The sequence below is a fragment of the Amia ocellicauda genome, chromosome 6 (assembly GCF_036373705.1).
Source record: "Amia ocellicauda isolate fAmiCal2 chromosome 6, fAmiCal2.hap1, whole genome shotgun sequence".
Classification (NCBI taxonomy): Eukaryota; Metazoa; Chordata; class Actinopteri; order Amiiformes; family Amiidae; genus Amia; species Amia ocellicauda.
Window position 1 is genome coordinate 38885324 of NC_089855.1, and position 144179 is coordinate 39029502.

A 144179-nucleotide genomic window follows, 5' to 3' on the forward strand; every position below is an offset into this window, starting at 1 on the left:
GATCTCGACTAACTTTCCTGCTTCTTCTTCTTGACTCTGTTTGCCGGTTCTTGACCCCTGGCCTGTTCCCGACCACGATTCACTCCTCTAGTCCACGGTCAGGTGTTACACATGATCTGACTCGTCTAAAGCCATGTTGACTATCTCCGAGAATATTGTTTTCATTAAGGTGCTCCTCTATTTTGCCAATTTTTTTTCCAACATTTTACAAGTAATGCAGGTGAGAAATATCAAAAGAAACAATGTAATATATTATATTATAAATACATTCTGACTACCTCGATGTGCCTCTTCCAATATAAATCCACCAGATGTTTAGCTAATTTTTGTCTTCAAGTTTCTTTCAATATTTTATCGACTATCGCACCTACACCTAAGTGTGGGGGAGGCCAGAGCAAAGGTGTTGATGGGTTTCCTAACCCTCTATAATAACTGGGGTGGTTTAGTTGGGGGGGTTTAATTTATGGGAGCAAGTAACACCACCACCTGTGACAATAGCAGGGAATCATTAATAATTTCAGTCACTGTCTCCATATTGTGCGATGCATTCAGTTGGTGCAGAATGGATTGCCATGCAAAATGTGGTTTTGAATATACAGCTCTGGAAAAAATTCAGACCACTGCAAAATTATCAGTTTCTCTGGTTTTACTATTTATAGGTATGTGTTTGGATAAAATTAACATTTTTGTTTTATTCTATGAACTGCTGACATTTCTCCCAAATTCCAAATAAAAATATGAATGGAATGGACTGGCTGGCCTACATGTAGAGATGCTGATTTAAGAAACAATTGCAGTGGTCTCAATTTTTTCTAGAGCTGTATAATGCGCATTATGCGTGATAGCCATTTGCGATGTACATACCCCTCTGCACAGTGCAAGACTGGTTGGAATGATGAAATTGGATACTCTACTAAGTTTGAACATAATATGCTGAATATTTTGTCTCTGTGTGTGTGTTCTACTTTAGAACAATTTATTTTTAACTGAAATGCATCACTTTCATCCACAGAGACTGCAAACCACAATCAAGCAAACTAATAGCAATCAACAAACCTGTACATCATAGCAGTTAGTTACATTTATACGTAGAAGAAACTAGCATCTTACAAAAAATTAAGCTGCCACATAGTACATTGTAGATAGCTGTTAGCAAGTGGGTATTTTGTTTTTTATTTAATCCTTAAGTCTCTGTGTATGTGTTAATAAGTGTTTTATAATGAACACATATCACAATTATATTGTTTTCAGGTTCAGAATTTGCTTGTAGTTGACTGATATAGAACAAATAGATGTTGATAAGAAGTGTAATGAGTGATAGTGAGACAATGTAAAGTGTTCACCAAGTGAAACAGTCCAGTCTTCCTCATGTAGTGTTACACACATGAAAGCTGGCACAGACGAATGCATACTAAGAATATGGGCTGAAAAGACTGAAAAGTAGGCTACTGGTTTTATATTTTTGCTGAATTCATATAACTATAAAACATACTATAATATGTAGACCCATGTGTTTCTATGTAGGTTATGCTATTTGACACTTTTCTCATGAACACAGAAACACCTTTTTGAAACAAACCAAAACAAAAGTGCGGTATTTGTTTCTTCTTCCTTCTTTAACCCTACCCTTCCTTCTGATTCTTTGCACACCAATACAATAACAGAAAAAATGAAGCCACCCCGGTTCCTTGTTCTGACGTCAATAGCTGTGCTTGCTTGCCTGACACTCCAGGAAGTATAGTACTTGACAGAAGAGACATATTAAGCGCTTCAAATATATGTATTCCATCAAACAGGTAAGGTCATACCAAATTCTTAATAATTATTCCTGCTGTGTTTAAAAGTACAAATATACACGTTATTTTCATAAATGGAAAGTATTTTAAGTAGACTTTTCAGTGGTAAAAGTAATGCAAATACAAACAAACGTAAATGTTAAAAAGCACCTGCCGAATGACACGGCAATAAAGTGGTGATTAATTGGTATGCTCTGTTAATACAATGCAAAAAGCTTTTGTGAGTTTTCTTTTGTTTCGATTTTCTCATAGAAAATGATACTTTAGGATTGTATAGAACATATAATATATCAATCTAGTTTCCTAAACGTCCTACAAAGCCTAATGAGTTCATAAATAATGAGTTTAAAACAACATGATTAGATTGCAGAATTATTTCGTGAGATCAACATCAAATTAGAGTCGGTAATAAAGTAATGTGCGTATTTAATATATTTTTTAGCTTGTTTGTTGTAGGGTTTCAAAATGGTAACAAATAATTAACTTCGAAGCGCATACGATCCTGGTACCGTTCTATGCCATGGAAAGGAGATAGTAGTCTATGGCAGGTCTATCACATCAACCTAACATAAACTCTCAGGCAATGAGACATCGAACTCCCAGCCCGAAATAGGCGAACTGCTGATTCCTTTCTCATTTTCATTAGCGATGTACTGCTCGGGATTAATTAAGTAATGCAAGGACACACACACACTTGTACAAAAGCACGACATTCCAATAAAACCTCTCTCTCTCTCTCTCTCTCTCTCTCTCTCTCTCTCTCTCTCTCTCTCTCTCTCTCTCTCTCTATATATATATATATATATATATATATATATAGAATCAATAGGCCTATTGTTTCAATTTGAATAAGCTCCAAACTCAATTCTCAGAATGATCAGCAGAGGTTTGGGGGCCAGCTATGGATAAGCTAGATACGATTTAAGACGTAGGCTACATAAAACTTACTGAAATGGATCGGTCCAAATCACTAACTTTATTTTGTAATTGATTATATACAATAATCATGTGCTTGTCATTCTATCTATCGAAACGACTGAAATCCTCATAGGATGTCACCTTGTGATGTGTAGTGGAATGGTTTACATTATGATTATAATGATAAGTATGTATGTATGTATGTATGTGTTTATTTATTTATCAGATGATGCCCTGGGTGATTTACAGTTTACACAAGATACATTTTAAAGTATTACAAAAGTGCAGTTATACAATCGGTAGAAAATTCAATAGACATACATCCTACTACAATATGCTTACAAGTGCAGACATAATACAGTTCTAGATAGTTCTACATTTCTCACACTGTATAAGGGCACCTGTTAAGAAATACATAATAGGTATGTGCTACAGGGAGGGGTAGGCATAGGAGAATCTGAAGTAAAATGATAGAAGTGCGTTTACATAAGCAGGAGCATAAGGAAGCGTAGTTTGCATAGTGAATAATACCAAGAATGCTGAGCAGGCCAGGACATTGGGCTACAGTATTACAGGTACAGTCTGAACAGATGTGTCTTGTGTAATTTCCAGCAGGTGTTCAGGTCCTGACATTGGTGGGAAGGTCAGTGCACCACTTAGGAGCGAGGCGGGCTCTAGAGGAAGGGGAGTGGTGGGGGGGGGTACAGTGAGTTCTCCGGTTGCAGGAGAGATGAGAGTCGGTAGGTACCTATGTCCAGTCTGGTTGAGACAAAGGAGCATATGCATGCAAGTGCCTGTCAGAGCGAAGAGTGCTGGGAGTGGGACAGAGAGGGTGACTCCAAGATTCTTAGCAAACGAGGCAGAGAGTGTGGTAGATTCCAGTGGAATGGATTAATCAGTAGAAGGTGAGGAGGAAGAGGGAAAGAAGAGTATAATATCCTTGTTTTTTCCTCCCCAACAACAACAACAATAATAATAATAGAAAACATATCCCATATGGAACAAACTTTTATTTGTAATATGTAGTACGTAATGTATGATCCTTTCAATAAAGAATTGCAGGTTTATTTTTGTGAAGCTACAATTTTAAGCCTTAAAGTATTCTCTATGGATTACACTGTAAGTACCGTTCTTAGAAAATATTAACATGCAGTATCAGATACCTTCAGTTTCAACACTGTAATCAACATAGTTTAACTACAGGCAATATAATGTAAAAAGTGTTTACAGTAGTGCTTACTACTGTTTTTACTGTAGTCTTTAATGAATTATAAGTGAAAATACACCTATTTCATCTTTAGCTGGAGTGAATACTTTAGTTCTTTAGTTGAATTACTGAGTCTTCCTGGAAAACAATTAAAATATTGTAATGTGTCAGGATAGTACACTTTCTGTCTGGTGCTTTTGTACAGTGTTTTAGGACAACACGTGCATGGTTAGTATTTTTGGGGCCAAATTCCCTTTGCATATAGCAGTGTTTTTCCAATCTTTTCCCACCGTCACACCCCTGGGACAATGAGGTAAGTTCTTCACATCCCCAACATGTAGCTGAAACAATAATCGCATCCATGAACATTCACAACTGATATTATTCCCATTTGTAACAATGACACTTTTTTTTTCCACATAATGACATAAGTCTTGACATAAGACATGAGGTAAATATTCCTCCCATGTGTTAAGTGAGATGGCTGCTGTTAGTTTCCTTTGATCAGCTATTCAAATCTAGGCTCAGTTTTTAACAATGCAATCTGCCCCATCAAGTCTATTACATGCTTTAGTTTTGATGATGCTCCCCTGCCACACCCAGACCCCTTCCCCACACCCCATGGGAGTGCGTACACCCCAGATTGGGATCCAGGGGGATATAGGAATACTGTGTATGCAACGGGAGCATTAGATAGAACATAGAAACATAAGAAAGTTTACAAATGAGAGGAGGCCACTCGACTGGCTGGTGCTGGTGTCCATTAGTAACTAAGTGATCCAAGGATCCTATTTAGTCTATTTTTAAATGTTCCCAAATTTTCAGCTTCATCCACAATTGTACAGGCAGCACTGTGGAGTAATCATTAGGGCTCTGATCTTCTTAACTGGAAGGTTGTGGGTTCAAATCCCAGGTGGGGCAGTGTACCCTTGAGCAAGGTATTTCACTGTGTAAATGGGTACAAATGTAGGTTGCCCTGGATAAGAGTGTCTGCAAAATGACAAATAATGTAATGTATAGCACTACAGTAAAACATTATATGAAGGTTTGGGATTGATTTGCTGATGCACACAATAATTAAAGAAAAGCTATTTTAATAGGAACAATACTATTCCATTTATTTTATATTTGTATTACCAATATTAGGGACGGTGCAGCGTAAGGTACACTTATACATTTCAATTAAAGAAGTGAATTTATAGTATCACCTTATCACGAAACCTGGAATCTTGTAGCACTCAATTTCTGTAATAATTGGACGCAGACACCAATTCCAAAGATATAAATTGTCAAATTTATTCAAAAACAAAGACTAAATGTAGCACTACACTAATTATACAAAAGGGAAAAACTAATAAAAATTCAACTCTAGATCAACAAATCAAAGACAAATCACTTCCGTGACCAAATCAAAGACCATGGCCACCTACAATCTGGTGTCTATTAACTTGTGTCAATTTCAGACTAAACAGTTAAACAGGAATGAGAAGATATTTCTCGGCGTTGACGTTGGCGTTTTATTTCTAAAATTATCAACAAAACAGTTTAATGCAACACACATTTATATTTAAGAAAACTAAATGATATTACACATTCTAGAGTTATGAATCACAGATTAATATTTATAATTGATTTCTCAAATGTCATGAGTCACAAACTCCAAACTGTTAAACTTATCTGAACTTCGTCGCAGAGAGGCCTCTCTGGCTTCGGGCTCAGATAACAGCACACGGCACGAGGTCCATGTGGTTTGGAACAAAGGCAGTCCAGTTCGGCTTTGTCCAAAATCTTCCACTCAGTCGATGCACCTGGAAGTTGGGGTTTCGCGAATGTAGTCTTTTCCAAACAGATTTTCCACTGGTTTGAAGGCTCCAAGGTTGTGCACAAAATCTTCTTTGTAAGCAGGGTTCCACCGTAGTTACTTGAAGACAAAGTCTTTGAGGAAAGCAGGGCCCTGTTCGTTCCAAGGGTCAAGTTTCTTAAGACTCAAATAGCTATTTAAATGACTGAACACTTTTGTATACAGTCGACTTAGTCAATTGTCCAGCTGTAAAACTCCACTGATCAGGTGGGCACAGGCGGGCATGCGCAGTCTGTAAAGTTCTTTATTTAATAAAGTCCTTTAAAAGAATTCTTCGTACGGCTCAATCTCCTTCTCCCAGTTTAACTCTTCTGTTGCCGGCAAAGACTTGGTTGGTTTCTGGTTCCGGTTCGGGCAACAGAGCTACAGGTTGAGCTGTGGCAGCGAGTTTCTGGTTCAGGTGAGAGAGAGAGAAAAAGAGGTTGTGCGCTGTTCTTTATACGTCTGTCAGATCAATAGGTGATTGGTTCTTGAGTTTTTGAGATTGGATTTCAGTTTCAGCCCCCAGTGTCCTATTGGAGGGGGGCTTGATTTATGATTGATGTCAATCCATGCCATCTTTTGGAAATGCTGGTTGGCCCGGGTTCGTAGCTCTATGTCGGGATTTCGGCTCTCGTCCACTTCAAAGAGTTGTTTATTACCTACAGGCCCCTTTCTCCAGACTTCTCATAGCAGGATTCCAAACTAATTGGCCTATTCTCGGTGCCATCCTCCCCAAAACTGTCACTTTGATGTAAACCAGTTCCAAGCTGATGAGTTAAGGAAATCTGATAACTTTGGGGGGGAGAGGTCTTCTTTAGATCAGTGCTTCAGCTCAGAGCTAAAATGCTCTTATCAAAATACACCCAACATAACGCTACAACGGCGTTGACAGAAATCCACATCCTTCGAATGCAGGTTTTAAAGCATTAAATCTGTGCAGATGCAGATGTTGATGTAGTTTATGTAGTTGTAGGTTAAGAGGCATTTTTTGTATTTGCCAGTATTAATGTAGAATCATTTTGTTAGTTTATATTACAAACATTAACTATTAATCTTTTTTTTTTATTTAAATGACAGGCTGTAAATGTGTTAGAGCTGAAATCTGCTCATGGTCCTAAAATTGCATGTAATGGAGTACTTTTAAAACTAACAATTGTGTGAGTCATCAGACAGTCTAAATTAACTGTTCAGAAATGCAAAAGTTGCTATTGAACATGACTTCTTAAGTTCTTAACACATAGCCTATCTAATACTACTACTAATCACTTTATTATTTAGTACTTCTTTAGTAATGGTAAAAAACACAAGTCGCTCAGCATTTTAATGCAGTAACCTGCTGTTATGATCATCATAGATGCCACCAGCAACATGAATTCACTTTGTACACTACTGGTTGGTGCTTCTGTAAACAATTGGGTATTAAAACATGAAGTAACAACAACTTTTTATGTAAATTCTTAAACCCACACTACTACAATGTTTTACAATTTCGAAAATATGCAGATAATAAAATCTTCACAAACATGTACTAATGCATACTAACTTTGTTATCTGGCATCATCTGCATTGTTTATCATGTTGGAAATCAGAATAGGTGGCAAGTCTGTACAGTACTAGCAAATACATTTTCGTATATTTTAATGATATATTTTTAAAGTTGTAATTAGTACTAATTATGCCAGGATACCGATGATAACATGACATAAAATAATCAAATTTGTATGCACCTATAGGCTGTATGGCTGTGTGGACATTTTGTTATTTCATCTCAAATTAAAAAGAAACTAATGATACAAATCCTACCACTAAACACAACATATACAAATAGATTTTTGGCAAATCAACCTTAGCTGAAATGACTTTGGACCGAACTGACATGTTGCCAAGTTAACAAACATGGTGCATGTGCTTAGAATAAAATTTGGAGCACATTGACTGAACATGTGGACTGGCTTCACGCATGTGCATGTTGTAATGGGTAGAAAAAAATATTTAGCTACAAATTCAAATTCGTCAAATTTAGAAATTAGAAATTTGTCACAACCCTAACCAATATATATATATATATATATATATATATATATATATATATATATATATAAAACTCACAATTTAAATGGTTAATTAACTTGTCTCACTTGTTCAACTCCTTTTTAACACAGCAATGATTTAGGCAGTAGTTATGCATCCCCTGAATTATGTGCTGCCTATACAACTAGTAGTACATTGGTAACAAAGTTCAGTGTTGTCCCAGAATGTCAGGAATGTAACAACAAAAGTCTTTCCTTTTTTTGGTTACAGAGAAAGGTACCAATATCGCAACAGCACAAAGTTGCTAGTACACTAGTAATGAAACCATATCTGATTACAAAAGTAAGTTACAAATTATTAATTGTTTCAAAGGCTTGGTTAAAATTCCAGTAGGTGAACAAGTAACTTGTTACGGATAGTTTAGTAGTCCAACTGTAATAGTCCACACAAAAAAAAATACACAATTAAAGGAGACTTAGGCACTTCTAAAGCATTTTTAAGTCTAGAATTAAACATTGATAATAATTAATGGAACTTATATCATGCTATTCAATTGCTATTCAATTATCGCTTTACAATTGTTGGACATTAAAACAAAAAAAAGATCAGAAATCAAGACAGATCCACTACAAACTAAACCACTTGAAAGAAGAGAGGGGTGTGAACTGAAAAGCATGTTTAATTATGAGGGGGTTAAGGGAGGGTCTGGTTGAAGAGGTTTTTAGGATGGACTGAAATGATGGTGTTGGACTCAAAGTGACAGATGGCTGGATGGAGGTAGTTCCAGAGCACTGGGGCAACCCTCGAGAAAGCCCTGTCACAGAAGCTCTGGAGCTTGGCCCTAGGGATGACAAGGTGGCCTGCTGTGGTGGAACGGAGTGGACATGTGGGTTTATAGGGGTGTAAAAGGTCTTAGAGTTAAGGGGGGACAAGGGAGGGATTTGTAGGCCAGAAGGAGGATCTTGTACTCAATGCATTTGGAGCCAGGGAGCAAGTGGAGTTCATGGAGGACAAGTAAGAAGTCACTCTGCAGAGGTTTGGACCATTTGGAGATTATGGAAGGAACCTGAGTTGATACCAGAGAAATTAACTGGATGAATGAGGGCTTCAGCTGCAGGGCGGGAGAGGGAGGTCCTGACTTTAGCAATATTGTGGAGCAACGAGGAGGTCAAAGGAGAGGGTGGAGTCCATGATGACACTAACGTTGCGTGTTGGGGTGGGGGGAGAGACAGTGATATCATCAGTAGTGAGAATGAGGTTTCCAGCTTTGGTGAGGATTTTCTGCCTCTGAGGAGGAGTTCTGTTTTATCACTGTTGAGCTTGAGAAAGTTTTGTTGCATCCAGGTTATTACAGAGAGGCAAGATAGAGGTAGAGGTGGAATAAGAAGAGATTTGGTGCTGAGGTAGATTTGAGTGTAATTGGCATATCTGTGGATGTCGAGGTTGAAGTCTTGGAGGATCTGACCGAGGGGGGAAGGATCTAGATAATGAAAAGTAGGGGCCTTAGCACAGAGCCCTGGGGGATACTAGCAGCTGCAGATTACCATGTCTTGAGATGTCTTGAGACATGTCTTAAGATGCTTAAGACGTGTCTCAAGATGTGTCTTAAGTCATCTCTAAGACAGTGTCTTCAGTGCATCTTAAGACTTCCTTTCAACTGTCTTTAAGGTGTCTTGAAGATACAGTGATCATTGTTATCGTGTCTTTTAATATACAGTAATATGTAAGTTGCCCTGGACAAGGACGTCTGCTAATAAATACATAAATACATAAATAATAATAATAATAATAATAATAATAATAATAATAATAATAATAATAATAATGTATATATTCAGAACTTCACTTAAACCTTTAATCATCCTTTACTTCCAGAATAATTACAAATACACTCACCTAAAGGATTATTAGGAACACCATACTAATACTGTGTTTGACCCCCTTTCGCCTTCAGAACTGCCTTAATTCTACGTGGCATTGATTCAACAAGGTGCTGAAAGCATTCTTTAGAAATGTTGGCCCATATTGATAGGATAGCATCTTGCAGTTGATGGAGATTTGTGGGATGCACATCCAGGGCACGAAGCTCCCGTTCCACCACATCCCAAAGATGCTCTATTGGGTTGAGATCTGGTGACTGTGGGGGCCAGCTTAGTACAGTGAACTCATTGTCATGTTCAAGAAACCAATTTGAAATGATTCGACCTTTGTGACATGGTGCATTATCCTGCTGGAAGTAGCCATCAGAGGATGGGTACATGGTGGTCATAAAGGGATGGACATGGTCAGAAACAATGCTCAGGTAGGCCGTGGCATTTAAACGATGCCCAATTGGCACTAAGGGGCCTAAAGTGTGCCAAGAAAACATCCCCCACACCATTACACCACCACCACCAGCCTGCACAGTGGTAACAAGGCATGATGGATCCATGTTCTCATTCTGTTTACGCCAAATTCTGACTCTACCATCTGAATGTCTCAACAGAAATCGAGACTCATCAGACCAGGCAACATTTTTCCAGTCTTCAACTGTCCAATTTTGGTGAGCTTGTGCAAATTGTAGCCTCTTTTTCCTATTTGTAGTGGAGATGAGCGGTACCCGGTGGGGTCTTCTGCTGTTGTAGCCCATCCGCCTCAAGGTTGTACGTGTTGTGGCTTCACAAATGCTTTGCTGCATACCTCGGTTGTAACGAGTGGTTTTTTCAGTCAAAGTTGCTCTTCTATCAGCTTGAATTAGTCGGCCCATTCTCCTCTGACCTCTAGCATCAACAAGGCATTTTCGCCCACAGGACTGCCGCATACTGGATGTTTTTCCCTTTTCACACCATTCTTTGTAAACCCTAGAAATGGTTGTGCGTGAAAATCCCAGTAACTGAGCAGATTGTGAAATACTCAGACCGGCCCGTCTGGCACCAACAACCATGCCACGCTCAAAATTGCTTAAATCACCTTTCTTTCCCATTCAGACATTCAGTTTGGAGTTCAGGAGATTGTCTTGACCAGGACCACACCCCTAAATGCATTGAAGCTACTGCCATGTGATTGGTTGGTTAGATAATTGCATTAATGAGAAAATGAACAGGTGTTCCTAATAATCCTTTAGGTGAGTGTATAATTACATTGTAAAAAAGCCTTTTTCCTAAGAATAAATTAAACATTAGAGTTTGAAGTCCATTTGATAGTTTTTAATAACAATCATTTTGCAAAGCAACAGGATAATCAAATATTACATACAGTTAATGGTAATTATTTTCTACAATTAAAAAAATACTTTATATAGAGGTTTTTCAGTCAGATCAGTTAATGGCATCCCTATAAGCTCTCTTGGCAGCCAGATAACATTTAAGATGAAAAAATGTATGTTGGAAGGTAAAAAGAGAATGTTCTTGTCATGTTGGAATTCTTCACATGGTGATCTGTTTTGTTAAATTGCAGAAGAACAGTTCCTTCAAAGCAAACTTGCTGAACTTCTGTAAATTAAAAATATAATTAAAAAGTAAAATAAATTACTTTAATATAATAAAAATAGTTCAACATAGCAGTTTATGGGCTGCAAATGGACACAGTGTATATACATTTCACCTGTTTAATCCAGCATGGTTTTTCAATTACACAAATGCTGTCCTATAGTATTCTCTGTACAGCTGGTTTTGCATTGCCCCAACTGAACTGGAGCCTTCACACACCAAGTTTATCCAGATGAAAATAGTCTGTTGCCTGCAAAGATGACATCCAGTAATGTATTATGAAGGGGAGTACTGTATGAGTGATTGTACAATATAAACAGACAGAGAGCACGAGAGAGACAGACAAACAGACACAGAGAGAGAGAGAACTTACCTGAATGTCAGGCTCAATTATTACTTTTCCACAGAACAGTAAATTCTGAGGATTGTATAAGATGCCAGTTTCTGTCTCTTTTGCTTTCCTTTCCACAACACCCACTCAGAAGTATTTACAAGTTGCCACAGACAGGAGAGTACAGGTGAGAGGCAGCCATCTTGTTGTTTTCCTAGTTTCAGACCAGTCTTAGCATTCCTCATTTTGTTTTAACTTTGCTTTAATTGAAGTTCATATTGTCTGTAGAAGTCAATTTAGTTCAGCTGCTAAATAGGTTGTAGAAAGGTGATTAAGTCAAGGACTAGCAGGAATTCCAGGTGAAGCCAGGTAGAGTTAGTTAGGTGTGAATTGCAGGCAGGTAGACAAAAGCTACTTAAAGAAGCTGTTGAGAAAGAGATGTGCTGTTAAGTTAAGCAGACTAGGGAACAGGAACCAAGAGAATAAAAAAACTGTAACATTTAGAAGCATGTGGCCACTACAGTGTCAGGTTTGCAGAATGATTGCCTTCCTGGATGAACGCCAGGCCAAGAAGATTTCATTTGTGAATGTTGTTGGCATGTTGAAGCCCTAGGGATCAAGGTGCGTGATCTTGAGGCTTAGCTTGTTGATCTGCATTGTATTAGTGATATAGAGGAATTAGTCAATCAGCCCATGAGAGAGATGGTGTCCACAGCTAAACCTAGGAGAGTAGAGCAGGACAGCGTAGAGAATTGCTGGGTTACAGTAGGTCATAACCACAGAAAAGGGCGCGCACATCCCTTAGAGACATAACAATAGCTAGAAATGCCCAACAGGTTCCAACTGCTGGACAGTGACAGCTCAGAGGGTGATGGGAGGGCAGTTGAGCACCAGAGCACCATGCTGCCCACTCCCCCCAGAAGAGAGAGGTAGTTATTGTAGGAGACTCAATTCTTAGAGGCATAGATCACACAGTTTGTTGTAGCGATAAGGAGACCCGCATGGTATCTTGCCTGCCTAGTGCTCAGGTTGCAGATCTTGCTAAACTAGTAGATGGGCTACTGGCCAAAGCTGGGGGGAATCCACTGGTCATGGTCCACATTGGAACCAATGACGTAGGAAAAGATAGGGCAGAGGTTCTGCAAGACAAATTTAAAGAGTTAGGAAAGAAACTAAAGAGCAGAATCTTCATGGTAGTTTTCTCTGAAATACATCTGGTACCACGTGCATGGCCAGGGAGACAGGCAGAGATTAGAAAGTTCAACACATGGTTGCAATCTTGGTATAAGGAAGAGGGTTTTAGATTTATGGAGCATTGGTCTTTCTTCTGGGATAGATGGGACCTGTACGAACCAGACGGTCTACATCTAAACAGAAGGGGGCTAATGCATTGGGATAGCATATGTGCAGAGTAGGGATGGGGATTGAGACCCGGTTCTAAATTTCTCAAAACCCAAAGATCAATAAGGTCCAAGCTTATCAATACTGCTATCGAGACTAGTGGGTAATATAATGTAACGTTAACTTATGTCTCGAGAGAAAAGAGTCATGTCATTTAAATCAAATCACTGGTGCACAAACATACATCGATTGTCTAATAAAATTAATAAATTCAATTGAATTGCCTGCCAAACGCCTTTAAACTAAACGAAAAAGAATTTAATTGCCTCATGCCCTAATTCGCTTCATTTCTCATTTCGTTGCTTACTAGGATGGCTGAACGTACTAAGCGGTCAAAGGCTTGGCTACATTATAATAAAGCCAAAAAATAGGAGGAAGCGAACTGTAAGTTATGTTCGAAGGTAATTTCTTGCAAGGGGGGAACACTACAGCAATAATTAAGCACCTCAATGTTGTGCATCAGTTAAAGGGAAAATGCAGTACCTGGTGCCTGCCGTTGCAGGACAGTCATCCTCCTCCACCCCAGGTATGCATGGTGAGCGCACCCCAACTTTGTGTCTCCATCGTTAATAATAATAAGCCAATTCAGGGCTCTACAGTGCAACTATTTCACTCACATATGCCCCTAAAATGTGATACGTGCGCGAACCGGAAAAATGATTTACGAACACAGTGTGTGAAGAGCTGTCAAGAAGAGCTGTCGATTCTTTTTTCTTTTTGTTGTGTAAAGCATAATATTTATTGTATTTATGTATATTATTTATTTTCTTTGTTGTTGGAAAAACCGTGTTGGACATTTTGCTGCTGATGTATTATTTTACTGTTCTCATAGTTATACGTTATGTTGAAATCTGAAATTAAAGACTCACAGTTTTTGCTATAATAGGAATAACAGTTCTGTTAAGAACTTACTGTTGTCTCGTCTTTACACCAAATAATAGAAAAGTATCGATAAAGACTCGGATCATTAAGCAATCTCGAAAATGGTATCAATATCAATAAAAATTAACGATCCCCATCCCTAGTGCAGAGTAATTGAGAATCTTTTAAACTAGGGACCAGGGAGTTCTGACAATGCGAGATGTTCCACTAAGGAAAGAAAACCAAGGGAAACTATAAGTAGGAAAGTCCTGAAATGTTTGTAATATATGTTTGTAGTAGATGTTAAACCTAGAAGCCACAGTATGATGTTATAGGAGTGACAGAAACTTGGCTTACAGAAAATGGTGGGGATGAATACAAGTTGTAAGGATACACACAGTTTAGGAGAATCGAAGAGGTGGTGGGGTAGCATTATATGTCAAAACTGGCATTGATGCAGAAGAACTCAAATTAGATCCTAGTAACGAAACAGAATCTTTGTGGGTTAAACTTTTGAACAATAGATCCGGAGGATTAGTGGTAGGAGTGTGTTACAGACCACCCAACTCAGATATTCAACAAGATGTTGCATTGTACAGTGTAATCAGGACTGCATGTAGCAAGGATATGGCTGTTACAATGAGGGATTTCAATTTCCCAAACATAAACTGGGAAAGCCCAGTCGGGACTACAGAAGCAGAAATAGAAATGGTTGAGATGGTAAATGATTGCTTTCTAACTCAATTTGTCAGGGAACCAACCAGGGAGAGCACATGCATTGACTTGATCTTTTCAAATGACCAAGATAGAGTCAGAGGGACACTAATTAGAGAACCAATGGCAAACGGTGACCACAATATGGTTAGCTTTGAGGCATTCTTTCAAAAAACAAGGAGCAAGTCTAAAACAATGGTCTACAATTTTAGAAAAGCAATCCTTGAAGGTATGAGGCGGCACTAAGAAGAGTTAGACTGGAGCACACTGGATACAGATTCAGTTGAAAATGGATGGTTATATATTAAGAATATACTACTTGAGGCTCAGGAGCAATTTGTACCAAAACTTAGCAAATTGAGGACCAACAAACATTGGCCAAAATGGTTTAATAGAAGTATGCAAAATAATATCAAGAGAGAGAAAATGTTGTATAGTGCATACAAAAGGGATAGGGATGAAACAAAATACAAAGAATATGTTGAGCTGCAAAGAGATCTTAAGAAAGGGATCAGGAAAGCAAAGAGGGAAATGGAAAGAAACATAGCTCTTGAATCTAAAACTAATGCAAATAGCTTTTTTCAATACTACAACAGCAAGAGGTCAATAAAGGAGGAAGTGAAACAGATAAAGGGCAAAAATGGAAGTATCTTGGAAAATGAACAAGATGTGGCAAATGTCCTAAATGAGTATTTCACAGAGGTTTTTACAAAATATAAAATTGATAACATGCCACAGGTTAACAATCAGTCCAGTCAAACCCTAAGAGAGATCAGGATAAATGAAGAGGAAGTACTACAGGGACTAGCAGAATTAAAAACAAACAAATCACCTGGGCCAGATGGTATATTTCCAACAGTACTTAAATGAGGGAAATTACGTATAGGCCGCTAACTCAAATATTCCAAATGACACTTAGAACAGGGGATGTGCCAACTGACTGGAAGATTACAAATCTCATAACAATCCACAAAACTGAGCCAGGAAATTACAGACCAATCAGTCTCACCTGCATCACCTGTAAAATGCTGGAAAAAAAGATTAGACAGAAAATAGAGGAGTGTAGAACCCGTCTCGGAAATAACTGGGAAAGTCGTTGAGATAAAGCAAATAGAACTTTAATCAAGCCGGATTGGAAGCACCACATAAGGAAATTCCTTCAGTTCCTACCAAAAAACTAAACAAACAAACAAAAAAAACATTAGATTTAAAATTACATTTTAAACCCCTGTGTATTTTAAATCTCCAATTCAGATTACCATGGTTGAAAAATGGACCACAGAAGAAACATGCAAATGGCTTCAAAATATTGATCTAATAAGAACATAAGAAAAATTACAAATGAGAGGAGGCCATAACTGAGTGATCCAAGCATCCTATCCAGTCTGATTTTAAATGTTCCCAAATGTTCAGCTTCAACCACATCACTGGGGAGTTTCTTCCAGATTGTCACAACTTTATGTGTAAAGAAGTGTCTCCTGTTTTCCGTCTTGAAGCCCAATTTCCATTTGTGTCCCCGGGTGCGTGTGTCCCTGCTGATCTGGAAAAGTTCCTCTGGTTTGATGAGGTCGATGCCTTTCATGATTTTGAAGACTTGAATCAAGTCCCCACGTAGTCTCCTCTGTTCCAGGGTGAAAAGGTTCAGTACCCTCAGTCTCTCCAAGTAGGACATTCCCTTCAGACCTGGAATAAGTCTGGTTATTCGACTGAATTGCCTCTAGAGAAGTGATATCTTTCTTAAAGTGTGGTGCCCAGAACTGTACACAGTATTCCAGATGAAGTCTAACTAGTGCATTATACAGTCTTAACATTACTTCCCTTGTTCTAAATTCTGTTTGCCTTTTTTATTTCTTCCCCACATTTGGATGGAGAAAGTGAGCAGTCCACATAGACTCCTAGGTCTTTCTCATGTGTTACTTTTTTTAGTTCTATTCCTCCCATAGTGTAATTATAGTGGACATTTTTGTTACCTGCATACAATACCTTGCACTTGTCCACATTGAATTTAATCTGCCAAGTCCCTTTGAATATCCTGTGCTGCCTAGATTGTATCTGCTGAGCCACCTATTTTAGTATCATCTGCAAATTTGACAAGTTTGCTAAATATCCCAGAGTCCAGATCATTAATATAGATTAGAAAAATCAAAGGCCCTAGTACTGATCCCTGTGGAAATCCACTAACAACCTCACTCCAGTTAGAAGCAACTCCTCTAATCGACACCGTCTGTTTCCTAAACATCAACCAGTTCATAATCCATCTACTTACATTACCCTGAATGCCTACAGCTTCCAATTTGAGGATCAGTCTTTGGTATGAAACCTTATCAAAATGTTTTTGAAAATAAAGGTGAAGTACACCTTTGAAGTATATCATATCATATGCTTTCACATGGTCTACAGCTGCAGTTGCATGTTCAAAAAATTCTAATAGATTAGTACGACACGATCTGCCTCGTCTAAACCCGTGTTGAATATCTCCAAGAATATGGTTTTCATTAAGATGCTCCTTGAAGACTCTGTATAGGAAAGTTGAAGAAAGTGTTTTGTGAAAATTATATAATGTTTTATATTGATGTTAGCATTAGAAATGGCTTGTATACAGACTGAGCAAATTAACTTTATCTAGCCTAGCAAAACCAACAAAGTGGTTGTTAAAGGTGCATCCTATTGAAGTTATTATCCTTTCCACTTTGACTTCTGTTTTTGTATGATAAGAGAAATGGGTTTGTCCGAATGTATCCACCCATGGGTTTGTCTTTGTGTGGATTTCCTGTTTCTCCTCTCAAAGCTAAAGATGTTACCTCGTTGCTAAGAAAACCACAAGATCATACCATTTGTATGCTGTAACAGGACCAGACATCTGCCTCCATGATGACCTCCTCCCTTGGGAAGGGCAGCCTACAAACTTTCCAGAGCTTGCATCTTCTGAAGCCTTTGATTATATGAAAGGCCACAAGATTCTATGTAATTTTCCTATAAAGCTGCACTCATGTTTGTAAACACTGAAAGGCATCGACCTCATCAAACCAGAGGAACTTTTCCAGATCAGCAGGGACACACGCACCCGGGGACACAAATGGAAATTGGGCTTCAAGACATTCAAGACGGAAAACAGGAGACACTTCTTTACACATGTTCTTATGTTCTTATTAGATCAGTATTTTGAAGCCATTTGCATGTTTCTTCTGTGGTCCATTTTTCAACCATGGTAATCTGAATTGGAGATTTAAAATACACAGGGGTTTAAAATGTAATTTTAAATCTAATGTTTTTTTTGTTTGTTTGTTTAGTTTTTTGATAGGAGTATCTGCTACATTATATGAAACGAATCACAAAATATATTAAAAAGGAAACAAATTTCGAGAGCGAATCAAACTATTTTTAAAAATAGTTGTCACAAAACTGGATAGTGCTGAACCTGGGCAGGTATCGAAAACTATCTAAAAATGGTTAATGATAAGCTGTTTTCCAAGAAGAATCTCATTCTGGAAACATCACTTACTTGTTATATGCTAGGAAATAGATTGTATCCATTTTCTGAATAATGTTGGGTTTACATAATTACACCTGCAAAATAAATCTCGCCAACATTTTGTAACGCTATTCATACTTACCTCAGAACTTAGAAAATCTTCACTCACTGGCAGGCTCGCGCAAATTCCATTGACAGCTCTTGTCCATCCGCAGAGAAATCCATTTGTACCAATGAGAGCAGGGCACGGTGCGGACATTCTACAGACGGGTTCTATATAGCACCTCTCACAGCCAATGGTGCTATATAGAACCCCAAAGAACCATTTTTTCTAAGAGTGTATTGTGTATTTCATAACACAATATTTGTAACAAGTTAAAATACAATAACATCTGTAACACACTATTGTGTAATTGTGGTAAAAATACATGTTATTGTGTTGTGCTTTGGTGAATTTTAAAATAAATTTGTATTGTCCTTGAACAAATACACAATGTGTTAAAGTTAGCACAATCGTGTTAAGAGTGTACATACACTTAAGAAATCTACATTCAATTACAAAAAATCTGGAAGCATTTTGTTATTTCAAAAAAGATATATATAGCCTATACTTAGGGGTTCAACAAAATCTGAATCTTCAAAAAATAATGGATATGGGAGTGTCTTCAAGACATGGTATTTTTTAATGACATCTTAAGACACGTATGTTAAAAATTAAAAAAAAAAAACATTTCAAAAGTGGAAGTGAAAGTGTGCTATTTCAATTAATTATACACTCACCTAAAGGATTATTAGGAACACCTGTTCAATTTCTCATTAATGCAATTTTCTAATCAACCAATCACATGGCAGTTGCTTCAATGCATTTAGGGGTGTGGTCCTGGTCAAGACAATCTCCTGAACTCCAAACTGAATGTCTGAATGGGAAAGAAAGGTGATTTAAGCAATTTTGAGCGTGACATGGTTGTTGGTGCCAGACGGGCCGGTCTGAGTATTACACAAGAAGAGCAACTTTGACTGAAAAAACCACTCGTTATAACCGAGGTATGCAGCAAAGCATTTGTGAAGCCACAACACGTACAACCTTGAGGCGGATGGGCTACAACAGCAGAAGACCCCACTGGGTACCACTCATCTCCACTACAAATAGGAAAAAGAGGCTACAATTTGCACAAGCTCACCAAAATTGGACAGTTGAAGACTGGAAAAATGTTGCCTGGTCTGATGAGTCTCGATTTCTGTTGAGACATTCAGATGGTAGAGTCAGAATTTGGCGTAAACAGAATGAGAACATGGATCCATCATGCCTTGTTACCACTGTGCAGGCTGGTGGTGGTGGTGTAATGGTGTGGGGGATGTTTTCTTGGCACACTTTAGGCCCCTTAGTGCCAACTGGGCATCGTTTAAATGCCACAGGACTGCCACATACTGGATGTTTTTCCCTTTTCACACCATTCTTTGTAAACCCTAGAAATGGTTGTGCGTGACAATCCCAGTAACTGAGCAGATTGTGAAATACTCAGACCGGCCCGTCTGGCACCAACAACCATGCCACGCTCAAAATTGCTTAAATCACCTTTCTTTCCCATTCAGACATTCAGTTTGGAGTTCAGGAGATTGTCTTGACCAGGACCACACCCCTAAATGCATTGAAGCAACTGCCATGTGATTGGTTGGTTAGATAATTGCATTAATGAGAAATTGAACAGGTGTTCCTAATAATCCTTTAGGTGAGTGTATATATATATATTGGATATGGGAGTATCTTCAAGACATCTTTTCTAAAAGTCATGTCTGAAGACACGTAATAAGCTGCCGTGGCATGATGACCTGTGTCTTGAAGACGTGTCTCAAGACATCTTCCAGAGTCTTGGAATGGACATTTTCATTAACACGTCTCAAGACATAGGTGATGTCTAGGTATGTGAGTCTAAGGTGTGGCCATTGAGGGAAATGTACAGCCCTGGCCAAAAATATTGGCACCCTTGTACTTTTTTCAAGTAATTCACAATTTCTTCCAGAAAACTGTTGGAATTCAAAAATCTTTTGGTATCCATACATGTATGTCTTTGGTTTGCAGTTGAACAAAACAAAAACATCTGAATAATTTACTAAATCCTATCTAATTCCACAAAGAAATCAAAAAATGGCCTGGATGATATTATTGGCACCCTCTAGAATTAGTTATATAATTAGTTTTTAAGCAGGTGATTCTCCTTTACTTTGGAATTGAACTCACCTGTGGTGAGATGCAGGTGCTTGCAATATAAAAATCACTCATTCAACCAGTTTTCCTGTTTTGTGTCACTGTGTATCACAATGAGCATGGAGAAAACAAAGAAAAACAATTAATTGTCTGGGGAAATCACACACAAGATTGTAGCCAGCATGGGCAATCTCAAGACTACAAGTGCATCTCCAGAAATGTTGAAGTTCCTGTTTCCACTGTACGTAATGTTATCAAGAAGTTTGAGGCCCATGCCACTGTAGCCAACCTCTCTGGATGTGGCCGCAAGAGAATACTTTATGGACGATTGCAGTGAAGGATTGTTCGAATGGTGAAGAAAGCACTTTGATCAACTGCCACACAGATTCAGACACATTTCAACTCGCACCATCCGTCGCCAACTCAATTAAAGGGGATTATATGGTAGGAGACCCAGGAGGACCCCACTGCTGAGAGAGAGACATAAGAAAGCCTGACTGCAATTTGCCAAAACACACCTGAACATGCCAAAACTTTGGTACAGTCAAACATGTAGGAAATTCAGTGATGTTTTGGGGTTGCTTTGCTGCCTCTAGCACTGGGTACCTTGATTGTGTGCATGGGATCATGAAATCAGGAGAATAACAAGGCATTTTGGAGTTCAGTGTCCCGATGTCAGAAAGCTGGGTCTCTATCAAAGATCATGGGTTCCAGCAGAACAATAACACCAAACACACTTCCAAAAGCACCCAGGAATAGTTCAAGACAAAATGCTGGACTGTTCTGAAGTGGCCAGCAATGAATCCAGATCCAAATCCCATTGAAAACTTGTGGAGAGATCTGAAAACAGCAGTTGGGACAAGGCACCTTTAAAATCTGGAGCAGTTTGCACAAGAAGAGTGCCAGTACAGAGGTGCAGGAAGCTCATCGATGATTATAGGAAGTGCTTGAGTGTATTTGACCAAAGGCTGTGCTACCAAAAAAAAAAGGCAGGAGAGGAAAGATTATAAATGAGATGTTAGCAGGTATTGTGATGGAATTGTGGCAAGATGATGCGTATTAACTCTCATTAATGAGACTGAATAATTTGTGTTTTTAATCACCTGTGTGTATTTCACTAATTAACTAAGTATTTAACTAGATCAGGTGTCGGCAACCCGCGGCTCGCGAGCCGCATGCGGCTCTTTAACCCCTCCTCAGCGGCTCCCCGGGCTTTGACAAAAAAAAAAAAAACGCTGTATGTGTCCTGTATGTTTGATCTGCGGCGAGACAGACCAACTGTCAATCATGCAATGTGCCAAACCCACTTCAGTCTTTCTAGCCAATAGGAGCAGACATGCCTATTCTAACCAATAACACTCCAGGCTCACATTAAACGGCTTCAGCCCATAAGGTTGCAGTTTATTAGAATGGAAATTAAAATTACCATTAACATAGGCTCGTTTATGAGAAGATTAATAGAATAGGCAAGGCTTAACCACAGTTTTGCATAGAGTAAAATAAGTATTTTTAAACACTATATATTGTACATGCAGCGTAACACATTTTTAAAATACTGTCGAAATAAGTGACAAATGTGTTATTTTTCTTATTTTTTTTCCTTTAAAAAAGGCTTTGAAATATTAAAATATAAAAAAGTTTTAAACTGGTGGGTGTTGTTTCTTGTGTCTGTACTAAACACTTACCTAAAGTATTTATTATCGAGTGAATATAATAATTTGACTGGTTACAGCGACACGTGTCTTCTCTGAATACATACATACATACATACATACATACATACATACATACATACAATACTTATTTCACTCATTAACATGCAAATCAATTTTTAACTTTTTTGAAATGCGTTTTTCTGGATTTTGTTGTTGTTATTCTGTCTCTCACTGTTAAAATACACCTACCATTAAAATTATAGACTGATAATTTCTTTGTCAGTGCGTAAACGTACAAAATCAACAGGGGATCAAATACTTTTTTCCCTCACTGTATCTATATATCTCATTGCTGTTCACTGTAGCATTATAGAAATATAGATATTCTGTTGTAAGCCTAACTGCAGTGTTTTCATATGGAAATTATTGTTTTTGTGTTTCTTCCAGAATAAAAATGAAGAAATCCCAAAGGAAAGGCAGTTGTTAGCTGCCATGAAACAGAGCTGTACCTTTTCATGAATCACAAATTACAAGATTTTTTGTCCTAATATTTGATAGCTGATAATATACTGATGGCTTCCATTCCCCCAGGAATCCGAATTCTCTCTTCATTTACCAGAGATCAGTGGTGAGTACAATATCTGTGTCCTCTCTTGTGGTATTTAATAATTCACTCCTGTAAATGGAATTTACTAAATCAGTGTGGGTTTATGACTACTGTTTTGCAAATTTGAGAAATTATGTATGCTCATTCTAAATGAAATAAATCCTAAATTCAGTTAAACATAGGGGGAGCACGTCAATTCGTCCCAGCGACAATTGCTCCCCTCAACAATTTGCCCCTGTAACAATTCGTCCCCGATGACAATTCACCCCTATCTCCACTTGAACATTTGCAACCATGACTGCATTACATTATTGTAGAGTCATGGAACACATATGCATACAGCTCTGGAACAAGAGACCACTGCAAGTTTTTCTTAAATCAGCATCTCTACATGTATGGCAGCCATTCCATTCCATTCATATTTTTATTTGGAATTTGGGAGAAATGTTGTCAGTAGTTTATAGAATAAAACAAAAGTTTGTTTGATATTGTATAATTAAAAAGCATGGAGGGACTGCAATACAACATGCAAAATTTTACAGATTTTACTGACTTACAGTTCATATAAGGAAATCAGTCATTTTAAATAAATTAATTTGGCCCTAATCTAGGGATTTCAAGTCTCAAGTGTCAAATTATCTATAACAACTTTGGAGTGGCTTATGGTAGAGAAATGAACATTTCATTCTCAGGCAACAGCTCTGGTGGACATTCCTGCAGTCAGCCTGCCAATTACACACTCCCTCAAAACATCGGCGAGATTGTACTGCTGTGTTACAAAACTGCTCATTTTACAGTGGCCTTTTATTGTCCCCAGCACAAGGTTAAATCAGCTTCTTGATATGTCACACATGTCTGTATTATCTTGGGAAAGGATACATGCTCACTAACAGGGATGTAAACAAATTTGTACACACAATTTGAGAGAAATACACTATTTGTGCATATTACAAATGTCTGGGATCATTCATATTAGATCATGAAATGTGGGACCTACACTTTACATGTTGTGTTTATGATTTGGTTCAGTTAATCTGTTTTGACATTTGGTGAATGGACATCAGCAAATATTAAATTAAATTATATTGCACATACACTACTGGTCAAAAGTTTTAGAACACCTACATTTTTCCAGTTTTTATTGAAATTTACACAGTTCAACCCTCTTTTGATCACAGGGAAAATTCCACAAATTTCCGTTTGGTGGAAATAATGGAATAGTTCAACAATAAATCATATTTTCCTCTGTTTTGCAAGCCAGAATGGCTAAAACAATCATACCAAGTATTGGAACTTTCAATTTAGGAAGATACCTAGCATATAACTACTTATGTGAGGCCACAAATTATAAAATAATAAAGATGATCAAAAACGCATTTTGTAAAAAAAATCTTTTTTATTTGAAAAAGAAAGTATAAAAATATGTGTGTTTAAGCTTTTTGACAATTTGCACTTGTAGGTAAAGGGGTTTTAAAAATTGGGAAGAAAGTCCTATGTAAATACAACAAAAATTGAAAGAGATATAACAAATTATAACAGAGAGAGTAAAAATCATAAAATATAGCAAAAATAACTCTACAACAACATATAAAAGTATTCAAACATATTTGACACATCTGGCACATTTGACATTAATTGTAATGCTTATTGGGGGTGCCATTTACTAAAACAGTTCCTCTCCAGCACCAGATGGGCACTGCACAGGTCCTGCAAGGTGTTTGGGAATGTTTGCCCTTCTGTTTGGAAAAGGTACTTCCTTCCTTGCGTTGCCTTTTTACTTTCATCAAAATATGACACAGCATCTGGGAAGTGCTGAATCTCGTAACTTCAATTCAGTTATGCTGTCTGTATAGTGAATTGTTCACCTGCCAGTTCATGAACAAGTGTTTTCCTAAAAATACTTTTGGGAATGCCCAAGAAATCTGAATGGCTGTAGTCCTTCATGCATCTCTCTCTAGCTGTGTGCCTGTCCCCCATGCCTATGCAGCCATTGCCCCAGTCACTGCTCAGTGCGCAGGTCACCCTGAGGAACCTGCTGGATCTGGTTTGTGCGCACGGCTCTCTGGCTCTGAGTTCTCCGTCTCTTCACAGAAGCAGCTGCAGTTCCAATTCGTCCCTGCAATAATATATTAAGTTATTTACTCTGTGTCATTATATAACTAAATAAAAATAATATGCCCACAATGTATTTCATCAAGTTGATATGCAAGCTTGGAAATAATAATGGTAATACATGGCACATAACAACAACAACAATAACAATAATACTACTACTACTACTACTACTACTACTAATAAAATAATTTACTTTAGTACATATGCACTAAATAGTAATAGTTATTACACTAATTATAAGAACTTATCATTATTATTACTACTGTGGTTGTTTTTATAGTAAAAAACAGTATAAATGTACTTACCAATCCAGGTACGCATCCATTCCTTCTCCGGTAGCTTGCTCTTCTTCGGAGGAAAGTTTATTCTCTGAATGGTCAAAATCCTCAAATAACACTTGTTCAGAAGTAGAAGATTATGATGTAGTTGCTCCATACTTCTCTTGTGCCTTTTTAGCAGGCATTTAACTTTTTGTAAACAAACTCAAACTTCTCCATTTTGCGTCCGCATCTGTCCAGCTGCTGCTATGCACCTAGACTCAATAAATCGCTCAAACAAGACAAGATCTGTCGATTACTTGGTCTGAGTAGGAATACAAAATCACAGAAAATATTGACATTTATGACAAATTCTGGAACTAATGCATTGGGAGAGCGTATGTGCAGTGAAATTGAGAATCATTTAAACTAGGAACCAGGGGGGCAGGGAGCTCTGACAATGGGAGATGTTCCTCTAAGGAAAGAAAACCAAGGGAAACTGCTAGTAGGAAAGTCCTGAAATGTTTGTACCTCAATGCCAGTGTAACTGTAACAGTGTGTTACAGGCCACCAAACTCAGATATTCAGAAAGATGCTGCATTGTACAGTGTAATCAGGACTGCATGTAGTAAGGATGTAGCTGTTATAATGGGGAATTTCAATTTCCCAAACTTAGACTGGGAAAGCCCAGGTGGGACTAAAGAAGCAGAAATAGAAATGGTTGAGATGGTAAATGACTGCTTTCTAACTCAATTTGTCAGGGAACCAACCAGAGAGAGTGCATGTATTGACTTGATCTTTTCAAATGACCAAGATAGTGTCAGGAGGACAGTAGTTAGAGAACCAATGGCAAATGGTGATCACAATATGGTTAGCTTTGAGGCATTCTTTCAAAAAACAAGGAGCAAGTCTAAAACAATGGTCTACAATTTTAGAAAAGTAAACCTTGAAGGTATGAGGCGGCTCTTAGAAGAGCACATTGGATACAGAGTCAGTTGAAAATGGATGGGTATATTTTAAGAATATACTACTTGAGGCTCAGGAGCAATTTGTACCAAAACTTAGCAAATTGAGGACCAAAAAACACTGGCCAAAATGGTTTAATAGAGGTATGCAAGAAAATATAAAGAGAAAGAAAATGTTGTATAGTGCATACAAAAGGGATGGTGACGAATCAAAATACGTAGAATATGTTGAGCTGCATATTGATCTTAAGAAAGGGATCAGGAAAGCAAAGAGGGAAATTGAAAGAAACATAGCTCTTGGAGCTAAAACCAATGCAAAGAGCTTTTTTCAATATTACAACAGCAAGCGGTCAATAAAGGAGGAAGTGAAACAGATAAAGGGCAATAATGTAGGTATCTTGGAAAACGAACAAGATGTGGTAAATGTTCTAAATGAGTATTTCACAGAGGTTTTTACAGAAGAAAAAACAGATGACATGCCACAGGTTGACAATCAGTCAAGTCAAACCCTAAGAGAGATCAGGATAAATGAGGAAGAGGTACTAAAGGGAATAGCAGAATTAAAAACAAACAAATCACCTGGGCCAGATGGGATATTTCCAACAGTACTTAAAGAAATGAGGGAAATGATTAATAGGCCGCTAACTCAAATATTCCAAATGACACTTAGAACAGGGGATGTGCCAACTGACTGGAAGACAGCAAATGTCATACCAATCCACAAGAAAGGGGACAAAACTGAGCCAGGAAATTACAGACCAATCAGTCTCACCTGCATCACTTGTAAAATGTTGGAAAAAATTATTAGACAGAAAATAGAGAAGCATCTTAATGAAAACCATCATCTGGAATACTGTGTGCAGTTCTGGGCACCACACTTCAAGAAGGATATTGCTGCTCTAGAGGCAGTTCACAGGAGAGCAACCAGACTCATTCCAGGTCTGAAGGGAAAGTCCTACTCGGAGAGACTGAGGGAACTGAACCTATTCACCCTGGAATAGAGGAGACTGCGTGGGGACTTGATCCAAGTCCTCAAAATCATGAAAGGCATCGACCACATCAAACCAGAGGAGCTTTTCCAGATCAGCAGGGACACACGCACAAATGGAAATTGGGATTCAAGGCATTCAAAATGGAAAACAGGAGACACTTCTTTACACAGAGAGTAGTCACAATCTGGAATAAACTACCCAGCGATGTGGTAGAAGCTGAAAGTTTGGGAACTGGATGGACACCAAACGAGCACGATGGGTCGAATGGCCTCCTCTCGTTTGTAAACTTTCTTATGTTCTTATGTTCTTCTTATGTTCTAGACAGTCTACTGATTAAAACAAGACCATCCACTTTTTGGTAGAAGCAACACACACCTGTATAGAACTCAAAATGGCAAGAAAACTGTTCACAAGTGTACTAATACACAACAATTTTACATAACTGGATTTGAACTTCTCTGTGTTTGACAGAACATCATATAGTGGATTAATCGTTAGGTTGTTCTGAACAAAACAAGCCTATTTGCAAAGAAATCCGATCGAAACTGAGTGATCTGTGACCATCTGAATGAAACCCCCCGGAGCAGAATGAGCATTTACCCCACAGGCTCTGAATGATGGCGGGCGACACAGAAATTAATTTGGATGTGTTTGAGAATGAAACGCACTGGTAGCCAAGAGAATAAGCTTTCAAACAATGTGTGCAATGTTGGAATACAGTGTAACTTCTATGCACAGAAGCTGCATGTAACACTGCCAAATAATGCTTAAGAGGGTGTAGTAACAGTATATACAGTTAGCTCCATGAATATTTGGACAGTGACACAATTGCCATCATTTTGGCTATGTACGCCACCACAATGGATTTTAAAGGAAACTAACGAGATGTGCTTTAAGTGTATACTTTTGTCTTTAATTTGAGCGAAGTTACATGAACCAGTGACTCAACTCAGCAACCCAGAATCATGCTATGGTGGCGTATTGCATATGGCAAGCCAAATGATCATTTAGAGATATCTAAATTAGAAGCATTTTGAGATATCTCTAAATATTTTAATGATATCTTTAAATCATTTAGAAATATCTGCAAACCATTTAGATATATCTAAATAAAGTGTTTTTAAAGATATCTCTAAATGATTTGTAGATATCTCTATATTATTTGAAGATACACTGATCAGCCATAACATTATGACCACTGACAGGTGAAGTGAATAACACTGATAATCTCGTTATCATGGTACCTGTCAGTGGGTGGGATATATTAGGCAGCAAGTGAACATTTTGTCCTCAAAATTGATGTGTTAGAAGCAGGAAAAATGGGCAAGCGTAAGGATCTGAGCGACTTTGACAAGGGCCAAATTGTGATGCCTGGACGACTGGGTCAGAGCATCTCCAAAACTGCAGCTCTTGTGGGGTGTTCCCGGTCTGTAGTGGTCCGTACCTATCAGTGAACATTTTGTCAGGGTTCGCAAAAAGTGAGTCAATTCACCTCCATTTGCGATGTATTTTCTTGAATGATTCGCTGATTGTGCGAGGCATTAAATTATGTTTTTTCCAACTCAAAACAAGAATCGAAAGTGCTGAGCTACCTCCCCTTTAAGAAACACATATGTTTTTTTTCTTTGTGATGCCCGAGAGGGGGGCCGCACTCCAGGCCCTGTTACCCAAATCCTGTCTCTCATTGGCCAGCGGATCTGTCACTCTCATACAGGGCAGGGCTGTAGCTTTCCAATGACAGCAAACAACCCATATCTGAGCAGGCTAGGCTGCGCTGAGCTGTGTGTTTGTGTGAGAGCTCACCGACCGCACATGGGGAAGACAGGGCTCACACAGAATAGATGCGATACAGTGTTTCCGAAACAAATAATAGATGTGGAGTCTGTTTACAGCACTATGAAAGCCACTGACTGTGTGTTGTTTGCTAAAATAAAACACCATGGCAGCATGGTGGCTGGGATGAGTCACTGCATCAACACAGACGGGAGCTGTTGTAAATAATAGCCTATGTCTATGTAATGCCTAAAGTGACAATATTCAAAAGCCAGATGTTTGGAATTCTGTTTCCCTGTTTAGTATTCTTCTTTACTTGTATATACAGTGAGGGAAAAAAGTATTTGATCCCCTGCTGATTTTGTAAGTTTGCCCACTGACAAAGAAATGATCAGTCTATAATTTTAATGGTAGGTGTATTTTAACAGTGAGAGACAGAATAAACACAAAAATCCAGAAAAACACTTTTCAAAAAAGTTATAAATTGATTTGCATGTTAATGAGGGAAATAACCTTCGGCTCCCTCAACAGATTTTCTATGGGATTAAGGTCTGGAGACTGGCTAGGCCACTCCAGGACCTTAATGTGCTTCTTCTTGAGCCACTCCTTTGTTGCCTTGGCTGTGTGTTTTGGGTCATTGTCATGCTGGAATACCCATCCACGAACCATTTTCAATGACCTGGCTGAGGGAAGGAGGTTCTCACACAAGATTTGACAGTACATGGCCCCGTCCATTGTCCCTTTGATGTGGTGCAGTTGTCCAGTCCCCTTAGCAGAGAAACACCCCCAAAGCATAATGTTTCCACCTCCATGTTTGACGGTGGGGATGGTGTTCTTGGGGTCATTCCTCCTCCTCAAAACACGGCGAGTTGAGTTGATGCCAAAGAGCTCGATTTTGGTCTCATCTGACCACAACACTTTCACCCAGTTCTCCTCTGAATCATTCAGATGTTCATTGGCAAACTTCAGATGGGCCTGTACATGTGCTTTCTTGAGCAGGGGGACCTTGCGGGTGCTGCAGGATTTCAGTCCTTCACGGCGTAGTGTGTTACCAATTGTTTTCTTGGTGACTATGGTCCCAGCTGCCTTGAGATCATTAACAAGATCCTCCCGTGTAGGTCTGGGCTGATTCCTCACCGTTCTCATGATCATTGAAACTCCACAAGATGAGATCTTGCATGGAGCCCCAGACCGAGGGAGACTGACAGTTATTTTGTGTTTCTTCCATTTGCGAATAATCTCACCAACTGTTGTCACCTTCTTACCGAGCTGCTTGGCGATGGTCTTGTAGCCCATTCCAGCCTTGTGTAGGTCTACAATCTTGTCCCTGACATCCTTGGACAGCTCTTTGGTCTTGGCCATGGTGGAGAGTTTGGAATCTGATTGATTGATTGCTTCTGTGGACAGGTGTCTTTTATACAGGTAACGAGCTGAGATTAGGAGCACTCCCTTTAAGAGAGTGCTCCTAATCTCAGCTTGTTACTTGTATAAAAGACACCTGGGAGCCAAAAATCTTGCTGATTGATAGGGGATCAAATACTTATTTCCCTCATTAACATGCAAATAAATTTATAACTTTTTTGAAATGCATTTTTCTGGATTGTTTTGTTGTTATTCTGTCTCTCACTGTTAAAATACACCTACCATTACAATTATAGACTGATCATTTCTTTGTCAGTGGGCAAATGTACAAAATCAGCAGGGGATCAAATACTTTTTTCCCTCACTGTAGTTATTCCGGCTGGTGGTAGTCTAATATAAATGGCTGTAATTTCTGTTCTGGAGGTCAGATTTCAGTAGTTATTTTTACACAAGTTCATAAGACTTTGATGTTTCACTGTCCAGTGTCAAAAGTCTTTTTTGATTTCTGTATTAACTCTGGTGGGGCAAACACAATTATGTATGTTATTTTCTGAATCTCCAGTTTGTGCTGAGTGTTTCCATATAATATACTTGCCTCTAGCCCTTGTAGTTACAGAGTTATAAGTAAAAATATGACAACAGTAAAATCAGGCGACAATGGGGGTGATCGGTGTGGGAACAGAACAGCTTTCGGCGGGAGTTTTTGAATTGTTACTGCACTCTACACATTTTACACATGATATGTCATATGTACTGTAATTTTTACTGACATTTACTATCAGATTATACTTTTGTATAATCATGCCCCTGAAAGAACACACTGTTAAAGCATGGGGGTTCACATGGATTGACATTTGCACAGATGCAGGTACTGTGACTAAAATCAAATGCAAATATTGTTGTGAGTTTGAGGAAAATCTAAAAGCTCTAAGGAACTATAGCAAAAACTTTATTGATGGGATATATGGATCTTCTCTAAAAAAAGACAATGTGAAAAAACATGGGGACATAAAAAGGCTCTGCAGCTGAAGACTAAACCAAAAACACGGGATGAAATCTTTAAAACTTCACCACTGGATTTGGTGGAGCACAAAGTGCTGAGATGGAGAAGGTGGGGAAATTTATGGACATCTCCTACATACTGGCCAAAGAGGAACTCCCATTCAGGTATCAGTACTGTAACATTATTATAATTTTAAGATAACCATGATGATAATAAAAATAAATAAATACAAATAGCTTTGGATTGGCATCCTCACTCAGGATAGAAATCAGTACACTGGCCCACAATGAGTCATGGTCACTGCATAGTGGGCTAGTTATGAGCCAATAATAGGAACTGCACCATTATTTGGGGGGTAACAATTTGAAATTGTGGGGATAAATGTATAATTACACAATCTTATGTGCTGTATTTTGCTTTGTTTCCAGAACATTTTCATCTTTGGTTGAGCTGGAGGGGCGGCATGGGGTTAAACTTGGTGAGACCTACCATACTGAACTTAAATGTAAGGAATTTACCGAGATCATCGGGAGAGTAATGGAAAGAGAATCGGTCTCCGAGATTCAGAAATCCCCATACTTTTCGTTATTGATTGATGGAGCCACAGACCAGAGTGTTGTGGAAAAAGAAATCATGTATGTACGACTGGTAACTGAGACTGGTGTACCTGTCACTAGATTTCTTAGACTAAAAAATGTGACCCATGCCAATGCTGAAGGATTGAAGGATTATGTAATAGAAGGTTTCTGACAGCTCGAGTTGCATAATATGAATGACAAAATGGTAGGCTTCATGGCTGATGGTGCAAGTGTCAATTTGGGATGGCGCAGTGGCCTCTCACAACGACTCAAGACAGATTCCCCATGGTTGGTAGCGATTCACTGTTTAAACCATCGCCTTGAACTGGCAGTGAAAGATTATTTCAAGGATATACCTGCTTCACTCTATTATCTATACCAAAACAGCCCCAAATGGGTCCGGGAACTGAAAGAGCTGGGTGAGATTATGGAGGAAGTTGTTTCGAAACCATTGAAAGCCAATGGCACTCATTGGGTCCAGCATAAGAGGAATGCATGCAAAGCACTTATAAATGGCTAGGGAGTGATCGTTCCTCACCTGGAAAGCATGGCCACCTCCAGTACAACACCAGGGCAGATCAGGCAAGATTCAAGGGTTATCTCAGAACCCTAAATTCCTATGAGTTTGTTTTGCACCTCCTACTTTTCTCGGTGTGGCTAGTACCTTTATCAAAGATCTCCCTCAATCTCCAGAAAGAGTCTGTTGACTTGCTGCTGGCAAAGGCTATGCTAGAAAACCTGAATAAATCTCTCCAACAAAGGGTGGAAGGTAATCTGATTACAGTCTTTGTGATACAGTACCTGTGGAAGAACCTGAGACCCAATCTGTCGCCCACACCACTGAAAATCACCTCCGGCAGTTAGTCAGGCAATCAGAGTCAAATGTGCACAATGTCAAGCTGACCAACTCAACCCAAGCTGTGCTCGATCATTTCAAGAACAGTGTACCTGCATATGCACAGTCATTGATGAAGTGCATGGGAAATAGATTTACCACACTTGACCAAGAAGGAATTCTTGACTGCCTCTCACTAATTGATGTCAGGATCTGGCCTACAGAAAAAGATGCCCTGGATTCCTTTGGCAAGAAGGAGCTAAATATGTTTGTAAATCATTTCAATGATCTCCTGAAAAAAATGATGTCGAAATTTCCAACCTAGAAGAGGAGTGGGACCAGTTCAAATGCTTTTGGGTCACAAATCTGATTAATCTCAGCCAACAGGAGCTGATGAAGTGTGTCCTGGTGCACTACAAAGTCACTTTCTCTAATGTGTGGCATGTCTTTGCAATATTGCAAACCTTTCCGGTCTCCAATGCCATTTTGGAGCGGGGTTTCTCCACGATGTCCAGGATTCCAATGTTGCACCATACAAACGGGCAGCAACACATAAGCCAGATGTTATGCCCAACAAGAAGGCACAGACAGGTGACTGACTGAAGTTAGTAGTGATGATGATTAATCGTTTTCCTAAACATTTATTCAATTAATTTTGTTGATTCCAGTTTTCTGATTAATGTTAAGTTCACTTGTATCTTGAATATAAGTGACATTAGAAACAGTCAAGTGACAGTGGTGCTTTCCATTTATGGCCAAGTGACATTCATGGTTGTAATGTTTTAACTAAGTCTGGTTAATAATGATACAAACATAATTGTATAGTCAAGTCAGTAGTGCCAAGTTGTTGCAGTTTGAAATTGTAAAAAGTAGTTCTAAATAAACGCTTTATATTGAACTAAAGTATTTTTGTAGACATGTCACTACTAGTTAAGTAACCATTCATCCACTGGTCCAATTAATCTTTCATATGTTGTTCCCATGTTACCTGAACCCTCACTCCCCAGGCCACACTTACTTCATTCCCATGGACTTTGAATATCATCATACATGTTCTGTTCAGGTTACAGTACTAGGAATACATAATTTATCTTGAGATAAATATATAACATACTACAATACACACAATGCATAGAAAAACAAGACAAACAATCATTTTTTGAAAGATGTATACACTTAGTTTATTCAGATTTTGATATCACATAATCCAATGCAGTACTGTATGATCTACAACTCTCTCAACTTACTAGTTTAATTAATAATATTAATACATATTACTAATACATATATACAGCACTCAACATGGTTTACACAGATCAAAGGTTAAACACCAACACCATGGCCACAAACATCATCATGCAAGCTACAGTAACACTACAATCAGCATGACATAAAATTAATTAAGTGGGTCAGCATGTTATTATTTTCAGTGCACACATGACAAGCCTTTGAAGGCTACATAAACTTAAAATAAAGAAGTTGTATTGAAAGTCACTTCAAGTGCATAACTGTATTAGTCAAGACTGATATCATGATCTGCATTGAGTCTGATGCTGAATGTTATGCATCTATATAGTTTAAAACTTGTATTAGCACACCAGTTCCTTTCCTATGCAATGGTGAATGCAAGCATTACTTAATAAATAAAAAATGCAGTCAGGGTCTGTGAGCAAAGATGGATAGTACTGTGCAGGATTCTGGAAATGCTTGAATACACTAGTACTACAGGAGAAGCATGGAAGACTTGGTGGTATAACTTGGGCACAGGGATGAGCTTAGGGTAGGCTACTATCGACACAGTCGCACACCTGCAACATGCAAGCATTAAATAACAATGCAAATATCTGTAAAATACATTTCACAATCTGAAATGCATGCAAAGTAATCTAGATAAGAATGCACATATCATATGTCATGAGAACAAATCATAAAAAAATACCACTTTTCATCATTGGTAGACCAATTTAAATTGCTAATCAAGCAACTCGTGTTGCTAAGCAAAATTATATTTGATTAGCATAACTGCTATGCAAATTTGAGACAACAAAATGTACGCTGCCTATCAAAAGTGGTCCAAGGAAGGAAAAGCGGTGAACCAGTGACAAGGTCATGGGCGGCCAAGGCTCATTGATGCACGTGGGGAGCAAAGGCTGGCCCGTGTGGTCCAATCCAACAGACAAGCTACTGTAGCTCAAATTGCTGACAAACTTAATGCTGGTTCTGATAGAAAGGTGTCAGAACACACAGTGCATCACAGTTTGTTGCGTATGGGGCTGTGTAGCCACAGACCAGTCAGGATGCCCATGCTGACCCCTGTCCACTGCCGAAAGCACCTACAATGGATACGTGAGCATCAAAACTGGACCACGGAGCAATGGAAGGTGGCCTGGTCTGATGAATCACATTTTCTTTTACATCACGTGGATGGCCGGGTGCATGTGCTTGTCGCTTACCTGGAGAACACATGGCACCAGGATGCACTATGGGAAGAAGGCAAGCCGGCGGAGGCAGTGTGATGCTTTGGGCAATGTTCTGCTGGGAAACCTTGGGTCCTACCTAAGCATTGTTGCAGACCATGAACACCCTTTCATGGAAATGGTATTCCCTGATGGCATTGGCCTCTTTCAGCAGGATAATGCGCCCTGCCACAAAGCAAAAAGGTGTTGACTTGGCCTCCTCAATCCAATCGAGCATCTGTGGGATGTGCTGGCCAAACAAGTCCGATCCATGGAGGCCCCACCTCACAACTTACAGGACTTAAAGGATCTGCTGCTAACGTCTTGGTGCCAGATACCACAGCACACCTTCAGAGGCCATGCCTTGACAGGTCAGGGCTGTTTTGGCAGCAAAAGGGGGACCTACACAATATTAGGCAGGTGGTCATAATGTTATGGCTGATCGGTGTATCTCTAAATGTACTTTTAAATGAGATCTCAAATTGATTTGCAGATATCTTTAAATGATTTAGAGATATCTTGAAATATTTGCAGATATCTTGAAATTAATTAAAGATATCTCTAAATGATCATTTGGCTTGCTATATGTTGTGCAGAATCTGCACAGATACTGTAAATGCATTGGTTTAACATTGAATATGTATGTGTGTGTAATGCATCTGCCTAGTCTCTGATTTTTACCATTTGTTTACCCATTTTAATATTCATTCAGAGGCAACAATACAATACCACATTGGTTAATCCTGTGCAGTCAATTATGTGGGAGCTGAACCCGAAATGTCAAAACATTTCTGTTGATGTTAGCTCATTTAATATGTTTGTTTGTTTGATCTGTACTGTATTATTGCACTTTTGTAATACCCCGCTCGAGAACAACGCCCGCCACCCCCCCCACAACCCGTGGATTCGAAAAGCATGCCCCCCCCAATTCTGAAACCAAACCTACGCCCGTGCACACATACTGATACACACACATATTAACAGACACACACACATACTGATACACACACATATTAACACATATTCAACGCATCTTGTCTGTATTTGCTAGATATTAACATTACGATGTAGGACTTGTATTTTATATTAACTGTATATTTACCTGCACTGCTGCAATTTTGAACCTGTAATTGTATTATGTTTAATTTGTAATTAAAAACGTATTGGACGTTTGTATTGCTTGTGTATCCTGTAAGTCGTCCTGGATAAGGTCTGGATCATAATAATACTACAAATAATAATATAATACACACATACTGATACACATGTAAAATAACAGACACACATGCACACACATACTGACAGTCTTGTTGTCACGGCCACAGACCAGCACTAGATGTCACCATCAACCTTCCTTACCAGTCACTTCTCCCAGCTCCCTTCAATCAATCAATCAATCAATCAATCAATCAATCAACATTCCTGAAAAACATGTGCACTTGTTCAATAATCCTCTGCCCCCATTCGCCATGCACCTCCCAAACCTGGTTCCTTGCTTCCCTCTGGTCCCCATATAAACCCCTCACTGTCTGTCACAAGTTGTGAAGTTTTATCAGTGCTAACTACATCTCTGAGCTGTCTCCCCATGCCTTGTTAGGTCTTGAACAGTCGGAACTAATGACTTGGAGTGACTCGTGCCAGACAGTTGACTAGACTCGAATCGACAAATTCAGTAACTAGACTCAACTTGAGCTTGGCATGTCACTGACTCAACTCGATTCCCAGTTTTACTGACTTGGTTACAACTCTGTCTCTGAAATGCATGGCCAGCTCTGGCACTTTTGCCACCCTAGGTGAGATTCCCCCTCAATTTTTTTTTTTTCAATATTACATTAATTTCTTATATTTACAACAATTTACTTTAACCCCATTCACCCTGAAACAATTTCCGGCAATTTGGCGGCATTTTGTTTTGCCTGCAAGGTCTGTGTGAATAGGTTATTGTCGGCAGTTTTCCGGCAATAGGTCTGTGTGAATGGAGCAGGAAAATGATTGCCGCCAAATGACGCGTCAAGTCCTTGCATTGTTAACGCAGTGCGTCAGCTAACTGATGTAACCAATCAGAATAGGGCCGAATTTTTGCAACTGCAACACAACGAGGTTAAGCCACCTTTGAACAAGAACTTGTGACCATAATGAGAAATAGACCAGGTCGTTAGAAATGGCTGGTGGTCTACTACCCCTGGCCCCCTCGGACCCCAGACTCTGTGTCACCCGGTGTTCCCGGAAATCCCGGCACACATGGTGTGGTTAAGCGTACAGGTCTACGCGGCGCTTGTATCCAGCACCTGGTGCTCGGCATACACAGCATTCAGTCCGGGAACAGCAAGGTTGCATTTGGTTGGTGTGTAGTGCCCCTGTGTACATAAATGTTGCCAGGTGGAGATGCACTTACAGTGGCGAGCCCGCTAGGCACTCCACTTGTCCCTGTACACGCACATGTGAGCTTGGCGATGAGCTCCTCTCGCCCCCGCCACTGTGTGGCCCCCCCTTTCCTGCCTGTCGTGCCCGCGGTGCGTGCCACTATGACCCAAGGGCTCCATCCCCATCTTCTGTCAGGCTTCGACGACAGGGAGCGTGATGAGGTCATCCTTGCCTTAAACAACAGGATGGACCAAATCTGCGCTCTCCTGGGCATGCAGGCAGCGCAAGCAGCACAACAGGTACCACCCCCTCCACACCATGACGCTCCACCGCTGACTCACACTGCGCCACTGGAGTCCGAGAGGAGTATATCTGCCCCATCTCAGGATGAGGGCAGTGGACGGGCCACCTGGGAGGAGGACCGCCTGTCTCTGGGTCCACATGCGGACTCAGAGCTTGAGGCGGAGCTCATGGAGGAGGCGCTGGTCTCACCCACCCCTCCTCCTCCGTTGAGCGTGGACACCCCTCCTGCTCCTACGGGACAGGACCTGGGAGTTCTGGGCGGTGATCCAGAGGGCTGTGGAGTCTCTTCAGCTCCCCTGGCCCTCTGATCCTGCCCCACCGCGCTCCATGTTCGAGAGGGGTCAGCGTTTGCAGCGGCCCACATGGGCCCTCTCGCTGCTGCCAGAGCCCTCGCAGCCTAGTCCCGATCCCACCTCCTCCACCACCCGAGCCCCATCCCTTGCAGCCTCTGGCCCACCCTTACACCTCCCAGCAACTCTCAAATTGGCAACTCCGCACCCAAGACTCTTGGGTGCTTGAAATTATATCAGTGGGCTACTCCCTACAATTTCAAACATGTCCACCCCCCCACCAGGGCATGGTGTGGACGCAAGTGAGGGACCTGTTGCAGTGTGCAGTGCTTCGTGTCGAAATCGCCTCCTCTCCTGGAGAAGCAAGCAATCCATGAAGTGCCCCTGCTGGGGCAGCACAAGGGATTCTATTCCCCATACTTCCTTGTGCCCAAGATAGATAGCGGTTTCCACCTCATCTTGGATCTGAGGCACCTGAATAGCCACCTCAAGGTGTTACGCTTTAAGATGCTCAACCTGCACACTATGTCCCAGGCCATCAAGCCCGACAACTGGTTCACCATGGTGGATCTGAAAGATGTGTACTTTCACATCCCCATTGTGCAGGCGCACAGGATGTTTCTCCGCTTCGCCTTCGAGGGCTGAGCGTTCGAGTTTGCTGTTCTCACCTTGGTCTGTCATTAGCCCCACACACTTTATCCGTGTTCTATTATCTAGACGTCTGGCTGGTTTGTTCTCACTCGAGGGAGCAGGTTCAGAACCACACAAACCTGATTTTAGGCCGCCTCTCTGAATTGGGCCTCTGGGTCAATTTAAAATCAGGATAGGATCCTTGGATCACTCACTTATTAATGGACACCAAACGAGCATGATGGGTCGAATGGCCTCCTCTCATTTGTAAACTTTCTGATGTTCTGATGAGAGAAGGGCTGCCAGATGCCAACTCGGCAGGCACAATTCCTTGGACTCGATTCCTTGATTCCATTGCCATGCTTGCGACACTGGCGCCAGAGAGAGTTGCTTCCATACCCACATGTCTCTCCCTCTTCCGGCTGAGAGCTCATGTCAGGGTGTCCCTTTGCCAGAGGCTGCTGGGCCTCCTAGCGGCTGCATCACAGACCCTCCCCTTCGGCCTCCTCCAATTGAGGCCGCTGCAGTGGTGGTTCAGGTCACTCAGGATGCACCCTTGCCACAATTGAGCACACAGTCACAGTCACTTTGGCGTGCAGGAAGGAGCTCCTTTGGTGGCAGAGCCCTCACAATTTGACCCTCAGTGTGCCCCTGGGGCCAGTCTACCACCGAGCAGTCATGATGACAGACGTGGAGTCTGCAGCAGGTTGACGGTGCCCACACAGGCCCTCCATCTCAAAGTCCTGGAGTTACAAGCAGTACTTCTTGGACTGTCTCATTTCCTTCCAGTCCTACGGGACAGACATGTGCTGGTTCGGACAGACAACACAGCAGTGGTTGCCTATATCAACAGGCAAGGAGGTCTCCATCTGCTTCTGTGGGCGCAGCCACGATTCTGCTTCATCAGAGCAGTTCACCTCCCAGGCCTGTCCAAAACAGGCACCTCCACCTGTTTGTGATACAACAACTGTGGAGCCGGTTTGGCAGGGCGGACGTGGATCTCTTTGCCTCGGCAGAGTCCACACACTGCCCACTATAGTTCTCCGTCCAAGACCGCTCAGGAACCCTAGGGATCGACGCACTATCCCACACATGGCTGCGCTGTCTCCTTTACGCGGTAGTAGCCACTATTCAGTCAGCAAGAGCTCCCTCTATGAGGTCGTATTCCTACCGCTGGTGGATGTTTAGCACCTGGTGCCAAGACGGCGGTCAAGACCCAATTCATTGCCCCTTCGGGGTCATATTACAATTTTTACAGGAGCTGTTGGACCGGGGCAAGTCCCCATCTATGCTCAAAGTGTATCTGGCGGCCATCTCCGCATATCATGTTCGGACTGATGGCAAGTCCTCTGGGCCTCATTTCTTGGCTGTGCAGTTTCTAAATGGAGCTCGACAGCTGCGGCCTCCTCGCACCCCTTCATTGCCCCCATGGCGTCTTGATGTAGTGCTGGACGCACTTTCCCAAGCCCCATTTGAGCCACTGAAAAGCCAGCTTTTCATCCTCCTCCCTTTATTATTATTATTATTTTTATTTCTTGGCAGACGCCCTTATCCAGGGCAACTTACAACATAAGTGCACAAATACAGTGAAGTACTTGCTTCAGAGTAAGAGAGTCAGCTTCACCTGCTCTGCTCTGTGCGGGCCCTCAGGTCCTATTTGGAATGCACTAAGGACTTTCGGCAATCAGACAATTTTTTTGTGTCTTATGGATTGTGGACACAGGGCCATGCACTTTCAAAGCTGCACCTCTCGCATTGGATTGTAGACACCATTACCATGGCCTACGAGTCCACCGGGACACCGGTGCCTGAACACCTAGTGGCCCATTCGACTCGAGGTGTTGCCACATCGTGGGCCCTTTTTCAAGGCGCCCCCTTGGCAGACATTTGTGCAGTGGCAGCTTGGGCCTCGCAACTTACATTTGCCCGGTTCTACACATTGGACGTGACAGGACTGGTCCCTTCCATTGGGAACCCGGTGTTGGCTGCAGTCGAGCCCCAGTAGAATATGGGCTCTGACTCCTGCCTTTCCTCTCACAGTCTGCACATCCTGTTGGAGCTATTTGAGCCGTGTTTTCCCTTCCACCGGACAATGCCTTCCAGTCGAGCACCCATGCAAGCTACTCCTGGACTTGCTGACAGTCCTGTCAATGTATTCCCAGGGTCTGTCATGCAGCATCCAGGTACGTTGCCTTTCGAAGCCACCCTGTATATAGTTGGTTCATTATTAGAAGGACTGTGGCTCTGTTCTAGAAAGGATTGAATTGAGCTCACTGCCACTGTTCCCAGCTGTGGGCGCTTGAGTTTTGCTGCCAAGCTGTGTACATAGTTCCTTGGTCAGCAGGTCTGTGGCCCGCTCTGGATGTCTTACACCATGGAGCAGGGGACCACTGCTGTTGTCCTCCAGTGGAGGGCACTTGAGCTTCTCCAGTGCCCTGCTGTTGCCCTGCATTAGCTGTGCTATTTGGCAGGCATCAACTGCTCCTGTGTTCCGTGTGTGGCACATGAGCCGGCTCCTGTGCCCCGTGATGTATATAGTTCATTTGTCACGACACAGTCGAACTGGTGTGGCCTTGCTCCTAGCTATGCTCTTAGGGTTGGCGGCCACCACTTCTGTGGTTGTGCGGAAAGGTTTCCTGCACCCCTCAATGTATATAGTTTCGTTTGTGATGACATTATAGAGCTGGTTCAGCCTCGCTCTTAGCTGTGCTAGTGAAGCTAGTGGCCACTGCTCCGATGTTCCACGTGTGGCACATGAGCTGCTCCTGTGCCCTGTGGTGTATATAGTTTGTTTGTACGAAATCTAATTGTCAGCACAATGGAGCTCTTCCACTCTGTACTATTCAGTTCAGTTGGATGCTCCTGTGCTGCGCACTGACAGCATGAAGGTCTTGCTGTCAAGCGATATGTACATATTGTATATTGTTTTTCAGCTCGTCTACTCTGTTGATTAGCTGGCTATGTATTCTGTTGTTTTTCCCATTCCTATGGGATCAGGAGTCCACTGCCATGATAATGTGCGGAGGCCGCACAAGTTGCTTGATTGCCCGCGCCAGATATTGTGCATGTAGATATGGCCTCGCTCCTAGCTGCACTAGTAAGCGGAGGGCGTAAGAATTAACCTCTGTAGCCCCGCTTTGTATATGCTGATTCTAGACGGTTCCCGGTAAGAGCGTGACTAAGGTCCTCGCTCCTGGGTGGCTCAGGTGCTGCCCTACGGGGCCCCTGAGGTTACTATCTGGATTAGTGTTGCCGAGGCCCCCTAGTGGTGCACCTCGAGGCAAGCTCCCTTATCAGCTTGCTGCCTCCTCCCTTGCAATGGTTTTGTTATACAGTAACCCCTCCCCCTTGGGCAGTGCTTCTGACTTGAAAGATAACGATAGGTTGTGAATGCAACCCCGGTTATCTGAAAAAGGAAGCACTGCCCAAGGTTTGCAAGGTCATTATGACATACCTCTGTTTTGAGTTTTGTTTTCCTCCTCCTTTCTTTTTTTGCCCATGTGCACCTGGCAGTTTTGATAATATTTCCATTGTTTCTCTGTGAATACATGTGTTAACTGTCTTGCATTGCTGGCTGCTCAGTAATCCCACGGTTTACATCATCTTGATTTACGTCATTTCACACTTACATTGTCAATATTGCACTGAGCATGTGCATGGGTGGAACCCCCCGGAGCTTCATTCTACAGTTTGTGCTGTGTTAAGTTCAGTATTTTGAATACTCCTTTTACACAAGTAATTACGATATGTTCTAAGTTCAGTGTACGTGTAATTATGGTATGTTTGGTTTCCTGGGATATACACTTGCGCAGTGTTGCTGTTGTGGTTGATTTGAGGGAGAGACAAAGCGGTTACTGTGTTGAGAGTAATATGTGGAGATAATAAATTGTGTTACATTGCAACTCGAGAGTCACAAGGAAGGGAGGGGGGTGTGCCTGTGGAGCACCGACGTCTTTTTTTTTTCATTTTTGTAACTTCACTAGTCTGCGCCTTTACGACAGATGGTGCCCAAGGCGTTCGCTATATCCACCATTGCAGGAGCCAGCCCTGCTCAAATGCACCAAGTATTCTGCTCAGTAGTAATTAGTGGAGTGTCAGGTGTATCCAGTCTCAATTAATGTACAAAGGGCGAGTTTGTACATTACTGACAGACTGACAGAAATACATCTATCAGTCTTTATGGACTCAAATTTGATTTAATTAGTTTTTGCCACAGATCAACAAAAAAAAAATCTGTAATGTTAAACTGAAACATAAAATATACAAATTGTTGTAAATTGATTAAAAATAATTGATTGTGTAAGTATTCACTCCCTTTGCTATGACACACCTAAATAAGCCCTGTTGCCACTAGAAGTCACAAAATTTGTTGAATGGAGTCTACCTGGGTGCAAGGTTTTTCTCATGAATTTAAATACACTTGAATATAGAGAATATGGTAAAATTGTGAATCTGTCTAGAACAGGCCGTCCTCAAAAACTGAGTATTCGGTGGTGACAAGGGCCCTAGTCAAGGAGGCTAACAAGAGGCCTATGGCAACTCTAAAGCTGAGCTGGGAAACACTATGTTCCAGACATGAACTTATTTAAAATCTCTTATTTCTTTGGAGGATGGTGCCAATTAAGAGCAATTAAAATGCTGAGCTGCACTCACCAGAGCAGATGGACAAACAGCACAGGACACTGTAAATGGACACACAGCAAAGGACACTAAAAGGATGGTCTTGCTCTTTAATTTATATTTTGGCCTCTATAATAGAGTCTCACTAAATTAAATTAACTTATCTCAGTTACTTAATTATATCCACTGACGACCCATGTCAAATGTTAATCAACTTGCCCTTATACTAAGAAAGTAAATATTGTATATTCACACTTATAACTGTGGATCCAGGTGCATTTTGGAGTCCACAACTTAGGAATCTGAATTAGGAAGAAGACAGAAACAAGATTTATTTCAGAAAAGGATAAAGGTATAAAACTTACATAAATAAAGGTTCAGCTTAATTTTGCCTGAGGACAGAATGAAGATCAGAGAGACAGTTGACAACAAATGCCTTACTGTGTTGGACTTGTGTTGTGGTAATGTTTTATGGTTATACAATCTACTGTATATATAAATGTTTTATATACAGATATTTAACCTATTAAAAATAGTATAATGAAAACAAATATGCAATAATTACATTTTGTACACAAACTGTCATACTCTTAAAGCTTCATTTATTATTATTTCATTTTTTAGCAGACACTCTTATCCAGGGTGACTTACAATTGTTATAAGATATCACATTATTTTTTACATTTACCTATTTATACAGCTGGGCATTTACTGGAGTAATTGCGGTAAAGGACCTTGCTCAAGGGTACAACAGCAGTGCCCCCACCTGGGAGTGAGCACACAACCCTATGGTCCAGAGTCCAGAGCCCTAACTACTGCTCCACACAACTCCCCATGCAGTGGTCTACCATGTTGTTCCATCATGGATGCAAATAGTTGTCACATTAAGCCATCACATGGTCCCATTTGTACCATTAGATGCACAATTTTAAAGACGTGTTGTTTTAAGAGACTGAATAACTATATACACCCTATACATCTTGTCCATCGGTTTGAGAAAAGAACAGGCATGGAAAGTATAACTTCATATAGCTGTAACACCATTTATTTGTATGTATTTTTCCTCAATTAAAAAGACCACTCCCTAACCTTAGATAAAATCCCTGTATTTGTGCTCTGACTGTGCAGCTGTGGCTGTGTTTGCTTATTGTGAAAGCTAAATGGGCAGAAGTTAAATTGCCTTTCTCTTTGTTTGCAGGTACAGGGCCTTCACTTTTGTTCTGACTTTCCTGCTCTACACCAGCTACCATCTCTCCAGAAAGCCTATCAGTATTGTCAAGGTATGTGCCAGAACAAACTAATACATTTCAGGTGTATCTGCCCCTCTGCAGGAATTTAGCATCTTAAACCACAATGCACCATCAAAGCTTTGTAAAACGGACAGTGTGATGCCATATGGAGTTGGACACAGCATCAGGGCTCTATAGGTGGGGCCTGTGGAAACACTGACATGCAAGCAGGGGAATGTGGTGAAGGGAGTGCAGGTTTATTAAACAAAGATACATACATAAACTAAAACATAAACTAAAACAAACCATCTAAACTGAATACAGATCCCTCTCTAAACATAGACTATAAAAAAGACAAACACACCTAGCTACCTCTCCACAGTCCACAATCAGGGTCAAGTCCAAAAGCCAAAGTTTGTTAGCAGTTCTTCTCTGTTCTGTTTTCTTTGTTTCTCTTCTCTCCATTCACTCCTAGGCTCTCTTCTTGCTTTACCAACAAACAAAGAGAGCTGGCATATGCAGTTGCTGGCCAATCAGTGGAGTCCTGCACTTCAGGTGCTTCTGCAGAGTGATTCATCCACTAGGCTAGACAAAACCTATTTTTACTGTACTGTAAAGGTTTAGTATACATAAAATATATAACATGTTCTAGAATACTGTTGAATGATGACTCTTTGGTCTGAGTCCCGTTATATCCAAGGAAACCTGGTATACCAGGTAGATTTAAATTATCTCTGGTTCTTTCCAAAAGTAGATTTTTTTTTAATTGGATGTTTTATGGTTGGTTTGGTGTTATTCTGACCTGAGCACCCACCTCATCCACTGAGGCATTAACTAGGTCCACTGTGCTTTTCTGAATAATTAATAAAATAAAACCTAAATCCTCTAGTTTTGGCTAAGGTAACTTTTCTAAATTAAACTGAAACTAACTAAAGATACATATTTGTTAAACATTACAAATTAACTCCTGCAGTTTAGAGTTGTTTCCCTGTCGGTTAGAATATTCACCCAGAATATCTCAAAAGCTCCCACCTGCAACTACATTATTCTGCAACTATATTACATTCCTTGTAAAATCAGTACATTTTCAAATGTTTTACATTTGTTAGACAATAGAACAAGATTGATCATTGTTGTACCATAACCATAATTCAATTGAAAAATAATAATAAAGATCAAGGTCAGCAAAATCCTGCAACTACATCATAAAAGATAAATATTTTTGTGTGAAATGTAAATAAATAAAAAAATATATACAGTGAGGGAAAAAAGTATTTGATCCCCTGCTGATTTTGTACGTTTGCCCACTGACAAAGAAATGATCAATCTATAATTGTAATGGTAGGTGTATTTTAACAGTGAGAGACAGAATAACAACAAAAAAATCCAGAAAAACGCATTTCAAAAACGTAAAAAATTGATTTGCATGTTAATGAGTGAAATAAGTATTTGACCCCTTCGACTTAGTACTTGGTGGCAAAACCCTTGTTGGCAATCACAGAGGTCAGACGTTTCTTGTAGTTGGCTGCCAGGTTTGCACACATCTTAGGAGGGATTTTGTCCCACTCCTCTTTGCAGATCCTCTCCAAGTCATTAAGGTTTCGAGGCTGATGTTTGACAACTTGAACTTTCAGCTCCCTCCACAGATTTTCTATGGGATTAAGAATTGTTTTCTTGGTGACTATGGTCCCAGCTGCCATTAACAAGATACTCCTGTGTAGTTCTGGGTTGATTCCTCACCGTTCTCATGATCATTGAAACTCCACGAGGTGAGATCTTGAATGGAGCCCCAGACCGAGGGAGACTGACAGTTATTTTGTGTTTCTTCCATTTGCGAATAATCGCACCAACTGTTGTCACCTTCTCACCAAGCTGCTTGGCGATGGTCTTGTAGCCCATTTCAGCCTTGTGTAGGTCTACAATCTTGTCCCTGACATCCTTGGACAGCTCTTTGGTCTTGGCCATGGTGGAGAGTTTGGAATCTGATTGATTGATTGCTTCTGTGGACAGGTGTCTTTTATACAGGTAACGAGCTGAGATTAGGAGCACTCCCTTTAAGAGAGTGCTCCTAATCTCAGTTCGTTACCTATATAAAAGACACCTGGGAGCCAGAAATCTTGCTGATTGATAGGGGATCAAATACTTATTTCCCTCATTAACATGCAAATAAATTTATAACTTTTTTGAAATGCGTTTTTCTGAAATTTTTTGTTGTTATTCTGTCTCTCACTGTTAAAATACACCTACCATTGAAATTATAGACTGATCATTTATTTGTCAGTGGGCAAACGTACAAAATCAGCAGGGGATCAAATACTTTTTCCCTCACTGTAGATGGAGAAAGTGAGGAGTCCACATAGACTCCTAGGTCTTTCTCATGCGTTACTTCATCTAGTTTTATTCCTGTAATTATAGTGGACATTTGTGTTACCTGCATATATTACCTTGCACTTGTCCACATTGAATTTCATCTGCCAAGTGTCGGCCCACAACTGAATAATATCTAAGTCCCTTTGGACAACCTGTGCTGCCGAGACTGTATCTGCTGAGCCACCTATTTTAGTATCATCTGCAAATTTGACAAGTTTGCTAACTATCCAGATCATTAACATAGATTAGAAAAAGCAAAGGCCCTAGTACTGATCCCTGTGGAACTCCACTAACAACCTCACTCCAGTTAGAAGCAACTCCTCTAATTGAGACCCTCTGTTTCCTATACATCAACCAGTTCATAATCCATCTACATTACCCTGAATACCTACAGCTTACAATTTGAGGATCAGTCTTTGGTGTGGAACCTTGTCAACAGATTTTTGAAAATCTAAGTATATCATATCATATGCTTTCACATGATCTACAGCTGCAGTTGCATGTTCAAAAAACTCCAATAAATTAGTAAGACATGATCTTACTCATCTAAACCCATGTTGACTATGTCCAAGAACATGGTTTTCATTAAGATGCTTCTCTATTTTGTCTAATCATTTTTTCCACCATTTTACAAGTAATGCAGGTGAGACTGATTGGTCTATAATTTCCTGGCTCAGTTTTGCCCCATTTCTTGTGGATTGGTATGACATTTGTTGTCTTCCAGTCAGTTGGCACATCTCCTGTTCTAAGTCTAAGAATATTTGAGTTAGCAGCCTATAAATAATTTCCCTCATTTATTTAAGTAATGTTACAAATATACCATCTGGCCCAGGTGATTTGTTTGTTTTGTAAAAACCTCTGTGAAATACTGATTTAGAACATTTGTCACATCTTGGTTTTTTTTCCAGGATACTTCAGTTTTTGCCCTTTATCTGTTTCACTTCCTCCTTTTTTGACCTCTTGCTGTTGTAGTATTGAAAAATGCTCCTTGCATTAGTTTTAGCTCCAAGAGCTGTTTCTTTCTATTTCCTGATGCCTTTCTTAAGATCTCAATGCAGCTCAACATATTCTTTATATTTTGTTTTATCTCTATCCTTTTTGTATGTGCTATACAACATTTTCTTTCTCTTGATATTGTTTTGCATACCTCTATTAAACCATTTTGGCCAATGTTTTTGGGTCCTCAAGTTTTGGTACAAATTTCTCCTGAGCCTCAAGTAGTATATTTTTAAAATATAACCATCCATTTTCAACTGAATCTGTATGCAGTTTGCCTTTGGTTCTCTAACTAGTGTCCCTCTGACTATTATGGTCATTTGAAAAGATCAAGCCAATGCATGCACTCTCCCTGGTTGGTTCCCTGACAAATTGAGTTAGAAAGCAGTCATTTACCATCTCAACCATTTCTGTTTCTGCTTCTGTAGTCCCAACTGGGCTTTCCCAGTCTATGTTTGGGAAATTGAAATCCCCCATGATAACAGCCACATCCTTGCTACATGCAGTCCTGATTACGTTGTACAATGCAACATCTTTCTGAATATCTGAGTTGGGTGGTCTGTAACACACTCCTATCACTAATCCTCCAGATCTTTTGTTCAAAAGCTTAACCCACAATGATTGTTTTGTTACTGGGATCTAATTTGAGTTCCTGTGCCTCAATGTAATTTTTGACATATAATGCTTCCCCACCACCTCTTCGATTTTACCTGTCCCTCCTAAACTGTGTGTATCCTTTCAACTTTTATTCATCTTCATCATTTTCTGTAAGCCATGTTTCTGTCACTCCTACAACATCATAGTCACCTGGCAGCTCCCCTTCTGTTTAGATGTAGACCGTCCGGTTTGAACAGGTCCCATCTATCCCAGAAGAAATACCAATACTCCATAAATCTAAAACCCTCTTTCCAACACCAAGATTTCAACCATGTGTTAAACTTTCTAATCTCTGCCTGTCTCGCTGGCCATGCACGTGGTACCGAAAGTATTTCAGAGAGCAGAAACACTTCTTTTGTCTTTTTGTTTCTCTGCAGCTGCTTAAATACCTTTGTGTTCAGCTTCTGGCCACCAGTTGACACCTCACTGTCTCATTGACTCCACCTCCAGATTCCCAAACTTGGTCACCTTTCCTTCAATCTAGTCTAATCACACAACAGCTGGACTGAATTTACTGAAAATAACATTTACTTCAATTAAGGCAAATCTAAATACAAGATTAGGAATGCTAAGACTTTCTGAAAGTAAAACAAAATAGCTCTCTCTCTCTCACCTGTCCTGTATCTGACTTGGGTAACTCCCAAACACTTATTTTTGTGTTGTGTTGCTTTACTGTACATTTTCTAAGATGATAAAAGAGATTAGATTTTTTTAACCTATTTTTTTACTTTGACTTCTCTTTTTTTACTTCTTTAGTGTAAATTACTGTTTAACAAACCCAACATATTAATAACATTAACATCTGTTTAACCATTCAATCATGAAAAAGTAGAATCATACTAATCGTAATAAATCGTACAATGAAGATGTCTGTGGCAATTAGGATTGCCATCCCGCCAGTATTTTACAGGACTGTCCTGTATTTTTACACTACATGGGCAAAATTATATAGACATCCCTTTTAATTTGTGCATTTGGTTATTTCAGCCACACCCATTGCTGACAGGTGTATAAAATCAAGCACACAGCCATGCAATCTCCTTAGACAAACATTGGCAGTAGAATGGGCCTTCAATCAGGTTGGAATGTTCGTTGCAATGCCTCCATGCAGCGTGGAGAACAACAGTGAAACAAGAAGAATCCAAAGTTGCTCTGCCTTCATTTTAACAGTCAGAGCTTTTCATACACACAGAAGACAAAGATCTGGTTATCATTAGAAAGTCATTACTATGTTATCTTAAAGGCTAACTAAGCAGAACATAGAACAGAGTTCATAGGTCAACACATGGTTTTAGGCAACAGGCACTTAAGTCATACCGTTTGACATTGTCTCCAAGGTTGTCATCGTAAATAACAATCAGAAATCAAACTACCTTCTGGCCTGACCTTCTAGCTTGACCTTATCTTTCTTAAGCATATAATGAAGTAAAACAGGTGTGAGATCTAACTTTCCTTCCACAGGCCGTTCTGAATAGCTCAATGACTTTCAACATGGCACTGTCATAGGATGCCACCTTTCCAACAAGTCAGTTAATCAAATTTATGCCCTGCTAGAGCTGCCCCAGTCAACTGTAAGTGCTAGTATTGTGAAGTGGAAACGTCTAGGACCAACAACGGCTCAGCCGCGTAGTGGAAGGCCACACAAGCTCACAGGACGAGACCACTGAGTTGCTGAAGCATGTAGCGTTTTAAAATCGTCTGTCCTAGGTTGCAACAATCATCTAAACTGCCTCTGGAAGCAACATCAGCACAAGAACTGTTTCCTGGAAGCTTCATGAAATAGGTTTCCATGTCTGAGCAGACTTCAGACAGTGTGTGTTTAGTGGAAAAGGAAAATCAGTTACAGTTTCCTTAATGTACTTTTATCTGTATAATCAACAAGCTTGTTAAATTATGTTGTAATACCAACATAAAGGGGGTTGCTAACACTGTAGAAATGCAATATTCATACAAAAAAAAATTAGATACTGGCATAGATGTGGATTTATAATTAGAAAACGTATAAAACTCAAAGGAAAAGAAAAGTCTCACACTCCTTTAGGAAAATAGTTTTGTTTAGGCAAAATATAACAAGTCTCTTCTAAAGTATGTTTCTAATGATAGGACTACACATGACTCCATCTACACATATGGGTATCTAATAAAGCCCACTCCATTCACTGCTTTTAGGTATATCTTAAATTATGGTGTTCCCTAGAAATTCTACTGTTCCACATTGGTAAACCTCATTATTGTTTAAATTAATTCCTTCCATCATTCAACACATCTGTTAAAATAAATAAATGCATTGTAGCAGATCTGGGGAAGTTATTCAGCTGGAGTGCAGGACGTGCCTTAAAATATGTTAATATAAGAAGTGTCCAAGGCATCCCTTTAATGTACAGTGTATTTTTTCTAGAGTGAATTGCACAAGAATTGCTCCTTCTCCAACCACTTGGATGCTTTCAGCTCCCAGGATACTCTCCTTGTCAGCAGTGTGTCATGCAGCTGGAAGCCCTTTGGTATGTATTCTGTTTCTAAACAGAGCATAAAAGTATGATGTAATGAATCATTGATTAGTGTAGTGTCCGAGAAGAGAACGGGCTGCATTACAAAGTTAAGGTTAGGAACTCAATGGGAAGTTTATTATACCACCATCTTAATCTTACAGCAGACCACGAAACATATTTATTGTACTTCCTCTAACAGATAAAATGAGAATAATTAATCACATGATTTATTTTATTTTTTATTTGAAATAAGCAGCTTGTCTGCCTGTGTTGAATTTCAATGTTCTCTCCAAGGCCACATGTTTTTCTTTGGGTGCTCTGGTTTCCTCCCATGTCCCATGTAGCTGAGGTTGATTGGCTACTCAAAATTGCCATGAAGCCATGTTAGTGTGGTGTGCATGTGTGTTCATGCTGCCATGCAATACCCTGAATTGTGCCCTATGCCTCTTGGTTTAGGCTCTAGCCCACCATGACCCTATACTGGATGAAGTGGTTATTGAAAGTGGAATATAGTTGACAATCTTGTTTTTTAATATATTTCATGTTTTTCATTAAACAAATACTTTCAGTTCTATTTGACATTTGAAAATATTCAAAGGAAATTTTTGAAAATCTCAGCCATTTTATACTAATTATACAAATTATACTTGTGCGACTTTCCTCACTTGAAAGTTGAACAGGCTTTCTTATAGTTTTAGATTTTTTTGCATTGATATTAAAAATATCAGCTTAATACCAAAATGTAAAAAAATTCAGTACGTTTTTGTGAATTTCCTTTTTATGCTGCACATAATAATTGTCATGACCACCTATGCAAACAGCCAGGGAAGTGGAGGACTTAAGGGTGGGAAGAAGCAGGTATACAACAGTCCAGGTCAAAGAGCCAGCGAGCAAAGCAATAGAGCCAAGGCAAAGGGAGTAGTTGGGGTCACAGGCAGTAGGTCAATTGATTAGGCATCAATCAATCAATCAATCAATCAATCAATCAATTTTTATTTGTATAGAACCCTTCGCAGGGTAGCCACAGAGCGCTTTACAGACTAGTAAACATACAACAAACGTACCGCAAAATAAAATACATAAATACAATAAAATAAAATATAGACCTGTAAACATTTTACATGATCTAGAATAAAGTGAGTGAACATTTAAGTAAATAAACCATTTAGGCACAGAGGAGAGAAAAACAAAAAACTCCTATGGATGGCATGTAGGAGAAAATGAATCTCTGGGGGTCCACGGCTTAGGGCCTAGGCCTAATGGTTGCCTCCCCCTACAGGCAGTATAGTTATTACAGCAGCAAGGACCATATAACTGAATGCTCTACCACCTGCGGTTTTCTTGTGTATTTTAGGGAGCGCTAAGTAACCGGCTTCCTGTGATCTCAATGGCCGACCTGGAGTGTATTCGATAAGGAGATCTTTTAGGTAGGGAGGTGCCAATCGCTTTAGTGCTTTAAATGTTAATAAGAGAACTTTAAAGTCTATCCTGTAGTGCACGGGCAGCCAGTGAAGAGAAGCCAATACTGGACTTATGTGTTCATGTTTTTTTGTTTTTGTTAGGATTCTTGCAGCAGCATTTTGGACTAACTGAAGTGCAGAAATAGCTGTTTGTGCTGCCTGACAGAATGGCATTACAGTAATCCAATCTAGATGTAACAAATTTGTGTATCAATTTCTCAGTGTCCTGTAACGAGAGGAATTGTCTTAGTCTAGCAATGTTTCTAAGATGGAGGAAGGAAGATCTCAACACATTCTGAATGTGTGATTCAAAGGATAGATTATGATCACAGATGACACCCAGGTTTCGTGCCATCTCCTTAGGGGAGAAATTAAAGTTATCATTACTCAGTTTTATTAGTGCATGATGAACAGTTCGATTTTTGTCTCCTAAAATTATGACTTCTGTTTTGTCAGAATTAAGCATAAGAATTTTTTTTGTCATCCATGTTTTAATCTCAGACAGACAGCAGATTAGTTTTTCTAGGTCTATGGTATTGTTAGGATTTACTGACAGATATAATTGTGTGTCGTCTGCGTAACTGTGAAAGTTAATATTATGTCTGAAAGTTAATATCAATATACAAACAATCAGAGGGCAATCCAGGAGTCAAAACACAGGGAATTAACAAAGGTCAGGAACATGTGAGATCAGAAATCAAGAGGCACACTTAGAATTGCAGGTAAACTGACCAGACTTAGCATTGAATGTAACTAACAGGGGGTTTAAATACAGAACACAGGGAAGCAGAGGACAGGGATGTGTAGTGCAGTGTTGAGGAATGTTAATTGAGTGATAGCTCATTGTGCTGGGGAATGTGAGACAGGGTTAGAATTCAGGTGATGATGACCTCTGTAGGCAAACTGGGGAAGTGTGGAGAGCTGATGTAACAATAATGACTGCAGAGTTGTAAGTACATGGTTCAGTCCCTCAATTACTTCTTCATAAGTCTGCTATAGCTATTACCAGACATTATTATTATTATTATTATTATTATTATTATTAATAATAATAATAATAATAATAATAATAATAATAATAATAATAATAAATAATATTTCTTTATATAGTGCTTTTCATGAAGAAGATCACAAAAATCAATGCCTGCACATACTTATCTGCATTAGGCATTTGTTCAAGTCTGACAATATTCAAATGTGGGAAAAAGAAACCTAAATTAATGACCAGATTTGTAGGAATGATCTGATGACTGTAAATCAAAGGCTTCTACCACAAGCTTTAATTTGAATGTATTGCTCTCAAGGATATTACTAATAGAGAGGCAGCTACAGATCTATTTGGCATAGTCCTCAAATAGAGCTGATTGTAAAACCCTGACAGCTAATGGTTTTACCAAACAGAAGTATATATATATTTATAACTATTAATAAAAGTACATTACACTATGTAACACCATTTTTGTTCCTGGGTAGTAAGTGTTATTTCCTAAAGTTCCTAAAGTTCACATATACTGTAAATACAGTATAATCGTAAATCTCGAAAAACTACTCACTTCTAAATCTTTTGTAGTCATTTTTGTATTACTTTAGTATAAATACAAGTTAATTTGGATTCATATGTTTTTTTTTTCTGACTTTATGTTTCCTCATTGGAAATAGTTACATTTCAAAATATCACTGTCCTGAGCAAAGTTTGTGTGGAATAATACACATTTTCTATACTTTTGATGCATAAGCAATTAGGAAATAACACTTACTACCCAGGAACAAAAAAAAAAGAAAATAATGTTTACACGGTGTTATAAAAATGTTTACTATAAATGAAACAAGTACTGCATTGTCTGTACATGACACAGATAATTATGTATATGTAGTGCTTATTTAAATTGTGGAGTGCCTCAACTTTTATTATTATCATATTATTTGGACACATCAGTTGAACCCGGTTCTATGCTATGGATAATCTGATGATTTCTCTCCAATTTAAACCAATTATGTATATGTATACCAATTGCCTTTCTTTTTTATTTTTTCATTTAGCAGCTTAGCCAGCCCTTACCACATCAAAGACCTCTCCTTTTGGGTATTGACAGTAGCTGTGATTGTGATGAAAGTTATACTTTTAAGTTTAAAAAGTTGATAGAAGGAAACAGAAAAATCATGCATACTTTACTTATACACTCCTGCTGGCACATGCGTAAATGAAAACCGTTTTGTTACATATGCAACCTTGTTTATCTAAAATGAAGAAACAGTTTCCCCAGAGGGTGTTGGGAAATTACCTTTACCCTGGAAACACTTGAATAGCCTTATAGGCAGCTGTGTGCAGTCAGTTACTTGGTCCACTTCTAGCCGTGGACCCCTAGAGATTCATTTTCTCCTACATGCCATCCATAGGAGTTTTTTTGTTTTTCTCTCCTCCGTGCCTAAATGGTTTATTTATTTAAATGTTCACTTACTTTTTTTTATTTATTTGTATTGTATTTATGTATTCTTTTATTTTGCAGTACATTTACTGTATGTTTACCAGTCTGTAAAGCTCTGTGGCTACCCTGCGAAGAGTGCTATACAAATAAAAATGTATTGATTGATTGATTGCTCCAGCTGAAGTACACTGCACACAGGGACAACGCCCTCTTTGCCGAGCCTTATAAGGCCGAAAGACCGACCCCAGGGCAACAGGGGGAACTGTTTCTTCTTTCACAAACGCGACCACTTCATGCTTGCGATGTTTACATGCCAATAGCCCTATGTCACCGCTGTCAGTGTTCTTCTTAAAGAGACAGTTGCCTGTTAGCCATATCAAATTGTCATTCGCATAATAAAAAGTAGCGACTTTTTTTCTGCCAGAATTAAATGCTATCAATGCCAATACTAGCAATCAACAATGTCAAGGATGATCTGAAAGCGAGGTGCATGAGGCAAGCAAGGGTTAAAGATAAGGTGAATAAGGTGCCCCCACTTAGCAGAATCCATAATAATAATAATAATAATAATAATAATAATAATAATAATAATAATATGTGTGTGTATATATATATAATCACGTGTCGAACTAAAAAACACACAGAAGCGATAAGGCTTTCAGTGTCTTATTGAAAAGGCAAAGAGGGCAGTGCAGTGTACTTGAGCTGGAGCTGGAGGCAGGCCAAGTGACTGACTGCACTTTGAACCAGGGATTTTCAAGTGTTTGAGGGGTAAAGGTCATTTCCTAACACCCTCTGGGGTAACTGCAATGCAACCATAGTTATCAGAAAAAGGAACCAAGGGGAAGGGGTTTCTGTGCACTTCCATAGGAATCCGATCGAAAACGTCACTCTAACAAATCTGCCATTGGCCCCTGTGCACGTCAATCAGAACAGGTCCCTTCCCGCTTCATGTTCTATAAAACAGACTCCTGCGCAACCTTGCAACCCTTGGGCAGTGCTTCCTTTTTCAGATAACTGGGGTTGCATTCTCAACCCATCGTTATCTTTCAAGTCAGAAGCACTGCACAAGGGGGAGGTGTTACTGTATATCAAAACCATCACAACAGAGGAGGCATCGAGCTGATAAGGGATCTTGCCCCGGGGTGACCGCTAGGGGACCTCGGCAACACAACTCCAGACAGTAATCTCATGGGCCCCGTAGGGCTGCACTTGGGCTGCCCAGGAGCGAGGACCGCAGTCACGCTTTTACCAGTAACTGTCTAGAATCAGCAAATACAAAGTGGGGCTGCAAAGGTTAACTCTTACGCCCTCCGCTTACAATAGCAAGGCCGGCTGCTCTACTACTAGTGCAGCTAGGAGCGAGGCCGTAATCTACTTGCGCAATATTTGGCGTGGGCAATCAAGCAACTTGTGAGGCCTCCGTGCATTATCGTGGCAGTGGTCCCCTGATCCAACAGGAGTGACCGCTAGGGGACCTCGGCAAAACAACTCCAGACAGTAATCTTGGGGGCCCCGTAGGGCTGCACCTGGGCTGCCCAGGAGTGAGGACCGCAGTCACGCTCTTACCAGTAACTGTCTAGAATCAGCAAATACAAAGTGGGGCTGCAGAGGTTAACTCTTATGCCCTCCGCTTATAATAGCAAGGCCAGCTGCTCTACTAGTGCAGCTAGGAGCGAGGCCGTAATCTACTTGCGCAATATTTGGCGTGGGCAATCAAACAACTTGTGAGGCCTCTGTGCATTATCGTGGCAGTGGTCCCCAGATCCAACAGGAGTGGGGCCACAGAATCACTGAAACATAATGTAATACACAGCCAGCTAGTCAACAAAGTAGCTGAGCTGAATATATATATTGCATGGTAGCATGAACATTCATGCTGCCTCCGTGCACCACAGGAGCATCCTACTCAACTGAACAGTACAGATTGGAGAGCTCCACTGTGCTGACAACTATGAACTATGAACGAACTATGTACACCACGGTGTGCAGGAACGAACTCATGCGCCACCCACGGAACACAGGATCAGTTGATGCCTGCTGATTAGACCAGCTAACGCAGGGCAACATTAGGTCTACTGTGCTGACAAATGAAGCTGCCCAAGCTGCAGCCACCCACAAATGTCTGGCAAGGGGGTGCCTTGAAAAAGGGCCCACAATGTGGCAACACCTCGAGTCAAGTGGGCCACCAGGTGTTCAGCGACAATCCAATGTGAGAGGCACTGCTTTAAAAGCGCCTGGCCCTGTGTCCTTGCTCCATAAGAAACAACTGGTCTGAGTGCCGAATGTCCTGCCAATTAGTGCGTTCCAAATAGCACCCGAGGGCCCACACAGGACAGAGCAGGTGAAACCGACTCTCTTGCTCCGAAGAGAAGGGAGTAGGATGAAAAGCCATCAACTCAATAGGCCTGTTGACATGAAATGGAGACAGCATTTCCGGAAGGAATGCAGGGTTAGGCCGTAGTGTGACCCTGGAGCCATCTCCCGCAAAACGGACACACGATGGGTGTACAGACAGGGCGTGTAACTCGCTTGAACGTTTTGCAGAGGTGATTGCCAGCAAAAACGCAGTCTTAAGTGAAACTAGCTTCAGCTCAGTTGAGTTCAGTGGCTCAAATGAGGCTTGGAAAAGTGCATCCAGCACTATATCAAGATGCCATGCGAGCATGGGTGAAGGGTGCGAGGAGGCCGTAGCCGTTGAGCTCCCATCAGAAACTGTGCAGCCAGGAAATGAGACCTAGGGGGCTCGCCATCAATCCAGACACGACATGCGGAGATGGCCATCTGATACACTTTGAGCGTGGACGGGGACTTACCCTGGACAAACAGCTCTTGTAATATGAACCCAATGGGGCAATTAATTGGTTCTTGACCGCTGTATTGACACCAGGTGCTAAATGTCCACCAATGGTAGGAATACTGCGACCCAAGAGTCTTGGGTGCAGAGTTGCCAATTTGAGAGTTGCTAGGGTGAGTAAAGGTGGGCCAGAGGGCGCTGGAATGCCTCAGGATCGCGGCTCAGGCAGTGGGGGAGGCGGCGTCGGACCAGGCCTCCTCCTACCACAAGCTGCCGTAGGCTGCAGGGGGCCAGGGTGGCAAGCCTGGGGGGGCGCCGGCCTACAAGAAATATGCTGGCGGATGTTGGCAGAAGGGCGTGGCTGTTGGCTGGACTGTGGCCTGGGAGCCACGATCGAGGGGCCTCCCCATTGGCAAGCCGCTGCAGGCTGCCTGCACTGCTGGGCCTGGGGTGCAACGGGGTAAACCCGGGCCAGCTGCAGGCACTGCTCTCTCTCTTGGAGGGTGCATGAGATCATCTCCTCCACAGAGGGGCTAAAAGTGAAGCCCGGCGAGATGGTGGCGTCCATGAGGCGGGTCCTGTCAGCCTCAGGAAGCCATCGTGCCTGGGACAGCTAGAGCTGGCTGTGAGCTGCCACAATGGCTGCCAGGGACCACCCAGTTGCCCTTGCCCCTTGACGCATCACTATCACCAGCTGGCCAGCCACCACTATCTCCAAGATAGGGGGCGTGGTTGGTGATGTGTCATCATGCTCCAAGGGCTCAGCCAGCTGGGCCAGGGCCAGCAGGCTCTTGCCTCATACGCCCTTTGGAGCAGCGTCTCCGTGATGTGACACTGCCTGTTGTTCCAGGCCAGGTTGCGTGGCTCCGCAGACAGCGGAGGTAGGGAGATGAGCGCAGCGATGGTTGAGTTGACCCACGGCAAGTCCACCAGGCCTGCTTCTGCCGCACCCTGGGTCCTGGCATAAGCCTCCCCTCTCCTGCCTAGGGTGGGAGCTGTTGCCGGATGGTCCCAGGTGGCCCTCAGTACATCGAGGAGATCAGGAAGAAGCGGGAAGGCCCATGTGGGTCACTTGAGGGTTGACCTCTCTCGAACCTGGAGCGCGGCAGGGCAGGATCAGAGGCCCAGGGGAGCTGGAGACACTCCATGGCCCTCTGAATCACTGCCCTGTCATTCAGGGGGGCGTGCACAGCCGTAGCGGTGCACATTGAGGGCACGTCAGGCAGGGGGGGCTTTGCTGCTGTGGGGGGAGCAGCTGCCATTGCAGGTGTGGTCGCAGAAACAGGCGCAGCAGCAGACGCAGATGTAGAATTGGGCATGGGAGGCACGACTGTCTCCGTAGCTGCGTGTCTGGCGGAGGAGACGGAGGGGCTCGGGGAGAGTCGGAGATCCAGCGCCACCGAACCCCTACTGTCACTTGCTGGAGTGGGAGATCGCCGGGCACTGCGGCGATTGCGGTGGCACCCAGTGGGAGGCTGGGGCTCCGGGCGCCCCGCTGTTGGTGCCCAGACAGACGGGACATAGGACCTCACCACTCCAGGCAGGCAAGGTGTGTCGGCCACAAGCGGTGCAATGGCGGGGCCGAGAGAAGCTCATCACCGACTGCACATGCGCGTGACCAAGGAAATGTGCAGCGGGGGTGCCAGTCAGTGTTTGCAGCAGGAGGCACACAATAACTGAAATGCTGCCACAACAAGTGGAGCGCCTAGTGGGCTCGCCACTGTAAGTGCGTCTCCATCCGACAAAGTTTATGGACACGGGGGCACTGCAACACCAACCAGACACAACCTTGTTACAAGTGCCGTGTAGGGCCGTAGGCTTAACCACACCATGTGTGCTGGGGTTTCCGTGGACACCTGGTGATGCAGGGTCTGCACATGGATGAGGAGGCCAGCAAGCTGAGCGAGTGAGATGTCCTACAGCTACAGTCATGGGCTGTAGTGCGAGCATAAGCCGGCAGAGGAGCCCCTCATGCGGGAGAGATCTCTTACGATACAACGAGGCTCAGGCCAGGCAGCCGAGCCTCGGATTTTACTGCCGCTGCAAGCGCTCCTGCTCTGGAGGAAAAAGCCCTGTGGACATAAAACCAACACAGCAAGCAGTTGACTATTATTAACATGACTATTATTTTTATAAGTGCTCTATTTGTAAAGCAAAACTGAAACTGAAAGCACAGCTGGAGCCCTTCCCCTTGGACAGTGCATCCGACTCCGACAAGATAACAATCATTTTAGGGATTGTGCTAGTTCCCCTTTAACTGCAATGATAAGAAAATTTTGTATTATATATATTGTTTTTCTTTTTCAGACAAGAGCAACTATAAACAGCTACTGGGAGCCATGGACTATTCCTTTCTCTGTGCCTATGCAATTGGAATGTATCTGAGGTAAACAATAAAGAAGTTAAAACTTTGAACAGAGATCCCAGGTGACAATAAATTATCATCTTTGGTATATCAGTTGTATCATGGTGGGTATTTATCGTAAACAGTAAAAGAAACATGTTGGGTCAATTGCAAAGAATCTACATACTAACTAGTACAGTACTATCCCAGCTGCCTGCTCAAATGCAATTAAAAAATATGCTGAAAAAAGCTGGAGCCAGCTGAACCCCTGCTTGGTACGGTACTAAGATTAAGTGCTATTGTTCAAACCCAAAAGGAACTGAAGGGGGCGTATGGCTCAGAATGAGAACATTTTAATTATATGTACAAGTATGGTAATACAAAAAAAGACCCTAACTGATTATATAAAAATTCAGTAATGCTGATGACACCTTCCTTAAATTGTTAGTACATAAGATAGTACATAAGTTAGTACATAAGGCCTACTGTATTGTAGTTGCAATGATATTTTTATTTGAATATTACAATATATTGTATATTACTTTTTATTAGTTATATGTGTAGTTCTATACAGTTTTTCTTCAATTTTCATCATTTTGGCTCTGTACACCACCACAATGGATTTGAAAGGAAACAATCAAGATGTTCTTTAAGTGTAGACTTTCATCTTTAATTTGATGGTAGTTACATCCAAATTGGGTGAACGTTGTAGGAATTACACCAATTTTTATATGTGGTCCCCCCAATTTGAGGGGCTCAACAGTATTTGGACAAACTAACATAATCATTAATCAAATTTTGTATTTCAATACTTGGTTGCAAATCCTTTGCTGTCAATGACTGCCTGAAGGCTGGAACACATAGACATCAACAGATGCTGGGTTTCTTCCCTGGTGATGCTCTGCCAGGCCTTTACTCCAGCTGTCTTTAGTTCCTGTTTGTTCTTGGGGTGTTTTGCTTTCAGTTTTGCCTTAGAAATCAAAACAAACCAATCAGAGAGATTAGGTGTGTCCAAATCGACTATTTGGTACATTCTTAAAAAGAAAGAATGCACTGGTGAGCTTAGGAACACCAAAAGGCCCAGAAGATCATGGAAAACAACTGTAGTGTATGACAGAATAATTATTTCCCTGGTAAAGAAAACCCCCTTCACAACAGTTGGCCAGATCAAAAACACTCTCCAGGAGGTAGGCGTATCTGTGTCAAAGTCAACAATAAAGAGAAGACTTCACCAGAGTAAATACAGAGGGTTAACTACAAGATGTAAATGGAAAACAGGAAGACCAAATAAGAGTTTGCCAAAAAACATCTAAAGAACCCTGTACAGTTCTGGAACAACATCCTACGGGCAGATGAGTCAAAGATCAACATATACCAGAATGATTGGAAGAGAAGAATATGGAGAAGGGAAGGAACTGCTCATGATCTGAAGCATACCACCTCATCTGTGAAGCAAATTATGGCATGGGGATGTTTAGCTGCCAAGGGAACTGGTTCCCTTGTTTTTTATTGATGTTGTTTTGGTGTTCCTGAGCTCACCAGTGCATTCTTTCTTTTTAAGAATGTACCTTTAGTTTAGGTTTGAGGGGAGCTAGGGTTATGTTTACATTCTCTGTATGTCCTTTTGGCTTGAGCATGTGCACTGTCTGTATTATAAACACACTTATTTCCCCACATCACTGTCTCTGTGCGCCTGAAAGCCCCGGCAGTGCTGGACATACCCCTCACACTGTCACAATATGTATAGGCATTGAATACTCATATATGCATATGTATTTCTGCAATATTAAGCAGGCAGTATATTTTTGGACTTTCAAATGCTTAAGTATCCTAGAGGCAGTAACTGTTACTTTGAGCTGCAGTTTGCAATTGCAAAACATTTTCAGTACAGTGCTGGGAACTAATTTCAGCAACCAATTCCATTGCAAACGGTACTGAGATAGCATACTGGTTTAGTACGGAGCTACGTGTTAATCCCAGGATCATCCTCAGTTAGTACACTGCTTTTGGTTCTGACTTCTAACTATGGTGCAACTAACATTCAAGTTTTATTTTATGCACATCTCTCAGTATACTTCAGCAAACAGAAGGCCAACCAACAAAGCATACATTAACTTTGATGCCAGGAATTGTAAAGTGTACAAATCTGGATCTAGATTATTGTTCTGATAATTTATAATGTATAACTAATGCAATTAATGTATTTCTTTGCAATAATGTAATTTAAAATGTAAAGATGCTTTTCTTTGAACCCTGTAGTGTGTTTAAGTGAAATAGACTCCATTTATGTATAATTTCATTTAAAAATAAAATAACTAATTCATAGGAATTCTGATATATTGGACGACCAACATCAAACATCATGTAATCACTAATTATGAAAACACACCAGTATATTTCATTATATTTTTCTGAAATCAATTTACATGTATCAATTTATTTTGAGTTAACACACGTTTCTTAAAAATGTATTCTGATAGAGTACAGTTTGAGGGTTATTTGGCAAATTGGTGTTGGATTGGCTTTTATCAGTATTGAACTTTCACATTCAACACAGAATCATTTTAATGTTTGTGCTTTGTGATTTGCAGTGGGATAATCGGAGAGCGGTTACCTATCAGGTATTTTCTCACATTTGGGATGCAGGCCAGTGGTTTCTTCACTTGTCTCTTTGGCCTTGGGTATTTTTACAATATCCACAATTTCTGGTTTTACATTTGTGTTCAGGTAAGTGAGATGTAAAGTCTTATTTCTACTAAAATTGGAATTGTTTATGATCCCCAGATGGCCCATCTAGTAAATGCCTCTTGACTGAAAACTGGGTAAGCATTGGGTAGACATCAGATGAGGCAAATTCTCAGTTAATTACACACCAGTGTAATTACAGACCCTGTGGCTTCTAAGGTACCTTCAGATTCACCAAAAATATATTTAATGCTCTTTTGAGCATTTGGCTCTGTGAATTCTGCCAACATGACAGTACATTCTCTTTTAATTTGACAGTCCCAGCTCCTATAAATCTTTACCATAATGTCCTGTGATACGTATGTATTTTGAAATCTGCAAACCACTTACTATTAATAAACACAAAGATTCCACAGTAATCATCTTTTGTTTAAATTAAGAAATTAAAAATACATTTTACATTGTCTGTATTTTGATTAGGTGGCTAATGGATTAGTCCAAACCACAGGCTGGCCCAGTGTAGTGACCTGCATTGGGAACTGGTTTGGTAAAGGAAGGTGAGACATTTATTCAATTCTAACTGTAATGTAATGCTTATTAAAACTTTTTTTTGGCCACATTATTAAAATAATGTAATATCAATCCTGCACTCTAATCTGTGAAATAATTGCTACTGTACAAACACCTGCAAATTGTTTGTTAATTCCCATTGGTATTTTGTATTTTGACTAATGTAGAATTTTTACTGAGGAAAATGTAAGGCTTTGATTTGTGGCTATGTTGCTCTGATGTTGAAATTGAAGGATTAACTGGATTGTTTTTGTTGTTTGTTATGGTAGAAGAGGGCTAATTATGGGAATATGGAATTCTCACACTTCAGTAGGCAACATACTTGGGTCTTTAATTGCTGGCTACTGGGTGTCAACAAGCTGGGGGCTATCCTTCATTGTGCCTGGTATAACCATTGCATTGATGGGCATCGTCTGCTTTTTATTTCTCATAGAACGTAAGTACACTTGTTACATAACTTGAGCCCTGCCCAAATGCAGTAATCCAAAATGTGACTTCTACATCTTATAGATTGGTATTCTGAGCACTTTACTTTTTGAGTGTTCAAGTGTCAAGCATTAACAATTTCAAGTACTCAAACTTTAGGGCAGACCATATTATTTTATGTAAACATCAAAAAACATTAGTCTTTAAGCTAATTTCCACCAACAAGATACCAGATCATGCCTACAATAGGAAGATAGGGGGTGGTACCATTAAAGTGAATTACTAGACACCCACAGTTAAAACACATCCTACAATAATTTTGCTGTAGTTATTAAAAACACAATCAGGAAATAAACCCTTCCTCTCTAATTTACCAACACATTAGGTTTGGTATACATGACTAGTGATTATATAAAAACTTATGTTTAACTTCTGAAGATATACAGTATATTATTTACAGTTTTTAAATATTTGAGTAATAAAGTTCCTGTACACTAAAACACATCCCTACAACATTTTATTTATTTTTAATTAGATGTACAACATGTAAGAAAGGCCATTTGACCCATGTGCTCGTTTGGTGTCCATTAATAACTAAGTAATTAAGTGATCCAAGGATCCTATCCAGTCTATTTTTAAATGTTCCCAAATTTTCAGCTTCAACCAAATCGCTGGGGAGTTTGTTCCAGATTGTGACAACTCTCTCTGTGAAGAAGTGTCTCCTGTTTTCCATCTTGAATGCCTTGAAGCCCAATTTCCATTTGTGTAATTCATGTGTGTGTATGTGTTACTTAGAGAAAGTTTTGAAACATAACTTAAAAGCCCATTTACTAAACAACTAAAAAAAAAAAACGAGTATAGTCTACTATACAATTTATTGGACAGGTGATTGACAGTGTGTGTTTCAGGCTTTGCTTTCTTTCACCCTTTGTTTTTACAGATCCTGATGATTTGAAGTACATCTCAAAACAAACCAGTGTGAGTAAAATCCAACTTCTGCAGTCTTCCTGAGTGTGTTTGTTTAGTTTGCAAGCACAATTTGAATTGTCTGAAAGAGCTCAGACCCTTTCAGAGTGCATTTGAATCAATGAACATTTAAGATTTCTTTTGTTATGTTCCATGTGCTACTCAGCCATGAAACTGAAGAACCTGGTAAACTGTATCCAGAGTGACACTTGGCATACTGATTGTCACAGCAGCCCATTTCAGCACACCCCATTTCTTCAAACAAGATATTGTTTTCTTCTATCAAGAGAGAAAATTCTTGCAACAATAAATTGTGTTGTGTTCAGAATTTATTCAAATTACTTTTTTGTTTTCTGAAAAACAGTTATTTCTTAAAACTTTCTTAAAAAGACTTTCTTAAGTGCAAAAGACTAAAATCAAATAAAAAAATAAGGATGCAAAACAAACACAGTAAACATCAATGGGATGTTGTATTAAATTGAAGATTTCATTTATTGATCCATCAAAAAAAAATCACTCTTTTTCAAGCCAGTGGGAGCAGATGTTCCTGCAGAAGAGAGCTCTGGCACAATCTGAAGTGCTTTGCTTGTCTTCTCTAGAGCAAAGAACAAACCTGTTACTCCAGGATTAATACTATTCATTTTAAATAAGTGGCATGCATGATGATTAAATTATGTCATTGCTGACATGATGTCACAATGTTACACTGCCAGACGGTTTCACAATATGCCCTGACAGATATCTTTATTGAAATTAACTAAGTTCATATTTTGTATTTGGGGTGTTCCTTATTGTACAGTATAAGATATGTCCTCACATGCAGTTTGTGTGAGCAGACAGCAAAGTTAATTCAACTTAAGGCTTATTTTATACAATATGAGACACCACTAATTCAAGCATGCGTTTGAAGTTACTTACCACCAGTAAAGTCTGCAGTCACCCTAAAGTCGTCTTCATTTTTTGGCAGAGAAATATCGACAGCAGTTTGAGTGACCCATTTGTTTAGAGATAATATTAGTAAATGAATAATATCACCTGGAACTGAAGGTACTGTTTTATGGTTTTAAGGTTGTTAGATTTTACTTGCTGTAGGAAATGACTGCTGTAATTAAATAAATTTTCTTACACCAAGAAAACACAAGATGTTTAATTTGTGTGAACTGGTCAAAATAGCTGTTTCTCTTGTTATAAGAAAATTATTTTTCTGGTAAGAATGTCAAGAAATCATTTTTGGAAGTGTGTGTCAATAGCCACTGAAAATGCAACACAAATTGATTCACTTTTTTGAGAATTCACATTCATTAAGTGATATCTGTCAGTTAATAAAAGATTGAAAGGGTTGACATTTGAAAATTCCTGAGTGAATGCATTGTTAATAGCCACAGCATGCCATTGATGATTCCCCATGCAATGTGGCAGTCCCTAGATGACTTCTGACCATTAGAAACAAGACATGCTCAGCCAGTTGTGTGCTACACCCTGGGAACTCCTGGCCAAAGTTGGTGTTATGGTAATATCTAGATCTCCAAGAAGTTCTTTATCACTTTACAATCATTTGTTGGCATACAGTGCAATCATTGTTGGACTATGACCTTTACATTTTGTCTATTTACTTGGTTACTGGTTACTTGATTAAGAGATGTGTCCTGTTTCACAGCAGCTGGAAATTACCAAAAACAATGAGAATGGGTTCACATGCACAAAAACCTTAACATATAAGGAAGACAACAAAGAAGAGGTGAGTCTTTCAGTTCTAATATAGTTTTTTTAATTTTCACTTATCTTTATTCTAAATAATGCTATTATTATACAATGTGTTGCTGTTTATATTGATAACTATATTTTCTTATTACCCATCCTTTGAAAACACTTGTTTACTGTCACAATCTCCTAGTAAACACATAGTGTGTTTTTAGGAATAGTGTAACCTCCCATATTGTTTTGTAATTATTATATTTGTTCTGCTCATTCTGTGCCTCTGCATGTCACTTTTAGGGAAGGTCAAAAGTGGAATAACACAACATTTTAAGTATTGGTGACATTAATTTCTTTGAAAGATTCTGTGGAAAAAAAAGAAAGAAGGGTGAACATTTTTAATGCCAGGAAAAGTCAGAAATATTTCAGATCACTCCTAGACTGGGAGTACACATTCTTGGTTATATTTATACTGTTGGTTATCAAGAATGAGCATATTTTTTCAGACCTCCCACTCCCAACCTTAAATGCAGCTGTCCTTTGAGATTCACTTATGGCAACTCTTTTAGCTACATCATATTGCAATTGCTTCAGAACATTAGGACTAGAACCCTCTGAAAGTTCATGGTATAAGCTATACATCTATATGTGCACATACAGTACGATCATTTCTTTGTCAGTGGGCAAACATACAAAATCAGCAGGGGATCAAATACTTTTTTCCCTCACTGTAATTGCTGCAAAAGGTGGCTCTACAAAGTATAGATTTTGCGGGGGTGAATAGTTATGCATGCTCAAGTTTTCTGTTTTTTTGTCTAATTTCTTGTTTGTTTCACAATAAAAAATATTTTGCATTTTCAAAGTGGTAGGCATGTTGTGTAAATCAAATGATACAACCCCCCCAAAAAAATCAATTTTAATTCCAGGTTGTAAGGCAACAAAATAGGAAAAATGCCAATGGGGGTGAATACTTTCGCAAGGCACTGTAAAATGAAAACATTTTCAATGGCCCAGTGTCTGTGAACTAATGTTATTACTTTGTTTCTGATACAGAATCCAGACACAGAGTTGCTGATACCAGAGCAAGGAAATGGTTTGACTCCAGTCCATCAAGTTATGGTGGTGAAGAGGGAGCTGTTAGCTATCAGCTTCATTGGTGCTTTGAGGATACCGGTACATGGTTTAATGTGTATGCTTAAGATGCTGTTCTATATTGCTCTTATATTTTGTAAGTCACCCTGGATAAGGGCGTCTGCTAAGAAATAAATAATAATACTAATGAATAATATATATATATATATATATATATATATATATATATATATATATATATATATATATATATATATATATATATATATATATATATATATTACACACACACACTACCGTTCAAAAGTTTAGGGTCACTCAGAAATGTCCTTGTTTTCCATGAAAACATACATGAAATGAGTTTGAATAGGAAATATAGTCATTGACAAGGTTAGAATTAAGTATTTTTAATTGCAATAATAATTGTGTCCTTCAAACTTTGCTTTCGTCAAAGAATCCTCCATTTGCAGCAATTATAGCCTTGCAGACCTTTGGTATTCTAGTTGTCAGTTTGTTGAGGTAATCTGAAGAGATTTCACCCCATGCTTCCTGAAGCACCTCCCACAAGTTGGATTTGCACTTCTTACATTGAGATCCAGTGACAGTGTTGGTCACTCCATTAATAGACATAATACCAGCTAACTGCTTCTTCCCTAAATAGTTATTGCATAGTTTGGATCTGTACTTTGGGTCATTGTTCTGTCATGGTATTGCAAAATGGAGTGATAGCCTTCCTTCTTCAAGGTCCCTTTTACCTTGTACAAATCTCCCACTTTACCACCACCAAAGCACCCCCAGACCATCACATTGCCTCCACCATGTTTGAAAGATGGTGTCAAGCACTCCTCCAGCATCTTTTCAGTTGGTCTGTGTCTCACAAATGTTCTTCTTTGTGATCCGAACACCTCAAACTTAGATTTGTCTGTCCATAACACTTTTTTCCAATCTTACTCTGTCCAGTGTCTGTTTTCTTTTGCTCATGCTAATCTTTTCTTTTTATTGGCCAGTCTGAGATATGGCTTTTTCTTTGCTAGAAGGCCAGCATCCTGGAGTCGCCTCTTCACTGTTGGCATTGAGACAGGTGTTTTGCGGGTACTATTTAATGAAGTAGCTGCCGGTTGAGGACCTGTGAGGCGTCTGTTTCTCAGACTAGACACTCTAATGTTCAGTTGTGCGCCCACTCCCACTCCTCTTTCTATTCTGGTTAGAGCCAGTTTGCATTGTTCTGAGAAAGGAGTAGTCCACAGCGCTCTACGAGATCTTCAGTTTGTTGGCAATTTCTCGCATGGAATAGCCTTCATTTCTCAGAACAAGAATAGACTGACGGGTTTCAGAAGAAAGTTCTTTGTTTCTGGCCATTTTGATCCTGTAATGAACCCACAATTGCTGATGCTCCAGATACTCAACTAGTCTAAAGAAGGCCAGTTTTGATGCTTCTTTAATCAGCACAACAGTTTTCAGCTATGCTAACATAATTGCAAAAGGGTTTTATAATGATCAATTAGCCTTTTAAAATGATAAACTTGGATTAGCAAACACAACGTGCCATTGGAACACAGGACTGAAGGTTGCTGATAATGGGCCTCTGTACACCTATGTAGATATTCCATTACAAATCAGCTGTTTCCAGCTACAATAGTCATTTACAACATTAACAATGTCTACACTGTATTTCTGATTAATTTGATGTTATTTTAATGGACAAAAAAAACCCTTTTCTTTCGAAAACAAGGACATTTCTAAGTGACACCAAACTTTTGTACAGTGCATAGTGTAGTGTATATATATACTTACATGTACACACACACACACATTATATATTAAACACAATCAACACCCCACATTTCAATGAGGTTTTTTTCCCCACTTATCTAGACACCATACTCATACTTCACACTGGGAAAATGTTTTTATTGTGAAAAATACAGTATATATATTACAAATACAAAACTGAAATATCTAATTTGGCTAAGACTCCACCCCCTTGCTTCTTAGCAAAATTGTTCAAGCTTTTTCAAGTTGGATGGGGATCACTGGTGGACAGCAATCTTCAAATCTTGCCACAGATTCTAAATCAGATTCCCAGCTTTGACTGGATCAATTCTAGACATGAACTTTCTTGATTTTAAGCCACTTACTGCTTTTCATTGGCTGAGAAGGTGAATCTCCATTCCAGTCTTATGTCTGTTGCAGACTGAAGCAGGTTTTCCTCAAGGATTTCCCTGTATTTAGCTCAATCCATTTTGCCCTCTACCCTGACAAGCTACCCAGTGTCTTGCCACTGTAAAGTATCCCTATAACATGATGCTGCCACAACCATGCTTCACAGTAGGGATGGTGTTACTTTGGTGATGTGCTGTGTTGGGTTTGCACCAGACATTACGCTTTGCACTTTCCAAGTGGGATTTTACATGGGCTTTTTTCAGAAATGACTTCCTTCTTACCACTCTTCCATATAGGCCAGATTTGTGGAGTATCTGAGCTGTTGTTGCCACATGGACAGTTTCTCCTATCTCAGCCATGGAATGCTGTAGGTCCTTTTCACGTTTGTGATTGGCCTCTTGGTGGCTTCACTGACCACTGCCCCCTGGCTGCTCCGTTTGGGAGTACGCTCTATTCTAAGCAGATTCTTGGTGGTGCCGTATATCTTGCACTTTTTAATGATCAAATGTTCTGTGCTCCAAGTGATATTGAATACCTTTGAAATATGTGTATACCCCTCCCCTGATCTGTGCTTTTCCACAACGTTATCACGGTGTTGTTTTGAAAGCTCCTTGGTCTTCATGGTCCAGTATTTGCTTGAATGCACTACCCAACCAAAGGACCTTACACAGACAATTGTATTTAATCTGGTGTTTAAATTATTTGGTAGATATTCAGGGGTGACTTAGGTTTTTGTGAGTTCACCTTGGCTAATATGAATGTTCATGACTCCACTATCAGAAAAAGACAAATCACTGCTCTCTAAAAAAAACATTGCTGCCCATTTGAAGTTCACCAAAGACCACGAGGCTTGTGGAATAATGTTCTCTGGAAAGAACCACGTGTTAAACTTTCGAATCTCTGCCTGTCTCCCTGGCCATGCACATGGTACCGGAAACAGAAGCGGGGCTAATGCATTGGGAGAGCCTATGTGCAGAGTAATTGAGAATCTTTTAATCTAGGGATCCATGGGGCAGGGAGCTCTGACAATGGGAGATGGGAGAAACCAAGGGAAACTGCTAGTAGGAAAGTCTTAAAATGTTTGTACCTCAATGCCTGGAGTATAAGGAACAAGATGTTAGACCTAGAAGCCACAGTGCTGCCGGGTGACTATGATGTTGTAGGAGTGATGGAAACATGGCTTACAGAAAATGATGGGGATGAATACAAGTTTATGAGAGACAGGCAAAATCGAATAGGTGGTAGGTAATGTGGTGGTAAAACAATGGTCTACAATTTTAGAAAAGCATATTCTAAAAGACACTTAGAGCAGGGGATGTGCCAACTGACTGGAAGACAGCAAATGTCATACCAATCCACAACAAAGGGGACAAAACTGAGCCAGGAAATTACAGACCAATCAGTCTCCTCTGCATTAAAATGATTAGACAGAAAATAGAGGAGCATCTTAATGAAAAACATATTCTTGCATATAGTCAACATGGGTTTAGAGGAGGCAGATCATGTCTTACTAATTTATTCAATTTTTTTGAACATGCAACTGCAGCTGTAGATCATGTGAAAGCATATGATATGATATACTTAGATTTTCAAAAAGCTTTTGATAAGGTTCCACACCAAAGACTGATCCTCAAATTGGAAGCTGTAGGCATTCAGGGTAATGTAAGTAGATGGATTATGAACTGGTTGATGTATATGAAACATTAGGGTCTCAATTAGAGGAGTTGCTTCTAACTGGAGTGAGGTTGTTAGTGGAGTGCCACAGGGATCAGTACTAGGGCCTTTGCTGTTTCTAACCTATATTAATGATCTGGACTCTGGGATAGTTAGCAAACTTGTCAAATTTTCAGATGATACTAAAATAGGTGGCTCAGCAGATACAATCTCAGCAGCTAGCTATTCAAAGGGACTTTGATAATATTCAGTTGTGGCCCGACACCTGGCAGATGAAATTCAATGTGGACAAGTGCAAGGTAATACATGCAGGTAACAAAAATGTTCACTATTACTATTATTACTATTACACTATGGGAGGAATAGAACTGGATGAAGTAACACATGAGAAAGACCTAGGAGTCTACGTGGACTCCTCACATTCTCCATCCAAACAAAGCAAAACAAAAGCAAACAAGATCCTAGGGTATATTGTCAATAGTGTAGAATTTACAACAAGGGAAGTAATGTTAAGACTGTACAATGCACTAGTTAGACCTCATCTGGAATACTGTGTACAGTTCTGGGCTCCACACTTCAAGAAAGATAGGGACACACAGGCCCAGGGACAGAAATGGAAATTGGGCTTCACGGCATTCAAGACAGGAGACACTTCTTCACACAGAGAGTTGTTACAAACTCCACAGCTATGTGGTTGAAGCTGAAAATTTGGGGAAATTTAAAAATAGACTAGATAGGATCATTGGATCACTTAGTTATTAATGGACACCAAACGAGCACCATGGGTTGAATGGCCTCCTCTCATTTGTAAATGTTTTTATGTTCTATTGTTTTCCTACTAGAGTGGTCTTATCTGACCATTTATAGGGGAAATGTAGGATTGATTTGTTTAGGCTTTCCAATGTAAAATATTTATTTGATATCAGTATTGACAAACAGTGAGCAAGCTCTACTGGTACAATACCCTCAAAAAGATCATGCACTACATGAGGAGGATAGCATGAACATGAACATGAAAATGGGCAAGATGTTTAGTAAAGACACACTCTTTTTACCCTTTACTTCTGAGGCTGAAGGAACCTGACTGAACAGCTTTAGTTTGAATATCAGAACTCTTTGGTGTGCAAAAACAACATACATACTTGCCAGAGAAACTTTCAATAAAGCCAGCAATTCCGTGACCTGCTAGGTTGTCTACCACTATAACCTTTAAGACTTTCACCAAGTAGCTGGATAAAAATGCCATGCTGTTCTCAAATAATAAGATAGAGTGGTTCCAGGACTTTATCATAGCCATACTTTTAAACAATGTCACTTTTACATAGGACTGTCAAGTATATGCATGACAATGATGAATGTGAAGCAGGAGGCAAACTGCTCAAAAACACAGCACAAAGCGTGTGCTTTGTTATGAGATGTACCAAGGGGATTACAGACTTCAAAGCCATCCACATAAAGACTTAAGCTGGGGTCACATTACACAATTTCTACAATCGTAGAAATCATCGGTAGTGGGGACGTGCTCCGAACAGGCTGCTTGTCATGATGATCATTGCAGATTTGTTGGGAGTGGCAAATCAGGCTCAAAATCGGGCTTCAAATTGTGTAGTGTGACCTAGACATTAATGAGATTTGTAACTCCTTGGCTGACAGGAAACAATTTCCTTTAAAAATCTGACCATCCTGAAAAGACCTGTAATCTAGTTTACCATTCACTGCATTCTTCTTTGATAAATGGTTATCTACTACCTTCTCCAAAATAACTACTAAGTAGCTGCTGAACAGATTTCAATATTGGCACATATTGAAAAGTTTTATTCTCCTTAGCATCAAGTATGTACTGAACTGGTTCTACAATGTCAAAGTTTTCTTTATAATACTGCTTACATTAATAGGCAGTGCTTAGAGGACCACCATTTCCTATAGCTTTCTACAAAGGATTAAATGTGCACATTACATATGCAACTTAATTTATGAATGACTCATTGACTTTGAGATTATGATTATGAAATATGTCAGAAATAACATTAGCTACAGGGCCAGGAGCAGAACTAATCAAAAGCAGTTATTTGAGAAACTCAGCAATTGCAGTGCATGGTACAATGTTACAATTTAAAAAAAACAGCAGCAAAATTCTTCTCAGTAACATCAGGTAAGTAATTTGTTGTATCTGCACTACTGTCTGAAAGTGTCTTGTCAGCTTCAACAGAACTTCAAAATAATCATCTAGTGACTCTTCAGATGTTCCTGTAGTTATAACAACTCCAGCTTTGAAATCTGTCAATATATGTAAGTTGTGTTTTCTGTTTTTGTGAGAATGAAAAATTCCATAGATATTAGTTTGAAAACTACAACCCAGAAATATACAACTGACAGCTGAATTGTTCTTCAGATGTGCATTGATATGGCCAACACAATCCCACTATGTGGCAAGGTCACTACAAGCACACAGATGACAGCTGAATGTAGAGTATTCCCTGGGCTTTTGTGAAGTTTGAGTTGTATGGATTCTACTCAAGTGGATTAGAAGGGCGTTCCATGTCTTAAATGTACTAGGGCAATTAATGCCTCAGTTCCACTGGCTTAGGCATCTGTACCATGCCATGCCATGCTGGACGCGTCCCAGAGCTTTTTTGTAAAACCAGGCCATTGTAACAAGTCCGTCCCTGTTGTGGGAGGAGCAGAGCGATTGTGGGTTTGGTTTGTGTTTCGTTTTAAAATCAAACACAGAAAACACTACGAGTGATAGAGCCTGATGTGGAAAGGACTTTTGTGTCTATTTTATTCTTTATGCTTTACATTATTGAAGACAGCATAATAAATACACGTTTCTGTTAAGAGATATTAGGAAGAGCTAAACCTGTATAGACAACATTATATTCAGACATGCATGCAGGGTCATGGGTGGCCAAGGCTCATTGATGCACGTGGGGAGTGAAGGCTGGCCCGTGTGAGTTCACCTTGGCTAATATGAATGTTCATGACTCCACTATCAGAAAAAGACAAATCACTGCTCTCTAAAAAAAACATTGCTGCCCATTTGAAGTTCACCAAAGACCATAGATATTCCATAGATATTAGTTTGAAAACTACAACCCAGAAATATACAACTGACAGCTGAATTGTTCTTCAGATGTGCATTGATATGGCCAACATAATCCCACTATGTGGCAAGGTCACTACAAGCACACAGATGACAGCTGAATGTAGAGTATTCCCTGGGCTTTTGTGAAGTTTGAGTTGTATGGATTCTACTCAAGTGGATTAGAAGGGCGTTCCATGTCTTAAATGTACTAGGGCAATTAATGCCTCAGTTCCACTGGCTTAGGCATCCGTACCATGCCATGCCGTGCTGGACGCGTCCCAGAGCTTTTTTGTAAAACCAGGCCATTGTAACAAGTCCGTCCCTGTTGTGGGAGGAGCAGAGCGATTGTGGGTTTGGTTTGTGTTTCGTTTTAAAATCAAACACAGAAAACACTACGAGTGATAGAGCCTGATGTGGAAAGGACTTTTGTGTCTATTTTATTCTTTATGCTTTACATTATTGAAGACAGCGTAATAAATACACGTTTCTGTTAAGAGATATTAGGAAGAGCTAAACCTGTATAGACAACATTATATTCAGACATGCATTATGTTACCATAAGACAACGTTTCCATGTGCAACAATAAAATAAATATTTGCTATTTATTATTTTTGTTATTGTTATTACGATACACTGATCAACCATAACATTATGACCACTGACAGGTGAAGTGAATAACACTGACAATCTCGTTATCATGGCACCTGTCAGTGGGTGGGATATATTAGGCAGCAAGTGAACATTTTGTCCTCAAAGTTGATGAGACGAGACGACTGGGTCAGAGCATCTCCAAAACTGCAGCTCTTGTGGGGTGTTCCCGGTCTGCAGTGGTCAGTACCTATCAAAAGTGGTCCAAGGAAGGAAAAGCGGTGAACCGGCGACAGGGTCATGGGTGGCCAAGGCTCATTGATGCACATGGGGAGTGAAGGCTGGCCCGTGTGGTCCGATCCAACAGACGAGCTACTGTAGCTCAAATTGCTGAAAAGCTAATGCTGGTTCTGAACACACAGTGCATCACAGTTTGTTGCATATGGAGCTGTGTAGCCGCAGACCAGTCAGGGTGCCCATGCTGACCCCTGTCCACTTCCAAAGTGCCTACAATGGGCACGTGAGCATCAGAACTGGACCACGGAGCAATGGAAGAAGGTGGCCTGGTCTAATGAATCACGTTTTCTTTTACATCACGTGGATGGCCGGGTGCATGTGCGTTGCTTACCTGGAGAACACATGGCACCAAACAAAATACACACAAACGTTTCACGCTGTTACAGTAACAGCAGCTACAATATAGCAGGTTATAATTGAACTAAAGTGTGCACGTCTCAGTCATGGTGGACTTATGTTATGGACTTATGGATGCATTTATTAAATCAGTCCTTAATGTTTTAGAGGGAAACCCTCTTTTAACTTGTAAATGGGCACACATTAACTAAGTAGTGTTCACCTTCATACTGATTGCATCTGCGGGTTCACAAAAGGACTGCCTGAAACACCATCCGGTTGTTCATAAAATATTAATACAATCGCCTGCTACCGCTGCGATTATTGTTCTTCAGTTTATTTTTTAACTAGTCACGGCACTACACCGGGGTCCTGTGAAATCCGTGTTCGGCAAGTTTATATACACTCGGATATTAACTGTAAGCAGTAATTGTTTCTGTATGTGGATTTCACTCCATGGTGCTACAATAAAACTGTAATTTCTTCGTGATCACACGCAGCAGTTGAGATTATATTTTCTGACATAATGTAGTTGATCTCTTCCCTGTCTGTTCGCAAAGTCAAGTACACATCTGAAAGCAAAGGATTTCCTTAGTGGGCATGACAGATGCTTACAGCCACGTCTGGCAGCAGACAGTTAACCGTCCACAACACCTGGAGCATCCAGACGCATCCAGACACTTAAGCCAGTGGAAACACCCGTTTAAGCGTCCGGGGTTGGACGCGTCCGTCTGTGGAAACAGGGCATTAGATATGTACATGGATAGCAATGGCTATGCCCTTAATGTCTATGTTGTAGCTTATAATGCTTCAGTCATGCATACCTGCTAGATACTGATACAGCACAAACTTTACATTTCCACATTCTCTGGAGAAAATAATCAATAATCAATTAGACTTTCATGAAAACTGCTAATTCAGGGGCCTACTCAAAAAGTACAATCAGGAATGACTAAATTCAGTAGTTAGCCATATTACTTCAACAGTTCAACAGAAACATCAGTAATTTGCTGGTTAACTGTAGTCATCTAACCAATAATACTTAACACCATAAAGAGCCTGATAAGCACAGCCCATTGATATGGTTAACACAGTCAGATGAAATCTGCAAGTAGGAATAGATATATGACATTAGAACCTCCAAGGAAAACCTGACATACAAAGTGTAGCGTAAGGTACACTTATACATTTCAATTAAAGATGTGAATTTATAGTATCGCCTTATTACGAATCCTGGAATCTTGTAGAACTCAATTTCTGTAATAATTGGACGCAGACACCAATTCCAAAGATATACATTTTCAAATTTATTCAAAAACATGTAGCACTACACTAATTATACAAAAGGGAAAAACTAATTAAAATTCAACTCTAGATCAACAAATCAAAGACAAATCACTTCCGTGACCAAATCAAAGACCATGGGATTGCATATGATATCACACAAATCGTTAAACAAAAAAAAAGGTTATAAACACAATGACTACAATACCGGTTAGTAAGACGAAGGTGTGTCTCTCATTAGTATTGTTAGTCGGACATTAAATAACTATGCAGGTTAGTATTTATGTCAGGTAACTTCTCGTTATATATATATATATATATATATATATATATATATATATCAGTCTCATTTATGTTTAGGTGCCGAGAAAGATCCTATCATTAGTTGTTACCACAATTTCCCTTAACTGATTATTATTCAATGATTAAGGATAGGCAGGGCCACCAATAATCTAATGTCTATTAACATGTGTCAATTTCAGACTAAACAGTTAAACAGGAATGAGAAGATATTTCTCGGCGTTGACAGATTTTATTTCTAAAATTATCAACAAAACAGCACAAACTAAATGATATTACACATTCTAGAGTTATGAATCACAGATTAACATTTCTAATTGATTTCTCAAATGTCATGAATCACAAACTCCAAACTGTTAAACTTATCTGAACTTCGTCGCAGAGAGGCCTCTCTGGCTTCGGGCTCAGATAACAGCACAAGGCACGAATGTGGTTGGGAACAAAGGCAGTCCGGTTCGGCTTTGTCAAAGAACTTCCAATCAGTCAATGCACCTGGAAGTTGGGGTTTAGCGAAACAGAGTTTTTTCCAAACAGATTTTCCACTGGTTTGAAGGCTCCAAGGTTGTGCACAAAATCTTCTGGGCAAGCAGGGTCTCTCACCGTACTTATTTGAAGACAAAGTCTTTGAGGAAAGCAGGGCCCTGTTTAGTTCCAAGGGTCGAGTTTCTTAAGACTCAAATAGCTATTTAAATGACTGACACTTTCATATTCAGTCGACTTCAGTCAATTGTCCAGCTGTAGAACTCCACTGATCAGGTGGGCACAGGCGGGCATGCACAGTCTGTAAAGTTCTTTATTTAATAAAGTCCTTTAAAAAAATTTATTCATCCGGCTCAATCTCCTTCTCCCAGTTTAACTCTTCTGTTGCCGGCAAAGGCTTAGTTGGTTTCTGGTTCCGGTTCTGGCAACAGAGCTACAGGTTGAGCTGTGGCAGCGAGTTGCTGGTTCAGGTGAGAGAGAGAAAGAGAGAGGCCGTGCGCTGTTCTTTATACGCCTGTCAGATCAATAGGTGATTGGTTCTTGAGTTTTTGAGATTGGATTTCGGTTTCAGCCCCCAGTGTCCCAGGGGTTGATTTATGACTGATGTCAATCAATGCCATCTTTTGGAAATGCCGGTTGGCCCGTGTTCGTAGCTCTATGTCAGGATTTTGGCTCTCGTCCACTTCAAAGAGTTTTTATTACCTACAGGCCCCCTTCCCCAGACATCTCACAGCAGGATTCCAAACTATTTGGCCTATTCTCGGTGCCATCCACCCAAGACTCACTTTGATGGAAACCAGTCCCACACTTTAAGGAAATCTGATAACTTTGGGGGGAGAGGTCTTCTTTAGATCAGTGCTTCAGCTCAGAGCTAAAATGCTCTTATCAAAATACACCCATCATAATGCTACAAAGCATACTTGGCTAAGTCATTAGCTGTGAGTGGGTTGCTAGCTAGCAAGTTAGCTTGTTGGAATTACCTATCAATTGAATAAAACCAGTTTTTCCTCTTATTTTCAGATTCAGTCACACAAGTTATGGCAGAAACAACGTTTTAGCCCATTTGCTTAAGGTGTGACTAGTTAAGAGGCTTACAGCTTAACACTGACTATGTTTACATGCACAATATTCTGAATGACCAAATCAATTAATTAATCACACATTCATTATTTAATTAATTAAGGTTTATTGTGGGTACCGGTTTACATGTCAATCATATAACCCAAATAGGCAGAGTCGCAGTTTGACTTTTCTCGCAAAAGAGACATTTCTTCACATTCTGTGCATCTTGCTGGCTTAAGTCATATCCTTGCGATTAAGATGGTAACAACATGAAGCAGAGGTATTTACTTCAAATGTCATGACCATGTACAGCAGATCAATAATCCATCCATATTAAACACATCATCTCTTCATTATACCAGTCAGCTATGTCACAACAGACCAAGAGTAGCATGCACACAAAACTCCTTACAATTCAGAATGTAATCCCAACTAGTGTTTATATGACTAATATTCTCCTATTGAATGGTTTATTAAAGGTATATAACATAAGTATATACAAATTGCCATAGACAGACCCAGGACAGTACAGGCGAGAGGCAGCCATCTTGTTGTTTTCCTAGTTTCAGACTAGTCTTAGCATTCCTCATTTTGTTTTAACTTTGCCTTAATTGAGTTAATCTTGTCTGTAGTTTGCCTTAACTGAGGTCAATTTAGTACAGCTGCTGAGTTGGTGAAAATACATAGGTTGAAGAAAGGTGATTTAGTCAAGGACTTGCAGGAATTCTGTTCCAGGTGGAGCCAGTTAGGTGTGAATTGGTGGCAGGTAGACAAAAGCTACTTAAAGCAGCTGTTGAGAAAGAGTTGCGCTGTTTCTCATGACAAAAAGTCAAGCAGTTGACCAGAAGACAGAAACTAAGGGACTGAAAAAACTTTAACAATTAGAAGCATGTGGCCAGTAGAGTGTCAGGTTTGCAGAATGATTGCCTTTCTGGATTAACTCATCCAAGAAGATTTCATTTGTGAACGTTGTCAGCATGTTGAAGTCCTAGAGATCAAAGTCTGTGATCTTGAGGCTCAGCTTACTGATCTGTGCTGTATTGTTGGCGTCATTATGAAACCCACTCGTTGTCTGGGCAAGCCACGCCCACATAGGATTGGAAATGCTGGCGTTGGTCACAGCCAATCACTTGCAAACGAACCTTCTCAGTCTTTTTATGCAGTCAATCCCCTTCTTCATTTATAAAAGTAAGGCGGGATTCAAAAACGTTTTTCATTCACGCTTCATGTAGTTTAAAACAGACAACAGTGACCATAAGCCTTTGTCAAGATTTCCGCTTTTTTATTTCCTGATATGGGTTAGCGAGTTCTGCGTTGATATATACTGAAAGGTTATTTCAGTTAAAGTAAATGATTAAGTGTGGTTAGTTTTGTAAATTGTAATAATGAAGCTAGCAAATTGCAATATTTTGTTTGAATATTACAGTGTTGATTTATTTTGTACCTTAACATTCTGTGTAGGAGATGTGTGCAATCTCTACTGAGGTTCCACTTTGTGTATTTACTGTTTTAATTGTTAACCAGTTTAGAGCAGACTACTGGCAGATTATATTGTTTTCTATTATTGCTGAGCCTTTGTAATGAAGTTGCCAGTCAAAACAACTTGTGTGGAAGAAAGATGATATTGTCCAGCTGGATTAATTTGCAGTTTTCTACACTACTGACCCGATAACTAAAATAACCCATGGCTTTAAGTTACAGCTTATTTGTTTGGAACGCATTTTAAAAAATAATTACCAGACTATGACAATTAGTCGCATTGTTTTACAGGGCAAAAGGAAGGAATGTAGAGGGTAATATAACGAGTACACGTTACATTTTAAATCAACTAATATGTAATACTAATATAATTACTTTTTTCTCAAGAAACTAATAACGACTAATATATTACATTTTATCAGTAACGACCCCAACACTGACTGAGTGCATTAACTTATCATTGAGCCATAGATCATATATATATATATATATATATATATGTACACACATGTTCTTATTTATTATTTCTTAATTTATACATTTATTTGAGACTACAGTAATTCAGTCATATACAACTAATAAGGACAGTTGGCTGTGGCAACTGTAGATTACTTAAAATAGGTTTTACAGTGAACCTTGCATATCTGTTGGTATAGTGGTTAAGGAACAGTGCTACAGGCCTAGCATTGTGGGTTCGATTCCAGATGTGGGGGTATTATTTCTTATGTTTTTTATTCCTTTATTAAAAAACATATATTTATATATATATATATATATATATATATACACACCGGTCAGCCATAACATTATGACTACCTGCCTAATATTGTGTAGGTCCCCCTTTTGCCGCCAAAACAGCCCTGACCCGTCGTAGCATGGACTCCACTAGACCTCTGAAGTTGTGCTGTGGTATCTGGCATCAAGAGGTTAGCAGCAGATCCTTTAAGTCCTGTAAGTTGCGAGGTGGGGCCTCCATGGATTGGACTTGTTTGTCCAGCACATCCCACAGATGCTCGATTGGATTGAGATCTGGAGAATTTGGAGGCCAAGTCAACACCTTGAACTCGTGATTCATCAGACCAGGCCACCTTCTTCCATTGCTCCGTGGTCCAGTTCTGATCCTCACGTGCCCATTGTAGGCACTTTCGGCAGTGGACAGGGGTCAGCATGGGCACCCTGACTGGGCAGCCCCATACGCAACAAACTGCGATGCACTGTGTCTTCTGACAGCTTTCTATCAGAACCAGCATTAACGTTTTCAGCAATTTGAGCTACAGTAGCTCGTCTGTTGGATCGGACGACATGGGCCAGCCTTCGCTCCCGACGTGCATAAATGAGCCTTGGCCACCCATGACCCTGTCGCCGGTTCACCGCTTTTCCTTCCTTGGACCACTTTTGTTAGGTACTGACCACTGCAGTCCGGGAACACCCCACAAGAACTGCAGTTTTGGATATGCTCTGACCCAGTCATCTAGCCAATTTGGCCCTTGTCAAAGTCTTACGCTTGCCCATTTTTCCTGCTTCTAACACATCAACTTTGAGGACAAAATGTTCACTTGCTGCCTAATATATCCCACCCACTGACAGGTGCCATGATAACGAGATTATCAGTGTCATTCACTTCACCTGTCGGTGGTCTTAATGTTATGGCTGATCGGTGTATATTCCTGAAGTTTTTTTCCTGCAAACAGTATCAGAATAGAACGAACAATAATAAGGTGATTAATAAGGCTTTTACACAGCTTCTCTTAATTAGAATTGTGTTTCAATAACACGGTTCAAGGAATATGAACTAATAGCAAAGCAAGGCTGTAAAAGCCGTACACAAGAAGGTGGGAGAGGGTTGCGCTGATGTCCGGGCTTTATTGATGCTCAGTCCAACTGGGAAACTCATAAAGGGGAAAAACAAAGCAAACAAAAACAAGCACACAAACATCCACACAAACAGGGTGCTCCGGGCAGTCAGGGGTAATAGTGGCAGTCCTTCTCATCGGGTTAGCTGCCTCCGTCGGGGAAGGAGACGGGTTAAATAGACAGGGCACAGCTGCCGCTGATGTCACTGTCGCCTCGGTGCTCATTGCCTGCAGCCGTGAGTCCGCAGCCTGTCTGCAAGGGAGCGGACAACACAGCTGCGGCACATGAGTACCATCTATCAGCGAGCTTCAGCAGCAGCCGTGCCATGACAGAGAGCAAATGAACATATTGATACCCAGTTAGAGTGGATCATTAATTTAATTCAGTCAAACTAAAGGTGTAAGGTGTAATTATAATAATAGGATGTCCAAATATGCACTGAATTAAATAAAGCTTAAGTAAAATAAATTAATAAAGCATCCATTAGCTTTGTCAGAAGGACTGTAAGCACTGTATTATTAAAAGATAAAAAATGAACTCACCTTCTGTAATTAATTAATGAATAGCTTACTTACATAAAGCACCAATGATACTGCTGCAAAACACCACACAACAAATTGTTGCAATATTTGTGGGGCGCAATCATCCAATAACTGCACAAAGCTGGCTCAAACAGTAGGAATAAAAATCCACTGTGGATTGCACAAGCAGAGTAGTCTCTAATGAATTTAGGAGAATTTTTCATTAATCGCAGAATTGTCATCGGCTTTTGACTTTGGTGCTACAAAGTCACTCTGTGGTCTAAGTATCAGCCCCGGATGGTATCCAGCAGATATTATAAACTGATGTGATTATAGTATGAAAATAATAAAATTAATCCTCTTCCCATTCTGATTACATTCTCCAACTACTAAGACTGTGAAGGTAAAAAATAAGTATTTTACACTAAACCTTAATACCGTAACTGCTGCTAGACTCACACTCACACACAACGTGGTGTGTTCTCAGCCTGTGAACAGTGATCCTGTGCAGTTAGTGAACTTTGTATTCCCCCCCCTCTCAAATTCATGCTAAATTTTATTAATAATGATTTCTCTCTAATTTTACTAACAGTACAAATTATTTTTAATGTCTTGATTTTACATAACGTGATTTAATGCTAAAGTAAAAAGTGTTGGTGTTTTGAGGACCCCCTGTATCTGAAGTCAATTTCAAGGATCTCAGTTGCTTGGTCAGTACCATGAATGCAAAGTATCCCCCTCTAAAATCAATAACTGCACTAATAAACAACCATAAGAACATAAGAAAGTTTACAAGCAAGAGGAGGCCATTTGACCCATCATGCTCATTTGGTGTCCACTACTAACTGAGTGATCCAAGGATCCTATCCAGTCTGATTTTAGATGTTCCCAAATTTTCAGCTTCAACCACATCGCTGGGGAGTTTGTTCCCTATTGTGACAACCAACTGGTAAATTGCCATTAACTAGTTCCCACAAGTTATTAACATGTGCACATGAGTTAGTAAAGCTTGGCCACAAACTTTTTTCCAACCTCTCATCTCCAGTGCTCCATAGAAATGTACTGGGAACTACCTGTACAAAATATTTTAATATTACTACACATCCACGAATAGATGTTTTAACATAATAATGTGTTTCTCCATTTAGGGTGTGATAGAATTTTCCTTATGCTTGCTGTTTGCCAAATTGGTCAGTTACACCTTTCTCTTCTGGCTGCCTCTTTACATCACTAATACAGGTAAGTACATCTTAAAGGGCTATTAACACTGCACAGTGTTTATTTGTTGCATTATTTAACTAAAAATGTCCAAACTCTGGAATTCAAATTTATGGAAGGGTTTCTGAAAACAAAGTGAATTTTGGTTTTTGGAGAAGAACAATATTGAACAAGTTTGAATATTGCTGGAAAACCACTTTGATCTCTCTACCATAGTTTTAGTTTTATATCACATAATGACAAAGCAACAGTATGTGGACTGATGGTAAACTGACAGTTGGTTACTGTCCAGAATTAATAAAAAGGGAGAGAGACCCTATACAGAGACCCTACTTTAAGCAAAGCATAGTGTTTTCCTCTAGACAGCAGAAATGTGGATTACTGTACTGTAGTATATAATGTAAAGTTTGTGAATTTATTTTTATAGCCATGTATATTTATGCATATAGTTACTAGAAAATACCAGTAATTAAAAATACTATATGGCCCCATAATTCCAGAAAATGTTGAGTTAAAATAGTTAAAAAGTTAAAATATATTCACATGAACATTAAGTATTAAACCCTGGCAAGATTGAGAGTTTCTTAATTTTTGCAATGCAGTTAAACAGTACAATAATTTACTCTACTCTAATTTAAGATGATCACTTTTCAAGTAATAATACTAAATCACTATTCCTGCTACCAAATAGACTGAAAAACAGCTGATCAGTGTGTCATGTTTCCATCAGTTTACCAAAGAGTTCATGTATATAATTATCAGTTTATAGGGCAAAGCATCCAGGAATTATGGAGCCAGGTGGCAACAAAAAGTAGAGCTGTCCATTGATTAACATTTCTAAATGTATTTTATAATAGTTTTCAATATATAAAGTTACTCCACCTGTGATTTAATGTAATGTTTCAGCACATTTAGATGCCAAGAGGGCTGGAGATCTCTCTACGCTCTTTGATGTTGGTGGAATTGTGGGTGAGTGACACGTGTTAAAACCACACTTTTACTGTATATTGTTCCTGTATTTTCTTTGTAGAGGGCGAATCAAGACAAATTCAATATTTCCAGTGCAGACCTTCCTTTAAAACTTGGGTAGATATAACATTACACAAACCAGGTTCAGCTGCCAATAGGCCCTGCACAGGCTTCAGTGAGAGAGATGCCCCTTTCTTTTGCTTTTCCACCAAACCCCACAGAAGTTTGCTTTGAAAGTCACATGGTAAAAAAAATGTGTTACATAGTTCAGAGATGTTCCAGAACTCCTCTAGTGATAAATGGACTGTAAATATATTGAAAATCTATCGCTATGACCAGAAATAAACTTTGAACATTCCTGAAAAGGTTTACACTACAGTAGTACAGAAAATCAGCAGTAGACTGGAAAAGTGAAATAATTATAAAGTATGTGTTTGATTGTGTATATATGTATGTATATATAGATTCAGGGTTGGTTGTTTAAATAAACTGTTGTGTTATATATTAAGTACACTATTTCAATTGATTTATCATTGATAGGTGGGATTCTGGCAGGAGTTATTTCTGATAAAGTGGAGAAGAGAGCGACTACCTGCGGAGTTATGTTATTGCTAGCCGCCCCTTCAGTAAGTGCATAACTGAAATAATGGATGTATATGTTGTAACCCCACACTGATCACTCAGATAATTCAACATTGGATGAACTTGGAATAATCTACATTGATTCAAGGTTAGATAGGCAATGTTGAAATTTCATTGAAAATTGGTTGTATTTGCAAATGGAATTGACGTTGAATCATCAACGTTGATTCACCGTTGAAGAGTCAAAGTCGATTCCATTTGCAAATCCAATACATTGTCAATGTATAATCAACGTTGAAATATGACGTTGAAACAACGTTGTTTCTAATGTAATCTAATGTATACAACATTGAAATTTAGTTGCAAATTGGTTGGATTTGCAAATGGAATCAATGTCGAATTGTCAACATTCCTTCAACATCAATTTAATCAGCAAATGCAAACAACCAGAGAAAGAGAGAGTGAGTGATGACAGAGAGTTCATCTGGGGCAAGAAGAAAAGAAAACAACTAAACTACACTTTCTTGGTGTTAACTATACAAAAACAGTAGAGGAAAAAACATTGTACAACTTCAGGATGAACCTAGAATGAAAACTCCAAACATCGTTTTTTTGGCTGAAATTACTTTATTTTCATGTGTTAGAAGAAAGACAGAACCCTGCACATATTGTGTAGAAAATAACACAAAATGTGTTACAGTACTATTAAAACATTATTTGTGTAGAATTTCTACACTGTATATTAAACCTGAAAAACAGATTTTAAAAATGCTATCATCTTTTTAAAACTAGTTCCATGCAAGTTATGGTTAGAGAGCACTTTTATACACACCCAGTTTTTCCAATATGTTTTATACAGGTGTCCAGTTGAATTAAATACTATGCACCGACATTTTTCAAATTTCAAATATCATCAATGGTCACTGATAAAATATTTTAATTGTAGTTACTATTTTGATAATACATTTGATTAATGCACACATAATACAGTTTTGTTATCCTGCACTGAAATATTCTAGCCGTTAATTACTTATTTAAAATAACGAAATTCACAAATATTTATAGGAATGTGCTTAAATTTTAATTATATACCTTTATCATGTTCTACAGTATATAGCAGCTAAACATTTAAGCAGCAAAGACCCTTTCAATAGCCTACACAAAAAATATATATACTCTTACTTGAGAAATCCTCCCTCCATACAGCCAGCTTCAGTTAAAATGGAGGTTCTTCCCTTTAAAATGCTGCCACATTAGCACATGTGAACTTATAAGCCCCTTGTCTGGTCAGAATCCCCTAGGACCCTTGATATACTGGACCAAGAAATGGAAGTTATTGACCTCTGGTTCAGGTGCTGGCAGGTTTATTCTTACATCATATTAAACAACTATTTACAGCCAGACTTTTATTTTAAACAAGAACTGTCTCAAGTTGTCTCTCACCCAGTCCTTACTCCAAAGATGAAGTCCTTTCAAGCTCAGCAGAGTCCTGGGACTTGTCTCCCACTGCTAATCACCGCTGCACCTGCAGGCCTTGGGTACACACTGAAGTCCTTTGGTTGGATTCCTTGAAATTGTAGTTGTTTTATTGTACTTCTTTTTGGTTGTAGAAGTAAATACAGTGGTTGACTCTCTTTTGTTCACAAGTATATTTGTTTATTTCTTTGTCAAAATACTTCCTTTCAGCTTATTTTACTATCTTGCCGTGATTGTACTTGACCAATGCTAAAGTTTTCCCAAAACAAAACAAAAGCATACAATACACCTGGCATGCTCCCTCCACTCACCAAACACAACCTCCTTCTTTTGTCTACCTGTCTTCCTTATATAGCCAGAATGTTCAAATTACTTAATTGCAAATAGCTTTTTTAAATGTTATATAGTTGTTGACTTAAAATCCCAACTTAAAAAAATTGAATTACACTTTTTAGAAAGATATGTAAATTACTTAGTTGTAATGTTTCTTTAGTCTTTTTTAGTGTTACAGATGTGTGTTTTCAGTTACGTTGTGTGTTTAGGTTCCATGCCAAAAATAACAACATATATTTACTTTGTGTGGATTTAATGATGAATTCATCGGAAATGTTTCCCTAACAAGTGTTTTAGCCCAAAAAAGCATCCTGTCCATTAATAACTACACTTAATACTAAAACAAAACTAAAATACCCTACAATTATTTAAATATTACTATAATAGGAAAAAGGACTAACAGATTGGTCACGGCGCCTTCCCAGTACCAATGACCATGTAGTGTGAGAGTGTCCACAAAGCAATCACTTGGCCTCTGATACAAACTTTAGCTCATCGGGACGGCTACGATAATATCAAACAAGTTTCATATTTTTGTCTAAAATCAGCACCGGTCATGTAGCGTGAGATGATCAACGACGCATTCTGAGAACGGAGACCGGCAGAATAAAAAAACATGACAGGAGTATTTGATTTTCATAAGTATTCATTCAAATACTTCAAATACAAATAGTTGTAGAAATCCCAACGGCAAAGGATTTCAGGCAATCGTTAAGTGTGTGGCCCCCTGTTCTAAAATGATAATTTAGTGTGCACACGATTATGATGCTAAATACATAAATTAGAATGACACTTTATTTGTGTGGCACTTGTTCATGAACGGCTATAATTACACATCTCAATTAGTTTGACAGGAAAAAAATGTACCAATGTGTTTTATATTGTACCAATCTTGAGTCTCACTTAGTAATGTGGCCCAGCAGACTAGTGTTCAAGTCCCTATCCTGCCATGGTCTGAAAACCCCTGAAGTGTTACAATATATTTTTGTGTTTTCATTAGTCCTTTCTTTAAATCTTAAGACCTTATCTGTAAATTAAAATGCTTATGTTTATTGCCAGATTTGTGAGATTATATAGATTAAGCAATTTACTTATAGTAAAGGTTATTTTACATTTTTGTAATCATGAGAAATGCAGCCACTCAATTTACCAGGCACAGAAAACGCAACATCTTGAAATAAACCCAGATCAGTTAAATATTCTTGCTTTCTACTGCCCATTCCACAGTAAATTAGCTACGAACTGGATCCAAAAACTAGTTTAATGTACTGTCAAATATGCTTTTGATAGATAGAGAGGTTTAAGATCTGAATTGTGGTATGCTTAATTTTCATGAACTTGCCTTTCAGTTTGAATAAACTGAATTTCTTTTCTGTTTCAGCTGTATGGATTCTCAATGATAAGTGAGCTTGGATTGGGACCCACTATAGGTAAAAATTCATAATGTATTTGGCTGGGCAGCTGCACACTCTCTAATTATTTTTTTGCAAGACTTACAACAATCGAGAAATAGATTTTTTTTAAAACAACTATCAACAGATGGACACAGCACATGCCCTTGCTCAGATAACTCTGTTTGGATAATTTGAAAATGAACCAAGGTTTAAATATAATCCAACATTGATAATGACTACACGAGTCACACTTGCCTATATTCCATATTATATTATGTTAAGTGTGGAGGAGCTCTTATTATTAGTCCTCTTGGACTCTAAACCAGCATTTAAATACATAAATTAAATTGTTAGACACAGATAAATATCATATCCCTGATGGACAGTTCATTTTTCATCTCACCAAGCAATGAAGGTTAGTTTTCCCAAATAACAGAAAATGCAGTCTTCTTAGTTTAATCCAAAGTGGTTAAATGATTGTCACAGATGTAGCTGTCTACGCCACCTAGCTTTTAAGAGTGCTAGGACCTCTATAGCAGGCGTTACCGCACTACACTCACGAGCAGGTGTTTCTTTGATTGCTGGTTCTGGCACGAGACACAGACAGTGAAATCCAGTTACAAAGATGTATTAATACGAATTATTATTATTATTATTATTATTATTATTATTATTATTATTATTTTCATTTCTTGGCAGACGCCCTTATCCAGGGCGACTTACAACATAAGTGCAATACAAAGTGCAAGAATACAGTTAAGTACAAGGCATCAAACATTACACATTCAAATTGACATTAAACAAAGCAATTCAAGATATAATACATTTTACAACTTTTAATTTATACAGTTAAGTGCAGTAAGTGCGGACATACATCATGGAAAGTAAAGCTAAGTGCCGTCAAGATGTAAGGTCACAGTCAAGGTTTGCGGGAAAGGGAGCAAGGAGGAAATCAATCAATAACGCAAGAAGCATGATAAAATGCTATGAAGTGCTATCTAACGGGGATTAAAAGGAAAAATATTACAAGTACTGTCTGAGTACTAATACACCGACAATAAAAACTATCCCAGATGAATCCTGATGGGATCTCGACAGCAGTACAACAAGTTCTGGATGTAAAAGTTCTAAATACACTTAATTCAAAACCCAGTATACAACTTCCATAAACACCCCTAAACCCCCCCTTAACACAACTAGCAAAGAGATGCAAAGACCACGCTGTACATATACAGACCCTTAATATAATCAGTTTACAGAAATCACTCAAATTTAACTATACCAGTCCATAGGCAAATCCAAAACTAAAAAAAGAACCAATATCTCCTAAATTTAAATTGAATAGGTCCTAGACAAAAACAGAAAAAAAAAAACAGAAAGGGATGCCAGTTAGATAGTCACTATACCCCACTCCTTCAACTTGCAGTATCCATACTTCAAGTTAAAATCCAGGAGGGAAAGGAGTTCCTTTTCTTTGAGAAAAAATACCTTTCAATTGCTCAGTCCAGTAAAAAAAAAAAGAAAAAGAAAAAAAACTTCAAAAAATACTTCCGTTATAATCCTCCTGGAAGATAGACAAAAAACCCAGGCTTCAGCTGACCACCGGCTCACAGGAATCCCCTCTGTGGCATCCTGTAGCTTTAGCTGTCCCTATGTTTCAAACCCCCAGTCAGATTTCCAGTACGGTGTCCGTATTAGGACATCCTCACTCATCAGCGTCAGTTGTCACGCATCACTTAGTTTTGCGATCAGTCCTCAGTAAGTTTAGCATTCAGCGCTCAATTATCACTCATATTTGAAATCACCCATTGGGTGTCAGTCTTTTTTGGCATCAAGCATCATGCTTGTTTTATGTCAGTTCTCATGCATCACAGGAGTCACACAATTTAATATTAGGTATCTAGTGTTACTCGATGTTAATATCAGGTATCATTCAAATTTAATATCAGGTGTCACTCGAATTTAATGTCAGGTATCAGGTGTCACTCAAATTTAATATCAGGTGTCACTCGAATTTAATGTCAGGTATCAGGTGTCACTCAAATTTAATGTCAAGTATCACTCGAATTTAATGTCAGGTATCAGGTGTCACTCGAATTTAATGTCAAGTATCACTCGAATTTAATATCAGGTATCAGGTGTTACTCGAATTTAATATCAGGTATTGGGTGTCACTCGAATTTAATATCAGGTGTCACTAGAATTTTGTGTCAGGTATCAGGAGTCACTCAGGTGTCAGTCTTTTTTGGCATCAAGCATCATGCCAGTCAGTTCTCATGCATCACTCCAATTTAATATCAGGAGTCACTCGATTTTAATATTAGGTATCTGGTGTCACTCGATGTTAATATCAGGTATCACTCAAATTTAATGTCAGGTGTCAATCGAATTTAATGTCAGGTGTCACTAGAATTTAATATCGGGTATCAGGTGTCACTCGAATTTTGTGTCAGGTATCAGGAGTCACTCGGTTTTTGTATCAGGGATCATTCGAAATTGGTGTCGTGTATCAGAGTGTGTTTTTTTCTGGGACTTAATTTAATTGCCAATCAAGTGGCTGAACCGTTTTAACTTTATGGCATTGGTTAAAGGGAATGTCAATCAAGTCAAGACGTGAAAGAACCAGACAGTGGAATAGAGGCATTTTTTCGGGTTGTTAGTACCGTGTTTTTGTTTCTTTAAATAAAGTAATTGTATTTTTTTTTAATACTAAAACAGTACAGTGGTGGTGTTATTTTATTCTTTTTGCGTATATCCATACAAAAATAGTTGCCTAATTAGGGAGTCTCCTGTGACAATATTACTTAAGGAATATGGAGTATAAAGCTTTTACATGCAATTATCAACATTTAATTCATTTTTCCATTGTATAAGAGTATAAGAGTAAAAATATGAATTAGCTTTTATGAACATTTTACCACCATTTGAAGGATACGGTCCAAATTGTCCATTGAAACACCTGTCAAATATACAGAATGTAGTCTAAATTAATAATAATAATAAAAACATAAAACATATCTGTTAATAATTTAAACATGTAGTATTACCAAACATATTTGTATTATAAAAAACATATCGACCATAAAATCAGCTCGGAGTGAATACAAAGTAATACAAATAATTGACATTCCGTGTAACCAATGAAATAAGAGTAAGGACGGTTCAGCCATTTGATTGGCTATTAAATTAAGTCCCAGAAAAAACACTCTGATACCTGACACCGATTTGGAGTCATACCTGACACAAAATTCGAGTGACTCCTGATACCTGACACAAAATTCGAGTGACACCTGATATTAAATTTGAGTGATATCTGATATTAAATTCGAGTGACACCTGATACCTGACATTAAATTTGAGTGATACTTGACATTAAATTTGAGTGATACTTGACATTAAATTTGAGTGATACCTGATATTAAAATTATTGAGTGACACCTGATACCTGACATTAAATTCGAGTGATACTTGACATTAAATTCGAGTGATACCTGATATTAAAATCAAGTGACACCTGATACCTGATATTAAATGCGTGTGACACCTGACATTAAATTTGAGTGATTTATGAGAACTGACATAAAATAAGCATGATGCTTCATGCTAAATAAGACTGACACCCAATGGTGATATCAAATATGAGTGATAACTGAGGGCTGATCGCAAAACTAAGTGATGCGTGACAACTGACGCTGAGGATTGAGGATGTCCTAATATGGACACCGTACTCCCGTTCGCCATGAAGATGGGGTCTTTAAAGAGGAGATCAGCCAACCGGGTTGGGTTGCGAATCCGAGTGCGTACGGGGATTGCAGGGAGGGCTATTAGACTATGATTAAGAAAACAAAAAACAATTTAACAATGTGTGAATATGCAATGTAAAAAAGACATTGAGAAACTTATGAAAATGCAAACTATTAGTGAATAAAAAAATAGATAGTGATATATAATTATACAAACATAACAAAAACATGTAAATATAAAAGATATAATAAAAAGATAAAATAAACAGTTTAAATAAAGTCACATCTGTGATATGATTATCAGTTCTTGATAATTTTATAGTATACTGTAGTATACAGTATTAGAGTAAAATCTTCTTGAGTTGTGTTGTGATTTCTTTTTAATAATCTTCTAATCTCCCTATTATATTCTGTCTGGCAACATATGCTTTAAGACAAGAAGCTCCTGCAAGATTATAATTTTTGGAAATTTAGGTTTACCCTTATATGTAAATCTCCAGACATATTTCTTCATCCCCTGGAATCAAAGACTTGCCTGACTTGTCCAGTCATAGCAGCACTTCATGCCTTTTAAATTAGTGTTACAGCATTGTCACCAAGACACTTCACATTTATGTTAATGGCATGCTTAATAAACTCATGCAATGCAAATTCAGTATCTATTTGTTGAGAGACAACTAGGTCCACTATGCTGTTAACAGGTCCCTGCCAGTTGTTGTGGTTTCTTTGTCTGTTATATAATCTTAAAGCTATATAATGACATGTTAGCCTCCACAACAATAAGGTCATAATAATCATTAATCAATTAACATATTGCTTCATTTTAGTTCCTTAGAATTTTCTCTTGTAGCTTGTATTTTCTGGTAGGCCCTAATGGGGAGATCTCACAGAATATTGTATTACTACTTTTAAAATTCCTAGTTAAATTTACAAATTCAACAATTATTTCCTGCATTGTCAATAATGTTTAATTTCCTTACAGTTATGCTTGTCATCAGTGGTTGCCTTGTAAATGGACCATATGCATTGATCACCACAGCAGTCTCTGCAGATCTGGTAAGATTGTGTATTTCATGCACCATTGCAATTATTTTACAGTATGGTGTTGTCCATTTAGTCCTAATCCTCGGCCAGAACATACAGTGAGGGAAAAAAGTATTTGATCCCTGCTGATTTTGTACGTTTTCCCACTGACAAAGAAATGATCAGTCTATAATTTTAATGGTAGGTGTATTTTAACAGTGAGAGACAGAATAACAACAAAAAAATCCAGAAAAACGCATTTCAAAAAATTGATTTGCATGTTAATGAGGGAAATAAGTATTTGATCCCCTATCAATCAGCAAGATTTCTGGCTCCCAGGTGTCTTTTATACAGGTAACGAGCTGAGATTAGGAGCACTCTCTTAAAGGGAGTGCTCCTAATCTCAGCTCGTTACCTGTATAAAAGACACCTCTCCACAGAAGCAATCAATCAATCAGATTCCAAACTCTCCACCATGGCCAAGACCAAAGAGCTGTCCAAGCATGTCAGGGACAAGATTGTAGACCTACACAAGGCTGGAATGGGCTACAAGACCATCGCCAAGCAGCTTGGTGAGAAGGTGACAACAGTTGGTGCGATTATTCGCAAATGGAAGAAACACAAAATAACTGTCAGTCTCCCTCGGTCTGGGGCTCCATGCAAGATCTCACCTCGTGGAGTTTCAATGATCATGAGAACGGTGAGGAATCAGCCCAGAACTACACGGGAGGATCTTGTTAATGATCTCAAGGCAGTTGGGACCATAGTCACCAAGAAAACAATTGGTAACACACTACGCCGTGAAGGACTGTAATCCTGCAGTGCCCGCAAGGTCCCCCTGCTCAAGAAAGCACATGTACAGGCCCGTCTGAAGTTTGCCAATGAACATCTGAATGATTCAGAGGAGAACTGGGTGAAAGTGTTGTGGTCAGATGAGACCAAAATCAAGCTCTTTGGCATCATCTCAACTCGTTGTGTTTGGAGGAGGAGGAATGACCCCAAGAACACCATCCCCACCATCAAACATGGAGGTGGAAACATTATGCTTTGGGGGTGTTTTTCTGCTAAGGGGACAGGACAACTGCACCGCATCAAAGGGACGATGGACGGGGCAATGTACCGTCAAATCTTGGGTGAGAACCTCCTTCCCTCAGCCAGGGCATTGAAAATGGGTCGTGGATGGGTATTGCAGCATGACAATGACCCAAAACACACAGCCAAGGCAACAAAGGAGTGGCTCAAGAAGAAGCACATTAAGGTCCTGCAGTGGCCTAGCCAGTCTCCGGACCTTAATCCCATAGAAAATCTGTGGAGGGAGCTGAAGGCTCGAGTTGCCAAACGTCAGCCTCGAAACCTTAATGACTTGGAGAGGATCTGCAAAGAGGAGTGGGACAAAATCCCTCCTGAGATGTGTGCAAACCTGGTGGCCAACTACAAGAAACGTCTGACCTCTGTGATTTGCCAACAAGGGTTTTGCCACCAAGTACTAAGTCGAAGGGGTCAAATACTTATTTCCCTCATTAACATGCAAATCAATTTATAACTTTTTTGAAATGCATTATTCTGGATTTTTTTGTTGTTATTCTGTCTCTCACTGTTAAAATACACCTACCATTAAAATTATAGACTGATTATTTCTTTGTCAGTGGGCAAACGTACAAAATCAGCAGGGGATCAAATACTTTCTTCCCCCACTGTATTTAGCCTGCCTACTATATATACACATATGTGTTATCTATGGATCTACAGTAAGTGAATACACTCATGGTTACAAGCGATCAACTGGAGAATGTATAATAATGCGGGCAAATTGACTTGGGGGCGAATTGTCGTCGGGGACGAATCGAAATAGGGGCAAACTGAGGCAGGGACCAATTATCGCGGGGACGAACTGTCGCAGGGACCAATCATCACGGGGGGGAATTGTTGTCGGGGCGAAGTGACTGGGACGAATTGTTGTGGGACGAATTGACAGGGACGATTTGATGTGCTCCCCTGCATGGTGCATCCATGTTGCCAAAATACTTCTCTGGAAGGCTTCCAGGTGGTCATCATCATCAGTGGTGAAGTGATGCGCAAGGCTGTTAAGTTCTGCTCTGAAGGCCGTCCTCTCAGTAGCAGTACACCATGCCAACTTGAAGCGTGGATCCAGGATGGAGACAATTTGGAAAAGCTTTTTAAGTCACAGTCAAGGGCCAAGGGAATGGGAGCATAGGGGAAATCAAAATAAACAATATGAGTACTAGTAATGCAAGAGTAAGTATTATAAAACGTTGTATAAGTGCTATCTTACAGGAGAGAAAATTACAAAATTACAAGTACTGTCTGAAAAGATTGAGTAAGCGCCGGAAGGAGGTCAGAGACTCTGCTGTTTTGGCTTAAATGGGAAGGTCGATCCACCACTTAGGGGCCAGGGATAAAAAGGAGATGAGAAGGAAAGGGAGTGGAGAGGAGGCAGAGTTAGTCACCGAAAGACAGCAGCGATCTGGAGGGGATGTATGGTCGAGCAGCTGAATCGAGTAGTTGGTGAGGAAGGGTCAGATTCGGGGTATGTTGCTCAGGAAGAATCTGCAGGTGCGTGTCAGTATGGTGATGTGCTGAGTGTAGCAGAGCGCAGGATCGAGGGTGTCTCCTAGGTTCTTAGCAGAAGAAGAGGGAGAGAGTTTCATAGATTCCAAGGGGTTTGAGATGGAGAGGTCAGCAGAAGGTGAGGAAGAGGGGGGAAAAAAGAGGAGATCAGATATGGAGAGGTTGAGCTTGAGGTGTTGCAAGTGAGTCCAGGCAGAGATAGCAGACAAACAGGAAGGGATGCGAGAGGGGATGAGAGAGTCAAAGGAAGGAAAAGACAGGAAGATCTTTACATCATCACAGTAAAAATGGGATGCGATGAGGGGGCCCAGGGAGCGAGTGTAGAGAGAGAACAGGAGGTGGCCCAGGACAGAGCCTTGGGGTATGCCTGTAAGGAGAGGTTGGGGGGTGGTGAGGAACCTCGCCATGTCACTTGGTAGGTCCGGTCGTTAAGGTAAGTGGAGAACCAGGTGAGAGCAGTCCCAGAGATTCCAAGGTCAGCGAGGCAGGAGAGGAGGATGGAGTGATCGACAGTGTCAAATGCTGCGGAGAGATCAAGGAGGATGAGGATTGAGGAGAGGGAGGGCGCCTGAGCACAGCTGAGGGAGTCAGTGACTGCCAGGAGAGCAGTCTCAGTGGTGTGAGCTGTGTGGAAGTTGGATTGCAGAGGATCAAGAAGTGAGCGATGGGAAAGAAATGCAGAGAGCTGACGGTGGACACCACGCTTGAGGGTCTTTGAGAGAAAAGGGAGTAGGGAGAAAGGTGGTAGTTCTGAGGAGAGGTAGGGTCAAGGGTAGGTTTCTTGAGGAGCGATGGGAAAGAAATGCAGAGAGCTGACGGTGGACACCACGCTTGAGGGTCTTTGAGAGAAAAGGGAGTAGGGAGAAAGGTGGTAGTTCTGAGGAGAGGTAGGGTCAAGGGTAGGTTTCTTGAGGAGTGGGATGACAGCAGCTTGTTTAAATGCAGAGGGGAAACAACCAGAGATGAGTGAGGAGTTGAGGAGGGAGGAGATGAAGGGCAGAACAACAGGAGGAGAGTGGACAGAGAGAATCAATGGAGGAAGTGAGGGAGGCGAACAAAGAGGAGGTAGCACAGTTGACAGACAGATGTGAAAAACAATCAATCTAAGAGAGTGAGAGCAGTGGAGGCAAGGGTGGAGGGGGAGACGGAGCGGAGATTATGGTGGAAGGTGACAGAGGGAGTGGGTGGAGTTGGGAGGGAGGGGAGAGAAAGGGAGAAGGAGATTAAGTGGTGGTTTGAGATGTCCAGGTGTGTTATGGAGAGCATCCAAGGGAAGCAGCCTCTAGGAAAGATCTAGCTGGTGGCCTGCCCTGTGAGTCAGGGGATACGTGGAGAGGGGGAAGTTAAAAGAGTGGAGTAGGGGAAGACAACCGACAGAGTGGGAGGTGTGAGATGGATGTTGAAGTCTCCCAGGTGGATGGTATGTGAGGACAGTGAGGGGAGGGAGGAGAGAAGGAAGTCGAGTTTGTCCAGAAAGGACGCGAGTGGACCGGGTGGTAGAGAATTAGAAGGAAGAGGTGAGTTCTACTGCATGGAATTCAAAGCTGTTAGTCGTGATAGAGGAGAAAAAGGAGGGGACTGAAAAGAGGAGAGAATGGGAGAGCAGGAGCCCTGTTCCTCCTCCCCTCCTGGTAAGACGAGGGGAGTGGGACAGGACAAACAGAGGGGATAGGACAGCAGGGGTGGTTGAGTTCTCAGGGGAATTCCATGTCTCGGTGAGAGCGAGGAAATCCAGATAATGGTGGGAGGCGAAGGCGGAGATGAAGTCGGCCTTTTTGGAAGCTGAGTGGCAGTTCTACAGACCTCCAGAGAGGGGAATGGAGGGGAGGGAGGAGGAAGGGAGAGGCAGGGAGATGAGGTTAGAGGGATTAGGGAGGCAATGTCGTGCAGGTGCACACCAAGAGGAAGGAGAGAGCAGGACTGGAATTGGAATAATAGTCATGACTGCCTGTTGTTGCTGTGCAGTGTCTCCTCGTAGTCTTCTCCTCACTGGAATCCCACAGCTAGAGTCCCTGCCCTTTGTAAGCGTGGCCCTTCAGAAAGGGGGCACTGAAGGCTGCTGGCCCTGACTGCTGGTGCAGAGGCCTTGGGGGCTGTTAAATACTCCACCTGTAACTAATTAGGAGGGTACACACCTACATTGCATTGAATGAGGCTGTGAGGATGGCGCAATCACAAACAAATCACCTGGGCCAGATGGTATATTTCCAACAGTACTTAAAGAAATTAGGGAAATTTTTATAGGCCACTAACTCAGATATTCCAAATGACACTTAGAAGAGGGGATGTGCCAACTGACTGGAAGACAGCAAATGTCATACCAATCCACAAGAATGGGGACAAAACTGAGCCAGGAAATTACAAACCAATCAGTCTCACCTACATTACTTTGGAAAAAGCTGTAGGCATGCAGGGTAATGTAAGTAGTTGGATTATGAACTGGTTGATATATAGGAAACAGAGGGTGTTGATAAGAGGAGTTGCTTCTAACTCGAGTGAGGTTGTTAGTGGAGTTCCACAGGAATCAGTATTAGGGCCTTTGCTTTTTCTAATCTATATTAATGATCTGGATTCTGGGATAGTTAGCAAACTTGTAAAATCTTCAGATGATACTAAAATAGGTGGCTCATCAGATACAATCTCAGCAGCACAGGTTATTTAAAGGGACTTAAATAATCAGTTGTGAGCCAACACCTGGCAGATGTCCACTATAATTACACTATGGGAGGAGTAGAACTAGATTAAGTAATGCATGAGAAAGATCTAGGACTGTGGACTCCTCACTCTCTCCATCCAAACAATGTGAGGAAGCAATAAAAAAGGCAACATAATGTGAGGGTTTATTGTCAAAAGTGTAGAATGTAGAACAAGGGCAGTAATGTTAAGACTGTACAATGCACTAGTTAGACCTCATCTGGAATACTGTGTACAGTTCTGGGCTCCACACTTCAAGAAAGATATCACTGCTCTAGAGGCAGTTCAGAGTCGAACAACCAGACTACCTTTGTTTGAAGGGAATGTCCTACTCAGAGAGACTGGGGGAAGTGGTCCGTTTCACCCTGGGACAGAGGAGACTACGTGGGGACTTGATTCAAGTCTTCAAAATCATGAAAGGCATTGACCACATCAAACCAGAGGAGGTTTTCCAGATCAGCAGGGACACACAGCCCTGGCAACACAAATGGAAATTGGGCTTCAAGGTATTCAAGATGGAAAACAGGAGACACTTCTTCACACAGAGTTTTCACAATCTGGAACAAACTACCCAGCAATGTGGTTGAAGCTGAACATTTGGGAACATTTAAAAACAGACTGGATAGGATCCTTGGATCACTTAGTTATTAATGAACACCAAACGAGCACGATTGGTCAAATGGCCTCCCCTTCTTTGTAAACTTTCTAATGTTCTTATCTATTGAATAATTTACATTTTTGAGGGCATTTTTAAATGCTACCTAATTATTTGCTGTAATGTATAGAACAAGCACTTTTTTCTTCTCCCTTATTCCCTTATTTTACAATGTTTGATTTGTGATGTTATGTATAATGAAAATGAATGTTAAGTTTATTATGTAAAATGTATTAATGTGAAAGTCCTACCTTCGGTGTATATTTGACAATTTCTCTCTGACATGGAGAGACTTCAGGGATCCATGCTAGAACATGTCTGACCCAAAAACTCTGTATTGGTCAGGCTCTATATAAGGGTATTATAAGTATATACACTGCTCAAAAAAATTAAGGGAACACTTAAATCACACATCAGATCTCAATTAACTAAATATATATATATATGTACATTGTGTAATTCATTGAGAACAAAATGACGTAACAATGGTCAATGGAAACCAAAATCACCAACCAATTGAGGGCTGGATTTCAATTCACACCAAAAATCAAAGTAAACAATCACAGGCTGTTTCAAGTTGCGTGAATTTCATCACAGCAACCCATAATGTGACTCAGTAGTGTGTATGGCCCCCACGTCCCTGTATGCACTCCCGATAATATCTGGGCATGCTCCTGATGAGATGACGGATGGTGTCTTGGGGGATCTCCTCCCAGACCTGGATCAGGGCATCAGTGAGCTCCTGGACAGTCTGTGGCGCTAATTGGCAGCGTCGGATGCACTGATACATAACATCCCAAAGGTTCTCAATAGGATTCAGTTCTTGGGAACGTGAGGGCCAGTCAGTGGCCTTTGTCATTCAGGAACTGCCTAGAAACTGTGTGGACAAGCAAAATAATTTCAAACCTCTGTGATTTCATACCATTTTTTACTATTGATATTGTATACAGTGTTAATCATTTTTGGTCTGTTTTTATGTTCACTTTGTATTTCACCCCTGTAATGTTTCCGTTGGTCTTTTGACCACTTTTATAGTTTAGTGCCCATTTTTGAGTGGCAACCCTACCCATTATTGCTTAACTGCTTCCTTTGCTATGCTGAGATTTGAATTGATATGTAAAGCAAACTAAATAGTATGCTTAACCTGATCTCTTCTGAACTTTCATCCAGGGCACTCACAAAAGCTTAAAGGGAAATGCCCGAGCTCTGTCAACTGTTACAGCTATCATTGATGGCACGGGCTCTGTGGGTGAGTGTGTTTGACTCTCATTTTCTACAAAGGGTAAATAAATAAGAATAGATATCATGCTGCCATGGTTGTATTTAATCATTATAATAGAATACTATGTTCAAAAATATCTTCACAAAACAAAAAGTTTTCCTGCCGATTCATTTTTTGTAAGATCCATCTAACTTGTTTTGCAAGTACCAAAACCACATACTGATGGCATACCCTTTAAGCAGTGTCATGTTACCATTATATTGTCTGTATGGGCATTGTTCTAGTTCAGCCTTATGCTGTGGTAGTGCTTATTTTTTTATTGTTCTCATTACCATAAATGATTACGTTAAAAGAAAAGTCCAGTATTTCATACCAAATCCAATGCCTTTCATTGTAGTGTGTGTGAATAGTGTAGTGAACGTGGTCAGTTTTTTTTAATAATAATGTGAAAAAATAAGAATAATACATTAATGTGAATGGGGATGCAGTATTTAGATTTTGGAATTTAAAAGTTTAATGTTTATGTATTTGTTTGATTAATATTGGTAAATGGTATTCTGGTTAAAATGTTGAGCTACAATCTATATTCTATTACCAGGATTCCAAACACGTGTGTATAATGGGAAAAATAAATAAAATATAATGCACTGAAAGTGTGGCATTTTGCCCAACATTTGTCCAAAATGTGCTGTAATACTTTTATTATTATTGGTTTAAACTGTTATGTACATGAGGAAAGGAAGCTATGTCGTATAATCATTAATGCATTAAGAACATGAATATCTTATAAGGAAAATAATTCAGAACACATGCACACGATATTCGCAGTTGTATGTGCGTCACAAAGGGCTATCACGCAAAAATGCACATTATTTGACATATTCAAAACCCTGTTTTGCGTGGTACAATCCATTCTGCCCCATTAACAGAATACTTGTGTGCAAGGCGCAATATGGGGGGAATGGGTGAGATTTTGTGTGATCCCAGATATATTCGTAATTATGCACCATGCAAAAAAGACTGTGCTGCACCAGAACAAATTCCTAACAGTCTTTTTTTGACTGAATGGCAATAAATACATATATACAGACGAGTGACAAATTAAAAGAAAAACCTGAATAAATCAGTGGAGGAAGAAACAAATGCAGATCCCTCCAAAGAGGTGTACTGCATGATACAATTAATATCCTATCATGCTCTGTGGCATATATACAAATGCTGAGCAGATGACCTCGATTTTGGATCAAGATGGCAAGAGGATAGGATCTAATGACTTTTAAAGAGGGGTCATTATTGGGGCATGAATGGCAGGAGCTTCAGTCACAAAGACTGCTCAACTGGCTAGTGTTTCAATGTGCTTGTGCATTACTACGATATGTAAAGAAAAACAGAAGAGCAACTCTTTCCCAGGTGTCAATGCAGGGCATGATCAGACTGTGTCAGCAAGAACAGTCTGTCGATAACTACACAGAGAGGGATATTATAGTAGGGTTGCAGTGCATAAACCCCTCATTACAAAGACAAATGCACATGAGATGTGATGTGGAAAAAAGTGATATGGTCAGATGAGTCATCCTTCACCATATTCTTGACAAGTGGGTGAGTGCATATGTGCCGTACACCAAGAGAACTGTAACAGGCCTGACTGCTTGACCCCTACAGTGAGAGGGAACGGAGGCTGTGTTATGCTGTGGGGGACATTTTCCTGGCATGGTTTGGGTCCACTTGTCCCCTTAGAGGGAAGGGTCACTGCAAATCATTACAAAGTTATTCTGAATGATCACATTAGTCTAGTGCTTAATTTGTAAATCAGAAGGTGCCGGAATGCAAAGCGTATATGAGAGTGGAGTTGACGAGGCAGGCACAGGTCCCGGAACAGAACAGTTCATAATGTGAGAGCATAGGGGAATGACGGTCAAAAACTGTGGGGTGGTGGGGGTGGGGTTTGCTGACAGTCAAAATCTGTGAAAGCCAGGGGGGGGAGCGGGGCCAGGGGGGGTGAAGGGTTGCCAACGATTAAGCCCTGCCTTTATCCTGTGGTGAAACATTTCTATGCTGATGGGAGTGGTCTATTCCAGGATGACAATGCCCCATCCACAGGGCACGAGGGGTCACTGAATGGTTTGATGAGTATGAAAATTATGTGAATCATATGCTATGGCCTTCGCAGTCACCAGATCTCAACCCAATTGATCACCTATAGGCGATTTTGGACCGACATTGGTAGACAGCACTCTCCTACAGTGGTGCAAAACACAAATGCAAAAAGAAAACCTCAATTGCAAAAAGAAACATGCAACTGCAAAATGAAAAACGCAATTGCAAAAAGAAAAACACAAACACAAAAGGCAGAACGCAAGTGCAAAAAGAGAAACACAAAAACAAAAAGCAGAACGCAAAAGCAAAAGGAAGAACACAAATGTAAAAAGAAAAACAAAGAAAACAAGAAAAAAAAAACACTGTGTAAACAGAGCTTAACTCACATGCATTGCACCAATTGCACCATAATTATGTGTGTATTCCCTGTAGTGTTTACAGTGAACACTGTCCTCATATGTATTAAATGTATGCGAACACACACACAGAGACCCACATACACACAGGCAGTATTGTGTGAACTATAACGTTTTAGTGTTCAGCTAATAAAAGCATGATGTTCTTCATTAATGTGAAATCAGTCCTCTTATTTCTGTTAACATCTGTGTTTAGTTGTTGCTGTTTAACTCGCCAACACACCATGTGCATGGAAATTGCTTTAAGAAACACAGTAGGCTAACATCACTTTCTAATCTTTGTAATATAACCTGCATCAACACTTGAAATCTATGGAATGCCGTTTGAGTCAATATTAAGTAAATAAATATATAAATAAATATAAAAATAAATATATAAATGAGTCAATATATAAATAAATAGTATTTTTTTTATTATGTTTTTCATAATGCCACATTTCAGAATTTCATGGCACTATTTCATAATGACACATTTCAGTATTTCATGGCACTATTTCATAATGCCACATTTCAGAATTTCATGGCACTATTTCATAATGACACATTTCAGTATTTCATGGCACTTATTTCATAATGACACATTTCAGTATTTCATGGCACTATTTCATAATGCCACATTTCCATTTGGTATATTCAAATGAATGGGCATGGTTTCTCACAGATTCAGACCAAAGCAGCAGCACATCGAGTCTGTATCGCTGCTGTGCGGACAATACGGACAGCGGAGGCTCCGACACGCCCTGCTGTTCTTAGCACATCAAATTGATCAACGTAGTTTATCGGCGGATATTATTTTGGCCCGTATTGAAGGCTTTTTTGAAATACTCGGGCGGATAAGTGCTCTGGTGGCAAAAACACTTATAATACATGTAGACGCCTAAGACGAAGGCCACTAAACACAATTAAACATGACTGACATTAAACAATCATGCAATCTGGTGTAGCAATATGATATACAGAGAGTTGGGAGAAACGAGCATGAGTGGCATATTTTCCACCAGAAAATCGATACGACAGGAAACAGGTGGATAGCAAAGTTGTTCGTCAGCAGTTAAAGTAGCTAAAACGTTAATGTCAAAGTCTTTACACTTAAACTTGATCAGTCCACAATACATAGTATATACTACTCCCTTGATAACAGTTAACCACCCTTTCCACATTAAGCGATATTCACATATATGCAGCGCTTAACGTCATACTCGTATTGTTTATGTTACTTAAATGTCTCCATACTTTATTGATGGCATTAGTAAGTTTCCAAATGTAAACATACACAGTTAGAAAAGTAATGGTCATGTGTAAAGCACATTAAGATTTTATCAGCGTTAGGCCTTTTAAACTGTCCCATAAATATCACGGCACTACAGCAGGATTCTCTTTAATTTCTAAGTACAGATAATGTTGTAATGAATATTGTCTGTGTTGTATTCGACGCCACCACAGTTTGATGTGCTAAGAACAGCAGGGCATGTCGGAGCCTGCGCTGTCCTCCGTATTGTCCGCACAGCAGCGATACAGACTCGATGTGCTGTTGCTTTGGTCTGAATCTGTGAGAAACCACGCCCATTCATTTGAATATACCAAATGGAAATGTGCCATAATGAAATAGTGCCATGAAATTCTGAAATGTGTCATTATGAAATAAGTGCCATGAAATTCTGAAATGTGTCATTATGAAATAAGTGCCATGAAATTCTGAAATGTGTCATTATGAAAAACATAATAAAAAAAATACTATTTATTTATATATTGACTTATTTATATATTTATTTTTATATTTATTGCCTCATGTATTTATTTATTTATTTAATATTGACTCAAACGGCATTCCATAGAAATCAAGCATTTCCTCTGTGCTCTCAGTGCATGAAAGAAATGCTTGATTTCTATGGAATGCCGTTTGAGTCAATATTAAATAAATAAATAAATACATGAGGCAATAAATATAAAAATAAATATATAAATAAGTCAATATATAAATAAATAGTATTTTTTTTATTATGTTTTTCATAATGACACATTTCAGAATTTCATGGCACTTATTTCATAATGACACATTTCAGAATTTCATGGCACTTATTTCATAATGACACATTTCAGAATTTCATGGCACTATTTCATTATGGCACATTTCCATTTGGTATATTCAAATGAATGGGCGTGGTTTCTCACAGATTCAGACCAAAGCAACAGCACATCGAGTCTGTATCGCTGCTGTGCGGACAATACGGAGGACAGCGCAGGCTCCGACATGCCCTGCTGTTCTTAGCACATCAAACTGTGGTGGCGTCGAATACAACACAGACAATATTCATTACAACATTATCTGTACTTAGAAATTAAAGAGAATCCTGCTGTAGTGCCGTGATATTTATGGGACAGTTTAAAAGGCCTAACGCTGATAAAATCTTAATGTGCTTTACACATGACCATTACTTTTCTAACTGTGTATGTTTACATTTGGAAACTTACTAATGCCATCAATAAAGTATGGAGACATTTAAGTAACATAAACAATACGAGTATGACGTTAAGCGCTGCATATATGTGAATATCGCTTAATGTGGAAAGGGTGGTTAACTGTTATCAAGGGAGTAGTATATACTATGTATTGTGGACTGATCAAGTTTAAGTGTAAAGACTTTGACATTAACGTTTTAGCTACTTTAACTGCTGACCATAAATATATGCTGACCAACAGCAGTGCTTCAGTGCTGTGTGGGGCGTGTAGCGTGCCCATAACAGCAGTGGGCTTCAAAAATGTGGCTGGCGGATGAAGAAACTAAAAAAAAAAAAAACTTTTTGTTTTTGTGTTTCTCGTTTTGTTTTTGTGTTTTTCTTTTTGCTTTTGTGTCCTTCCTTTTGCTTTTGCATTCTGCTTTTTTGTGTTTCTCTTTTTGCATTGGTGTTCTTCCTTTTGCATTTGCATTCTGCTTTTTGTTTTTCTTTTTACAATTGCATTTTTCTTTTTGCATTTGTGTTTCTCTTTTTGCAATTTTGTTTTTCTTTTTGTTTTTGTGTTTTTCTTTTTGCAATTGCATGTTTCTTTTTGCAGTTGCGGTTTTCTTTTTGCATTTGTGTTTTGCACTTCAGGGCCACCTTACTGTATACCACCATCATCAAACACCAAATGAGGAAATATCTTTTGGAAGAAGAAAATTATGAGTCCACGTAGACTCCTAGATCTTTCTCATGGGTTACTTTTATACATACATTATTTTATTTATTTGTAAGACCTGTTTTTTAAATAGCATTCTATATAAAATAACACTTTTATTCTATTATTATTGATTATTTATGACTATCTTAATCTTATTCTATCATGCAATACAAACATACAAATATTTATATATACAAATATACAAAAATATTTGTTAAAAGTCCACTATTCAATTTGTGCAGCATAGGATTTGAGAGCAATTTTGGGAAAGTGGTTTGAAGTGCTTTCTGAGTTCATATAATTTTATCCAGGTGCTGCCCTAGGCCCCCTGCTGGCTGGCCTGCTGTCTCCCACTGGCTGGAACAACGTCTTCTACATGCTTATGGCTGCCGACACCTGTGCTCTGCTGGTAAGAAACCCAATGACATGGATAACTCAGGAGAGGCAAGAGCTTCTTAAATAGATTCGTGAAATGTCTGCCTTTTGAAAAACATTCAGTTCTGGTGTTGCCATTGCCAAGCAAAACAAAACTGGAAATCTAACCAGGATGGAGTGAAATGGGCTGGGCAATCCTCAGTTTGTCACATGCATTGCGAGTTTCCATTGCAAAAACAACAAATGGCTGTTTCAGAGGATGTGTGCGTTATTTCATCTATTCTGAAAAATATGTTAATTTGATTGGAGATCAGTAATTGACACAAAGTAAATTACTTGAAAAAATAGTTGCAGTGGTTTTATGGGTCAGATTTAATGAGTGCAAGGTAAGTAGAGCATACAGATAAAGGGCAACAATGAAGCTCAACTGCATGCATCAGGACACATTTTTACTTCAGATTCTAAATCCTTCATACAGTCATGTACATCTTCCTCTTTAGTTAATCAATATATTGAACAAAGTTTACTCTTGATATCTCGTAGATTATCAATCTCACAATTGCCTGAACACCTTCTCTGGCTTTCACATAAATGTTAGCATATATTTATAATCCTTTTAATGTGTCCTAGCTAATAAAACATTTTTTTTGTCTGATACAGTTTAAGGGACATCACACTTGCCCAAGCAAACAAAGATTTTTAGTTATATGATAGTTACAAGATATAAAGTTAAAGCCTATTATAATAATTGCTATAAAGTATACAAATACAGTTTTAAATATATTTTAAAAAAATTACAATGCTAATTTTGCGAAACTGGGTGCTCAACATAGCAATGTATAAAGCAAAAAACTGAAGTGAAATAAGTAAATCTAAATCAAATTTCCTGTGATTACAGGATGTTTCTATGATATACAGATGGGTGACAAATTAAAGGAAAAACCTGAATAAATCAGTGGAAGAACACAATTAAGCAATTAACATCCTATCATGCTCTGTGGCATGTATAGAAATGCTGAGCAGGCCCAGTTGACCTCGATTTTCGATCAACATGGCAAGAGGAAAGGATCTAAGTGACTTTGATAGAGGGGTCATTATTGGGGCACCATAGGCACTGGTCTACAGAGATGTGGAAAAAGTGATATGGTGAGATGAGACATCCTTCACCATATTTTGGACAAGTGGGCGAGTGCATGTGTGGCATACACCAAGAGAACGGATCAGGCCTGACTGCTTGACCCCTACGTGAAGACTCTGTTATGTTGTGGGGGACATTTTCTTGGCATGTTTTGGGTCCACTTATCTCCTTAGAGGGAAGGGTCACTTTCAAATCATGAAAGTTATTCTGAGTGATCACCTTTATCCAATGGTGAAACATTTCTATGAGTGGTCTCTTCCAAGATGACAATGCACCCATCCTCAGGGCACAAGGGGTCACTGAATGGTTTGATGAGTATGAAAATGATGTGAATCATATGCTACGGCCTTCGCAGTCACCAGATCTCAACCCAGTTGAACACCTATGGGCGATTTTGGACCGACGTGTTAGACAGCGCTCTCCAACACCATCATCATTGTCATCATTGTCAAAACACCAAATGAGGGAATATCTTTTGGAAGAATGGTGTTCCATCCCTCCAGTAGAGACTCGTAGACTCTATTACAAGGCACATTCTGGTGGCTCCTGGTGGCCCAACACTTTACTGGGACACTTTGTGTTGGTTTTTACTTTAATTTATCACCCATCTGTATATGTAGCAAAAACCTTTAAGCAAAATGTTTGAGATTGTTTAAGAATTTTATTATGATAGCAAATTGAAGGAAAGAGAAAATATGTTTTTTTTTTTGTAGATTAGATATGAATGAGGAGAGGTAGTGGCCAATTACAGCAAATGTCAGAGTTCCAGAATGAGGATGTAATACAGCCAAAGGAGTTATCCCCCAAAGTATAGATTTATGAGCAGGCTACATTCAGTTCTCAATAACTACATAGGCACATTGCAGGACCTTGAGATCAGAGATGCAATATCATGAACTGAGACACACTGTGCTTTTAACACTTTATTTGTGTTTGGGGGGGGGGGGATTGTAGCTGTTGTCACGTCTTATGCTGAAAGAACTTACTACAACCAAGCCGAAGACTGGTGTTTTAGTAGCGTAAGTCTATTTTTCATCTGAGTCTTATTCTAAGTTTCAAAGTATATAGTTGTATGACCCCATAAAGAAGAACCATATATGTAAAAGCATATATTTTAAATGAATGGCCCATATCTATTAGTCTGTTACGGGAATACATATATAAATATATAAAATTTCACACGATTGGCTGTTTTTTGGTATATGAAAAATACATTTTAAACATATGACCACATAATAAAATGATATTGTTGATGTGCCCTAGGTATTAGTCATAAACAAAAATCTATATTCAAAATGCTCTTTCAAATATGTATCTATCTATATATATATATATATATATATATATATATATATATATATATATATATATATACAGTGAGGGAAAAAAGTATTTGATCCCCTGCTGATTTTGTATGTTTGCCCACTGACAAAGAAATGATCAGTCTATAATTTTAATGGTAGGTGTATTTTAACAGTGAGAGACAGAATAACAGCAGAAAAATCCAGAAAAACTAATTTCAAAAAAGTTATAAATTGATTTGCATGTTAATGAGGGAAATAAGTATTTGATCCCCTATCAATAAGCAAGATTTCTGGCTCCCAGGTGTCTTTTATACAGGTAACGAGCTGAGATTAGGAGCACTGTCTTAAAGGGAGTGCTCCTAATCTCAGCTCGTTACCTGTATAAAAGACACCTGTCCACAGAAGCAATCAATCAATCAGATTCCAAACTCTCCACCATGGCCAAGACCAAAGAGCTGTCCAAGGATGTCAGGGACAAGATTGTAGACCTACACAAGGCTGGAATGGGCTACAAGACCATCGCCAAGCAGCTTAGTGAGAAGGTGACAACAGTTGGTGCGATTATTCGCAAATGGAAGAAACACAAAATAACTGTCAGTCTCCCTCGGTCTGGGGCTCCATTCAAGATCTCACCTCGTGGAGTTTCAATGATCATGAGAACGGTGAGGAATCAGCCCAGAACTACACGGGAGGATCTTGATAATGATCTCAAGGCAGCTGGGACCATAGTCACCAAGAAAACAATTGGTAACACACTACGCCGTGAAGGACTGAAATCCTGCAGCGCCCGCAAGGTCCCCCTGCTCAAGAAAGCACATGTACAGGCCCGTCTGAAGTTTGCCAATGAACATCGAATGATTCAGAGGAGAACTGGGTGAAAGTGTTGTGGTCAGATGAGACCAAAATCGAGTTCTTTGGCATCCAAAGGCACTCAACTCGCCATGTTTGGAGGAGGAGGAATGACCCCAAGAACACCATCCTCACCGTCAAACATGGAGGTGGAAACATTATGCTTTGGGGGTGTTTTTCTGCTAAGGGGACAGGACAACTGCACTGCATCAAAGGGACGATGGACGGGGCCATGTACCGTCAAATCTTGGTTGAGAACCTCCTTCCCTCAGTCAGGGCATTGAAAATGGGTCGTGGATGGGTATTCCAGCATGACAATGACCCAAAACACACAGCCAAGGCAACAAAGGAGTGGCTCAAGAAGAAGCACATTAAGGTCCTGGAGTGGCCTAGCCAGTCTCCAGACCTTAATCCCATAGAAAATCTGTGGAGGGAGCTGAAGTTTCGAGCTGCCAAACGTCAGCCTCGAAAACCTTAATGACTTGGATAGGATCTGCAAAGAGGAGTGGGACAAAATCCCTCCTGAGATGTGTACAAACCTGGTGGCAAACTACAAGAAACGTCTGACCTCTGTGATTGCCAACAAGGGTTTTGCCACTAAGTACTAATTCGAAGGGGTCAAATGCTTATTTCCCTCCTGTTAAAATACACCTATCATTAAAATGATAGACTGATAATTTCTTTGTCAGTGGGCAAACGTACAAAATCAGCAGGGGATCAAATACTTTTTTCCCCCACTGTATATACAATACCGGTCAAAAGTTTTAGAACACCCCCATTTTTCCAGTTTTTATTGAAATGTAAGCAGTTCAAGTCCAGTGAATAACCTGAAATGGTACAAAGGTAAGTGGTAAACTGCCAGAGGTTAAAAAAAAAAAGTTTAGGTTACCAAAAACTGAAAAATAATGTACATTTCAGAGGGGGGGGGGTCTCATTCAGACGGTCACAGATCACTCAGTTTTTATTAGATTTCTTTGCAAATAGGCTTGTTTTGTTCCAAACAATGCAACAATTAATCCAGTATATATTGTTTGATGTTATATCAAACACAGAGAAGTTCAGATCAATTATGTAAAATCATTGTGTATTAATACACTGTAAACAGTCTTGACATTTTGAGCTATCTATGGGGGGGGGGGGCATAAATGCACCCCCCGTGCAATGCAATGCTTCACATTGTTAGTAAGCTGAGAGTCTTAGCTTTCATGGCAAACAACACAACAGTGAAGAGTACACATGGGATTAAAGAGAAGCACATGGATTTTGTACCCTAGGAGAACCAGAGGGGTTTGTCAGCATAAGGGCTTACATTTTGTTAAACAAAAATGATTCTATGATTTATTTTTTATTTGATTATTTGTTCTATGCTTTAATTTCAGAGTACACTGAGATATTAAAATGCATACATATCAATACAAACTGGAAGAGGTGATCTAAAACTTTTGACCGGTAGTGTATGTATGTACACTCTCTGTCTCTCTCTCTCTCTCTCTCTCTCTCTCTATATATATATATATATATATATATATATAGACAGAGAGAGACAGAGAGAGAGAAGAGAGAGATAATGTATGTATGTGTTAAACATTTAAAAAATGTTTTATATTATAAATACTGTACTGATCCACACTACGTGTATTTTTCATACATGAGTGGCATTTACAATTTGTTTAAAATATATTAAACTTACTTTACAATTTTATCTATGTGTGCCACGTAAATTAAGTGGAAGATCTCACAAATAATTCACTCATAAATATGAACTGACTGACACTCGTAAAATGACACTGAAATTTATAAAATGTTTATTGGAGATGCATACAATTCCATTTTACTTGACACAGGTTTTTCTACTTTTTCAAAAGAGAATCTTTAAAAGTTTGATTTATTCTGTTCTTCCATGACAGATTGAAAGAGCACTGAGGGCACTACATTCTCTACAGAAGATTGCCTGACAGAACAGAATATCAGGAACACATTGTCATAATCAGCACTGGTACCATTAAGTCCTCAGCCTATTTCAGTGTCTCAAATACTGACACAAATAACCAGGCCACAGGCAAATATATGACTATTGAAGCAACTGTGAAGGAATGGATTTATTATATTTTATTACGGGGGATTAGACATAAATAAAGTTCTTCACACAGTTATATATTTTGTTTATTTAAAATAATATATTTTTAATTATTTGAGGATTAAATATTATGCTTTTTATTTATTTCAATCATTTATGAGGGATGGCCATGTGAAATTTTAAAATTTGGCTGTTTATTTTTCCCCATAATCTTTGCAACTTTTTTATTTATTTTGTAGTAAAATTCAGTTTGTTTCTCTTTTGAATATAAATTAATATGTGAACAGACTTTTGTCTTTTGACATTTGGTCTCGGAATCAATGTTTTAAATCTGTATTTCTTGTAGGATTGCCTGGATTTAAGGTTTTTGTTTGTGGGAACCATTATATATTTTGTCCATGTTGACAATATGTCTGATGTACTGTATTGTAGAATGGTAATAAGGAAGTGAAGGAAAATGATTGAAGACTGTGTACAATAAACAGCAGTAAATTGAGTCATGTTTCACTCATGTTATTAATTACAATCTTAACCTAAACCATCGAGTCTGAAAATAACAGAAAAAATGCAGACGGGAGTGGGAGTGGGTTTTAGGTTGGTTTTAAAATAGTTAAATGCAGATTATTGCGATTAAAAACAGAACAAATTAAACAAAGTGGCTTCGTGCCAGATTTGTTGAACATGAAGAAAAACTCGTCCGTCCATTTTTCTTGAAATTGTCTGTTTTCTGCTTCCAAAGCACGTACCTTTATTTTTTTGAGCTGTGGCTCTTTGTCTGCTTCTGTGACCCCACTCACTCCAAGCTCTTCATTTTCTACAGCAATATTTGCTGTTTTATTTTTTGAATTAAGAAGCGATCCATGTTTTCTTCCCCATATGTTTTTCTCTGTAATGGCTGCTTCTAACTCTACCTCGTTGTGGTTAACGGGCTGTAGAAGCATAATTTCTTGTACACTGCCACCTACTGATGTATTTGTTACTTGTATTCTTTGCTAATTTGAGCTAACAATTTATTCTTGTATTTTATAACTAATAGCTAAGCTTAATGTATATTTTGTCCTTTTTAACACTTTTGTTTGTCTATCATCACATGAAAACAAGTGAGCTAGGCTGAAGCTTAGTTTTATAGCCGGGCCAGCCTTGAACGCCTTGCTAATCCGAGTGTTATTCATTTTCTTCTTTTAGCTGACCTCTCACTGTCAAAGTTGCCTATTATTTTACATTTGCGCCCATTGAAGAAGACTGTACCTACACCATTTGTTATACTTGCTCACATGTGTGCTTCCCTTTTGCTTTCAAAACTTGAGGCAGACAGAATAGAAAGACGACAAGTGCAGAAAGAACACAGAGATACAGGGAGAGAATAAACACAGATCCTGCAAGGAGAGAGGAAGTCCTGAGAAAAAGACAAACAAAGTAAATAGAAATGTTACGGTAGGGTCAAATATCCCGGTGGTGCAACATCTGCAATTGCACTGAGGCCTTTGAAAGAGTTGAAAAGCACTGTGAGAATCTCACAGCTCTGAAAGACAAACATACGCACACATACGCACATGCACACGCGCACACACACACACAATATAGCCTAGGTTACAAAAGCTAAATATTATAGTATTCTGACATAAATAAATCCTGGTTTTAAAGATAACAATAATATGAATGCTGTCTATATTATTATAATTAATTATTATAATTACAATTAGCTAAATCTAATTATTGAGTATGTATTTAAAATATTTGAATACACTGTTTTGTTTGTTAACAGATACAAAGAGAAGAAACTCAAAGGGGAAATCAAAACATTCAGAGGCCTCTTCCACCATCATGAAGAGAAAAGCTTAGAGAATTATGGAGAAATGCAGTTAAAATACAGGACAAAGAAAATAAATCTACAAGTGTTAATGAACTTAACCCCTTCATCCCCAGAAAACTCATTTAACCGCGAAGTGGAAATCCAGCCTGACCCATTGCCAGTGCAATGTAGCACACCAGAACATCCTAGAAACCAGGAAAGTCCACCAACATCACCACCACCAAGCCCTTGTAGAGCAGAGATAGAGAAGCTTAAGACTCAGTTAAGAAGGCAGAAAAACAGAAATAAGGTGCTAATGAGAAAACTCTATGAAGAAAAACTGAAGGCTACGAAATATAGAAAACAGAGTCAAAGAATAAAGCTATCAGTCAGGGAGAAACACCACTTGCCACCATGCAAAAAGTCTGGGAAGGCAAAGAAATATCAAGTGGAGTCCTTTCTGTTGTTGGACAAAAACAGCATTCTTTTCCCAGGGAAGAAGGACACAGTAGGAAGGAAAGAGAAGAAAAAAAGAAGAATACTTACCAGCTCTCTAAAAGATCTCCATAAGGCTTACATGCAGAAATGTGAGAGAGAACATCGCATGTCCATGAGGCAAAGCCAAGTGACCGCAACACATGTGCGTGTTACCAACGTGCAAATATGTGTCTCCTGATTGACAGTCTTGCAAAAAGAGGCTTGGTCCCCACAAAAAGCCTTTCTGCACTCCTTTCAAGTATAACGTGCAATACAGAAGATGAAAGATGCATGCATCACCAGTGCACAGAATGCTGCTTTGACGAGGTGCAGCATAGTGAACACAGTCCAACTGACACTGCAACATGGGAGCAGTGGCAAAAGGAGGACGTTCTGGTTGGAGAGAAAAACTACAAAAATTGGGATAAAAAAAACAAAAGGGGGACACTAGGAGAGCTGAATGAAGTGTTCCAGAAGGGGCTGGAGGAAATTGCAAGTCACCAGTTTAACTGGCTTCACCAGGTGCAGCAATTCAGGCATGTCAAAGAGAACCTTAAAAACAATGAGATGGTCTTGCACATTGACTTCTCAGAAAATTATGCCTGAGATTCAGGCCTTTCATTTCGGTGGCAATAGACAACAGGCAACAATACATCCAGTTGCCTACTCAGTCAATGGCTCCCAGTGCTATGCCACAATTTCAAAGTCCTTATGACATGATGAACGTGCAGTGTGGGCACACATAAAGCCAGTTATAGATGATTTCCAGAAAAGAAATGACCATGCATTCGACACCCTGCATGTCCTGAGTGATGGGCCAGCAACTCAGTATCGCGATCGAGCAAACTGCTTCCTCATGAGCAGTATACCCTATACATAGGGATTCAAGCGGGTCACCTGGAACTATTCGGAGCATTCTCATGGAAAGGGTGCACCTGATGGTGTTGGAGGAGTGTTGAAGCGTAAGGCAGACATGCATGTCCTTGGAGGGAGTGACCTTCAAACCCCAAGGGATCTCTATGACTATTTACAGAAGAGCTCTGAAAACATCAGAATCAAGTGGATCAAAGAAGAAGAGATCTCTGCCATAGATGAAATGCTCCCTCCTTCAGTGCGTCCAGTGACTGGAATCAGTAGTACACACCAAGTTCTGTCTTTTGCCCCAAAGAAAATATTTTACAGAGCTCTAAGCTGTTTCTGCAAGTACCCAAAGATCTGCACTTGCCACAAGCTGAGCAAACTTGAGTTTGACCATGTCCTGCTAAGGTGCCCTGTGCCCAGTCAAGTGACTGTTGCTCTTCTGCTGAGGTGCCATGTGACCAACCAAACCACCATAGCTCTCCCACTGGAGAGCCCCAAGCCCAGTCAGAAGATGCCACATCACTTGAACCTGACCTCGAGACAAGTTCAGATGAACAGGAAAAATACAGGGTGGGACAGTTTGTTATTGTTAAATATGATGACAAACCGTATGTGGGACAGATAATGGGGATATATGGTGAGGAGGAGCTGCAGGTGAACTCTATGCAACAACTTGGAAAGAAAAATGCTTTTATCTGGCCAAACAAGTCAGACTGCATTTTTTATCATCACAATCAAATTGTCTGTAAAATATCAGAACCCAAGCCATGCAGTCGGTTTGCCACTCTCTTGAAATACGACTGGCTTATGTATAATGAAATGTGAACACACAGACAAAAACTTCAGCTGACATAGCAAGAAAGATATCATTAACTTGTGATATTCAGTTGTTTAACTCATTTACTAAAATGAACTTATGCCCTGTATTAAATTAATGTTTTAAATGAATGTTTATGAAAGCAGAAATAACCTCACTTAAATAACCTAACCTTGTTTATATGACTGATTTACTTAGGGGTAGTTATGAGTAATCAATACTAACCAGTAGATATTCAACAGACTTAACTGTAAACAATTACTTGTTTAGTGTGTTCCTCACTAGAAATATGGTTCTTCACTAGTCCTGTGTCCGATAACCAAGTGCTATACAATGTTTAGTGTCACAATGTTTCACACCTTTGTGTGATTGTTCTTAAACACTGTTTGTTTGAATGTTAAATGCATATAATACATGTTTTTGCATTGACAAATTGTAGTGTGGTGTGGTTCATCATTTGGTGTGATGTTCAGAATTGTGACCAAAAAAAGGCTTTGTTAGTGATAAATCATAAAAATTTCTATGGAATACATGTAAAATAGTATCAGCAAGAGACACAAGCATTTTGTTAGATTTATAACAGGGTTTGTTGGAATTAATCTAAAATATATTGAAAGATTGAGAACAAATGTCTGACTTTGCACGATGATTACAAAAAATAATACAAAATGTAATGAACTTTCACAAGGAAATGCTGAATCTCAAGATAGTAATGATAGAGAATTATGATAAAGTGAGTTTCTTAAGAAAAGTATACCCCATTTTAATTTTATATACAATAACTTTCATGTCACACCATATGACAATTTTAGGCACTAATACAACAAATTGGTGAATAAAAAGACCACACATATTTTTTGAAATCTAAGGGTCAATATAACACAACTCAATAATTTTCATGGCTAATATTTGAAAAAAACCACCATAGTATATTTGTGGGTGGAGTTTACAGGGCACTGAAGAAATACAGTACCGGAGGATAGAGTTTCAGGGCATTTGTTGATGTTGAATTTGTCCGTGATGGCTGGATTACATTTGATTACATTTGAGGTGATGTTACAGGGCCCCTTTAGAGTGGAATGTGGCATGCGATATCAATCTGTAGAAGCGGTGGGGGCTGTGGGTAGTTTAAGAGGAACAAGTAATTTACCCCAAACACGCTGTATGAGCATCGTCCAAAGACCCCAGATCTCAATGTCCAAGTATAAAATGTTAAAATAATAAGAAATAACAAAACATATAAAGAATGAAAAGAAAGCAGAGTCCTTAGGGAGAAAAAAATTATAATAAAAAGAAAGAATAAATAATGAAAAGAGAACCTCTATTAAATATTTTCTTCACACAGAGCTACTTAGTAATAATGATAAATGTCTAGAGATCTCGACTGTTTTAGAAGGGGTCTTCTCACCAAGAGGCATTTATTAAAATAAATGGAAAGCCAAATAAACAATATAATCTAATACTACACAGTAAAATGAATTTCCAGAGTTACAGATAATATCAAACGTCTTATTTAAAGGTTAATGTAAAGCTTGATTAAATACAATGATCAAGTATATATATGCGTGTGTGTGTTTGGGTGTCTGGGGGGGGTGTGTGATAGAGAGAGAGAAGAGAGAGAGAGAGTCTGTTTGATTTATGCTTGACTACACGACTGCCGGTGCCCCGGCGGTAGACTGGTTTTACGACGTGCAGGGTGGAGATCACGGCCCTTCTAAACACTGAGTTTCAGGCCTTCCTCCACTTTGCTCACCTTTTAATAGTTAGTGACTTTTACTTATAAAGAATGAAAAGGCAGTCTAAATGGTCTGAACTTTAGAAAATCCTGAATATGTACAAAATTAAAATCAATGGAATACATATAATTGCGACAAGACAAATAACCAACATTTCACTAAAAGCAAGCGTGTTATTTAAAGAAATGGTGAATGTAAAGATTGAATACACACAATTATAATGTATATTCACACCACCATGTGATATAAATGAAATGTAATGTTAATGAGTTAACTTAAGCAATTATATAAGAATCTTGTTTGGATTGTGTGTGTGTGTGTGTGTGTGTGTGTGTGTGTGTGTGTGTGAGAGAGAGAGAGAGAGAGTCTGTTTGATTTGTTTGACTACACGACTGCCGGTGTCCCCGCGGTAGACTGGTTTTATGACGTGCAGGCTGGTGCTCTTATCTCAATGTCTCAGTTCATTCGACCCATCGTGCTCGTTTGCTGTTCAATAATAACTAAGTGATCCAACAATCCTATCCAGTCTGATTTTAAATGTTCCCAAACTTTCAGCTTCTACCACATTGCTAGGGAGTTTGTTCCAGATTGTGATAACTCTCTGTGTGAAGAAGTGTCTCCTGTTTTCCATCTTGAATGCCTTGAAGCACAATTTCAATTTGTGTGTGTGTGAGACCGTGTGTCTCTGCAGATCTGGAAAAGCTCCTGTGGTTTGATGTGGTCAATGCCTTTCATGGTCTTGAACACTTGAATCAAGTCCCCACATAGTCTCCTCTGTTCCAGGGTGAAAAGGTTCAGTTCCCTCAGTCTCACCGAGTAGGACATAAGTCTGATTGCTCTACTCTGATTTGCCTCTAGAACAGCTGGACGGTGTTTCAGGCTGTTGTCCTGTGAATAGTTTGTAGGTCTGTTGTGTAACAGCCCCGCAGAGACAATCAGTATGAAGGCGAACACGATTTAGTTAACGTGTGTCCATTTACAAGTTAAATGAATGACTGAATAAATAAATAAATAAATAAATAAATAAATAAACACCGCCATAGTCGCCGCCTACGCGGGACTACACTTGAATTGTGATGAGTTACGCATCATTCAAAGAAGAAAATGAAACAAACACCTCCGCTCATACCGGAGAAAACACCGCCAGCAACCCCCCCCCCTCCCCAGAGAAAACAAAATATTTTAATTGGCAGTGGTCGTAGGGGTTTCGGCTCAGCCCCCCACCCCCCCACGCCGCGGGAATTTCAAAACTCGGCGCGTATGAATACAGCAGATCTGGGTTTCCCTCTAAAACATTAAGGACTAGTTTAATAAATGCGTCCATAAGTCCATAAACGCCATGACTGAAACGTGTTTAGTTAAATTATAACCTGCTATATTGCAGCTGGATGATTAATTGTGTAGCGTAAGGTACACTTATAAATTTCAATTAAAGAAGTGAATTTATAGTATCACCTTATCAGGAATCCTGGAATCTTGTAGAACTCAATTTCCGTAATAATTGGACGCAGACACCAATTCCAAGGATATAAATTGTCAAATTTATTAAAAACAAAGACTAAATGTAGCACTACACTAATCATACAAAAAGGGAAAAACTAATTAAAATTCACTCTAGATCAACAAATCAAAGACAAATCACTTCCGTGATCAAATCAAAGACCATGGGATCGCATATGATACCACACAAATCATTAAACAATAAAGGTTATAAACACATTGACTACAATACCAGTTAGTAAGACGAAGGTGAGTCTCTCATTAGTATTGTTAGTCGGACATCCAATAACTACACAGGTTAGTATGTCAGGTAACTTCTCGTTATATATATATATATATATCAGTCTCATTTACGTTTAGGTGCCGAGAAAGATCCTATCATTACTTGTTACCACAATTTCCTTTCCTTTATTATTTAATGATTAAGGATAGGCAGGGCCACCAATAATCTAATGCCTATTAACATGTGTCAATTTCAGAATAAAACAGTTAAACAGGAATGAGAAGATATTTCTCGGCATTGACAGGTTTTATTTCTAAAATTGTTAAACAAAACAGTTTAATGCAACACACATTTATATTTAAGCAAACTAAATTATATTACACATTCTAGAGTTTTGAATCACAGAATAACATTTCTAAATTGATTTCTCAAATGTCATGAATGATAAACTCCAAACTGTTAAACTTATCTGAACTTCGTCGCAAAGAGGCCTCTCTGGCTTTGGGCTCAGATAACAGCACATGGCATGAGGTCCGTGTGGTGTGGAACAAAGGCAGTCTGGTTCGGCTTTGTCCAAGTACTTCCACTCAGTCGATGCACCTGGAAGTTGGGGTTTCGTGAAAACAGAGTCTTTTCCAAACAGATTTTCCACTGGTTTGAAGGCTCCAAGGGTGTGCACAAAATCTTCTTTGTAAGCAGGGTCTTCCACCATACTTATTTGAAGACAAAGTCTTTGAGGAAAGCAGGGCCCTGTTTGGTTCCTAAGGTCAAGGTTTCTTAAGACTCAATAGCTATTTAAATGACTGACAGTTTCGTATTCAGTCCAGCTGTAAAACTCCACTGATCAGGCGGGTACAGGTGGGCACACGCAGTTTGTAAAGTTCTTTATTTAATAAAGTCCTTTAAAAGAATTCTTCGGACAGCTCAATCTCCTTCTCCCAGTTTAACTCTTCTGTTGCCGGCAAAGACTTAGTTGGTTCTGTTTCGGTTCTGGCAACAGAGCTGTAGGTTGAGCTGTGGCAGCGGGTTACTGGTTCGGGTGAGAGAGAGAGAGAGAGAGAGAGAGAGATGCCGTGCGCTACTCTTTATACGCCTGTCAGATCAATAGATGATTGGTTCTTGAGTTTATGAGATTGGATTTCGGTTTCACCCCCCAGTGTCCTATTGGAGGTGGCTTGATTTATGACTGATGTCAATCCATGCCATCTTTTGGAAATGCTGGTTGGCCCGGGTTCGTAGCTCTGTGTCGGGATTTCGGCTCTCGTCCACTTCAGAGTTTTTATTACCTACAGACCCTATTCCCCAGACATCTCACAGCAGGGATTCCAAGCCATTTGGCCCATTCTCGGTGCCATACTCCCAAGACTGCCACTTTGATGTAGAACAGTTCACACGCCGATGAGCCAAGGAAATCTGATAACTTTGGGGGAGAGGTCTTCTTTAGATCAGAGTTCAGCTCAGAGCTAAAATGCTCTATCAAAACACCCCCCCCCTCCCCTTAACACTACAATCGTGAAATATGTATTTTGTATCAAGTGGTACTTACCCTGGTTAAGGGCGTCTGCTAAGTAAATTAAAAATAATGTGACGATGACAAAGGGGGGAACGTGACCACACCACCCCTATTTTATTCCAGTGAGGAGGGGGTCTCACTATTCCACCCCCTCTCCACGCGCAGGCTTTAGCAAGATCCCAATGTACACACCACAGAGTCAATATTTAGAATTACAACACAACAAGTTTATTACGATGGTTGCCAGGCGGGGCACGAAGTCCGCCGGCCTAGAGGCCCTATTACCTACAATTAGAAATAGTAAAACCGCCTTTAACAACAGGCGATTGCGCTAGCAATCAATAAAAAAAGAAACAAGCAGAAAATGTTAAAAAGAATAAAAATACTAAAACTAATCCTAAGAATATCCCAGATAAAACTATGCTAAAAGTAAAGCCTGTCTTGGCCCCCCCAAAGTCAAAGTCCCGGAATCAAGGTGTGAATGCGTTGCAAGGAGTCTTGAAACACATTTGCGTCCGGCCCCGGACGCTTAAACGGGTGTTTCCACTGGCTAAGCGTCTGGACGCGTCCGTGTTTTGTGGACGGTTAACTTGCTGGTGCTAGATGTGTCCGTAAGCGTCCGTTCCACCCACTGAGGACATTATTCGCTTTCAGAATTGGAGGTGTGTACTTGACTTGAGACACAGGGAAGAGATCAGATACATTGTATCGGAAGATATAATCTCAAGTGCCGTGTGCGATCATGAAGAAATTACAAGTTTATTAGCAGCATGGAGTGAAATCCATGTACAGAAACAATGACTGCTTACAGTTAATATCCGAGTGCATTAAAAACTTGGATTTAACAGGACCGGTGCAGTGCCTGACTAGTTAAAATAAACTGAAGGATAATAATCGGATGGTAGCAGCCGATATTCTTCATATTTTATTAATAACTGGCCGGTGTTTCAGGCTGTGTTTTGTGAATGGTGTGCAGGACAATCCGCAGAGACAGTCAGTGTGAAGGCGAACACGATTTAGTTAATGTGTCCATTTACAATTTAAATTAATGAATACATTAATACAACAGATGTGGGGTTCCCTCTAAAACATTAAGGACTGGTAAAATAAATGCGTCCATAAACGCCATGACTGAAACGTGCACACTTTAGTTCAATTATAACCTGCTATATTGTATCTGGATGATTAATCGTGAAACGTGTGTATTTTGTTTCAATTGTAACTTGCCCGGCTTAAGGACGTCTGATAAGTAAGTTATAAATAATACAGCAAAAAGTATCGTTTGCAGTTACAAATCTGTAGTAAGAGTAATAAGTTAATGGAGTCTCGCTGTGCCGTTTAAAATACATATGTACTAGCACAAATGATGACGATAATAATAACAATACATATTCGCTATTTAGTATTATTGTTGCACATGGAACCGTATTCTTATGTGAACATGCTTGTCTGAATATAATATTGTCTCTACATGTTTAGCTCTTCCTAATATCTCTGAACAGAAACGTGTATTTATTACGTGGTTTACAATCATGTAAAGCACAAATAATAAAACAGACACAAAAGTCCTCTCCACGTAAGGCTGTATCGCTCATAGTATTGTTCTCTGTCTCCGTTTTTTAAAACGAAACGGAAACCAAACCCACAGTCGCTGCTCCTCCCATCAGAGGGATGGACTTCACAACAGCCTGGTTTTGCAAAAAAAGCTCTGGAACACGTCTGAGGACAGACGCGTCCGGCACGGCATGGCACGGCATGGCACGGCACAGATGCTTAAGCCTGTGGAACCGAGGCAAAAGTCCCGGAATCAAGGTGTGAATGTGTTGCAAGGAGTCTTTGTCACCAATGTTCATTCAAGTTCATGGCAGGTGGATGCCAAGGAGGCTTGGCAGTACGGGGTCCCCCTCCTACTGTGTCAGCCCCTGGACCAGGCTCTGCAGTGCCACCAATCCTAGGCAGGGAGAGAGGAACAAGGAAAGGACATTCAGAGGGGACGCGTAAGTGAAACCACACACACTACAGTGGTTATTTTCCCATTCATGTCCCTCCACTATCCTTTTCCCCAGCGTGTCTCTCCACAGGTGCACTGCATTCCGTCTCAGGCCCAGCTGACCACCTGGGGAACACACCGTCTCTACCAGCCCTGTCAGGTAAGTAGGAAAAACAGGAAATCAGTCCAGTATCTCAAATTTACCTTCTTTTTCTCCTCGGATACCACACGTTACGCAGAGGCAGCTAGGAGCCAGGAAGGGTGCACAGCAATCATCAGCCAAAACTCATTCAAAACCAAGGAGAGTTTTCCCATAAGACATCAGAGTACTTATCCTGCCATGAACAATTCCCCTGTTCCCATCTGCAGCTTCCTCTGTTCCTCAAGGCTGTTTTCTAGTCTTGATCCCCATTGTCACACACCCTCCTGCCTGGCTCCCCACAGTGCTGTCTTCCTTCCTTCCTTCCTTCCATACTTCCTTCCTTCCTTGAGGTAAAATAAAGGAGTGGGGGACACCACCTAATCAGACGGGTGTGTCCTTAATTGGTGTCTGCAGTTGGTGAGAATGTAGCCTTTAAGTGAAAACAATTAAGTGAAAAAAGCAAAGCAAATCAAGTGAAAATTAACAAGTAATATAACAAATACAAAAGTAATGACAAGTGAAAATAAAACCCTACAAACTCCGTAATAAAATAAACATAATAAATAACACCAATTAATAGGCAACACCAATCACCCCTCCCAGCACCTCTTGTAACACTAATACCGTAAAAAGTGTTGTTTGCAGTTACAAATCTGTAGTAAGCAGGGCCGGTTCTAGACATTTGGAGGCCCTAGGCAAAATGTATTTTGGAGGCCCCCATCTTGATTGGTGGACTAGCGCAGTGGTTCCCAAACTTTCTGGGTGGTGCCCTCAAAAACATTTGGGTCACAGCTCACGCTTTTTCTTGTCTGTGATTGGCTGACAATGACAGATCTGCGTGACTCCGCCAATGGGATCGGTGCAATTCTGCAGATCTGCGCAGATCTGCGTAGCTACAAGAACACGACCAATGGCTTCCTCTCAGAGAATTTCTGCGTGGAAATACTTTGACGAAGTAAATTAAAACACTGTGAAGTGTATAATATGTGCAGTGCAATTAATATACCACAAATCTACAGCTGGTATGTTAACCCACCTAAAAGCCAAACACCCTTCTGTGAAACTAGCAATAACAGAAAAGGAAAGAGGAGCAACAAACAAACTAATATTAAAACGCACACTGCCAACTATTGCTATATACTTTGTTTACACTGGGACTTGAATGCACAGGTATGTTTCCGAATTTATTTAATAAAGTTGTTGTGTTACATGAGTATTTAAAAATAAAGTTCAGAACTTGCATTGCATTATTTTGCATTTAATGTATTTTTTGTTTTCAAAATATTGCAGCAGAGAGTCGTGGCGAGCTTGTTTCCCACTTGATGACATTTTGGAGCTACTCTTATGTATTTATTTTACCGTAATTATCACAATATATAAATTGCTGTGTATTTTGATCTGAAACTACCAATCAGCGGCTTCACAGACACTGCTACCTGACAATCCTCTACTCTGATTGGCCAGGACTGGATGTAGAAGAATCCAATAAATAACCGAGACCCAGTTTCCACTCCTGTGAGTCGCGACAGTACAAATTGTCTTTAATGTGTGTAAGTGTGGAAAAAGATATCAGTTTATCCAGTGCGATTTTAGTGGGGCGGCAATCAACAGTTGTCAGATGCCCTCGGGGATTTCTTGTGTCTCGTCTTGACTTTTTACCTGTTCAGCTCTTTCCCCGCGCCCCCATAAAGGGTCTTGTGCCCCCACAGTTTGGGACCCTGGACTAGCGTATAGGGATGTTATGGTTATGGAGGCCCCGCCTCCAAGCCTGAGGCTCTAGGCAATTGCCTACTCTGCCTATAGGTAGCGCCGGCCCTGGTAGTAAGAGTAATAAGTTGTGCCATTTAAAATACATATCTACTAGCACATATCTCAATGATTACAATAATAACAAAAATAATAAATAGCAAATATTTTATTGTTGGAAAAGTTTTCTTACAGTAACGTAATGCGTGTCTGAATATAATGTTGTCTATACACATTTAGCTCTTCTTAATATCTCTTAAGAGAAAAGTGTATTTATTACGCGGTCTCCAATCATGTAAAGCATAAAGAATAAAATAGACACTTAAGTCCTTTCCACATCAGGCTGTGTCACTCGTAGTGTTGTTTTCGGTCTTTGTTTTTAAACTGAAACAAACCAAACCCACAATTGCTCTGCTCCTCCACAACAAATTAACTTCCGACACAGCTCTGGCGCGGCGCTGAGCCAGTGGTCCGAAGCGCAGTGTTTCAATGGGTGCTCCTCTCCACGGGCACACTGTCACTTCTCCGCATGTTGCTGCTGCGTCACAGAGGTGAACTGGACTGCTGTACCGAATTATCGACATTGTCGAAAATTTATCTAAACATCTTTATATCGTTATTGAGAGAAGTAATTACCACGATAATTATTGATTTCGATTTATCGCCCAGCCCTACTGTCCGTACACTCATTGTGTGTCCGTTTTGCGGGAGATGGCTCCAGGGTCACGCTACGGCCTAACCCTGCATTCCTCCCGAATGTGCCGTCTCCATTTCATGTCAACAGGTCTATTGAGTTGATGACTTTTCTTCCTTCTTCCTTCGCTTCAGAGCAAGAGAGTCGGCTTCACCTGTGTAGGCCCTTGGTGCTATTTGGAACGTACTATGGACATTTGGAGCTCAGACCAACTGTTTGTGTCTTATGGAGCGTGGACACAGGGCCAGGCGCTTTCAAAGCACATACGGTCTCCCAATGCATTAGCCCCCCTTCTGTTTAGATGTATACCGTCCCAGAAGAAAGACCAATGCTCCATAAATCTAAAACCCTCTTCCCTATACCAAGATTTCCCTACACCACGTGTTAAACATTCTAATCTCTGCCTGTCTCCCTGGCCATGCATGTGGTACTGGAAGTTTTTTGGAGAAAATTACCATGGAGGTTCTGCTGTTTAGTTTCATTCTTAACTCTTTAAATTTGTCTTGCAGAACCTCTGTCCTACCTTTGCTATGTCATTGGTTCCAATGTGGACCTTGACCAACTATTTGGCCACTAGCCCGTCTAATAGTTTAGGGAGATATGCAAACTGAGGACCAGGCAGGCAAGATACCATATGGGTCTCCTTATCACTAGAACACACTGTGTGATCTACACCTCTAAGAATCGAGTCTCCTGCTATAACTACGTCCATGTTCTGGGGGAGGAGTGGGCACCATGGTGCTCTGGTGATGAACTGCCCTCCCGTCACCCTTGGAGCCATCACTGTCCAACTCGGTGTCCAGCAGTCTGTTAGGCATTTCTAGCTAGTCTCTAAGGGTTGTGTGCGGTCTTTTCTGTGGTTATGACCTACTGTAACCCAGCAGTTCTCTACACTTTCCTGCTCTAAGGTCTCAACTCTCCAAGGTTGTGATGTGCACACCATGTCTCTCATGTGCTGATTGACTAATTCTTCCTTAACTGGACTCTCGAACAAGCCAGCTGAGAAGTCGCTCAAGTCGCCGCAGCTAAGTATCGCTTTCTCTCGTGTTTCCTCGTTTAGTTAAGTTACATAGACTGTTTATGTGGTTTGTTGTTTAGCTACGAATTGTACACTCACCTAAAGGATTATTAGGAACACCATACTAATACTGTGTTTGACCCCCTTTCGCCTTCAGAACTGCCTTAATTCTACGTGGCATTGATTCAACAAGGTGCTGAAAGCATTCTTTAGAAATGTTGGCCCATATTGATAGGATAGCATCTTGCAGTTGATGGAGATTTGTGGGATGCACATCCAGGGCACGAAGCTCCCGTTCCACCACATCCCAAAGATGCTCTATTGGGTTGAGATCTGGTGACTGTGGGGGCCAGCTTAGTACAGTGAACTCATTGTCATGTTCAAGAAACCAATTTGAAATGATTCGACCTTTGTGACATGGTGCATTATCCTGCTGGAAGTAGCCATCAGAGGATGGGTACATGGTGGTCATAAAGGGATGGACATGGTCAGAAACAATGCTCAGGTAGGCCGTGGCATTTAAACGATGCCCAATTGGCACTAAGGGGCCTAAAGTGTGCCAAGAAAACATCCCCCACACCATTACACCACCACCACCAGCCTGCACAGTGGTAACAAGGCATGATGGATCCATGTTCTCATTCTGTTTACGCCAAATTCTGACTCTACCATCTGAATGTCTCAACAGAAATCGAGACTCATCAGACCAGGCAACATTTTTCCAGTCTTCAACTGTCCAATTTTGGTGAGCTTGTGCAAATTGTAGCCTCTTTTTCCTATTTGTAGTGGAGATGAGTGGTACCCGGTGGGGTCTTCTGCTGTTGTAGCCCATCTGCCTCAAGGTTGTATGTGTTGTGGCTTCACAAATGCTTTGCTGCATACCTCGGTTGTAATGAGTGGTTATTTCAGTCAAAGTTGCTCTTCTATCAGCTTGAATCAGTCGGCCCATTCTCCTCTGACCTCTAGCATCAACAAGGCATTTTCGCCCACAGGACTGCCGCATACTGGATGTTTTTCCTTTTTCACACCATTCTTTGTAAACCCTAGAAATGGTTGTGCGTGAAAATCCCAGTAACTGAGCAGATTGTGAAATACTCAGACCGGCCCGTCTGGCACCAACAACCATGCCACGCTCAGAATTGCTTAAATCACCTTTCTTTCCCATTCAGACATTCAGTTTGGAGTTCAGGAGATTGTCTTGACCAGGACCACACCCCTAAATGCATTGAAGCAACTGCCATGTGATTGGTTGGTTAGATAATTGCATTAATGAGAAATTGAACAGGTGTTCCTAATAATCCTTTAGGTGAGTGTATATCTTGCACCTGTATTGTCGGAAAAGCAGCGACTGTTTGTTAGTTTGTTAGTGAATTTAGCCAGTAACCTAGCACACTCGACACGCCCTGTCTGCAATCAGAAGTGTTACACTGTGTACGCTGTGATTATTTAGCATTTGTTTAACATTACAACGAGTTATTGTTCAGTGTAACTGCGTGTATCTGGCACTGTCTTTGTCTGTATTCAGATATTAAGCGGCCAGTAATTGTGCTATTAGCAGTCCTGCGTGGGAGGGAGGGCCATTCTTACCAGCCTTGTGTCATTCAACGCAACACAGGTGTGCACTGTCCTCATTAGTTACAGGTGACGTATTTAACAGCCCCCCACCCCTCTGCGCCAGCAGCCTCAGTGCCCCCTTTCCGAAGGGCCCCAATTACAAAGGGCAGGGACTCTAGCTGTGGGGACTCCAGCGAGGAGAAGACTGCGAGGTGACGCTGCACAGCAACAACAGGCAACCATGATGATCTCTCCAATTCCTGTCCTGCTCTCTCCTTCCTCTCGGCATGCAGCTGTGCGCCATTGTTTCCCTAATCCCTCTAACCTCATCTCTTTGCCTCTCCCCCCCTCCTCCTCCCTCTCCTCTACTCCACTCTCTGGAGGCCTGTGGAACTGCCACTCAGCTTCCAACAAGGCCGACTTCATCTCTGCCTTCGCCTCCCACCAGTCTCTGGATTTCTTCGCTCTCACCGAGACATGGATCTCCCCAGACAACTCTGCCACCCCTGCTGCCTTATCCTCTCTCTTTGTCCTGTCCCACTCCACTCTCTCCCCATCTCCCCCCACTCACAGGGCTGGCCGCCAGCTAGACCTCATCTTCTCAAGAGGCTGCTCCCCTTTGACACTCTCCGTGACACCCATGGACATCTCGGACCACCACTTCATTTTCTTCTCCCTTTCCCTTCCCTCCCTCCCCTCTCCACCCACTCCCTCTGTCACCTTCCGCCGAAATCTCCGCTCTGTCTCCCCCTCCACCCTTGCCTCCACTGCTCTCACTCTCTTGCCTTCCATTGATTGTTTTTCAAATCTATCTGTCAACTATGCTACCTCCTCTTTGTTCTCCTCCCTCACCTCCTCCCTTGACTCTCTCTGTCCTCTCACGTCTCGTCCTGTCCGTCCCTCCCCTCCTCAGCCTTGGCTCTCTGCTGTTCTCCGTGCAACCCGACCTAGTCTGCATGCCGCCGAACAAAAGTGGAAAAGGACCAAACTTCCAGCCGCCCTCGAACTCTCACCTACCACTGTCTTGACCACACTGCACCAAGCTACCTTCAGTCCCTCGTCTCTCCATACATCCCCTCCAGACCACTGCGCTCTTCCGGTGCCAGAAGACTAACTAAGATATCGTTGCTCTAGAGGCAGTTCAGAGGAGAGCAACCAGACTTATTCCAGGTTTGAAGGGAATGTCCTACTCAGAGAGACTGAGGGAACTGAATCTTTTCAACCTGGAACAGAGGAGACTACGTGGGGACTTGATTCAAGTCTTCAAAATCATGAATGGCATTAACCACATCAAACCAGAGGAGCTTTTCCAGATCAGCAGGGACACACGCACCCGGGGACACAAATGGAAATTGGGTTTCAAGGCATTCAAAACAGAAAACAGGAGACACTTCTTCACACAGAGAGTTGTCACAAGCTGGAACAAGCTCCCCAGCGATGTGGTTGAAGCTGTACGTTTGGGAACATTTAAAATCAGACTGGATAGGATCCCTGGCTCACTCAGTTCATAATGGACACCAAACGAGCATGATGAGTCGAATGGCCTCCTCTCGTTTGTAAACTTTCTTATGTTCTTACTCCACTACATTCTTTCCAGTTGATTTCTGACTGTCTAGTGTGCCCCTGGGTTGCCTCCCATACAATAATTAAAAAGGTGAAAATTTAGTAGAGGATTAAGGAACTTCCCTCACTGCACACATCAAATAAGGGAGCAGGAGGTCCCAGTCCTTCCCATCCTTGCTGATCACCTTGCGGAGCATATATTTCAAGGTTTTATTACAACGTTCGACTAACCCATCTGTCTGCGGGTGATACACAGAGGTCTTAATAGACTTAATAGACTTAACTCCACCCAGCATTGTCCTCCACCCCTTCTGGCCCCAAGCCTAGGACCCCAGTGGACATGGTTATTTCCTCCCCATCACACTGTCCCCACTCCCTTGCTACCTCTTTTACCTGTGTTCCCCACAAGAACTAGGTGTGTCAGTTGTGTACCCCTCTTCTTTTCTAAGTGGCACTGTCGGCTGGTTTTCTTGCTTTTTGTCCTTGTTGGGGGAACAAACACATCAATGTCATCAAATGGGAACAGACTCATTAAGTTCTCGTGATGCTCAGTTACCACCTCAGAGTTGTTATGGGGGTTGTGCAATTCCCCCTGAACCTGTACCAGATTGATAATGTCTGGATAGTCCCTCCCTAGAATCATTTGCTGAGGTAATCATGGGATTACACCCACCTGTATTCCCTGATACAGATTACTGATACACATAACTACGTACTTTATGTCCCCATGGATGCAGGTGATCCCAGTCTTTATTCAATGGGGTGGTAGGGATAACCTCTGGGGCTACTAAGGTAATCGTACTACCAGAATCAATAAGAGTTTTAGTTCTCTTGCCATTTACTGCCACCGTAGATATAGACACAATTATATTTCCGCAAAATTGATTCCCCAGATTACAATCCATAGGCTCTTCTTCTTTACAATACTTTGCAATATGGCCCAGTTTTTTACATTTATAGCATTGATATCTGCTAAAGTCTAAGTCAGTCCAGTTGTACTGTCCCTTCACAGTCGGAGACCACTCTTCACCCCCCATTGATGGTATCCAAGTCTTACCTGCCCTCGGGAGGAAACGTGGCTTCCCCCCAGTCTGGGTGGGGCTCCGTGGGGTTATAGAGGCCAGTTCCTCTGTTTTTAGCTGCCGTTCAACGAGATCCACAAACTAATTAACTGTGGTGGGGTTGCCTTGCCCCACACATTTCTGAAGAGGTGTAGGAAGACTGCATAAGTACTGGTCCATCATGATGACCTCCACCACCTTCCTGGCATTGTTCACCTCAGGCTTCAACCACCTTGTGGCAAGGTGGACGGGCTAAAACATTTTAGAGCATGGAGGCACCCCCGGTTGATAAGCCCAAGCATGATACTTTAGGGCCCTTACTATTGGTGTAACTCCCGCCCATGCCAGGATTTCCCCTTTTAAACGTATGTAGTCATCAGCTATGTCGGAGGCCAGGTCATGGTAGGCTTTTTGTGCTTCCCCGAGAAGAAAGGGGGCCAGTATTCCCACCGATTTTTAAGTTGGCCAGCCCTCTCGTTTTGCTGTCCTCTCAAATGCCAACAGAAATGCTTCCACATCATCATCTTTGGTCATTTTCTGGAGTACATTGGTGGAGCATATTCCTATTGGCGTGACACTGGAGGTCGTCATACTCTCCAACCTCTTTATTATTGCTTGACGTTCTTGCCTAGCTTGCTCCAGCTGTTGTGTTTGCAGCTGGTTGGTCTCTTGTTGTGCCCTGGTTTGCTCTTGTTGCGCTGCTGTGGCTGTTACCAGAGCTTTTACTAGTTCAGTTATGTCGGCCATGCTTCCTCTATACTGCCTGTTTAATCAGTCCAGTACTTTGTCTTGGAAACGGGGTAATGGGTGTAGACTCGTCTCGATATCCCTTTTCTAACACCAATGGGAGCTTATAAGCCCCTTGTCTGGTCAGGATCCCCTAGGGCCCTTGATATACTGGACCAAGAAATGGAAGTTACTGACCTCTGGTGCAGGTGTTAGCAGGTTTATTCTTACATCACATTAAACAACTATTGACAGCCAAACTTTTGTTTTAAACAGTTCTTTCTCCAAAGATGAAGTTCTTTCAAGCTCAGCAGAGTCCTGGGACTTGTCTCCATCTGCAGGCCTTGGGTATACACTGAAGTCCTTGGTTTGGATTCCTTGAAATTGTAGTTGTTTTATTGTTCTTATTTTTGGTTGTAGAAGTAAATACAGTGGTTGACTCTCTTTGGTCACAAGTATATATTTTTATTTCTTTAACCTTTCAGCTTATTTTACTATGTTGCCATGATTGTACTCACCCACTGCTAAAGTTTTCCCAAACAAAACAAAAATGTGTTAACTATCCAGTTCTGGAGAACCTCTCCAAGTTTTCCAGTTTTCAAATGTTTACAAGCTTTATGATTTGGGCCCTTCTTTAAGAGGTAGTGAAGGTTACAACATGGGGAGAGAAAAAAACAAATAAAACAAAATAAAACTCACCAGAAAACAAAAGCATACAATACACCTGGCATGCTCCCTCCACTAACTAAACACAACCTCCTTCCTTTGTCTACCTTTCTTCCTTATAAAGCCAGAAGGCCCCACCCTTCCTTTTCAGACAGAGCTAAGCACTCTGGGAAGTATAGTTTTTACCCTGTCAGCCATTTTTTTTTAAAGCCCCCATGTAATATAAAAAAATAAAAATAAAAATAAAAACAATAATTATTTGATATTACTATATGAAACGAAAAACACGTGAATGAAGTGCAAACAAATAAGTCAATAAGAAATAAGGTAATAATAATAATGTGTCAATTACTTCACCGAGTCACCATCTGTGACAACCCCACCTCCTCCGATTATGATTTTAATTAGCCCCTTCCCTGTAGCATTGAGGCCACACTCCTAAATTTGCCCGCTATGATCTGCACAGTGGCTCGATCCGAGGGGCCTGCCCCAACACTGCCGCCTCTAATTCTATCTCTCCCTGGGCACCTACCTCTGGTCCGCCAGGGGGCTCTCCCTCTGATAAGGATGCAGGGCATACAGGTTCTTCTATATGCCCAGGAACAGACCACCAAGCCAAGTCTAAATCCTCTTGAACACACCTCTCTCCCTCGGCTCTATTCAATGGGAACATTCACCTATCCCTTTCCTCCCACATACAGGCAACCCTAAGGTGATGGCGGTTTATGGTATGTTCAGTTCCCTCTCTCCCCTCTGGATGGACTCAGTACGCAGACCCCCTACCCCCAGGGAGGAAATTACCTCTTAGGGCACTGGCAACCACTACAGAGCCTTGGGCTGTATGCCTAAAATTGCGAACCCACACCCTTTCTCCCGATATCAATGGGGGACTTGTTCGTCGCTGGGCATGGCACACAACATCCTGTCCTTGTTGTATATGAGCCCTAGCAGAAGCACGCTCATAAGCCTTAGCCAATCCTTTACAATGTTCGTCCACCCATCCTTCCCTGGTCTGTGGTACCAAAGTCGGAAAAGCCCCTGTCGCCACTTCTATTGGAAGCTGGGCCTGTCTGCTGAACATTAAAAAGAAGGGTGAGTAGCCGGTAGATTCATGTACCACATTATATGCATGTACTAATTCTTGTAACCGCTCCGGCCACCTCCGGTACTCCGCCTCGCCCCGTGGCCCAAGCAAGGAGAGCAGGGTCTGATTGAAATGCTCACAAGCCCCATTTCCTTGTGGGTGATAAGGGGTACTGTGACTCTTTCTAACGCCATATATATTTGCTAGATCCCCCATAATCTGTGATTCAAACCCGACACCCCTGTCAATGTGTAGCTGTTCAGGACAACCAAATGGCTGAATAACCGATTTCCACAGCACCTTAACCATAGTAGTAACCAACAGGTCTCGCACGGGAACAGCCCATGCAAAATGAGAGAATAGGTCTATCATAACCAATATGGGTACTGGTCATCATCCCAACCTAGAGAGAGGTGATCAAGAGCAACCACCTCCATAGGGTAAGACATATTAATGATCGTGCCCTTGTACAAGAGCACTACGGGCAGGCAACACCTTGAGTCTTCTCCCATGCCATGCCAAAAATATCTGGTATGTAAAACTGACAAAGTTCAGTCTCCACTAGCATAACCCAGGACCGCATAGTACTGTTTCCAAAGGTCCTGTTCACCGAAGTAACACTTTCCTTGCCTTCAGCAGGCAGCTGGCACCGCACCATACAGCCTTCCCACAGGTAGAGTTGGGGCCATTCAGATAACAGCCACCTAGCGGCTCAGCGTTTAGGGGCCTCTCGCCCTTCTGTAGCCATTCCTTTACCATCCGCAGGTCGGGGTCCTCGTCCTACCACCAGTCACAAAACATCTTTGTCGGGCTCAGGGCTGCTTGCTTGAACTTCACCCTCTTCAGCCACAGCCTGCACTTGAAAGTCCCTCTATGCTTGGCTCTCCCTGGGCAACCTGGACAAAAGATCTGCATTTTTATTTGTAATCCCAGGCTGATGGGGAATATAAAAGCTGTAATTTGCCAGTTGGACCACCCACCGCTGCTCAGTGGCTCCCAACTGGGCGTTGCTGAGATACACAAGGGGGTTATTGTCCGTAAAGACTGTAAAAGTCATACCCTAGAGATAGTCCTTAAATTTCTCAGTCATAGCCCATTTTAATGCCAATAGTTTGAGTTTAAACGAGCTATCGTTCTGATCATTTCACCCCAGGAGATGCAGGCTGTGGCTGGCATAAGTGATCACATGCTCCCGGCCTCCTTGGACTTGTGACAAAACAGCCCCCAACCCAACTAAACTGGCATCAGTGTATAATTGAAATGGCTGAGAAAGGTCAGCAAAAGCCAGAATAGGTCCAACCACTAGCCTCTCCTTCTGCTTCTCGAAGGTGGCTTGGCAAGGTGGGGTCCAGGTTATTGTTGCGTTTGTAGAACCCGTCTCGGAAATAAGTGGAGAGGTCATCGAGATAAAGCAAATAGAACTTTAATCAAGCCGGCTCGGAAGCTCCACGTCAGGAAAAATTCCTTCAGTGAGGACTTAATGTTTACAAACATGACTACAACTTTATAGGAAAAATGACATAACATCTTATGGCCGTTCATCCAATCAGAAGATACAGGTTCGGGTCCGTTAACGATCTGTCCTCCCGTGAAGAGGTGACGGATCCAAAAAGCAGATGTCTGTCTTTGATGTGCAGTAGGAAGATGCGATCCCACGGTCGTCATTTACCTAGTGTCATTCGCTCATTAACAGAAACAATTCCTGCCTATCTGGAGAAACGATTAAGTCATAAACAAATTTTCAGCAAACAGCTGTAGGCTATTTCGGCACTGTGTGATCTTTTATTACTGACAGGAGTTTCTAACAAATCAACCTTGTTGACCTTTTGCTTAGCCTGCTAAAGCTAATCTGCTCAGTCTGTATACAAGCTACTTCTAATGCTAGTATTAATATAAAACATTATATAATTATCACAAAACACTTTCTTCAACTTCCTATACAGAGTCTTCACGTTCTTTCGCAATGAGGGAGTCCCCACCAATAATCCATGTAATGGTGCTGCCTCCTTTGCGAAGGCAGGGATAAATTGCTGGTAATAACCGATAAATCCCCAAAAATACCTAACATGACACACTGATCCAGATGGCACAAATGTTTATCAAAACTAGCCGAATATACAATGATGTCATCTAGGTATATTAGAAGGGACTGATTTACCTGGTATACTAAGCACCGCTGCATCATTCGTTGAAAGGTGGCCGGTGCATTGCACAATCCAAAATGCATACGTTCAAATTCGTAAAGCCCCATTGGAGTTGCAAAAGCGGTCTTCTCTTTATCCTTGAGGTCCATCGCCACCTGCCAATAGCCAATTGTCAGGTCTAGGGTAGAATACCATGCAGCCCCAGTCAGACTCGTCAGAGACTCTTCGATGCGTGGCAAGGGATATGCATCCTTATGGGTCACAGCATTAAGTTAACGATAATCCACACAAAACTAAAGAGCTCCATCTTTCTTCTTCACCAGGACAACCGGGGCTGCTCAGGGGGTACTACTCTCCATGATGATTCTGTTTGTCTTCATTTGCTGTATTAGCCCTCTTAGTTCCTGATACATAGCCGGCGGCACTGGACGGTAACGCTCACAAGTAGGAGGGGCAATCCCTGTGGAGATATGGTGATAGACTACATCAGTTTTGCCAGAATCTTCCTCATGTCTGGCAAATACCACCCTCCACTGACGCAACAACCCGTCCTTGGTTGCCTGACAATGCAGGCGTATCACCAGTCCACAAAGGTGACTCATCGGGCTTTCCCGATAGAACCGGACAAACATCAACAGTCACTGTGTCCGGAGACTGATACTGTAAGATGACATCACATTCAGAATAAATGTTGCTGGGCTCCACTGACATCACCCGTGCCAACGGCCACCACTGGGGAATCTCTAAAGGGTAAGGGCACAGATTTAATATTTTAAAGGGCACCTTACCCTGCTGTGCCCAGACCGCCATTCATGCCATCTGCCACTCTTTATTTCTATCCAGATCTTCAGTTAGGACACACTGCTCTTGTCGATGAGGAAGCTCAGGCACCTGCACCCACAAGACCATCTCACTCTGTGGTGGAATTTGTACTAGGGATTGACATTTCAAACGTGCCATGCCCCCCAACTCAGGTTTCACGGCCTCCATCCCCATCTTCCTACAAACCGCAAAGGCTTGTTCCCACCCTCCTACTGTCCCTTGAATAGTAGCCCAATCAATATTTTGCCCTTCAAATAACTGTTCCCAGACTGCACCTATAACATTCATACCTAGGATCCCTTCTGTTGTGCTGATGTTTCCATCAGCCACAATCACAACCCCCTTTTCTTTTAAAGTAATCCCCCCAATGGTAAAATCCAGCACAGCATATCCGACATATACCCTTACTTCCACCCCGGGACGCTCCCCTCCCATGTTGGGCCTTAAAATAGCAGAAGAAACTCTTACCTGCCCCCCACCCATGAGCCCTACCGTGGTTGGGGGTAGTAGTTTAAAGCTGGAAATTTCCAACGCAGATGTCCCTCCTGGCCACAATGCTGAAGGGATTGGGTTCCCCACACTCCGTCGAGCGAAGTTCTGGATGCACCAGATAGCACCCTTCTCCTCTCCTCCAAGGGGGCAATCGCACATTGCCTAATTCAGTCTCCTCCGGGTGGGGAGGGTTGGCTTAATTCTTCCTTCAGCAGGCGGCCCAGTTCTAGTACCTGTTTCCACAACTCCTCGCATACTTCTTGCTTAAAAGTGACTTTCCAATCGGGGGAACTAGAGAGCACCCTCTGTACCGGAGCAGTAGAAACTACTGCCTGTGCAGCTACTTCTCCCATAGCCCAGCCTTCTACCTCTAAGGCCAGAGCCTCCTTCAGCACGGCTGCACAAGACAAATGTGGAGCTCGACGCACCTGGCGCTGTAGTTCTTGTCGAATAGGCCCCGGGAGCAGCCCCGTAATATACTGGTTTCTCAAGGCCTCTTCTTCCTGTGCAGATCCTGCAGGCTCTTCCTGGTGCCATCCAGAAAAGAGTTTGTGGAGCTGAAGGTTGAAAGCCCCCATCATCTCCGCTTTATTCTGCCTTGTATGAAAAAAACGGGCTTTAAACACTGCTTTAGATCACCGGGGGAGGTAGATAGTGTCTAATACAGAGAAAACTAGTTGACTAGTGGCCCGTTCGCCCTCTTCTAATAATAAAATCTCTCTTTTGGCATTCCCTTTGTGGAAATAAAGTTAGAAATTCCACTGGTCAATATATTACTTCATGTATACTTAAGAAAGATAAGGTCAACAGCCAGGCCAGAAGGTAGTTTGACCCCTGTTTGTTATTTTCAATGAGCATCCTGGAGACAATGACAAACAGTATGATTTGAGTGTCTGCTCCTTAATCCTTGTATTGACCCATGGACTCTGTCCTCTAATAATATATTCTGCTTAGCTAGTTTTTTAGATAACGTAGTAATTACTTATTAATTGTAATCAGATCTTTGTTTTCTGTCTATAAAAAGCTCTGACTTTTAACATGAAAGTAGAGTAACTTTGGGATCTTCTTGATTCACTGTTCCTCTCCACGCTGCGTGAAATAAAGGCATTGCAACAAACGTTCCAACCTGATTGAAGACTGATCTTCCACATTACCTGGCAACGAGGATTGGGATCGCTAACCCTGACGGAGAGGACCGGAGTGGGTCAGACAAGTGACCAGCAAAACCACGCCAGCAAAATAAAAAAAGGTAAGGGAACCTTTTCTGAAAAATTCCCTACTGCAGTATTTTGCTTTCACTTGTCTGCTCGCCTGGCCCTCTGATGATCAGGTAACGCAATCTATATTTTAAATAAATGTTGTTGCTTGCCTTAAATCAAGTACTTGAGGCAGGAAATGTTTTCTTGCTTGTAAAGAAACAAGGGTTTCTTAGGGTTACCATAGACAAGACTGTGTCTTCTTGTTTATGAAGAAATAGGACTGTGTTTTCCTATTTAACCTAGGTGGCAACAAACTTGACTGTGTCTTCTTGTTTGTGAAGAAACAGGACTGTGTTTTCCAATCCACAGACAAAAGTGTGTTTGTAAAACTGCAACGTAGGTTTGACATACAAAAAAAAAAAAAAGCTAAATAACTGTTCAATATTTGATACACCGGTGAAAATATAAAAGCACACGTTTACAGAACCAATAATACTATGATAAATGAAGAAAAGTCATTAAGTTATATAGAAGTTATATAAATGCAAACATATTGAAAAAAACATGTTTTTTATTATTCCTATATAGGATTTATTATTATTTGTGTTTTGTTTTATTTTATTTTTATTTTTATTATTTTTTATTTTTTTCTTCCCTGTCCTTGTATTATTATTATTATTTTGCGGGTTTTGTATGCCTTGGTTGTTGTGTACAAAACATTACATAGAAAATGGGTGGTGACAGCTCCAGTAAAACGGGTAACCCGCCACCCAAAGGTACAAATGTAAGATATTGTATATGTATATGTATGATAATTATGGAAGTGAAGCGGTGAAGTGGATTGAGTGGACAATAGGTGACAGAAAGTTAAGGTTTCCAGAAGATGGGACTTTTGATTCAGATAGACTTGAGCACCTAAAAATGGTTTTGCAACATAGGGATACAAAACCGGGAAAAGTAAACTGGAAAATATATACAGTGAGGGAAAAAAGTATTTGATCCCCTGCTGATTTTGTGCATTTGCCCACTGACAAAGAAATGATCAGTCTATAATTTTAATGGTAGGTGTATTTTAACAGTGAGAGACAGAATAACAACAAAAAAATCCAGAAAAACGCATTTCAAAAAAGTTATAAATTGATTTGCATGTTAATGAGGGAAATAAGTATTTGACCCCTTCGACTTAGTACTTGGTGGCAAAACCCTTGGCAATCACAGAGGTCAGACGTTTCTTGTAGTTGGCCACCAGGTTTGCACACATCTCAGGAGGGATTTTGTCCCACTCCTCTTTGCAGATCCTCTCCAAGTCATTAAGGTTTCGAGGCTGACGTTTGGCAACTCAAACCTTCAGCTCCCTCCACAGATTTTCTATGGGATTAAGGTCTGGAGACTGGCTAGGCCACTCCAGGACCTTAATGTGCTTCTTCTTGAGCTACTCCTTTGTTGCCTTGGCTGTGTGTTTTGGGTCATTGTCATGCTGGAATACCCATCCACGACCCATTTTCAATGCCCTGGCTGAGGGAAGGAGGTTCTCACCCAAGATTTGACGGTACATGGCCCCGTCCATCGTCCCTTTGATGCGGTGCAGTTGTCCTGTCCCCTTAGCAGAAAAACACCCCCAAAGCATAATGTTTCCACCTCCATGTTTGACGGTGGGGATGGTGTTCTTGGGGTCATTCCTCCTCCTCCAAACACAGCGAGTTGAGTTGATGCCAAAGAGCTCGATTTTGGTCTCATCTGACCACAACACTTTCACCCAGTTCTCCTCTGAATCATTCAGATGTTCATTGGCAAACTTCAGACGGGCCTGTACATGTGCTTTCTTGAGCAGGGGGACCTTGCCGGTGCTGCAGGATTTCAGTCCTTCATGGCGTAGTGTGTTACCAATTGTTTTCTTGGTGACTATGGTCCCAGCTGCCTTGAGATCATTAACAAGATCCTCCAATGTAGTTCTGGGCTGATTCCTCACCGTTCTCATGATCATTGAAACTCCACGAGGTGAGATCTTGCATGGAGCCCCAGACCGAGGGAGACTGACAGTTATTTTGTGTTTCTTCCATTTGCGAATAATCGCACCAACTGTTGTCACCTTCTCACCAAGCTGCTTGGCGATGGTCTTGTAGCCCATTCCAGCCTTGTGTAGGTCTACAATCTTGTCCCTGACATCCTTGGACAGCTCTTTGGTCTTGGCCATGGTGGAGAGTTTGGAATCTGATTGATTGATTGCTTCTGTGGACAGGTGTCTTTTATACAGTTAACGAGCTGAGATTGGGAGCACTCCCTAGAGAGTGCTCCTAATCTCAACTCGTTACCTGTATAAAAACCACCTGGGAGCCAGAAATCTTGCTGATTGATAGGGGATTAAATAATTATTTCCCTCATTAACATGCTAATCAATTTATAACTTTTTTGAAATGGGTTTTTCTGGATTTTTTTGTTGTTATTCTGTCTCTCACTGTTAAAATACACCTACGATTAAAAATATAGACTGATAATTTCTTTGTCAGTGGGCAAACGTACAAAATCAGCAGGGGATCAAATACTTTTTTCCCTCACTGTATGATGTGGAATGATGAGTGTAAATTAAGAAATGAGAAATCAAAACTTGCTAGCTTAAAACATTCATTAGAAACGGAAAAATATAAATTAAATCTAGTTTAAACCAAATGCCCCAAAGACGCATCAAAAAGCAGTCTTCAGCATTAGTAAAGGCCCCAGTTTCGGATAAAATCGAGGAAGAAGGGGATGACGATCGGGTCATGCCCCCCCTCCATATGTCCAGGCAGAGGATAAGGATGCAGCAGTGCCTCCGGCTCCTGTCTTTCAAGCCACTGCCTCTGCACCCCCATCCCCAGACAGTACAGTTGGTAGTGCAGCTACGTCTCCCCGTCCTGCACGTCCTCTTGTTACCCCAAGCCCTTCAGCGGACACCTCTAGGGTCTCTCCGTGTCCACAGATGGCTGCGCAATTCTCCTCTCCGCCTCATACACGAGCTGGGAGTATATACACACAGCCCCAGTTGGATACCCAAATGCCCATGTGAGAATTTCCTGGGCAGGCGGGGGGTCCTTCTGTTTATGTTTATCGCCCCTGGAGTTACGCACTATAGTTGCTAATATCCTTTCAATGCGTGAAGATCCTGAGAAATTTAAGAAAGAGTTAGGTGTAATTTTTACCTGTCACTGACCTAACTATGATGATGTAAACATTCTTTTGGACTTGATTGTTCCCCAGGATCTTATTCGACAATTAAAGGAGGAGGTTCAGCGGCCTGCCGATGCCCCTATAGTAGATCAGGTTTTGCTAACAGCTGCATTAAAGAAAATATTAGATCCCGTATTGACAGTGACTCCGACTCGTGTCAACTGGTCTAAAATTCAGGCATGTAAACAGAAAGTTAGCGAGGAACCTACAGATTACCTTGACCGCCTCCATACAATGTTTAAAAAGCACACATCCCTGAAGAACAGACAGATACTCCTTTAGCGCATGCTTTTGTCAATGGGCTTCACCCAAAATTGCAGGCAGAAGTGAAACAAGTGTGTATTGATTGGGAAGCGAAAGATGTTAAAGGCATAGTAAATGTGGTTCGGCACTGCCATCGGCAGAGCGAACAAAAATGTACTGATAATACTACGAAATTGATGCAATTACAGATTCAGCATTACAGTGCACCTCAGGGGGAAGAAGGGGGGGACGTGGGTTTAGAGGATACTCACGGGGTAGGGGACGTGGTTTTCAGTCTGAATCTCAACAAAACCAAGAAGCACCTAGAGTTTGTTTCAATTGTGGTGGCAAAGGTCATTGGTATCGAAACTGCAAATATACACAGTCTGATCCTTCCCCTCCCCATAACGAACAAGCTCCCTGGACTATGAAAAATCCCTTTCCTAAAGCATAGGGAGGCCAGAGAGAAACATCATCAATATCACTGCCATTAATATCACTTCCATTAATTTCTACTTCACCAGACTCAGAACCCACAGTCTCACTAAATGTTTTAGGAAAACATATACCTTTTTTAGTTGATACTGGAGCTACTAAATCTTCTATAAGGACTGCAGACCTTCCTGAGGCTCCATTATCAGGGCATATTGTTAATACTGTGGGAATATCTGGTGTTCCTATCCCTACACCTCTGAGTAGCCAGTTGTCTGTAGAAGTGGGTCCTTTGTCAGGACAGCATGCTTTTCTGCTAGCAGCTAACACAACTGTTAACCTGCTGGACAGAGATGTATTGTGTAAACTAAACTGCTTTATTAAGTGTACACCAGTACACAGTGCTACTCTGTCATTGATCTGTTCTGCCTTTTTTTCCGTTCCTATTCACCCTGATTCTCAATATCTTTTTGCTTTTACCTATCAGGGTCAGCAGTACACATGGACTGTTCTTCCTCAAGGTTACACAGAAAGCCCCACTTTGTTTTCTTGTGCCCTGCAGGAGGACCTTAGTGATGTCATCCTGCCTGGCGGCTCCACACTCATTCAATATGTGGATGATTTTTTGATTGCCTCTCCCACTAAAGCAGCTTGTGAATTACTATAACCTTACTTAGTGCTTTGGCAAACAAAGGTCACAAGGCTTCTAAAGATAAGCTACAATTTTGCCAGGGAGCGGGGTTATTCTGCTCACAGTTCTTCCCCCCCCTACTAACTACACATCCATGCGAAAAGGTGCTCTCCGGACTCTTGAAGAACGGTGCTGGGACTACTGGCACAGGACTTGATGGCACTGAATCTGTAGGAGTTCCACATCCAGGCTCCCCTGGATCAGGTGTCATCCCCAAGGGATCGGGGTCATTGGCGAGCTCTTCCTGAGATGCTGCCAAGTACTCTGCGACTGTGCAGGTGGCTCCTGGACCCACCGTAGATGCTGCACCAGACAACTGCCTGGATAGAAGATGGTCCACATGGCATCTCATCATCTTACCAGCCACATCCACCTTATATGACAAGGGACTTGTAGAGGCGATCACATAAGCAGGGAGCCATTCCCCAAACAGCGGACCCCGCAGGTAGCACTCGCGTTGGGCACCGTACCTTCTGATTCTGCTTCATGTTCTCCTGTTCACAGAAGACCCTATTGTGGACATCTGGTTGAAGAAGATCCCACCTAGTTCTCAGTGGAAAACAATATTTCAGCTGGGGACACCCACACCCCAGTGTGAGGTGTTGTGCGATACAAGGCCAAAAACCTGGACAAACGGGTCTGCAGCGAACCTGCTGCCATCTTCCTCAGTGCAGCCTTCACGGTCTGAACTGCCCTTTCTACCAACCCATTTGTGGCATGGTGGTACAGCACGGAGGTGATGTGACGAATGCCATTGGCGGACAAAAAACCCTCAAACTCTGAACTTGTGAAAATGTTGGCATTGTCTGTCACCACCGTGTGTGGGAGTCCATGCATTCTGAAAAGCTGTCGCAGATGCTCTATTGTACTAGCTGAAGTCACTGAATTCACATCCAGTCTGACTTATTGGGAAAGATCCATACACAGATAGAAGTTGGATTCAACATTGTGGGACCTGGTTTATACACCAGTGTGTACTGGTACTGCATCAGCATGAGGGCCCACCTTTACAATCTACCCGATGCTGTTGGCTGAATGTTCTTCAGCTCACCAAGGAGCACCAACAAAGGTTTATGATCTGTTTGGATGATAAAGCTATGCCTGTAAATGTACTGGTGAAACTGCAAATATTATAGCAAGGCCTTACTTCTCCAGTTGAGAATATCTCTTCAATACAGGAGCAAGCGAGCGTGATGCGAAGCAGATCGGCTCCTCTTTGTTGTCAACCCTAGTGTGTGACAAAACTGCCCCAACTCCAATGGGGGATGCATCACTGGTAATGACCAATGGCCTTGAGGGGTCATAATGGATCAGCAACGCAGCAGATGAAAGTAAGTCCTTGGACCTGTTAAAAGCTGATCGTTGAGGAACTCCCCACACCCACTGTGCACCACTCCTCAGGAGTTCATGCAGTGGCGCTAACTCGGAGGCTAAGTCGGGTAGAAAACGGCCATAATAATTCAGTAGTCCCAGGTAAGCACGCAGCTGTCCTACGTCCTGCGGCTCCAGAGCATCCTTAATTGCCTTCTTTTCGTGAGGCTGTAGGCCCCTCACAGACACCTTGTGACCCAGATACTCCACTTCAGGTACCTGGAAAACACACTTGGACTGCTTCAGCCTTAGTCCAGCATTTTCTAGGTGAGACAAGACAGCTGCCAGGTTCTTGAAGTGCTCCTCTTCAGTGAGACCAGTCACTAGGATGCCATCAAGGTAGATGGCAACATGGTCAATGCCGGCCAAGAGTCCATCCATGGCCCTCTGGAAAATAGCACAAGCAGAAGAGATTCTGAAGGGCAAACAAGTGTACTGGAACAAGCCTTTGTATGTATTAATGGTAAGTACCCTGCAAGACAGTAAATGTCATACCAATCCACAAGAAAGGGGACAAAACTGAGCCAGGAAATTACAGACCAATCAGTCTCACCTGCATCACCTGTAAAATGTTGGAAAAAATGATTAGACAGAAAATAGAGGAGCATCTCAATGAAAACCATATTCTTAGAGATAGTCAACATGGGTTTAGACGAGGCAGATCATGTCTTACTAATTTATTAAAAAAATTGAACATGCAACTGCAGCTGTAGATCACGTGAAAGC

The 144179-nt window shown here is 40.4% G+C and overlaps 1 protein-coding gene across 4 annotated transcripts; it reads left to right on the forward strand.

Annotated features, from left to right (window-relative positions):
- Positions 1-1704: 1704 nt before the first annotated feature.
- Positions 1705-112188, forward strand: slc37a1 (solute carrier family 37 member 1). Of its 4 annotated transcripts, none has more exons than XM_066707101.1 (20): positions 1705-1796; positions 22350-22530; positions 44251-44332; positions 50703-50805; positions 59784-59862; positions 62412-62547; positions 62986-63062; positions 63345-63511; positions 64442-64479; positions 66125-66205; positions 67216-67335; positions 83527-83617; positions 84503-84565; positions 85106-85191; positions 88338-88386; positions 93076-93149; positions 100225-100303; positions 106261-106358; positions 108417-108481; positions 111523-112188. In XM_066707101.1, exons 2-20 carry the CDS (start codon positions 22475-22477, stop codon positions 111536-111538), a joined length of 1560 nt encoding a protein of 519 aa, XP_066563198.1. In that variant the 5' UTR covers positions 1705-1796; positions 22350-22474; the 3' UTR covers positions 111539-112188. The 4 variants fall into 4 exon arrangements, with proteins under 4 accessions (XP_066563198.1, XP_066563200.1, XP_066563201.1 ...); XM_066707103.1 differs by having other exon boundaries at positions 66128-66205; XM_066707104.1 differs by lacking the exons at positions 66125-66205; positions 67216-67335.
- Positions 112189-144179: the final 31991 nt, after the last annotated feature.

Excerpts from the sequence above, each read along its gene's own strand:
- slc37a1 (XM_066707101.1), top strand. The coding sequence starts at position 22,475 with ATGGCTTCCATTCCCCCAGGAATCCGAATTCTCTCTTCATTTACCAGA. Across the intron at positions 44,333-50,702 it reads AGCCTATCAGTATTGTCAAG|AGTGAATTGCACAAGAATTG; the intron begins GTATGTGCCAGA and ends TATTTTTTCTAG. Across the intron at positions 67,336-83,526 it reads TTGGTGCTTTGAGGATACCG|GGTGTGATAGAATTTTCCTT; the intron begins GTACATGGTTTA and ends TTCTCCATTTAG.